General features: G+C 45.6%; 2 protein-coding genes across 3 annotated transcripts; both read left to right on the top strand.

The window, feature by feature from the left end:
- Nucleotides 33,720-69,293, top strand: IFNAR2 (interferon alpha and beta receptor subunit 2). Of its 2 annotated transcripts, XM_018046609.1 has the most exons (9): nt 33,726-34,084; nt 44,608-44,699; nt 48,131-48,172; nt 49,766-49,889; nt 51,453-51,625; nt 53,801-53,955; nt 55,360-55,528; nt 63,180-63,310; nt 67,720-69,293. In XM_018046609.1, the coding sequence occupies exons 2-9, from the start codon at nt 44,645-44,647 to the stop codon at nt 68,473-68,475; spliced, it is 1,605 nt and encodes a 534-aa protein (XP_017902098.1). In that variant the 5' UTR covers nt 33,726-34,084; nt 44,608-44,644; the 3' UTR covers nt 68,476-69,293. The 2 variants fall into 2 exon arrangements, with proteins under 2 accessions (XP_017902134.1, XP_017902098.1); XM_018046645.1 differs by lacking the exon at nt 63,180-63,310 and having other exon boundaries at nt 33,720-34,084; nt 67,720-67,835.
- IL10RB (interleukin 10 receptor subunit beta) lies at nt 70,531-101,050 on the top strand. Its single transcript, XM_018046602.1, has 7 exons — nt 70,531-70,722; nt 73,095-73,218; nt 77,665-77,822; nt 79,355-79,521; nt 84,523-84,670; nt 92,258-92,415; nt 100,048-101,050. Exons 1-7 carry the CDS (start codon nt 70,674-70,676, stop codon nt 100,195-100,197), a joined length of 954 nt encoding a protein of 317 aa, XP_017902091.1. The 5' UTR covers nt 70,531-70,673; the 3' UTR covers nt 100,198-101,050.

The following is a 144,179-nucleotide window of genomic DNA, read 5'->3' as shown; positions in this document are numbered from 1 at the left end:
ACTTTGTCAATAAAGGTCCGTCTAGTCAAGGCTATGGTTTTTCCAGTAGTCATGTATGGATGTGAGAGTTGGACTATAAAGAAAGCTGAGCACAGAAGAATTGATGCTTTTGAACTGTGGTGTTGGAGAAGACTCTTGAGAATCCCTTGGACTGCAAGGAGATCCAATCAGTCCATCCTAAAGGAAATCAGTCCTGGGTGTTCATTGGAAGTACTGATGTTGAAGCTAAAACTCCAAAATTTTGGCCACCTCATTCAAAGAGCTGACTCATTTGAAAAGACCCTGATGCTGGGAAAGATTGAGGGCAGGAGGAGAAGGGGACGACAGATGATGAGATGGCTGGATGGCATCACTGACTCAATGGACGTGAGTTTGGGTGGACTCCGGGAGTTGGTGATGGACAGGGAGACCTGGCGTGCTGCAATTCATGGAGCCACAAAGAGTCAGACACGACTGAGTGACTGAACTGAACTGAACTGAACTTCCAGGTGAAGGAATCTGTAAAGAATTCGATGCTGCTGCTGCTGCTGCTAAGTCGCTTCAGTCACGTCCGACTCTGTGCGACCCCATAGACGGCAGCCCACCAGGCTCCGCCGTCCCTGGGATTCTCCAGGCAAGAACACTGGAGTAGGTTGCCATTTCCTTCTCCAATGCATGAAAGTGAAAAGTGAAAGTGAAGTCACTCAGTCTGACCGACCCTCAGCGACCCCATGGACTGAAACCTACCAGGCTCCTCCATCCATGGGACTTTCCAGGCAGGAGCACTGGAGTGAGTTGCCATTGCTTTCTCCAAAGAATTGGATGAGGATTCTATATTCTTGATTCTATAAAGGATGCTGAAAAGAAGCATCTAAATACTTGGTTCTTAATTCTATGGTGTCCAAACATGAAATGCATTGTTTTCAGGGCATTTGGTGTTTAACACAGAGAGGGAGCCCTTCCCTAGCTTAAAGGATGCTACAGACACCAACAAGATGGCCACTTAGCCAGCCAGACTGCACAGACGGCGGGCCACAGACTGGGCGGTCTCAACAACAGACATCTATTTGCTCCGTTCCGAAGGCCAGAAGTCTGAAGTTAAGGTGTTGGCAGGGTTGGTTTCCCCTGAGGCCTGTCTCCGTGGCTTGTAGATGACTGTCTACTCCCTGAGTCCTCACGGGGGCTTCCCTGTGCGTGTCCTAACTTCCTCCTATCACGGCACCAGTTGTATTGGATTAGGGCCCAGTCTACTGACTTCATTTTCTCTTAATCACCTCTTCAGAGGCCCTGTTTCTAAACACAGTCACATTCTGACGTCCTAGGGGTTCGGACTTTGACATATGAATTTGGAGCGGGGTGGAGTGGGGTGGGGGGAGGGATACAGTTCAGCCCATAACAGCTAGCCACTCCGCTTTCAGTTTTGTTATTGCCGGGAGAAATATCAATAGCCTCAGATATACAGATGATACCACCCTTATGGCAGAAAGTGAAGAGGAACTAAAAAGCCTCTTGATGAAAGTGAAAGAGGAGAGTGAAAAAGTTGGCTTAAAGCTCAACATTCAGAAAATGAAGTTCATGGCATCTGGTCCCATCACTTCATGGGAAATAGATGGGGAAACAGTGGAAACAGTGTCAGACTTTGTTTTTTTGGGCTCCAAAATCACTGAAGATGGTGATTGCAGCCATGAAATTAAAAGACGCTTACTCCTTGGAAGAAAAGTTGTGACCAATCTAGATAACATATTAAAAACCAGAGACATTACTTTGCCAACTAAGGTCCATCTAGTCAAGGCTATGGTTTTTCCAGTGGTCATGTATGGATGTGAGAGTTGGACTGTGAAGAAGGCTGAGCACCAAAGAATTGATGCTTTTGAACTGTGGTGTTGGAGAAGACTCTTGAGAGTCCCTTGGACTGCAAGGAGAGCCAACCAGTCCATTTTGAAGGAGATCAGCCCTGGGTTTTCTTTGGAAGGAATGATGCTAAAGCTGAAGCTCCAGTACTTTGGCCACCTCATGCGAAGAGTTGACTCATTGGAAAAGACTCTGATGCTGAGAGGGATTGGAGGCAGGAGGAGAAGGGGACAACAGAGGATGAGATGGCTGGATGGCATCACAGACTCGATGGATGTGAGTCTGAGTGAACTCTGGTAGATGGTGATGGATAGGGAGGCCCGGCGTCCTGTGATTCATGGGGTTGCAAAGAGTCGGACATGACTGAGTGACTGAACTGAACTGAAAAATACTTTTAATATTTTAATACATTATTAAACTATATCTCTTTATACATTACATATGTATTACATATGGATGCACGCTAAGTCACTTTAGTTGTGTCTGACTCTGTTTGACCCCATGGACTGTAGCCCACCAGCCTCCCCTGTCATGGGGTTTCCCAGGCAAGAATACTGCCGTGGGATGCCATGCCCTTCTCCAGAGGATCTTCCCAACACAGAGATCAAACCCACATCCCCTGCACCTCCTCCATTACAGGCAGATTCTTCACTGCTGAGCCACCAGGGAAGACCGTATGTTATATATATTACATATTACATATTCATTTTGTTTGTATGACGTATGCATGCGTACATGCTAAGTCGCTTCAGTTGACTCGGTGTGACTATCGACCGCAGCCTGCCAGGCTCCTCTGTCCATGGGATTCTTAAGCCAAGAATACAAGCAGGTTGCCGTGCCCTCCTCCAGGGATTCTCCCTGACCCAGGGATCGAGCCTGCATCTATTCAGCCTACTTCATTTGCAGGTGGGTTTTTACCATTAAGGCCACCTGGGAAGCACACATAATATATATTAAAAATAAATATGTGCATTAAAATTTTCATTGCTCTCTAGAAATTAAATCACCTATGTTGTTTTTACTCCCATAATGATGAACCTGTGGTTCAAAGGTCTTCACCCCACCGCCATATTGGCAAGCATCAATGGTGCACTCAAATTAATAGAAAGCCCAGACCCAGTCACTCTTAGGAAAGCCACGCAAGTTCCCATATCTAAAGATATGGAAGAAAGTTAGTAAGTTCAGGACACAAGCAGGGCAGCTGGCAGTCATCTGCAGAGGCCCAGTCAGGTTCCTGACTCACCAAATGGGGAGTTGCAGATGGTAAGGCCAGAGTGGTAAGCGCCGCTCTGGACATCCTCAAGCCCAGTCTCAGGGACTCTCTCCTCCCTCCCAATTCCCCCTTCCCCACCCCTGCTCCCCTCAAGGCTGGGAGAGTTCTGCTGCTTGGCTAGCCTGGGGTGACACAAGAAGCTTCACTGAGCCTGGGGTGGCCTCATTAATCCTGCAGTTAGACAATAGCAACCTGCCTACAATGGAGCACCCTTGCTCCCCAGGCGAATGGAGTCCTGTCCAATAACACACCCTTGGTTCAGAGCCTCTGAGAGGGAACAAGGGCAGGGGCAGGTGTCCTGGGCGGTCAGGCTAACTGGTCCCTAGGCCCACTTTGGGTCCCACCCTGCCACCTTAAACTGTGGTCTACACAGTCTAAAGAGTTAGCTTAAGGATGGCAAATGCCTCCAAAATCGTCTTCCTAAGCAATCAGTTCATTGCAGACAAATGTCATTAGAAAGATTCTGTATACATGGCTTTATGCCTCCATGTATCAGAGACTTTATGCAAAATACACCATTACCAGGGGCTTTCCTGGTGGCTCAGACAGTAAAGCATCTGCCTGCAATGAGGGAGACCTGGGTTCAATCCCTGGGTTGAGAAGATCCCCTGCAGAAGGAAATGGCAACCCACTCCAGTATTCTTGCCTGGAAAATCCTATGGATGGAGGAACGTGGTAGGCTACAGTCCATGGGGTCGCAAAGAGTCAGATATGACTGAGCAACTTCACTTTCACTTTCACTACTAATATCCCAAATACAACCTGAAAAGAACAATCCTCTGCTAAAAGTAGGCATGGTGCTCAGCTTTGCCTCTTTGTGACCCCATGGACTATATATAGCCCACCAGGCTCCTCTGTCCACATGATTTTTCAGACAAGAATACTAGAGTGGGTTGCCATTTCCTTCTCCAGGGGATCTTAGGATTCTTTGCTAAAAGTGTACTTGGTTTACCATAAGGTTACTTGTAATTTACCTCAGATGACCATTATATCTACTACTGTGGGCAGGAATCCCTCAGAAGAAATGGAGTAGCCATCATGGTCAACAAAAGAGTCTGAAATGCAGTACTTGGATGCAATCTCAAAAACGACAGAATGATCTCTGTTCGTCTCCAAGGCAAACCATTCAATATCACAGTTATCCAAGTCTATGCCCCAACCAGTAACACTAAAGAAACTGAAGTTGAACGGTTTTATAAAGACCTACAAGATCTTTTAGAAGTAACACCCAAAAAAGATGTCCTTTTCATTATAGGGGACTGGAATGCAAAAGTAGGAAGTCAAGAAACACCTGGAGTAACAGGCAAATTTGGCCTTGGAATGTGGAATGAAGCAGGGCAAAGACTAATAGAGTTTTCCAAGAAAATGCACTGGTCATAGAAAACACCCTCTTCCAACAACACAAGAGAAGACTCTACATATGGACATCACCAGATGGTCAGCACCGAAATCAGATTGATTATATTCTTTGCAGCCAAAGATGGAGAAGCTCTATACAGTCAACAAAAACAAGACTGGGAGCTGACTGTGGCTCAGATCATGAACTCCTTATTGCCAAATTCAGACTTAAATTGAAGAAAGTAGGGAAAACCGCTAGACCATTCAGGTATGACCTAAATCAAATCCCTTATGATTATACAGTGGAAGTGAGAAATAGATTTAAGGGCCTAGATCTGATAGATAGAGTGCTTGATGAACTATGGAATGAGGTTCGTGACATTGTACAGGAGACAGGAATCAAGACCATCCCCATGGAAAAGAAATGCAAAAAAGAAAAATGGCTGTCTGGGGAGGCCTTACAAATAGCTGTGAAAAGAAGAGAGGTGAAAAGCAAAGGACAAATGGAAAGATATAAGCATCTCAATGCAGAGTTCCAAAGAATAGCAAGAAGAGATAAGAAAGCCTTCCTCAGGGATCAAAGCAAAGAAATAGAGGAAAACAACAGAATGGGAAAGACTAGAGATCTCTTCAAGAAAATTAGAGATACCAAGGGAACATTTCATGCAAAGATGGGCTCGATAAAGGACAGAAATGGTCTGCACCTAACAGAAGCAGAAGATATTAAGAAGAGGTGGCAAGAATACACGGAAGAACTGTACAAAAAAGATCTTCACGACCAAGATAATCATGATGATGTGATCACTCATCTAGAGCCAGACATCCTGGAATGTGAAGTCAAGTGGGCCTTAGAAAGCATCACTACGAACAAAGCTATTGGAGGAGATGGAATTCCAGTGGAGCTGTTTCAAATCCTGAAAGATGATGCTGTGAAAGTGCTGCACTCAATATGCCAGCAAATTTGGAAAACTCAGCAGTGGTCATAGGACTGGAAAAGGTCAGTTTTCATTCCAATCCCAAAGAAAGGCAATGCCAAAGAATGCTCAAACTACTGCACAATTGCACTCATCTCACATGCTAGTAAAGTAATGCTCAAAATTCTCCAAGCCAGGCTTCAGAAATACGTGAACCGTGAGCTTCCTGATGTTCAAGCTGGTTTTAGAAAAGGCAGAGGAACCAGAGATCAAATTGCCAACATCCGCTGGATCATGGAAAAAGCAAGAGAGTTCCAGAAAAACATCTATTTCTGCTTTATTGACTATGTCAAAGCCTTTGACTGTGTGGATCACAATAAACTGTGGAAAATTCTGAAAGAGATGGGAATTCCAGACCACCTGACCTGGCTCTTGAGAAATCTGTATGCAGGTCAGGAAGCAACAGTTAGAACTGGATATGGAACAACAGACTGGTTCCAAATAGTAAAAGGAGTATGTCAGGGCTGTATATTGTCACCCTGCTTATTTAACTTATATGCAGAGTACATCATGAGAAACGCTGGGACTGGAAGAATCACAAGCTGGAATCAAGATTGTCGGAGAGAAATATCAATAACCTCAGATATGCAGATGACACCACCCTTATGGCAGAAAGTGAAGAGGAGCTAAAAAGCCTCTTGATGAAAGTGAAAGAGGAGAGTGAAAAAGGTAGCTTAAAGCTCAACATTCAGAAAACTAAGATCATGGCGTCTGGTCCCAGCACTTCATGGGAAATAGATGGCGAAACAGTAGAAACAGTCTCAGACTTTATTTTTTGGGGCTCCAAAATCACTGCAGATGGTGACTGCAGCCATGAAATTAAAAGACGCTTACCTCTTGGAAGAAAAGTTATGACCAACCTAGATAGTATATTCAAAAACAGAGACATTACTTTGCTGACTAAGGTCCTCCTAGTCAAGGCTATGGTTTTTCCTGTGGTCATGTATGGATGTGAGAGTTGGACTGTGAAAAAGGCTGAGCGCCAAAAAATTGATGCTTTTGAACTGTGGTGTTGGAGAAGACTCTTGAGAGTTCCTTGGACTGCAAGGAGATCAAACCAGTCCATTCTGAAGGAGATCAACCCTGAGATTTCTTTGGAAGGAATGATGCTAAAGCTGAAGCTCCAGTACTTTGGCCACCTCATGCGAAGAGTTGACTCATTGGAAGACTCTGATGTTTGGAGGGATTGGGGGCAGGAGGAGAAGGGGACGACAGAAGATGAGATGGCTGGATGGCATCACAGACTCGATGGATGTGAGTCTGAGTGAACTCTGGGAGATGGTGATGGATAGGGAGGCCCGGCGTCCTGTGATTCATGGGGTCGCAAAGAGTCGGACACGACTGAGCGACTGAACTGAACTGAACTACTTGTACTTACTGGGCACATCAGGACATTGGAGGTAGAGCTTAGTTTTTATAAAAGATGAAAAGCTAGGGAACTTCCCTGGTGGTTGAGTGGTTAAGAATCCACCTTCCAAGGCAGGGGACAAGGGTTCTATTCCTGGTGGGGGAACTGGATCCCGTAGGGCAGCTAAGCCTGCCTGTCACAACAAAGATCCCATGTGCTGCAACTAAGACCCAACACAGCCCACAATATAAATAGCTTAATTAATCAAAAAGATGAAAAACTAGAGCTTGGGTCCAGAGGCAGGCCTGCTGCTGCTGCTGCTAAGTTGCTTCAGTTGTGTCCGACTCTGTGAGACCCCATAGACAGCAGCCCACTAGGCTCCTCTGTCCCTGGGATTCTCCAGGCAAGAGTACTGGAGTGGGTTGCCATTTCCTTCTCCAATGCATGAAAGTGAAAAGTGAAAGTGAGGTCGCTCAATCGTGCCTGACTCTTAGTGACCCCATGGACTGCAGCCTACCAGGCTCCTCCATCCATGGGATTTTCCAGGCAAGAGTATTGGAATGGGTTGCCATTTTCTTTCCAAACCCTCAGGGCTGTGGTATGGGGCAGTTCCAATGAAATGAGAGGGGAGCGCTGAATCAAGGCTGATTCACTCAACCGTTCATTCTAGACCTCAGAAGTCGGCTAGAACCCCTGTGCTTTTGCAGGTCCATGTGTGATGGGCTCAGACCCGTCACTGTCGTGACCTTTGAGGTCAGCCTACTGGGCCTGCATCCTTAGATTTCTCTGAGCTCTGTCAGAGCAATCTGCTCACACCAAAAAAGCCCTGTGAGCATTTCAGAAAGAATCATGGCAGAAGATGAAGGGCTCAATGGTTCCATCACAAAATCCACAGCAAACAGCCTCACAACATGTGCTTTGAGATATTGATTCTCCAGTGCCCTGCCGGGGGGCGGGGGTGGGGGTTTCCTCTCTGATGTCCGAGTGAGCCCTGTCTCCCCACTTCTCACATACTGTGCACATCCCACTGGCGTCCCATCTTCCATCCTGGAGCTCCCCCACCTCCAGGCTACCTCGAAGCCCATCCAGCTCCCAGTGGCACTCACAGAGAAAGCCAGCTCTCCCCAGCCCCCAGGCCACCTACCATTCCCCACCCCATCTAGGGGCTCAGCCAAGTGAAGTGAAGTGAAAGTCGCTCAGTCGTGTCTGACTCTTTGCGACCCCACGGACTATACAGCCCATAGAATTCTCCAGGCCAGAATACCGGAGTGGGTAAGCCATTCCCTTCTCCAGGGGATCTTCCCAACCCAGGGATCGAACCCAGGTCTCCTGCACTCCAGCTGCGCCACCAGGGAAGCCACCAGGGGGCTCACCCAAATCTTCTCTTTAAAGATCAGCTTAGGTTATATACAGCTTTTACATTTTCTGTTCTCTTAACAACCCATTTAACCATCAAATGTCTTCTACATTGTGGCCACAAAGGGGACTCTGGAGCCAAACCCTAGAGTTAGAATCCTGGCTTGACTATTTACTGTGTGACTTTGAGCCAATTACTTAACCTCTCTGGGCCTTTGTTTTCTCATCTGTAAAATGAGGAGGGTGATAACAGTATCTGACTCTTCTTTTAAATTACATTTTTTAGTTAATTTCTGAAAAGTTTTAGACCATTATCTAAGATTACTTTCCACTTACAGTTAGTACACAGCCTATTTCCTGTGTGGTATAAAAGATAACACATCTTTGAACCTATCTTACACCCCCTCCCCAGCAGTTCCTGACTCTTTGGGTTGAAGTGAGGGGAGGACTTAGCACGTGACAGGCTTGCGCAGCAAGGCCCACACAGAGCAAGAGTGTCTGGAGAGCTCTGCGTGGCAGGCACACAGCAGAGGGGCAAGTCAGTACTCAATGTGGTGTTAGCTATGTTCCTGAAAGTGCGGCATTCCCTGGGCTTCATGACTCAAAAGAAATGCACAACCTAAAAATTGAGAATCATGTTTCATTTGGGGTTCCCCAGTGGCTCAGCAGTAAAGAATCTGCCTGCAATGCAGGAGATGCTGGTTCAATCCCTGGGTCAGGAAGGTCCCCTGGAGGAGGGCACGGCAACCCACTCCAGCATTCTTGCCTGGAGAATTCCATGGACAGAGGAGCCTAGCGGGCTACAGTCTGAGAGATCACAAAGAGTCGAACATGACTGAAGCAACTTAGCACTCACACATAGGAAGTAAAGCTTGCTACTGCCCAACTGGAAACAGGCCCAGCGTTTGAGGAGAACAAAGCTTTCCCCTCTTTAAAAAAATAATAGAGCATTCCAAATACAAAATAGGGACTAGCCTTTCCAAGTGGCTAGGGCCCTGAAAATTCAAGTTCACTAGCCTTATTGGTGCAAATAATCAATAATCAATCTCTAATAAGGAACAGAAGAAAGTTTTATTTGAGCCAAACTGAGGGTGGTAGCCCTGGAGGCAGCTTCTTGGCAGCTCTGAGAAATTGATGTGTAGAATAAGGAACATTCCTTTGAGGTTTCAAAAGAGACAACTTTTTACAGAATTGTGTAAATCTGGACAGATGTTTCATTTCTGCAACTAATCGGTAAACTAGAATGGATGCTAAATTTTTCATGTCAGAAGCTCAAGTCTGCTTTGGATCCATAAATACTCATTGCCAGTATAACTTTAGTTCAACAAAAGGATTGTACTGTATGAAGAGCTGATGAAAAAAATCCCCCTATAACATTTTTTAAAAATCCTTGTTTGCATAAAGAAAAAGTCTTGTGTAAACTATAAATTTTTTATTTAATTTTTTTTAAAAAGAGACTGCTTACTACATATACAGTGAGCTGGCTGGGCCCTAGTGTCTGGGAAGGGAGTCTTGTCCTCAAGGGAGTGTTAACATGGACACATAGGAAGGGAGTCATTTATCCTCTCACCAAACTGGATATTCTTGACCTTAATGGTTAGAGATGTGCTGTGTATGTTTGACAGGCCTTGAGTCAGGCCATTCTAGTTCATACAAAGTTCAGGCCAAACCGCATATTAATATAAGACAGAATGACTTCCCATAATCCAATATTTGAACATCTTCACCATCAGCCTCGAGGTAAAGTCGCTTCTGATCACATCCTAATACATTCACATCACATACACTGTGCACGTGCACGCACACGCACACTCCCTACACCATTCACCACACATACATACACACATACTGCTACACACCATGTACCACACACACACACCCCATTCACCAGACATACGTACACACATAAAATACACACACCACATACACCATTCACTACATGCACACGCACACTCCCTACACCATTCACCACACATACATACACACACCATTCACCCCACATACATACATACATATACTCCCACACACCATCTGTCACACACACACCATACCACACATAAAATACACCACACACACCATTTACCACACACATAATACACACATAAAATACACCACATACACCGTTCACTACATGCACACACATACTCCCCTATACCATACACCACACACACACACACACACACACACACACCATTTACCCCACATACATACATATACTCCCACACACCATCTATCACACACACACCATACCTCACATAAAATACACCACACACACCATTCACCACACATACATACGCACACATACCCCCACACACCATTTACCACACACACCACAAACACTCACACACCACACACCATTCACCACATACACATACATCATAGCACACGCAAAATACACACACCACACACACCATTCACCACATATACATACACACATAAAATACACCACATACACCGTTCACTACATGCACACGCATCCTCCCCTACACCATACACCACATACACACACACACACCATTCACCACATATACATACCCACATATTCCCACATGCCATATACCACACACACACCACTCACTGCATGTCCGCCGTACACTGCACACTTCAAACAGGTCAGTACTTACCCTTACTATGTACAATGTACTCTGCTATTTTCCACTCCATTTCTTCTTTTTTTTTTCCTGATGTTATCTGAGACTCACTAAATTGATTTCACAACCCACGAATAGGTCCTGAATCAGACTTTGGAAAAACAAACTTGGAAGGAAGCAGAGGAAACCCACAGGTTGCTGTGAGGTGAACGTCGATCTGCTGGCTGGCTGGGCTCCCAGGGTACCTGGGACACGGCTGTGGCACACGGGCACCCCCTCCCCACCGTGGCTGCCCCAGCCGAGAATGGGCAGGGGCAGAGCCCCGCAGCTGACCAGGACAGTTGGTGGCGGGGGCTGGGGGTGTCCTTCATCATGTTTGCCTAGCTAATTTTCACCTAAGCTGTATACCCCCTATTTTTGTTTTTAATCACCCTCTCACACGAAGCGGCCTGTGGGTTTCCTCTGGGGGTTCCCCTGTGGCTCAGCAATTAGAGAATCCGCCTGCAGTGCAGGGGACATAGGAGACATAGGTTCAGTCCTTGGGTGGGAAAGATCCCCTGGAGGAGGAAAATGGCAACCCACTCCAGTATTCTTGCCTGGAGAATTCCATGGACAGAGGAGCCTGGCAGGCTAGAGTCCATAGGGTCGCAAGGGTCGGACATGACTGAGGGACTAAGCATGCACGCCTGCGGATTTCCTTTGCCTTCCTCCAAATCAGTGTTTTACAGATTACAGCCTGGAGTCAATTAGCAGATCATGAAATCACTTTAGTGAGTCTCAGGCAGTAGAAGAGAAGAATAGCATATTTCCCACAGAGTAAGGATAAGTTCTGACTGGTTTGAGGTGTTTCTACTATTAATATAACTTTTCTTCAAACCAGCTATGAAATAAGTGAAACTATAAATGCGGAACAGAGAGAATCATTCACATCCAGTGATTCAGACATAGAAACACAGAGGGGAGCAACTCTGGAAACTACAGCCTGAAAAGTAAAGAGAATATCCAACTCCCACAGCTGTAGCTAAATCTGCCAGATGATGACTCAGCGAGAGCACAGTAGTTTGATCTTGGAATGATTTTTTTTTCCTAGAAAATATTCAGTCCAACAGATGATTCTGAAACAGGAGGGAAGCGGGCAGGACACAACCTTTGAAAGACTGACACAGCCCTAGGATGTAATATAAAGTAATTAGAACCAAACGGGTCCAAGACGGCGGAAGAGTCAACTTCCACTAGGCCGTGAGCCTCAGTATATGCTCACTGTAACAGATCAGCAAGCTAGATGACAGACCCACAGGCACCACAACAGTTCCAAGGTCGGCCATCAAAGACCAAAAAGTGGGCAGTGACCCAATTCCTGGAAATCTCCACCCCTTCCCCAAAAGAGCTGGAATAATCCTCCCATTCATTAGCCTATGAAGTTGCAAGTAGTGCAAGCGTAAGTCAGTCGCTCAGAAGTGTCTGACTTTTTGCAACCCCATGGAGGCCAGGCTCCTCTGTCCATGGATTCCCCAGGCAAGAACATTGGAGTGGGTTGCCATTCCCTTCTCCAGGGGATCTTTCCATCCCAGGGGTCAAAAGCAGGTCTCCTGCATTGCAGGTGGATTCTTTACCACTGAGGCACCAGGGAAGCCCTGAGGGGAAGCACAGAGCCTGTGAAGTTAGCCAGCCCAGAAAAGCTAACCACACCATATTTCAAAGCCGCACTCACCTTCTGAGATGTCCCCAACTCTGTCTATGCGGTGTGCTTCTCTCTAAACAAATCCACTTCTTGCCTATCTCTTTGTCTCTCACTGGATTCTTTCTATGGTAAGACATCAAGCACCTGAGCTTCATTAAGCCCTGAAACTAGGTGTGTGATCTCAGTTGGAAGACTGTGAGTTTTGGCTGAGTTCAGGTCTTCGCCATGTGGGTTTGAGTCCTAAACTGAGTTCTGGCTGGGTTTGAGTCCCCGCACATGAGTTGAAGTCCCAATCTGAGGTGAACAGTTTCAATGCCTCCTGTTTCCAACTGACCTAAGTAGAACTGGGCTCACAGTAATGGGATGATTGATGCTTCACAGAGCCGCCTCAAAAGCCCACAGGCCAAGGTCATTCTTTCCTCCTCTTAGATGCCTGTGCGGGCAGCCAGCCACTGCTCAAAACACATAGGAATTCCACCCCTGGAATTTCCCTCAACGCTTAGAGAACTCCTGATACTCTGACTGGGTTGACATGGTTTCTGGGACTGATCCTGTCTCTACCTATTGCCCCGGGGCAAGTGGACTAGAATCCAGCTTTCTTCTGTAGATAATGCCTAACAAAGATGGTCAAGCCCTCTCCCCCCAACCTCTACTCTCATGATGGAAAAAGGAGCTCACAGGTCAAAATAGCAAAAGACATTTGGTAAGCATAACAATTTCCAAAACAAACACTGGATTACAGATTCATCAGAAACAGAGATGTTGTTAAAATCCAAGTTAGGTTTGGAAGGCATCACCGACTCAAACGGACATCAGTTTGAGCATACTCAGGGAGACAGTGAAGGACAAGGAAGAGCCTGGCGTGCTGGTGTCCATGGGGTCACAAAGAGTTGGACATGACTGAGCGACTGAACAACAACAAATAAATTATTGAGAAATAAGGGATGAGGGGCAGTTAAAGATGGAGGTGTGAGATAATGCTAAACTTCCCACATTCCACAGACACAGATGAAGATGAATCAATTCCCTTCAGGAAAAAATCTGAAAACTGGCTGAACAACTCCTCCACAACAAAGGGTAAGCAAGGCACATCCAGAAGTCGGTAGAGGCAAGGATGTGGTCTCACCAAAATCCCCACCCTTGGTGCGGAGACCCACCATCAGGAGGGAGTCTCACAAATAGCAGAGCTTCTCCCTGAGGAGTGAAGCATCTCTGCCCACATCAGGCACCCCGACCTTGGGACCGCTCTCTGGTGGCCTCAGACCAAAATAACTTGTAGCCGGGCTTGGGTTTCCAGCCAGAGTCTGAGACCTAGTCTTGGTGGTTAGAGCACCGAATTCTAGCCATTAGACCTATGGTCAGTGACCAGAGCCTTGGCCCCTCAGCTCTGCAGGAAAAAAAGTCCACCAAGACAGAAAGTAGGGAAGCAAGTAATTATTAGGAGGAAAAAGAGTACAGTACGTGTGGATAGACATACAGGCAGACTCGGAGAGAGAGTTGCTGAATTGCACCCTCGTGGCTGTTTGAGTTACTTTTATGGGGCATTTCTTCCAGATTTCCTTTGGCAAATCAGTTTTGATTTGCCCTGGTCACAGTCCATATTTGGGATCTCTCAAGATCATCCCATGTGTGCAGTCCACTCTTAGCCAAAGTGGATATTACTGCAAAGGCCTGTGGGTAGCTTAGCATCACTTGACATCCCTCCCTTTTTGACCTCCAAGGAGCCCTTCTGCGCATGTGTGGTCAGGGAGGTCTTCTGGCTTCTCAAGAATGAGAAATATGTGGTCTGGGCAGGGCCCAGCCTCCTCTCGCAATTGTCCTGCTATTTTCATCTTACCTTTTCATACTGTTCATGGGGTTCTCAAAGTCAGAATACTGGAGTGGTTGGTCATTCCCTTCTCCAGTGGACCATGTTTTGTCAGGGAAAACCACTAGATCTTCAGGTATGACCTAAATCAAATCCCTCACGATTATCCAAGGGAAGTAACAAATAGATTCAAGAGATTAGATCTGATAGACAGCGTGCCTGAAGAACTATGGACGGAGGTTCGTCCAAGAGGCTGTGACCAAAACCAAAGAGAAAGAAAAGCAAGAAGGCAAAGTGGTTCTCTGAGGAGGCTTTACAAATAACTGAGAAAACAAGAGAAGTGAAAGGCAAGGGAGAAAGGGAAAGATACACTCAACTGAATGCAGAGTTCCAGAGAACAGCAAGGAGAGATAAGAAAGCCTGCTTAAGTGAACAATGCAAAGAAATAGAGGAAAACAACAGAAAGACTAGAGATCTCTTCAAGAAAATTGGAGAGACCATGGGAACATTTCATGCAAAGATGGGCACAATAAAGAACAGAACAGTGATGGCCTAACAGGAGCAGAAGAGATTAAGAGGAAGTGGCAGGAACCAGACCACCTGACCTGCCTCTTGACAAATCTGTACGCAGGTCAGGAAGCAACAGTTAGAGCTGGACATGGAACAACAGACTGGTTCCAAATAGGAAAAGGAGTGCAGCAAGGCTATATATTGTCACCCTGCTTATTTAACTTCTATGCAGAGTACATCATGAGAAACGCTGGACTGGAAGAAACACAAGCTGGAATCAAGATTGCCGGGAAAAATATCAATAACCTCAGATATGCAGATGACACCACCTTTATGGCAGAAAGTGAAGAGGAGCTTAAAAGCCTCTTGATGAAAGTGAAAGAGGAGAGTGAAAAGGTTGGCTTAAAGCTCAACATTCAGAAAACGAAGATCATGGCATCTGGTCCCATCACTTCATGGGAAATAGATGGGGAAACAGTGGAAACAGTGTCAGACTTTATTTTTTTGGACTCCAAAATCACTGCAGATGGTGACTGCAACCATGAAATTAAAAGACGCTTACTCCTTGGAAGGAAAGTTATGACCAATCTAGATAGCATATTCAAAAGCAGAGACATTACTTTGCCGACTAAGGTCCATCTAGTCAAGGCTATGGTTTTTCCTGTGGTCATGTATGGATGTGAGAGTTGGACTGTGAAAAAGGCTGAGCGCCAAAAAATTGATGCTTTTGAACTGTGGTGTTGGAGAAGACTCTTGAGAGTCCCTTGGACTGCAAGGAGAGCCAACCAGTCCACTCTGAAGGAGATCAGCCCTGGGTTTTCTTTGGAAGGAATGATGCTAAAGCTGAAGCTCCAGTACTTTGGCCACCTCATGCGAAGAGTTGACTCATTGGAAAAGACTCTGATGCTGGGAGGGATTGGGGGCAGGAGGAGAAGGGGATGACCGAGGATGAGATGGCTGGATGGCATCACCGACTCGATGGAAGTGAGTCTGAGTGAACTCCGGGAGATGGTGATGGACAGGGAGGCCTGGCGTGCTGCGATTCATGGGGTCACAAAGAGTCGGACACAACTGAGTGACTGAATGGAATGGAACGGCATGAATACACAGAAGAATAATACAAAAAAAGGTCTTAATGACCTGGATAACCACAACGGTGTTACCACTTACCTGAGCCAGACATCCTGGAGCTTGAAGTCAAATGGGCCTTAGAAAGCATTACGACTAATGAAGCTAGTGGCAATAATGGAATTCCAGCTGAGCTGTTTCAAATCCTAAAATACAAAGGTGTGAAAGTGCTACACTCAATATGTCAGCAAATTTGGAAAAGCCACCAGTGGCCACAGGACTGAAAAAGATCAGTTTTCATTCCAACCCCAAAGAAAGATAATGCCAAAGAATGTTCAAACTACCACACAATTACATGCATTTCACATATTAGCAAGGTTTTGCTCAAAATCCTTCAAGTTAGGCTTCAACAGTATGTGAACCAAGAACCTCCAGATGTACAACTTGAATTTAGAAAAGACAGAGGAATCAGAGATCAAATTGCCAACATTAGTTGGATCATAGAGAAAGCAAAGCAATTCCAGAAAAACAGATCTACCTTTGCTTTATTGACTGCACTAAAGCCTTTAACTGTGTGGATCGCAACAAACTGTGGAAAATTCTTCAAGAGATGGGGGTACCAGACCACTTTGCTGCCTCCTGAGAAACCTGTATGTCAGTCAAAAAGCAACAGTTAGAATCGTACATGGAACAACTGATTGGTTCTAAAATGGAAAAGGAGTACATCAAGACTGAACATTGTCACCCTGCTTATTTAACTTATATGCAAAAGAACAGTATGCCAAATGCAGGGCTGTCTTACCAGCTGGAATTAAGATTGATGGTGATTGATAAGATTTCTCATATCAATAATCTCAGATATACAGATGACACCACCCTTAAGGCAGAAAGCAAAAGAAATTTAAAGAGCCTCTAAATGTGCACCTCTAAAGGTGCAAGAGGAGAGAGAAAAAGCTGGCTTAAAATTCAACATTCAAAAAATTGAGATCATGACAGCTGATCTCATCACTTCTTGGCAAATAGAAGGGTAAAGTGAAAACAGTGACAGATTTTATTTTCTTGGACTCTAAAATCACTGTGGATTGTGACTGCAGTCATGAAATTAAAAGATGCCTACTCCTTGGAAGATAAGCTATGACAAACCCAGACAGTGTATTAAAAAGCAGAGACATCATCTTGCCCACAAAGGTCCATCTAGTCAAAGCTATGGTTTTTCCAGTAGTCATATATGGATATCAGAGTTGTATCATAAAGAAGATTAAGCACTGAAGGATTGATGCTTTTGAATTATGGTGCTGGAGAAGACTGTCGGGAGTCCCTTAGACTGCAAGGAGAGCAAGCCAGTCAATCCTAAAGGAAATCAACCCTGAATATTCATCAGAAGGACTGGACTGATACTGAAGCTGAAGCTCCAATATTTTGTCCACCTAATGCGAGGAGCCAACTCATTGGAAAATGCCCTGATGCTGGGAATAATTGAGGGCAGGAGGAGAAGACGGATTGAATCTGCCTACAATGCAGGAGACCATGGTTAGATTCCTGGGTTGGGAAGATCTGCTGGAGAAGAGAAAAAGCTACCCATTTCAGTATTTTGGCCTGGAGAAATAATCCATGGGATCGCAGAGTCCGACAGGACTGGTGACTTTCACTTTCATTTTGGAACACCCCAGGCGGCACTAGTGGTAAAGAATCTGTCTGCCAGTGCAGGAGACTTGGGTTCAATCCCTGGGCCAGGAAGATCCCCTGGAGAAGGAAATGGCAACCCACTCCAGTATTCTTGCCTGGAGAATCCCATGGACAGAGGAGCCTGGCGGGCTACAGTCCATGGGGTCACAAAGAGTTGGACACAGATGAAGACAGTTAGCACAGGAGAAGGAGGTGCCAGAGGTTGTGACGGTTAGACAGCATCACCAACTAAACGGACATGAATTTGAGCAGGCTCCTGGCGACAGTGAAGGACAGGGAAGCCTGGAAAGCTGCGGTTCATGAGGTCACAAAGAGTTGAACAGGACTTACTAACTAAACAACAACAAACATACATTGTACAGTAATTATATCTCAATGAAACTGGATAAATACTAAAAACAAAATAAAATAACTGATTTGAAGCAGGACAAATATGGACCCGTGGTAAGAGAATGTCATGAACTGGAGTTGGTAATGGACAGGGAGACCTGGCGTGCTGCAGTTCATGGGGTCACAAAGAGTAGGACACGACCGAGCGACTGAAGTGAACTGAACTGAATGATTATGATTGTTTATTCCCACTCAGTGTACCTTGGATCTAATTTAAAATGAAGCAGAAAAGAAAGAATACTTCTTAAATGAAAGAACATGTGGAATAAAAAAGCAGGGCAGGGGAAACCCTTGGTTTCCAGATCGCACCAAAGAGGTAGTGACTGATTTCTTCAAGACAAACTCATCACCGTGGAAAACTTCCAAAACGTAAGAGGAAATTAGCATTGATTCTTAGAAAAGGTCCTCTGTCCATGGCATTCTTCAGACTAAGAATACTGGAGTGGGTTGCCATGCTCTCCTCCAGGAGATCTTCCCAACCCAGGGACTGAACCTGAATCTTCTGCATTGGCAGGCGGTTCTTTACCACCAGCACAGGAACCCCTAGTCTGAACGTATCTGGAGAGATTGGCTGTCACTTCCTCGCACTCAGACCTCAGGCTCCCTGGTTTTGTATTGCCTCCACCTCCCCAGCGCCTCTGGTCCTTTCCATCAACCTTGAAATACACTTATGGCTCTCCCATTTGGGGGACAGAAAGGCTAAGAGTGAAGCCAGACTTCTCTCCTCCCTACAGCCAACACGTGCAGCAGTAGCTCTGTCCCACGCCTTCCCAGCAAAACTTCTCACAAACCGGTCCCCTGCATTCTCAGTCTTGGCCCTAAGCCCACGCTTTCACCTCCTCTGGGCAACATGTGTGCTCCACCAGGTCACAGGCGACTGCTCAGCGCCTGACTCTTCTGACGTTTTGGTGCCCTTTAACTCTGGGCCACTTCCTCTGTGCATCCTCTTCCCCTGGCAGCTGGGACGGCACCCTGACTTTTTTGTCATCTCCCTGACTCTCCTCTCCTGTCTCATCCACAGGCTCAACTTTCTCTGCTGTCCCCTACATGTTAAATGTTGCTTGTGGCTGTCTTCATGTAGCCAGGTCCGACTCCCTCATCTCTCCGGAGTAGCTCATTTGCTCTCGGAGCATCAGTTGCCCTTTGCACACCATTGCTGCTGTTCTTGCTCAGTCAATAAGTCATGTTTGACTCTTTAAGACTCCGTGGACTATAGCACACCAGGCTCCTCTGTCCTCCACTATCTCCTAGAACTTGCTCAAGCTCCTGTCCATTGAATCAATGATACCATCCAACCATGTCATCCTCTGTCACCCTCTTCTCCTCGTGCCCTCAGTCTTTCCCAGCATCAGAGTCTTTTCTAATGAGTAGGCTCTTCACATCAAGTGGCCAAAGTATTGGAGCTTCAGCTTTAGCATAGTCCTTCCAATGAACATTCAGGGTTGGTTTCCTTTTGGATGGACTGGTTTGATCTAGTTCTAGCAATCGTGGCAGCTGGTGTCCTGGAGATCTAGGGAAGAGATGATGTTGCCACTTGAGTGTGAAAGCATTCTGAAGGCAGAATTCCTTCTTCCCCAAGGAACTTTTAGTCTTTTCTCTTAAGGCTTTCAAATGACCGGATTGGACCCATTCTCATGATGGGTCTCTGCTTTACTCAAAGTCTATTGATTTAAATATTAATCACATCTTTAAAAGTACCTTCACACTGTATCTGACTTCCCTGGTGGCTCAGACGGTAAAGCATCTGTCTACAATGTGGGAGATACGGGTTCGATCCCTGGGTCGGGAAGATCCCCTGGAGAAGGAAATGGCAATCCACTCCAGGACTATTGCGTGGAAAATCCCATGGACAGAGGAGCCTGGTAGGCTACAGCCCATGGGGTCGCACAGAGTCGGACACGACTGAGCGACGTCTCTGTTCCTGTTCCTATTCACACTGGATGTAAAGCTAGGTACCATGGCCTATATTAATAATCAAAAAACAGTCTATAATAAGAGTAGAAAAGAGGTTTCTGAGTCAAATCAAAGACTAGCCTGGAAACCATCTTCCTAGATTAATCTGAGAAGCTGCTCCAGAGAAGCCTGGTTTTTTAGCACAGTTTTATATCCTGTCTGAGCAAAGGAGATTAAACAAATTAGGGATCTATTTCTTCAAGGTAAAACACACACACACAGATCAGCACACATACAGCAAGTCAGCCTGGCCTTGGCACCTGGGAAGGTTGTCTTAGCATTAAAGGAGCATTGGTGTCCCAGGATGAGATGCAGTTAATCTTTATTCTTAACATGGAGGTTCTTTATTTTTTTTCTTTCTGACACCCTTTTCTCTAATAATTAAAGCATATGTACAATGTATGTTGGATATGCCACTAACAGATTGTTTTAGTCAGCATAAAATTTAAGTTAACTCATAAATAAGTCAGAATGACTTCCGTATATCTCACTATGTGAACATTTATTTATCACCTACCATAGCCTGGGTACCTTAACCATCACACATACCATCTTAAAGAAAATGGTACCACCGAATGTAAATTGGTAGAGTGGCTATGGAGAACACTACTGGAAGTTCCTTATGAGTTATCATGGAGTTATCATATGATGCTGCAACCCCATTCATGGGCACATATCCAGATAGAACCATAATTTGAAAAGATATATGCACTCCAATGTCCACTGAAGCACTAGTGACAGTAACCAGAACATGGAAACAACCTAAATGTCCACTGACAGAGGGACAGATGAAGAGGGTGTGGTACACACATACGATGGAATACTGTTGCTGCTGCTGCTGCTAAGTCAGTTCAGTCATGTCCTGCCAGGGTCCAGCCCTGGTGGATCCAGGGAATCCGAAGGGGAGATGGAGTCAGTGAGGAAAACTTATTTATTTAGAAATATAAAGAGAGATTAGGAAAGAATAATGTAGTAGAGAGAAAAGAGGCTGACTAACTTGGTTTACGTGGAAAACCAATAACGTTCCAAGACAAGGAACTTGCACCATCTAAGTTAGGCCACCGGTGCCTGCTTGAATAGCGGAGGGTGCCCCACCTCGGGCTCCCTCTCTCATGGGTCTTAGAAGCCAGGGCAAATAAGTAGATTCGGTGAGCCTCCACATTCCAAGGGATCAGCCTGAAAAAGAGAGGGAGGGAGAGGGAGAAAGAGAGAGAGTTGACACAAGGAGGCCAAGCTTGTGCAAAAACCCCATAACTTTATTTTTTAAAGGTGTTTATATACCCTAAGCTTTACATAATGGAAGATACAGAGTCATGCAGGGGCAGCAGCCCTGACCCTTTCTGTATATCTTTTTGTATACAAAAGGTCTCAGGTGATTTACATTATCTTCTGGCCAAGAGGCCTGTTAACACTTTATGGCTCTCTTCCTTAGTGAATGTTAATCTCATTTCCCCTGAAATGTTTTTCTTTAATCTGCATCACCCTTAAAGCACTAAAGTTACATCCCTATAGAACAAAGGTGCAGTGGGTTATAACAAAGAAGATACTTAACTCAAAGATCTATGTTGCTACTTGTTTTTTATATACCAACTATATCAACAAATAAAAGATATGAAAATTTGACAGCAAGTATTGGCTCAACAAATTGAAACCCTTAATCAATCCTATTCTAATAATTTTGACTCCTCGGAAGCCCCTACATTCCTAGGATGTTTTGAGCTTTCTGTGCCTCTGGCTGTCGGGAGGCCACAAATAATCACATGGCCAGCTGTAAGAGTCCTATAGGAAGGCTAGAAAGCCATCAGAGGGGTTTTTGGATTGAAACACTCTTATTAGGTCCAGGAGACTTATTATCTAAAAGCTCTAAATTAACTTTTTCCAGAAAAAGGTGGAGGGGGGGTGGACAGCCCCCTGTTACTGTCAGAAAAGTAGGCGAAAAGCGCAATGCAGTAAGGCAGGCAGACTCTGGTTTTGGGGGTAGATGCTCGAGAAAATCCAGCGAGGCTCCCTTAAGGCCCGGCTCGCCTTCGCCTGTCAGACCCCTTAACCTCATGACCTTTGCCATGGGCGGGACTCCTTATGCTGGCTCCCGGCAGTGTCCAACTCTGTGCGACCCCAGAGACAGTAGCCCACCAGGCTCCCCCGTCCCTGAGATTCCCCAGGCAAGAACACTGGAGTGAGGTGCCATTTCCTTCTCCAATGCATGAAAGGAAAAGTGAAAGTGAAGCTGCTCAGTCATGTGGACTCTTAGCGACCTCATGGACTGCAGCCTACCAGGCTCCTCCGTCCATGGGATTTTCCAGGCAGGAGTACTGGAGTGGGGTGCCATCGCCTTCTCCCACAATGGAATACTACTCAACCACAAAAAAGAACAAAACAATGCCATTTGCACCAACATGGATGGATCTAGCGATTGTCATACCGAGTGAAGTAAGTCAGAGAAAGATGAATGTCATGTGATACTGCATACATGTAGAATCTGAAAAATGGCACCAATGAATTTACTTACAAAACAGAAACAATATCACAGGTGCAGAAAACAAACCTATGGTTACCAGGGGTGGTGAGGGAGGGGAGGGATGGATTGGGAGTTGGAGACTGACATACACACACTACTCTATATAGAATAGATAGCTAATGAGAATACACTGTAGAGCCCAAGGGCTTCCCTGGGGACTCAGATGGTAAAGAATCTGCCTGCAATGCGGGAGACATGGGTTCCATCCCTGGGTTGGGAAGGTTCCCTGGAGGAGGGGAAGGCTACCCACTCCAGTATTCTTTTCTGGAGAATCCCCACGGACAGAGGAGTCTGACAGGCTACAGTCCATGGGGTCACAAAGAGTCAGATACGACTTAACACAAGGAATTCTACTCAATATTCCACAATGACCTCTATGGGAAAATACGTGAAAAAGAGGGAATATATGTATATGTTTAACTGATTCCCTTTGCTCTATACCTGAAACTAATACAACACTATAAATCAACTGTACTCCAATAAACCATGTTTAAAAAGGAAAAGAAAATGGTACCACCATCCAAGAGATGTCTAATCTAGGATGCTGGGGGTTTGCCTTGTCTTCTAATGCAAATTTCACTCCACACAGTCAATCTAGCACCCAGTTCTATTTATTCTTCTTCCTAAATATTTCTAATCCATCCCTACTGCCAAAATCCTGGCCCAGCAAGAACCTCTGCACTGCAGTCTGCATCCAATCTCTCCTTCTTCAGATCTGTCCTAGACACAGCAAGGAGAGAATTTGTTAGTCTGTAAACTGGATTGTGCTAATTCCCTGCTCTGGACTCACCACAAAGGCCACAGCTGTCATACAAGTTGAAACAGGTGTGATCTCTCACTGACTCAGACATCACGAGTGGTGTTACTGGTGTGTGTTTCCAGAGTGGAGAAGAACTCATGGTAAAGTTCTGAACAAAACAAAGCACAAGCTTCACTCAATTTACACAGCCGTTGCATTTCTGGGAAATTCAATTATGTTAAGACTGTATGTCTAAGTCTGCTCAGGCTGGTATGACAGTATGCTGTAGATGGAGTGGTTTAAGCAGCACGTCTTCATTTCTCATGGCTCTGGAAGCTGGCAGCCTGCAATCCAGGCTCTGATGAGTACAGTTGCTGGGCAAAGTCTCTTCCTCTTCTTGCTGTTGTTTAGTCGCTATGTCAGGCCCGGTTTTTTTGCAACCGCATGTCTGCCTGCAGGCTCCTTTGTCCATGGGATCCCGCAGGCAAGAATACTGAAGTGGGTTGCCATTTCCTTCTCCAGGGGATCTTCCCAACCAGGGATCAAACCCACGTCTCCTGCATTGGCAGGCAAATCCTTTACCACTGAGACACCCAGGAAGCCCCTTCCTCTTCTTAAGAGGGCATTAAGCCCATCAAGAGGGTTGCAGCCCATGGGATCTAGCTCCTTGGCTAGGGATCCAACTTGGGCCCCCTGCTTTGGGAGCAGAGTCTTAGCCACTGGACCACCAGGAAAGAAGTCCCTGTCTTGGAGTTTCTTATAGCTTCCCTCTGTGAACACTGACGGCATTCTCCCCAGGACCTAGGATTGAGTCCAGGCACCTTGGTGTGCCAGCCTCATATGAGCGCCCTGTCTTTCTGGGCTTCTCCCCTAGAAAGGCAGGGTCTCCTGGATATCCGTCAGCTTTCTGTGCACAGAGTTCTCCCAACACATGGTCAGGAGCCATTGGGAGAGTCAGGGTACATTAGGTTTAGGCTTTAGAAAAAAAATCAATCTACATTTCATTTATGTAGTAATTCACTAAATGATACAGTTAGTAATGCATATGCAAAATTAATTCATTACCTCAATACAAAGTCTCAGGAGACTTTAGGAATCACGTGGTCTATCAGCATGTTCTAGATGAGCGAGTTGTCTCAAATTCCCCACTTTCTTTTTTCTTTCCTTTCCAGCCTTGGTGGCTCCCATTTCCCAAGAAAGCTTGGGGGATGATCTCAACCCTACTCAACTGCAGTGTCCACAGGACCCTGGTATACTACCCTATGCAGGTGTGTAAGGGTGTGCATGTGGGCAGAGCCAAGCCCAAGAGGGTAGTGCTGGCTTAAAAAGAGGGTGAAGGAGGAAGGAAATGATTCATTCTGAGAACCAGACGTGGGGAAAGAGGGTCATGTGCTTATCGTCTAGTCCCCTAGCTGAGGTTGGGTGACGGAGGCCTCCCACTCTGCATGGGTCACACAGGGCCCCAAGGTGTCAGGCTGCAGTGCTCTGAACGATTAGCAGAGGCAACCTGCAGCTGAGTTGAAAGAAGCAAGCCCATCGCTACCCTACTTCCCCCATGTGTCTGGGTGAAGGTGGGCAGCTGCATGGAGAGGCTAAATGTGGTCAAACTACCCAGGCTTGGGGTTTCTGGGCCTGAGGCCCAGGGGAGGAACTGACCCCCAGCACGCTCACACGTGCAGCTCTGAGGGCGAACTCGCAGTGCACTGTGGGTGCAGCATCTAGACTCTCGGTCTGGAGTCACCGAGCAGAAGCTAGAACTCAGCATTTGACCTTACGAGTCAACTTGACCGAGGTTGAAACCAGAATCCCGTTCTCTAACTCTCTGATTTCCCATTCTTTCCACTGAACTCCTCCCCATGCCGAGGAGAGCAGAGAGGTGTAAGGCTGTGGGGTTTTATGAAGGGAGGGATCAAACCCATGTCAGTATTCTTCTCAGCCCAGAGGAATTCCTTCACAGATCCCCTCCTGTCCGGAAGCCTTTGACACATTAAGAGTATTTCATGTTCAGAAATTCTGTTTACAAACCACCTTCATGACCCTGTTCACACATCTTGTTTTCAGCAAATGACTTTGCCACATACTTCGTACAAAAAGCAGAAGTTGCCAGACACTCTGTTATCTTTGCCACCAAGTCCACCCACTCTGCCTTCCTTTCTCCTGTTACAAAAGACAAAGGGTCCCTTCCACCTAAGACAGCCCTCCGCCACCCCCAGTGTTCCTCCTATCTCAACAATTTCACTCTTTATCTCTTCCCCACGATTGATTTACCACTCTCTATGGGACCATTTTCAATAGACTGTGAATACACATAGTATTCTCCCGTCTTAAAAATGAAGTGAACTCAAGTGAAAGTTCCTCAGTTGTGTCCAACTCTTTGTGACCCCATGGACTATACAGTCCACGAAATTCTCCAGGCCAGAATACTGGAGTGGGTAGCCTTTCCCTTCTCCAGGGGATCTTCCCAACCCAGGGATCAAACCAGGTTTCCTGCATTGCAGGCAGATTCTTTACCAGCTGAGCCACAGGGGAAACCCCATCTTAAAAATACCCATCCCTTAAAACAACCATGAGACACCACCACACACCTACTAGAATGGCTAACATGAGAAACACTGACAGCAGCAAATGCTGGTGAAGATGTGCGGATGTGCAGAAGTGAAAACTCTCGTTCATTGCTGATGGGAGTGCAAAATGGTATGGCCACCTTGGAAGACCGTTTGGTAGTTCCTTACAAAACTAAACATAACTCTTAAAATAGGATCCAGCAATGGCAGTCTTTGACATTTACCCATGAGTTGGAAATCTTCACACCAAAACCTAACATCCACCAAACATGGATGTGGATAGCAGCTGTGTTCATAATTACCAAAATCTGGAAGCAATCAACATGTCTTTGAAGAGGTGAATGGATAAACAAATTGTGGTATAAACTGTGGAATATTACTCAGCACTAAAAAAGGTACTATCAAGTCACAATAAGATGTGGAGAAACCTTAAATGAATATTGCTAAGTAAAAGAAGCCAGTCTGAAAATGCTATGAACTATGTGATCCCAATTGTAAGTGATACTAGAAAAAGCAAAACTTTGGAGACAGTAAAAAGACCAGCAGTTGCCGGGGACTATGGAGGAGAAAATGATGAACAAATGGAACACGGGTCACTTTTAGAAACTGCTCTGTGTGACACTGTAATGGTGAATACATAGCACACCTTTGTTACAACTCTATAGAATGCACAGCAGGAAAAAAATGAACAGCATGAACAGTGAGTCCTAATATAAACTAGGGGCTTTAGCTGATAACAATGTATCAACCAGAGTATAACAGGCTCACCAATTACAACATAGTCGTGACTGACTCTTTGCAACCCCATGGACTGTAGCCTACCAGGCTCCTCGGTCCATGGGATTTTCCAGGCAAGGGTACTGGAGTGGGGTGCCATTTCCTTCTCCAGGGTATATTCCCAGCCCAGGGATCGAACCAGGGTCTCCCACATTGCAGGCAGATACTTTACCATCTGAGCCACCAGGGAAGCCCAATTATAACACATGTACCACATTGTTACAAGATGTTACTAGAGGAAACTGGAGGGAGGGGAAATAAGAGGTTCCATTCTGAAGAGTGTGTTCCTAAGTCCGATTTGTTCATAAGTCCAACAAAGTTAGTCTAGGTACCCAACTAACACCATCGGCTTTAAGGTACTGTACTGATAGGTTTGTGCTGCTTTTCACATAAATAATACATTGAAAAATCACACACACACAAAAAAAAGAAAAAATTTTAATCTTACAGTATGGTACTCTGAAAAGTACAGTAGTATCTGCTACATCGTCACTGCTTTTACACTTGCTTCTGGACATCCTGGCCTTGACATTAAGACTCTGCACTACTGTGCTCTAAACAGTTGCTGTTCTTGTTCAGTCATAAGTCGGATCTGACTGCAACGCCATGCACTACCACCTGCCAGGCTCCTCCGTCCATGGGGTTTTCCCTGCAAGAATAATGAGGTGGATTGCCATCACCTTCTCCAGGGGGTCTTCCCAGACGAGGGATCCAAACTGTGTCTCCTGCAGTGGCAGGAGGATTCTTTACCACTCAGCCACCAGGGACACCCGCTCTGTACAGCACTGTGCAGTAGATCACACAGACACGCAATCGCTTGTAGAAGGTGCACGCACGTGACGGCGCACACCAGACACACGAACTAGCGTGTGACTGGAGGTGGCGGTGCACATTCACATCTTTGAAAGTCCGCAGCTTGAAGGAGACTTACTGTAGATCTAAAACTGCAGAGTTTGTACCACCACCACCCCAACTCCCCCACCCACTGGAACATAAGCCCAGAGAACAGCAGGAACTCGGCCTGTGTCATATACATTAAGTCCCCTACATATGGATGAATCCTGTTCATTTGTAAGTCCAGTTTGCTTGGGTAAGCGCAGCAAAGTTAGCGTCAGTTCAGTTCAGTTCAGTTCAGTCGCTCAGTCGTGCCCGACTCTTTGCGACCCCTAGGTACATAAAAAACAAAAAATACACACACAGAAAAACAAAGAAAATGTTTTTAGTCTTACAGTACATTACTTTGCCAACAAAGGTCCATCTAGTCAAAACTATGGTTTTTCCAGTGGTCCTGTATGGATGTGAGACTTGGACTAAAGAAGGCTGAGCACTGAAGAATTAATGCTTTTGAACTGTGGTGTTGGAGAAGACTCTTGAGAGTCCCTTGGACTGCAGGGAGATCCAACCAGTCCATCCTAAGGGAGATTAGTCCTGAATATTCATTGGAAGGACTGATGCTGAAGCAGAAACTCCAATCCTTTGGCCACCTCATGCGAAGAGCTGACTCATTGGAAAAGACCCAGATGTTGGGAAAGATTGAAGGCAGGAGAAGAAAGGGATGACAGAGGATGAGATGGTTGGATGGCATCACCGACTCGATGGACACGAGTTTGAGTAGGCTCCAGGAGTTGGTGATGGACAGGGAGGCCTGGCGTGCTGCAGTCCATGGGGTTCCAGCAACTCCAAAGAGTTGGACATGACTGAGCAACTGAACTGAACTGACAGTACCTTGAAAATTACTGAAGTACCGGCTACATCCCCACTGCTTTCCCCATTGCTTCCAGACATCCTGGGCTTGACATAACCATAGTGTATTACTAGACTCTGCACAGCACTGCACAGTAAAGCACACAAAAGCACAATCATGCAGCAACATACACCAGACATATGACTGGATGTGTGAACACACGTTTGAGTCTTTGAAAGTTCACAGCTTGAAGATTCATATGTAGGGGACTGAATGCTCTGTGCTGCCTCCAAAACTCACAACCGGGCTTGGCATCAGTGAATAGTCCTGAATAAACGAACGAATGTATATTTTTAAACATATAGCAGGCTTTATGGGAATATAGAGCATATAGCAGGGATTCCCAGGTGTCTCAGATGTACAGAATCTGCCTGCCAGTGGAGGAGACACAGGAGACTCGGGTTCAATCCCTGGGTTAGGGAGATCCCCTTGGGGACGAAACGGCAAGCCACCCCAGCATTCTAACCTGGATAATCCCAGGGACAGAGAAGCCAGGCTCCATGGGGTCGCAAAGAGTCAGACATGACTGAGCGATTGGGCATGCACATGTTAACAGAAATTACAAAAAAAAAACAACACACAAACCCAGGGAAGGCTGTCTCTTTAAAGAAAAATGGGAGAAAACATTGGTCCTCAGATCATATAGGACAGAGATGCCCCACAGTCCCCTTCCCCTCCACACAGTTGCCCCATCTTTAACATCTTGCGCTAGCTTGGTACATTTGTGAAAATGGATGAACCAATATTGATACATCAGTATTAGCCACATGTTATAATAGTCACATTAGAACTCTCTATGTGTCTTATACAGCTCTATGGGTTTTGGTGAAGGTGTGATATCATGTACGCACCTAGGCTAAGAACTCCAAATTCTCTATCATACCTTGGTCTGGTTCTCAAGCCTGCTTTGTCCCTTCAGATTGTGTTTTTCCTGCTTTTGGCATGGCTCACACTTTTTGTAGAAAGCTGGACATGATGTGTCAGATAACAGGAGCTGAGATAAATAATCATTCACTGTGAAGCACCATGTTTATCTGGCTAAGAGTCAGTCTGCGTTTAATGTTTGCTGTACCTGTAGGTGTCTGATGCTTTCATTTCATCCCATGTCCTCATGTTTTGTCTTCCCTGTTGTCTCTGGGTTTCCCTAGAAGCTCCTTCTTAAATAGAGTTGTAATCCACTGGAGTCCTATGGGTGTGGTGAAAGGTTTTGTGGAGGGGAAACATTCAGTAATCTCAGAGTTAAATTTCAGAGCCTGTCTCTCTTTTTAATGAGCCTGAACCTCTGGACTGTGACCTTCAGAGGAACTCCTTAGCCTCTGCCCTGCTAGGATTTTTTTCTCCCCTAATGTCGGAAAGGTTTGAGGGGGCTGAGTTGTCTAGCTGTCTTTGAGCTGGGTCACACTGGTGGTGTTGTTGCTGTTGTATAGTCACTCAATTGTGTCCAACTCTTTTTCAACTCCCTGGACTGTAGTCCACCAAGTTCCTCTGTCCATGGGATTCTCCAGGAAAGCATACTGAAGTGGGTTGCCATGTCCTACTCCAGAGGAACCTTCCCAACCCAGGGATCAAACCCATGTCTCCTCCCTCTGACCAAATAGGAAGGAAGCTTTCTTATTGTTCGCCATGAGAGCCTGGTGGGACACCTGTGAAAAAGGCTCAAGAAAGCGGAAAGACTCCACTAAACCTGGGTCTCCAGGAGCTTCTGACTCTCAAGCTATGGGTCAAGTATGGTTTGCTTTCCTGTCCCCTGAGGCTTCTGTTCCTTGTCCACTGATTCTCTGAGTCAGACTTTGACAACCTCTTATGATCATCTCTGTGCATTTCATATGGAGAGGCATTAGCAAATGTTAGTTAATTTGATAGATGAAAATTTTCCTTTTTATTATCTATAAAAAGTATGAAACACCCTTGTTAGAAAGCTGAGAGTGAAAGTGAATGCTCAATTAGAATAACCAATATAGTAAGTATATTTTTTCCTTCTCTTTCAAAAGGATTTTAACATTTACATTTCAGACAGGATATAAATAATAGATAAACAAAATAATGAGGGACTGCCTTGCCTATCTGCTGCTGCTGCTGCTGAGTCGCGTCAGTCGTGTCCGACTCTGTGCGACCCCAGAGATGGCAGCCCACCAGGCTCCCCCATCCCTGGGATTCTCCAGGCAAGAACACTGGAGTGGGTTGCCATTTTCTTCTCCAATGCATGAAAGTGAAAAGTGAAAGTGAAGTGGCTCAGCCGTGTCCAACCCCTAGCGACCCCACGGACTGTAGCCAACCAGGCTCCTCCACCCATGGGATTCTCCAGGCAAGAGCACTGGAGTGGGGTGTCATTGCCTTCTCCGCCTTGCCTCTCTACCTGCCCCCAAACACATTGATCAGTGGGTGTTCGGTCACTAAGTCTTGTCTGACTCTTTGCAACACCTTAGTCTGCAGCACACCAGTCTTCCCAGTCCTTCACTACCTCTCTGAGTTTGCTCAAACTCATGTCCGTTGAGTCAGTGATGCCATTCAACCATCTTATCCTCTGTTGCCCCCTTCTCTTTCCGTCCTCAATCTTTGCCAGCATCAGGGTCTTTCCCAGTGAGTCAGTTCTTTGCATCAAGTGGCCAAAGGATTGGAGCTTCACCTTCAGCATCAGTCCTTCCAATGAATATTCAGGGTTGATTCCCTTTAGGATTGACTGGTTTAACCTCCTTGCAGTCCAAGGGACTCTCAAGAGTCTTCTCTAGCACCACAGTTCAATAGGCAACCGGAAGTCAAGGGGCAAGACCCACAGAGAATGGGGAGCCAATATTCACAACGTGTACACAGGACTGCTTGAGCCTGGAACTACACCAAGCCTTTACAACTCAGTGGCATTTTTATCCCTGTTTTACTGGTTGGGAAATTATGATCTGAGCAGTTTTGTAGAACTTTGTAGGGGTGAGTGCAGGAGAGAACTCATTCCCTCTTTCACTCGCTATTCACTCTTTTAGTCACTCATTCAACACATTTTTATTGAATAGATTAGATTGAGTGCATTGTCCTAAGTGCCAGGCACTGTCCTAGCCCCTGAAGATGCAACCACCAAAATCCTTCATCTCTTTTTTTTGGGGGGCTCCCAAATCACTGAAGATGGTGACTACAGCCATGAAATTAAAAGACACTTGCTCCTTGGAAGAAAAGCTATAACCAACCTAGACAGCATATTAAAAAGCAGAGACATTACTTTGCCAACAAAGGTCCATCTAGTCAAAGCTATGGTTTTCCAGTAGTCATGTATGGATGTGAGAGCTGGACTATAAAGAAAGCTGAGCAGTGAAGAATTGATGCTTTTAAACTGTGGTGTTGGAGAAGACTCTTGAGAGTCCCTTGGATTGCAAGGAAATCAAACCAGTCAATCCTAAAGGGAATATTCATTGGAAGGACTGATGCTGAAGCTGAAGCTCCAATACTTCGACTAACCTGATGCAAAGAACTGACTCATTGGAAAAGACCCTGATGCTGGGAAAGATTGAAGGCTGGAGGAGAAGGGGACGACAGAGGATGAGATGGTTGGATGGCATCACTGACTTGATGGACATGAGTTTGAGCAAGGTCCAGGAGTTGGTGATGGACAGGGAAGCCTGGCCTGCTGTAGTCCATGGGGTCTCAAAGAGTTGGACACGACTGAGTGACTGAACTGAACTTTCCCTATAGAGCTCACATGGGTGGGGGCAGAAGGTGTGGTCTTAGTAAAGTGTGCCTGCATGCTAAATCGCTTCAGCCGTGTTGGACTCTGCGACCTACTGGACCATAGCCTGATAGGCCCTTCTGTCTGCTGGATTCTCCAGGTGAGAATACTGGAGTGCGTTGCCATTTCCTCTTCCAGGAGATCTTTCAGACGCAGGGATCGAAGGTCTCCCATGGTTCCTGCATTGCTGGCGGATTCTTTATGGCTGAGCCATCCCAGAAGGTTCAGTTCAGTTCAGGAAGTTCACAAACTGTTGAAACCTGGCTTGGAGAATTTTAGCATTAACTTGCTAGCGTGTAAGATGAGGGCAATTGAGAGGTAGTTTGAACATTCTTTGGCATTGTCTTTCTTTGGTATTGGAATGAAAACTGACCTTTTCCAGTCCTGTGGCCACTGCTGACTTTTCCAAATTTGCTGGCATATTGAGTGCAGCACTTTCACAGCATCATCTTTCAGGATGTGAAATAGTTCAACTGGAATTCCATCACCTCCACTAGCTTTGTTCGTAGTGATGCTTCCTGAGGCCCGCTTGACTTTACATTCCAGGATGTCTGGCTCTAGGTGAGTGATCACACCATTGTGGTTATCTTGGTCATGAAGATCTTTTTTGTATAGTTCTTCTGTGTATTCTTGCCACCTCTTCTTAATACCTTCTGATTCTGTTAGGTCCATACCATTTCTGTCCTTTATTGTGCCCATCTTTGCATGAACTTTCCCTTGGTATCTCTAATTTTCTTGAAGAGATCCCTAGTCTTTCCCATTCTATTGTTTTCCTCTGTTTCTTTGCATTGATCACCGAAGAAGGCTTTCTTCTCTCTCCTTGCTCTTCTTTGGAACTCTGCATTCAAATGGGTATATCTTTCCTTCTCTCCTTTGCCTTCAGCTACTCTTCTTTTCTCAGCTATTTGTAAGGCCTCCTCAGACAGCCGTTTTGCTTTTTTGCATTTCTTTTTCTTGGGGATGGTCTTGATCCCTGCCTCCTGTACAATATCATGAACCTCCATCCATAGTTCTTCAGGCACTCTGTCTATCAGATCGAATCTTTGCCATTTCCACTGTAAGGGATTTGATTTAGGTCAAAGCTGAATGGTCCAGTGATTTTCCTTAATTTCTTCAATGTAAGTCTGAATTTGACAATAAAGAGTTCATGATGTGAGCCAATGTCAGCTCCTGGTCTTGTTTTTGCTGACTATATAGAGCTTTTCCATCTTTGGTTGTGAAGAATATAATCAATCTGATTTTGGTATTGACCATCTGGTGATTTCCATGCATAGCGTCTTCTCTTGTGCTGTTGGAAGAGGGTGTTTGCTATGACCAGTGTGTTCTCTTGGAAAAGCTGTTAGCCTTTGCCCTGCTTCATTTTGAGCTGCAAGGCCAAAAATGCCTGTTACTCCAGGTATCTCTTGACTTCCTACTTTTGCATTCCAGTCCCCTGTGATGAAAAGGACATCTTTTTGGGGTGTTAGCTCTAGAAGCGGAGGAGGCAGTGGCACCCCACTCCAGTACTCTTGCCTGGAAAATCCCTTGGATGGAGGAGCCTGGTGGGCTGCAGTTCATGGGGTCGCGAAGAGTCGGACACGACTGAGCGACTTCACTTTCACTTTTCATTTTCATGCATTGGAGAAGAAAATGGCAACCCACTCCAGTGTTCTTGCCTGGAGAATCTCAGGGACGGGGGAGTCTGGTGGGCTGCCGTCTCTGGGGTCGCACAGAGTCGGACACGACTGAAGCGACTTAGCAGCAGCAGCAGCTCTAGAAGATCTCGCAGGGCTTCATAGGACCGTTGAACTTCAGCTTTTCAGCATTTACTGGTCGGGGCATAGACTTGGATTACTGTGATGTTGAACGGTTTGCCTTGGAAAGGAACAGAGATCATTCTGGCCCCAGGGTGTACACGCGGTAAAGTATAAGCTCTGGCGGCCCCGCCCGCGCGCTATCCGAAAGCAGCCGGGCGCGCGCACCAGCGCCGGAGACTTGCTCCACCTCTCTGGGCGGAGACCCCGAGATCCATCCGGGGCGCCCCGGGAGCGGAGGCTGCGGGCCACCACTACTCCCCTTCTGCTAGCCTTTGCCCGGCGCCGGAGGTCCCTGCGGAAAGAGCCAACAGCAGCTCGCATCGGGGTCGCGAGCGCCGAGCCGGGGTGAGGAGCGTCGGCGGAGTCCGGCTGGAGCGGGTGGGCTCGAGGCTGGCACCCCGAGGGCAGCGGCGAGGCCACACTGCCAAGGTAACGCGGGCCGGCGGGGGGGGGGCGGGGATCACGGGGCGGGGGAGGGTGGGGAGCGCACCGGGCGACGCCGTCTCTGCGCCGCCGTTTCCCGGAATCCCTCTCCACGAGCCTGTCTCTGCCCTGGACTCCTCCTCCCGCTTGCGCCCCGGATCGCAGGGTTTTTCCGCGCGCGCCGCCGCACCCCTGCCCAGGGGCGTCCCCTCTCCAAGCTCCCCGCAGCCCTGGAGGGTCCCTGGGGGGCATCCACTGACTGTCCCCTGCGGCCGCACTGCCCTCGGCCCTGTCCGGGCGTCCTCCGTTCGTCGCCCCCCGCGCACCTCCCAGGGACCCCTTGTTTGTACCTTCAGCCCTGCAGACCCCCGCCCCGCACCTGATCCCGCCAAGGGCCCTGGCCGCTTCGAGGGAGAGTCAAATTCCTTAGGGTCCACAGCGCCCTGCAAAACTGGGTTACCGGCTCGGTCTCCGGTTCGGGGTCTCCCGTCCGCCCTCCAGCAGAACACAAGGTTAGGCCTAGTTTGTCTCCGCGCCGGAGAGGGGTACGGAGGGACCACCGAAGCTGGATGGTCCTACGTCCTGACAGACCCATCGCTTGGAAGCTGGAGTGGGGCCAGGGCGATGGGACAGCGTCGCGGAGACAGGAGTGGACCCGCGTCCGGGTTCGGGAGGGAGTGAGGAACCGGGTGCGAGTCGACGCTTCACGTTTCGACTCTGACCGATGGAACCAGCTAAACCCTGTTACGAGTTGGATCCTTCAGCCCGCTTAACGTGGCGAACGATGGCTTTGAGGAACTCTAGCTATCCCGTCTCTCTTTGTGTCTCTTTCTCTTTTAATATTTGTTTGATCTCCTTGCTTTTGTTTGGCACACGTAATAAAAGTCTTAGAAACTGAGTGGAACGAGGTAGGCGTTGCGGAGGCAGGTGCTGCCAGAGTCCTGGAGTCCCAGCACCCCTACCCGCTCCTGGTCTCGAGGAAACTGACCCCGAGACCAGCTGGGCTGCCACCTGCCCCACGTCTTGGCCAGGTTTCAAAGTACCCACCTCTTGCTGTCCTGACTTGGAGAAGACGGGGTGAAAGCAAGACCGTAGCAAAATTTGCTGTAAAGAAAACATCTATCAGTGTGCCCTTAGATGATAAGATTTGACCCCTTTGTGGCAGAAAGTGAACTTCTCAGTTCTCTAGTTCATGAGTTCCTTTTCAACGCTGGATCATCAAAAATCTGTGTGACTCTTTTATCCTTACCTGTGTTTCTTCTAATGTTTCTCATATATTTATTTCAAACTTAAAGACATTCTGCCTGAGATTTGTTTCCTGAAATTTGACACCTGGTAATTTCTCTTAAAAAAAAAAAATAGACGAAAAATCATTACCTGGATGTACTCTCTTGAAAGTGAAACTTTTATTAAAATGTATTTTCCATCCTCCTCCACTTGCATACACAAAGCATGTTGGACTTCCTGTGACATTTAGAAATCTTCAAACTATTGTAGTCTGAAGCATGTGTATTCTTTGATGGTCAATCATATTTTACCAAAAGTAAGACACAATGATGGATATAAGGTGTACTTTAAAAACTTTTATGTCACTGGGTAGGAAAAACCACTGTCAATTATGGTATGTCATGCCACCATACAGAGCACCCCGATTTCACAGATGTTCAGATATCAGAAGGAAATGTGCGTTTTATACTTTGTGAGATAGGGTCTCTTGGCAGAGCTTGATGATACTTTTCCCTGAGGACTTTTCAAAGAATGAAATTGGTGGTGTGCAGTTCAGGAAGAATAAATGAAAACAGTTTGCTGGGAGAGCAGTTGGCCAAAGTAAGGGTGGTAAGAAGTGGAGTGAGGAGAATATGAAAGAGGGAAAGAGAGACGGGGAGAGAGACATGGATGGATGTTGGGTAGGGAGTAGTTCAGAACCACTAAGAATCTTTTCAAGAACCAGCCGGAAAATGAATTCATTCAGTATCCCCACGAGCCAGGGTTTAACAAACTGGTACATGGGAGAGTTATTCTTAAACCCTGTTTTTCTGAAACACTGTTGTTTTAATTCTGAGGTTTTTAAAAATATATTTAAAATTTGAGTGTATCTGACCACCAGAAAAAAATGGTAGGGAATCCACAAAAATCCTAAAAGTGCTCCCTAATAAATAAGAAAGAATGAAACCATGAGTTTTAGCATGACTTAGCTGTCTCCTTTTCGGACGAAACAGTAGGTGCTTTCTGCTCAGGGGTGGGAGGGAAATATTCTAGGGGTGGGCAGTGCAGGAGAGGAGAAGCCAGCACCAGAGTCAGGGGACCCCACAGAGGTCCCACGGTTGACCCACCCCTCCTTGACCCTGCCTGCAGGACAGTTAACTGGGTGTTCCAGGAGGAAGGAGAGCCCAGACTACACTTCCTTGATAGGCATGCCCGCCTCCCAGCACCTATGCTTTGGGTTAGAGAACAAACTGGAATCAGGCATAATTTTTGAAAGGAGGTCAGGATTTCACTCCACGGTATCACACTTGCAGGAGACGAATCGAAGTATGAACGAGGTGAGCAGAAATGGCGTGGAAAAAAGAAAGGAAAGAATATGATAGTTTGCAGGATTAGTCACTCAGTTGTGTCCAACTCTTTGTGACTCCATGGACTCTAGCCCAATAGGCTCCTCTGTCCATGGAATTTTCCAGGCAAGAATACTGGAGCGGGTAGCCATTCCCTTCTCCAGGGGATCTTCCTGACCCAGGGATCAAAGCTCGGTCTCATGCACTGCAGGCAGATTCTTTACCACCTGAGCCACCAGTGACAGGTTGCAGGAATCTTACTAAGAAGAAAATATTACTCTTGGGACAGAAGGCCATTCTTGACAATAGCTTTTTGTTGTTGTTGTTGTTGTTGTTTAGTTGTTTAGTTGTGTCTGACTCTTCTGCAACCCCATGGACTAAAGCCCGCCAGGCTCCTCTGTCCATGGGATTCTCCAGGCAAGAATACTGGAGTGGGTTGCCATGTCCTACTCTGAGGGAATCTTCCCAATGCAGGGATCAAACCCAGGTCTCCTGCTTTGCAGACAAATTCTTTACCATCTGAACCACCACAATAGCTTTAGATCTCTCAAAAATTGATTTAAAAATATGAATTCAATAAAAGAAACTCAAAGGTAAGAAAAATTTTAATTGAGATGAAAAGGAAGATTGCAGACTTAAGGGAATACACTGAAGACCACTGAAACATAATTACAGAAGAAATAAGAGGAAAGAATAGGATAGATCCTGCTGAAAGTAAAAGCATTTTAACAGAGGAAAGGCTCTTAAGCCCAAAAACTCAGAGACAAAGGTGAAGTCATTTATTAAGAATCCAGTGTGGAAGACAGATAAAGCACAGTCAGGCATTAGGATACTTGAGTTTCCTGACATAGTGAAACCAACAAATGGGACTGAAAATGCAAACAAAAATGAGATAAATTTTATTGAAATGAAGGAAAAATGGTCTGTAGGCCAAAAGAGCATGACATTTTCCAGGAAATTTTCATATAGGAATGCTTAGTATCTTCAGTAGTTTAAATTCAAAGGAAAAGAATTATTACTGTTTAGGAATTGAAAAAAGAGTAAGTAAAGGAGAGAAAAATCACATCAAGTTGCTCTCAGATGTCTCCAGGGCTGTGCTAGATGCCAGAGGACAATGGTTCCAAGGGAAAAGTTCTAGGGAAAGAAATTTTTTCCCAAGAGGGTGTGTGATCTAGCTAGAAGATGTCATTCAGGTTGAAAGTCAACAGAAAGGGGCTTCTTCAAAAGAACAAAGGAGATTCAGCACCCATGAGCCCTTATGGAAAAAAAAAAACTGCTGGAGAATAAAATCCAGCAAATAATAAACAGAGAGAGAAGTCAAAGTAAAGAACTCAGGCATCAAGAACTCATGGTATAAAGGACTATTGGCCACAAGAGAGAGTCCAAGTGCCATAATGAAGACCCAGCACCGCCAAAAAAAAGAAAAGGACTGTTGATGGGTATTTATTTAAATGTGGAATTAATATAAAACATCTTTGGAAATTGTGGAATAAATGTGATTATTACATAACTCTGGGCACACACACACACACACACAAAGAAAAAGTAATCTGGTAGGGGCAGAAGAGGAAGATGGAAGGAACTATGAGAGTAGGCCCTATAGCTCTCATCTTTGAAGGCGTGGATCAGTAACCAGAGATGAACAGTTAGTGCTGTGAATATTGTATTCCAACTTCCAATGTCTTTGTAATTTTTTTAACTTTGGAGGGATATTTTAGGGAGTTATTCTTTCTTATGGAAGAAATTGAAATGTCAACAATTTTTCTGCCTTTGCTTCAGTTTTTTTCCAAGTAAAATTAATTTAGACAAAAATACCCTGTGTGTGTGTGTGTGTGTGTGTGTGTGTGTGTGTGCACGCTGTGTGTATTTGCTGCGTGTGTACATAGAAAGATCTCTGGGATTATGTTGTTCATTAATGTTAATGATGGAACTATCTGGATGCTGAGATTTTGCTTTTATGCCTTATTTTTATCAATTTTTTTAAATGAGCGAGTTGAACTATTCTTACCAAAACAAGAAATAAACCAGAAACAAATATGCCAAGACATTAACAATGGTTGATGCCCAGTAGTAAAAATGAAGATGCTTGTTACTTTCTTCTTTGTGCTTTTTTGTATTTTTTTAAATTTCCTGGGGGGGGGGGGATATATGTCATTTTACTTGTGGAGATTTTCTGAATCCATTCATTCACTGACCAGCAAAGATGTGCCAGGTGTCAGGCTGTGCCGGACAGAAGAAACGACACAGTTCTGCTCTCTACCCGGAGAATAGCAGGCAGCAAGTTCTGGGGGTTGTCTGTCTGCCTGTCTTTGTTAGGAGGCGTTGAAACTCAGAAAAGAGTCACTTTGCCACAGCAGCATCCATTTGAGCTGGGCCTTGAAAGTTAGTAGTGTTTGTCTGGGTACCAGTGACAAGGATTGTTGGGGGAGAGGGGATGGTGGTGATAGGAGATTCAGAGCAGGTGTGATTTGTGGCTCAGAGTTCAGAGCGAGACATTTGTGTGGGCCACTTGAACTGTGGTGCTGGAGAAGACTCTTGAGAGTCCTTTGGGCTGTAAGGTGATCCAACCAGTCCATCCTAAACATCAGTCCTGAGTGTTCATTGGAAGGACTGATGTTGAAGCTGAAACCCCAATACTTTGGCCACCTGATGCGAAGAACTGACTTGTCTGAAAACATCCTGATGCTGGGAAAGATTGAAGGCAGGAAGAGAAGGGGATGACAGAGGATGAGATGGTTGGATGGCATCACCGACTCGATGGACATAAATTTGAATAAACTCCGGGAGTTGGTGATGGACAGGGAGGCCTGGCATGCTGCAGTCCATGGGGTCACAAAGAGTTGGACACGACGGAGTGACTGAACTGAAACCAGATCTAAATGCAAATATGAAAGTATTTAAGCCCGATGGTGAATCACCAAATTATAATACAGAGTTGGCATTTCCTAGCACATCTTGGGAGAATTCCTGGAAGTAGGTGCAGTAAACTCAAGCCCAGATTCAGGAGGGGAGCAAAGAGGAAGAGCGGGTTCCCGTGGGCACACAGGCAGGGCCGGTGCCACTGCCCACAGCTGCCGGGGACCCTTCCAGCCTGGCAGCCCTGGGCACACATGCACTTGAGCTGTGGCAGCCCTGGGCACACATGCACTTGAGCTGGAAGGCTGCCCACAACCCTCAACTGCTAGCCACCAGCCTGAGATGGACTCTGGAAAAGGCAAACCCTGAGTCTCCCCTTTCCAAGGATCTGCCATCCCAACCCATAGCACGCTGGCAGACAGTGAAGAGTCTTTAAACATCTGCTCCTGGCCCTGCTATGTACCCCGATCAGACTGACCTTGACATTTAGCTCCCACCAGACCAGGTAGCCACCCACTAGGCTAGGCGGGCCAGGGATAGCTTCCACTCTGCCTGGCCCAGCCTCCCTGCACATACGCCAGGAGGGCATCAATGCACCATGATCGCTCTCCCACCCTGTGACCTAGCTGTTGCCTCCAGGAAAAGAACATCAAGCAGTCATCGGGTGTAGAGAGAGGGGCCAGGTCAGGCCCCCATCCTGCAGGGGTTGGGGGAGCAAGACCCAAGTATGAATTGATCTCTTATTTTGTCCCATCAGACTTCACTAACAAAACACAAGTTCAAAGATAAAATGATTAAAAATTTCAAGATGGCCACAGGAGAGCAATAAACCAAGAGTGGGACCCTTCTTGTGTGCAGGGCCCCTGGGGTGACTGAAGCTGGCCCTGGCTGCAGAGATAAGAGTAACCAGAGCTTTAGGAAGGCTGAGCTGCTTGGAGTCAGGGCGAGTTTTAAAGAGCTTCAAGAACAGTTCCAGGCAGGATGCCAAGATGGGAAATTAGATTTTCCAAGCAAGCAAGAATCTTCTATCAGAAATCTAATTGGCAGTGGAGTATGAGTCACCAGGAACAAAGAAAGGGAGGCAACGTCCTGCGGCCCAGAGCAGGAGAGAGGAATTCTAGTTGTGTGGTTGTGTGTGTGTACTTTCAGCCGCTGAGGAGAGGGAAGGTTCTGCAGAGGCAGAATAAGGGCAAAAATGTGCCGCCATCAGAACAAAACAGAGAGGCCAGAGGCCACAGGACAAGTGGTCAGGTAGAAGGGAGTCACCCCAAGGTGGCATTCCATGGTCTTGGTGCTCCCAGCATCTGGAGAACGCCCACGACCCAGCAAGCCTGCTGCTGAGGAATGATGATGGCAGGCCACATCACATGCCGTAAAGACATCTTTGTGGCTGTTCTAATGACGGCACACTTCCCAGGTGGCTCAGTGGTAAAGAATCTGCCCACCAGTACAGGAGATGCAGGGGTCGTGGGTTCCATCCCCAGGTGGGGAAGATCCCCTCGAGGAGGAAATGGCAGCCCTGTCCAGTATTCTTGCCTGGAGAATCCCACAGACAGAGGAGCTTGGCGGGCTACAGTCCAGGAGGTTGTGAAGAGTCAGACACGACCGAGCATGCACATGTTATGGGAAAAGTTGAGGTGCCCGGATAGCTCATGGGTGGTAGGTGGCAATTTTGACTTGGAGTCTGTTGGCTTGACAGCGTCATAGTCAAGGGGACTTTTTAATGTGTTCTTAGCTTGAATTCATGTCTGCTACTTGGGGGTCATTTTTCACTTTGACTTGGGGCTTGGTGCTACCCCAGTGTTTGTGGGGACAGGAGAACACCCAGTAGTTTGGATGGAGACAGAGATCTGGGGGAGAGAAGGAATGAGACCGACTGAGGGCTCCGTAAAATGTTTCAAGACTTCCTTTCTCGCCTTAGAATGAAGAAGACTAACTCACTCAAAATGCAGATGCTGAGAAAGAAAATACCTTTAAGTCTAAAAGCTCAGAAGTTTCCGTTAAAAAAGAAAAAAGCTGTACAGGCAAATCAAAGGACAAGTGACAACGGCGGAGAAAAATTAAAAAGATGTGACTCATATCACAAAGGGCCAGTTTGCCTCATACTTAAAAAGTTCCTTCAAACCGATGTGAAGAAAGAAATCTTAAAAAGAGGGGATATATGTATATGTATAACTGATTCACTTTACTGTACAGCAGAAACTAACACAGCATCGTAAAGCAGCTATATTCCAAAACAAAAATTTAAGAATCAATGTTAAAAAAAAAAAAAACGACTCAAAGATAGACAGTTAACTCAAAAGGAAACACCTCTGCCATATATGCTAGGTCTTACTTAGAATAAGAGAAGTATAGAATTCATATAAGTCTGAAGACAACTTGGCATTTATGAATTTGATTTTCAGAAATCCAAGAGCTTGATGATTATCATTGTCATAATCATTATTTATCATTATCATTCCCTACAAGCTCTTCCTTTGTGGGGAAGCAGAAATTCTCACACACTGCAAGAGGTTGTGTAAACCACTAGAGCCACAATGGCCAGAGTGTGGCCGTCTCTATCAAAACTACCAATGCAAGGATGTCCCTCGTGGTCCAGTGGTTAAGACTCCGTGCTTTCATTGCAGAGAGGCTTTCACTGCAGAGGGCCAGGGTTCTATCCCTGGTCGGGAACTAAGATCTCACAAGCCTCGCATTTAGTGAAGCCAAAAAAAAAAAAAAAAAAAAGACATGCATGGTGACTTTGTGCCTGGTCCCTTCTGTCTGCCCCTGCAAACCAAGCCTCCACCTTCGCCACCTTTTACTGTGTCCTGGGATCCCATCTTGTATGGGTACAGCCACCAGCTGCCTTGTCCTATGGCTTCGATTGGAGTCAGCCAATGGGGAGCCCCAAAAGAGGAGAAGGAAGACAGTGAGGAATATCTGTGCCCCTCACGCTGGACTCTCTCCTTCCTAATTCCAGGCTTGGGATGTTCCCTCTGTACCTCAAGCCCACGATGATAACAGCCCTCGCTGCTGTTACTTTCAGATGCTACGCTCATCCTTATGGTTGGCCTGTAGCCTGCTCACACATTTGTATTAAATAGTCCCTTGATGAAAATCTTCCTTCACTTAGCCAGAGTTGAATGTGCTCTTACCTGCCGGGACCCTGACTGAACCCCCTTTGGCTTAGCAGTACTATTTCTGGGAAGCTTTCTCACGCTTAGGCTTGACATGCTCAGAATGAGGCATTTTCAAGAGAATCCATTGCAGAAACAGTTGGAAGTCACTCAGATGTTCTTTGTGGCAACTGGTCATATAAATCATGGTATGTCCACAGAGTAGACTATATGTAACTATTAAAAAAAAAAAAAAAAAAAGAAATTCTCTCTGGTGCTGATACAGAAAGAGCTCCCAAATTTAAAGTGGAAAAAAGCAGGAATTAGACAGGCAATGTATATGTTTTGTGTGTACTAAGTTGCTTCAGTTGTGTCCCACTCTGACCTCATGGTCTGTAGCCCACCAGGCTCCTTTGTCCATGGGGTTTTCCAGGTGAGAGTACTAGAGGGGGTTGCCACGCCCGCCTCGACCCTTGGCTCAAGATCTCTCTTGTGTCTCCTACATTGGCCAGCATGTTCTCTACCACTAGCATCACCTGCTATCTCTGATTTGCAAAAATAGGGTTGGAGAGAATAAGAATACATTTTTGTATTTGCTTATGCATGAAGGTGAACAGGAACTTGGGCAAACTCCAGGAGATGGTGAGGGCAGGGAGGCCTGGCGTGCTGCTGTCCATAGGGTCTCAAAGAGCTGGACATGACCAGGCGACTGAACAACAACATGTATGAGGATATTCTGAAGGACTAAGCAAAAAAAAATGAAAATAGTTTTCCAAAGGGAGCAAGACACTTCAAAATTTGCTTTTTCCTATATTTAAATTTTTGGAACCAAATGGCTATTGGTCCTGCAAGCTGAGATAAGGCTCCTTGTGTAAATGGGGTGAATGATCCAGCTCCCAGAAGGGCAGAGAGGAAACCTGGAATCAGGGATTTCCTGCTGGAGACTTCCCTGGTGGCCCAGTGGTTAAGAATCCACCTTGCAATTCAGGGGACGCAGTTTCAGTCCCTGGTCAGGGAACTAAGATCCCACCCACAAGCCACAGGGCAACGAAGCCCACATACCTCAACTACTGAGCCCAGGGGACACAACTGAAGAGTCCGCGTGCTGCAACGAGATCCCACGCACCACAGCCAAGACCCAGGCCAGTTCAGTTCAGCCGCTCATATGTGCTTTCGCATCAGGTGGCCAAAGGATTGGAGCTTCAGCTTCAGCATCAGTCCTTCCAATGAACATTCAGGACTGATTTCCTTTAGGATGGACTGGTTGGATCTCCTTGCAGTCCAAGGGATTCTCAAGAGTCTTCTCCAGCACCACAGTTCAAAAGCATCAATTCTTCAGTGCTCAGCTTTCTTCATGGTCCAACTCTTATATCCATACATGATTAATGGGAAAACCAAAGCTTTGACTAGACAGACCTTTGTCAGCAAAGTAATATCTCTGCTTTTTAATATGCTGTCTAGGTTGCTCATAGCTTTTCTTCCAAGAAGCAAGCGTCTTTTAATTTCATGGCTGCAGTCACCATCTGCAGTGATTTTGGAGCAAAAATAAATAAATAAATAAAGTCTGTCACTGATTCCATTGTTTCCCCATCTATTTCCCATGAAGTGATGGGACCAGATGCCATAATCTTAGTTTTCTGAATGTTGAGTTTTAAGCCAACTTTTTCACTCTCCTCTTTCACTTTCATCAAGAGGCTCTTTAGTTCTTCTTCACTTTCTGCCATGAGGGTGGTGTCATCTGCATATCTGAGGTTATCGATATTTCTCCCGGCAAGCTTGATTCCAGCTTGTGCTTCTTCCAGCCCAGCGTTTCTCATGATGTACTCTGCATAGATGTTAAACAAGCAGGAGGACAATATACAGCCTTGACGTACTCCTTTCCCTATTTGGAACCAGTCTGTTGTTCCATGTCCAGTTCTAACTGTTGCTTCCTGACCTGCATACAGATTGTCTTTGTCTGTTGTCTTTGCAGTTTAATTAGATACTTCAGAATTCTGATCACCTAATATTGATTTCCTTTCAGATGTGAAAGTAAATAAAGGGCACATAAAACAACAAAAATGCTTTTGAGCCAGAATGTGTCAGCGATTGGACCACTGAATTTGTATCCCGTGGGTGAGTGTCACTTTTTCTCACAGCTCCATCTACCGGGACCCTGTTAGGAAGTAGCCAGTTGATTTCCCGGTCCTGAGGACACAGGATCAATGTCAAGAGCCAAGTGGAACATAGATAGGAATTCTGTGTTGATGGTTTGATTTACAATGGGTTTCTGCTCTACTGGTGTTTTAGGAAAACAACTAAATAATCATAGACTTGAGGCTCAATAATGAAGGGAGCTAGCTTCACTGTAATTTGAAGAGGAATTTCCCTTAATACTCTCATTCTAATCCAGGGTGGAGTTTATCACTCCATTCCTACATTTGGAAAGAGGCCAGACCCCTAGGACTGCCCTGGAAGCTCGGTGGTTAAGAGTCTACCTGCCAATACAGGAGGCCTGGGTTTGCTCCCTGGGTTGGGCAAACTGTAGGAGAATATCTATGTATCCTCAGTGTAAAGAATGGTTTCTTAAAGCTTATAAAGCACACATCATGACCAAAAAAGATCTTCTATGAAAATTAAATGTTTTTCTATTCAACAAAGGGTAATAATGAGATGACAGATCGAGAATATATTTCAGTTCAGTTTAGTCAGTTCAGTCACTCTTTGCGACCCCATGAACTGCACCCTGCCTGTCCATCACCAACTCCCAGAGCTCACCGAAACCCATCGAGTCGGTGATGCCATCCAACCATCTCATCCTCTGTCATCCCCTTCTCTTCCCATCTTCAATCTTTCCCAGCATCAGGGTCTTTTCCAATGAGTCAACTCTTTGCATGAGGTGGCCAAAATATTGGAGTTTCAGCTTTAGCATCAGTCCTTCCAATGAACACCCAGGACTGATATCCTTTAGAATGGACTGGTTGGACCTCCTTGCAGTCCAAGGGACTCTCAAGAGTCTTCTCCAACACCACAGTTCAAAAGCATCAATTCTTCAGTGCTCAGCTTTCTTCACAGTCCAACTCTCACATCCATACATGACCACTGGAAAAAGTATAGCCTTGACTAGACAGACCTTTTTTGGCAAAGTAATGTGTCTGCTTTTCAATATGCTGTCTAGGTTGGTCATAACTTTCCTTCCAAGGAGTAAGCGTCTTTTAATTTCATGACTGGAATCACTATCTGCAGTGACTTTGGAGCCCAGAAAAATAAAGTCTGACACTGTTTCCACTGTTTCCCCATCTATTTGCCATGAAGTGATGGGACCAGATGCCATGATCTTCGTTTTCTGAATGTTAATCTTTAAGCCAACTTTTTCACTCTCCTCTTTCACCTTCACCAAGAGGCTGTTTAGTTCTTCTTCACTTTCTGCCATAAGGGTGGTGTCATCTGCATATCTGAGGTTATTGATATTTCTCCTGGCAATCTTGATTCCAGCCTGTGCTGAATGGGAAAGACTAGAGATGTCTTTAAGAAAATTAGAGATACCAAGGGAACATTTCGTGCAGAGATGGGCTTGATAAAGGACAGAAATGGTAGGGACCTACCAGAAGCAGAAGATACTAAGAAGAGGTGGCAAGAATACACAGAAGAACTGTACGAAAAAGATCTTCATGACCCAGATACTGATGATGGTGTGATCATTCACCTAGAGCCAGACATCCTGGAATGTGAAGTCAAATGGGCCTTAGGGAGCATCACTATGAACAAAGCTAGTGGAGGTGATGGAATTCCAGTTGAGCTATTTCATATCCTGAAGGATGATGCTGTGAAAGTGCTGCACTCAATATGACAGCAAATTTGGAAAAGTCAGCAGTGGCCACAGGACTGGAAAAGGTCAGTTTTCATTCCAATCCCAAAGAAAGGCAATGCCAAAGAATGCTCAAATTACCGCACAATTGCACTCATCTCACATGCTAGTAAAGAAATGCTCAAAATTCTCCAAGCCAGGCTTCAGCAATACATGAACTGTGAACTTCCCGATGTTCAAGCTGGTTTTAGAAAAGGCAGAGGAACCAGAGATCAAATTGCCAACATCTGCTGGATCATGGAAAAAGCAAGAGAGTTCCAGAAAAACATCTATTTCTGCTTTATTGACTATGCCAAAGCCTTTGACTGTGTGGATCACAACAAACTGTGGAAAATTCTGAAAGAGATGGGAATACCAGACCACCTGACCTGCCTCTTGAGAAACCTATATGCAGGTCAGGAAGCAACAGTTAGAACTGGATATGGAACAACAGACTGGTTCCAAATAGGAAAAGGAGTACGTCAAGGCTGTATATTGTCACCCTGCTTATTTAACTTCTATGCAGAGTACATCATGAGAAACGCTGGGTGGAAGAAGCACAGGCTGGAACCAAGATTGCCAGGAGGAATATCAATAACCTCAGGTATCTCAAACCCCTCCAAAAAATTCCACCTGGAATAGATCCCCTGGAGAAGGATACAGCAACCCACTCCAGTATTCTTGCCTGGAAGATCCCATGGACAGAGGAGCCTGGCAGGCTACAGTCCATGGGGTCACAAAGAGTCGGACACGACCTAATGATGAAATAACAAAAAACTCCCATCTCCCTCCTCATCACAAAACCAAAATGTCACCCCTGAACTTTGGTTTCCACATCTCACTCATTCTCATTGTTTTTCCGTCACCCTATTCCTTTGCGCCTTCTCCTTCCTTTGTTTTGGTTCCATTTCACTATCACCGTGTCATCTGTTGCATAGTTTATCAGTAAGGGATCCATGGTTGGGACACTTCTCCCCCAAGAAATGTCATGCATTGGGGAGTATGTGACAGTGAGCACCGTAGGGCCTCACCTACTAAAAACTGCCAACCCTGCCCTCCCACTTCTGAGTCATGGTGACGTCAGAAAACAAATGAGAATTCCCCCCTTCCCTTCACCAAGACCTTTCTCCCTCCACCACCCTTGGTAAATATCTTTGCCTCGGAAGTTTTAAAATTAGCAACATGCTTATTCACATTCTGAGACTTGTTCCAGAGGGATGACTGCTTCTCAGGATGGTTCCCCAACCAGTCAACCCCCATTACTAGTATCAGTTCCCAAACAGCTTATTTTGGATCCACTCAGGCCGAAACGTCCTCGGAAGACGCACTGCTGATACCATCAACTCTCTAAGATCATTTTGTGACCTCATTCAGTCGTATCCAACTCTGTGACCCCCACGGACTGTAGCCCGCCAGGCTCCTCTGTCCATGGAATTGTCTAGGCAAGAATACTAGAGTGGGGTGCCACTTCCTACTCCAGGGGGTCTTTCCAACCCAGGGATCAAACCCGAGTCTCCTATGTCTCCTGCATTGGCAGGCGGATTCTTCACCACCTGGGAAGCCCAGAACCATTTGCTTGACCTTTTTTCTTTAGCACAAGAAACTCTTAGTGCAATATCAATACATGTATGTGGAAGAACGCCAGACTCAGAGCAACAATCATAAGTTGAGCCTGGAGAAAGTGTTGTTCGCTTTTCTAACATGTTTCTCTTCTTTCCAGTGCATATCAGCCTCGTATTTGGTATTTCGTATGTTGTGCCTGGTAAGAGATTTTCTTGACTTAACAAAATTTTGTGTAAGGGTACGAGTAGGGGAGCAACCATTTAGAAGTCAAAAAATGGGATTTCTGACTCCAAATCTGTTGCCATTTTGTTTGAATCTTTTTCCTCAAATACTTTCCCTGTAGAAGGAGAATTTAGCCAATTCTGATTTTCGCATTTGTCTCACAAAACTATTACAGGAAATTAACACTAGAGTTACTTTTTAAACCCCTTGAAGGAATTGTTGTGGCTGTTGTTGTTACATTACTCAATCATTCGATTCTTTTGTGACCTCATGGACTGTAGCCCACCAGACTCTTCTGTGTATGGGATTCTCCAGGCAAGAATACTGGAGTGGGTTGCCACTTCTCCCCCAGGGATCTTCCCGACCCAGGGATTGAACCAGGGTCTCCTACATTGGCAGGTGGGTTCTTTCCCATTGAGCCACCAGGGAAGCCCCTTAAAAATATACCCAGCTCTTCATATTCTCACTAATAGAAGAATGAGGAGACTGTGCCAAACAAAAAATCTTCCAGAAATCATTTCTCTTTAATTTACATTTTTCCACCTGTTATCTGGTACCTGATACCAGATAAGAGAAAATACATTTTTTAAAACTAAATTTCTTGTCTACATATAAACCTTCCCCCAAAACTTCACTATGGGTTAAATATGTATCCAGCCTTGTGATGAGCACTAGGGGATGAAGACTGAGCAACCAAAAAGCAAAGGACCTAACCACGGGAAACTAAGATGCTCTTTGAAATTTTAACCATATAAGGCCGCGTTGACAAATGTAACTGTAAGGTTTCCTTTGCCACTGCCACACCCCAGCTGAGTTTTATAACTCAACTTCTCAATTTCACAGTCTGTGGAATGGGTCTGTGAATCAAATCTACTCCAGCATAGGCATGGGGATGAAATGCCTGGAGAGATCCAATCTGGGCACACATTCTTCGCCTCCCCCTGTGATGGGGAACAAGCGCAGTGGGAAATTCATAGGAAGGAAAGCTTGCCATGGGCTGAGCTATGTAGGGGGGACCAGAGGAGGGGTTGGATTGACTTGAGAGCATGAGGTGGCCCAGGATAACATGGATCATTTGATCCAAATTGCTGCTGTGAGCCTGTGATAATTGGGTGAGCCCAAATTCAGGTTTCCCTTGTAGCTCAGTCAGTAAAGAATTTGCCTGCAATGCAGGAGTCCTGGGTTTGATCCCTGGATTGGGAAGATCCCTTGGAGAAGGAAATGGCAACCCACCCCAGTATTCTTGCCTGGAGAATCCCATGAACAGAGGAGCCTGGTGGACTACAGTCTAAGGGGTTGCAAGAGTTGGACATGAATTAACCACTTAAACCCCTACCACCAAATTCTGTTTACACGGTGCTGAGTTCCTGTATATTGCTTGTATTAGCTCATTTCTAGTGTTCAACAAAACCATTTCCTTTGGGTTTCTAAGATCCCAGTGCTCTCAGAGGGGCTTCTCTGCTAGAAGTTCAGATCCCAAGGGACAGTTTGAACCGTGGCCAAGATAACAACACTGGGTTCCAGATTTCAATCTTCTTTTTTTTTTTTTTTTAACTTCTGTTCCCTTTAGATCTTTCAGATGAATCTTGCACTTTAAAGATGAGATTCCGAAATTTCCAGTCAATCTTATCATGGGAGTTAAAAAACCGTTCAATTGTACCAACTCACTATACATTATGGTACACAATCATGAGGTGGGTTTGACACTCTGTTTTTCTCTTGCTAATTACATCGTGTTTCTGTTATGTGGGGAGTGGGGAAGAGGTGACCTTCCTTGTGATAGAGCTTTTCTCTCTCTCCTCACTCAGCCCCTGTCAGTCTCAGTGTTTTATTCCGAGCTTTAAAAAATCCAAGACAAAAGACTCCTCCATTTTAAATTACACTGAATGCCCAAACACCCCAGAGTTATTTTTGACACACTTGTACTTAGAACCAAAGCCAATTTCTACAGTCAACGCCTCAGAGTCAAAATAATTATCGTCATTATTCACAGTCACTTCCCTAGTTCAGTAAGTCTGGGCATCGAAAGTGCTGCATCGTTCTGAGGACAGAAGTCCAAAGACCTGCTGACTGTATTGATGGGTTATGTTTACTCCTGTCTACTTAGGGAGGCACAAGGGACATCAGAAACCCACCTGGTCCCGACGAGGACAGGCCCAGGTCCAAAGTCTGGCTCGGTCGCTAACCAGCTATGGCCCTGGGCACAGAGCTCAGCCTCCTCGTGCTGCTCCTCCTGCTCAAGGGTGGCTGCAGGGAGTCATGCTCCATGGACAGTGTCCTCTTCGGCCCTTTTATTCCCACATCCAACAATCACCCTCCTAAGCCTTACTTTGGTCCAGTTGCCCCACGGCGTGTCCTTAGTTGGCTGTCCGTCTTATTGCTCTTGCTGCTGCTATCTGACCTGCTGAAGGACCCCTGGTGGACATCTCTTTGTTGGTGTTCAGTCGCTAGGTCATGTCTGACTCTGCCACCCTATGGATTACCACATGCCAGGCTTTCCTGTCCTTCACCATCTTCCAGAGTTTGCTCAAGTCCTTGAAGTCCGGGATGCTATCCAACCATCTTATCCTCTGCCGCCCTCTTCTCCTTTAGCCCTCAATCTTTGCCAGCATCAGGGTCTTTTCCAACGAGTTGGCTCCTCACATCAGGTGACCAAAGCACTGGAGCTTAGGCCTTAGTCCTTTCAATGAATATTCAGGGTTTTCCTTTAGGATTGGGTTTCTCTTTGTTACCTACTAACGTTTCTCCCTGCCTTAGGCAGTCACGTGTATTATCCACCTGCCTTTCTGAAGCTCAAGAGAGCAGATGTCTGTGTTGGCCCCATATAGGCTAACTTAGGACCAGACCATGCCATCCTCAGCCTGAGAAAGAAGGGGTCTCAGGGAGGGGCAGTCATGATTGTCCTGCAGAATTGGAGAGATCTGGAGCCTCTGCCATGAACACCCAACATTTGCTGATTCAGTCACCCAGCAAATATTTACTGAGCACCTACCACGTGCCAGGGGTAACACTCGGAACCCAGATCCCTGTTTTCTTGGGGCAGACATTCCAAAAGTAGGCAGAGGTCTCAGTCAGCACAGCTGTGCTCCCATACAAAATAAAATGTTTAAAAAGAAATTTCAAAATTAAAAGAAAGAAAACCCACAAGGGACCTTTGAGCAGAGCCACACAGGAATATCCAAGTGGGGCTTCGGGTTCATGCACCCTTATCACATACAGGCTAATGTTTTCTTTGACCATCTCTTTGCCTTTCAAAGTAAACCAGAAGATATGAAGGTCGTCAAGGACTGTATAAACATCACAAGATCGTTTTGTGACCTAACAGACGTGTGGGTAAACAGGACGGACATGTACATCTCCCAAGTGGTTGGATACAGAGAGAACACAGTGGTGGTCAGTTGTATGGGCTCTTTCTTCCTGGCGTCAGACAGTGAGTTTGTCTTATTATCTTCATCATCATTGCTAAGTTCATCGTTACTTGCTTTGCCAGAAAGCAAGAAGTTCTGTAAAGGTGTTTTAGACACGGGGCTGGGTTCACCTCCCAGCCCTGCTACCTTCTATCTCTGTCACCCTGGAGTGGTTACTTGGCTTCTCTGAGCCTCCGTTTTCTTCTCCAAAAACGTGGAATGATAACCTGTTCTTTGACGATAAGGGCTCTCTGTGCCTGTATAAGGCAGTCACTCAGGCAGTAGCAGCTGGTACGTTTTTCTGAAGCTATTATTCATTAAAGTATAGTTGATTTAGAACGCTGTGTTCACTTCTGATATATAGTAGCTGCTACTTTTTGCTTTGTTTCACAGCCTGACAGGGAGTGTACAACAGGATTCAGAAAGGCCTGTGTCTGAGCTGTCATAACTTTGGGGGTCTGTGTTTTCCTTAATACTGCAGCCCCTCTTCAGATCAGATCCCAGTAGCTCTGGCATGTGTGAGCACCCAGGTGTGTGTGCACACGGGGCCCAGAGAGAGAAGCCTGGATCCCAGGAGTGGGCGTGCCCGCTCTTCCCTTCCCTACCACGGGAGGCGGCTCCTTCTGGCATTTGTGTTAACAGCTCCAGAGCAGCTGGCAGTGGCTCTCTGCCAGACTCCATCACGTCTCTGGTATCCTGATCTTGCAAAGGGCTTTGCAGGCAGCTCAGTGGTAAAGTGTCTGCCTGCCAAGCAAGAGACATGGGTTTGATCCCTGGCTTGGGAAGATCTCCTAGGGAAAGAAATGGCAGCCCACTCCCGTATTCTTGCCTGGAGAATCCCATGGGCAGAGGAGCCTGGTGGGCTATAGTCCATGGGGTTCCAAAGAATCAGATGTGCCTGAGTGACTCGGCAGCAAAAGGAGCCAAGTTAAAGGCTGTGTGGGTGTGCACACACACACATCTGTGCTTCGCAAAGTGATGATAGCTGAATCCCATGGAGCAAACTTGGATACTTAGGGATTCTCGGAATTGTGCGATTGCGTGTTTGTGTACGTGTCCTCGTAGAAAAGAAAGAAAAGCCCAGCTTATAGAACATGGTACTCAGACTACTCAGATCTTTAAAGAATGTATATTAACACAGTTACGAGATATCTTTTTTCAAGACTCAAATGGTAAATATAAAAAGTAAGTAAATACCCAGACTTAGAAGAAATGCAGAGAATATAGCTTGACACAGTCTTTCTGAAGGTATTTGGCAGTATGTGTTGAAAACCTTAACCTGGGCCTGCTCTAATCCCGAATTCCTCCAAAAATTTGTCCTAAAGAAATGATTACAGCCAAATGCAAAGACTGAGCTCTGTAATACTCACTGATATGCAGATTCCATTCAGAAGAATTAGAGCCAATCTAACTGTTTAAAAGAGTGAATCAATCTTTTGAAGACTGAGAAAAAAATCTTCGCCCTTTTTGGGCCATGTATGGTCTCTGTCACATAGCCTTAATTTGTTCACAACCCTTTCAAAAATAAAAACCATGCTCAAAAAAAGTAAAATAAAATAAAATCAAAACCATTCTCAACTTTCAGGCTGTGCAAAATCTAACCCACAGGCCCTAGTTTGCCAGCTCATAGGTAAACATGCATTAAATATGTTTATGAAATAAGTGAAAACATACGCCATGTAAAACAGTATAAGAATGATTTGATTTTAGTTTAGGTGCATATGTACACTGGTTCAGCTTTTATATGTGTTTATGTATTTATCCACATACTGCATATGCAAGAGAGGATTAACTGCATTCAAAGACAATTGCCTGTCTGTATTTTCTGATATTTCTGCAATGGTTATATATTATGATTTTATTATTATTAGATGAGAAGTCATTTTCACTCTTATGTTTTGAATACAACCTGAAAATTGTGAAATACTGACTTTCACCCCAAAATCTGTCCTCCATTTCTTGTGCTAATAGTAAACTAATCACTTCACTTTTATTGTTCCCAGGTTTTCACCAATTAAAAAAAAAAAATATATATATATATATATATACATATACATATATATATAACCCATGCCTCGAGGGCCACAGGTAGTCAAAAGAGAGCTGTAAAGAGGTATGGTTGTTATCAGGAAAGTGGTTATCATTACGGTTATGCTATTTATTGATTAACGTTGGGGTTTATTTCATTTTCTAAACAGAGCCTTTGGACCCACCAAAGTTTGAGATTGTTGATTTTACAAACAACATCAGTGTGAATGTGAAATTTCAATTAGACAGTCCCAGGATACCAAGTGAAGAATTACAGTTTTACTTAGCATTTATCGAAGAGCATGCAGGGAACAGTGTTAAGAGGGTAAGTGGTCAAAACAGTTCTGACTTGGCAATGAACACATTGCTAAAAGAAACACCTGTAATGATTTGGACAATTAAAACTGAAGGGTCTGGGCTTCATTGCTGTTTGACTTCAGGAAAGACGTCTCCAGGGTTCTCTATAAACGGGAGTAGGGAGATGCTGTGATAGCTGGAAGGGGAAGTGGGGCCTATGGAGGGACTTTTTAGATGGAAGAAATGACAGCAGGTCCTTATGCAGAGGGAATGTTCCATGGTGGGAAGGGGAGTTGGGGAGGGGAGTGATGTTCTGGAGGAGATGAGAGTGGGCAGACTCTCATGAGCATGGGAAGGGGTTGACCTTGGCTCTGAGCAGGAACTATCCATCTGAGTCATAGTTGGGGAGGCGGAGTCGACGGCCAGCAAGGGTGAAGGAGCTTCCAGTGAAACAGGAAGCAAGCATTGCAGACTGCAGATCACATGATGACCACAAACATCATGCCAGCTGTGGGACCCAGAGCTCTGGCGCCCAGCTACGCTTTTGCGGTTTCCCTTCAAGGCCAGAGCACTCCCACCAGGGCACTTCTGCTCTGTCCTCCATGCATGACCTTTTAGTTTATTGGAGGGTGGGGTGAGAAAAAAAATTCTTCTTCCTTCCAAATAGAAACTTGCAGAAAAATATTATAGAATGCTGTATTTGAGCTGGTGGAAAGCTTCATTTATCAAACCATTGGTAAGAATGTACTTTGAAAACTATAAAACATTTTACAAAAGTTATTTTTCATGAAAGAACCTCTTCAGATGATCTCTTTAATTCCAAAATGGAACAGAAGTAGCCAGGGAAGAAGAGGCAAGGTGTTTTCAGGGAAAAGACAGGGAAATTAGACCTCAGCTTCAGTTCTGCCACAGATAAGCTGTGTGGCCTTGAGGAGGTTACTAAACCACTCTGAGCTATAGCTTCCTCATCTGGAGAACGGGAATAATGCCTACTTTGCAGACTCTTTTGATAATCAGATTAATATATATGAAAGCAGTTTCTGAAGTGTAGACTCATATCATTAATGAAGTAGGATAATCTTATTTTCTGATTTTTGCAAGGTGATCTTGAGTAACACCGCCTTATAAAAATGACGTCCTGGAGACCTTTATTCCTCATTGGGTCTTTTTCTCCTCATTTGTCAAAGGAAGTTGCTAGACTAGATTTCATGGTTTAAAGATGTGTGTGTTTATACATGTGCATGTAATCTTGAATAAATCATTTGCCTGAGTAACTTATAAATAACTTTTTCTTGCCAAGCCTATGATATTTCTATCTGTGTTTTTAAGATTTGAAGACCAATTCCCAAAGACTCTCTTAGGGCTTGCCTCTAAACGAAATTCTCCCTCAATGTCTTACTGACTTTTTTTTCTTTTTTGCACATTTTTACAGCATCAACCCCAAATAACTGGAAACATCACTGAAAATTTCAATTATGTCATCGACAAGTTAATTCCAAACACAAACTACTGTATATCTGTTTATTTTGAGCCTAAAGATCCAAGAAAAATAAACAGATCTCCCTTAAAATGTACCCTCTTTCGACCCAGACGAGAATCAGGTATGACAGTTTTTGAAAATTCATGGTTTGCTTTTCCTCTGAGGGAAAACCTATTTAAAGAAAAGAGTCTGAAAATCATGAAGCACTAAAGACATTTCATCCAACAAGGTACATCACAGAGATGCCTTCTGTCGGTCAGTCTCTACCACGAGGTAGAGCTGCTTTATGTTGCCATCCCATGGGGACAATCAGGTAACTTCCACTTCAGGAGGCTAAAGTGGAAATGATTTATTTCTGGAGCAGGATCGGGTTCAGTTCTGTGTGTCCTTGGTTTGGCCGTTATTCAAGTCAAGTGTTGGAGGAGGCTTGGTTCCTGAAGCAACTGCCTGGAGAGGTGCCAAAGGGTAGGACGACAGTCGCAGTGAGGTCCATAGACATGGCCTGGCTCCCCAGAAGGTTGGCTGTAACTCATGGATGAAAATGAAGCTTGCCAGTGTGGATGAGCTGGTCACGGATGAAGGCTGAAAGCCCTTCTGTGGCCAAGGCGTCAAAACAGCATACAACCTCCTCCCCGAAACTTCCTTCAAATGGAGGAATTTTCAGGGAGGACAGTCAGCCTTAGGAACATCCACTGCTCATTATTTTCTCAGGAAGCCAACTGTTTTGCCCAGAGTGAAAATCTATGAAAATCTCCCCCAAAGAAGCCTGTCGGGGTCCAGCCCCGGTGGATCCAGGGTAATTTGAAGGGGGAACAGTGTGGCAAGAGAGATATATAGATTTAGAGAGAGATAAGGAAAGAGTTTGCAGTTAAGAGAATGGAGGAGAGAAAGAGGCTGTATTCCTTGGTTTACACAGAAAGCCAATAAAGCCCCGAGACAAGGGACTTGGACCGTCTACGTAGGGCCACAGGCGCCCGCTTGAATAGCAGAGGGTGCCCCACCTTGGGCTCCCCTCTCGCGTGGGTCTTGGAAGCCCAGGCAAATAAGTAGACATGGCTAGCCTCTATGCCCCAGATGGGAATCAGCCAGAAAATAGAGTAAGAAAGAAAAGAAGACACGGGGGAACCAGTCTTTTCAGGAACTTGCCCATCCTTTATTGTCCAGAAAAGCTTTTTATACTTTTGGTTGTACACAGAGATCAATGGATAATACAAAATTATGCAGGGTCAGCAGCCCTGACTCTTATTGAGACCAGGCTTTCTCTCTGCATACCTAGCTGTATACCCAAGTCTTAGGTGATTTACATCATCTTCTGGCCAAGAGGCCTATTAGCATTTTATGGCCCTTTTCTGATAAGGGTCTGTCAACCAGAAAACTTATTTGCCTTAAAAGTGCCTTTCCAAAGCCTGGTGCCACTCTCAGAATGCACTAATTAAGGTTACATTCTTATATAGCAAGGACACAACAATTTATAATAAGGAAAGAGGAGTACAGTGATTTATAACAAAGAGAAAGTTCATTAACTCAAAAGTCTAGTGTTGCTAACATCAAAACGACTATATTCCTTTTTCTAGATCCAATTACATTGATTAATATCCTTCAAGTGCCTAAAAGATAAAGAATATGGAGGCATGGCAGTAGTCATTGACTCAACAATGAAAACTCATCACCAATATAATTTTTAGCTTTTTAGAAAAGGCTCTATATCTTTAAGATGCTTTAAGCTTCGTGCCTCTTGCAGTTGGGGGCTGTAAACAATCACAAGTTGTAAAAGTCTCTTAACTGTCAGGCAAGTTAGAGAGCCGTCAGAGGAGTCTGAGCTGAGACACTCCTTTTATATGAAGGAGACTGTTAACTGGAACTCTAAGTTAACTCTTTCCTGAGAAAGGTGGTCAGGGATAGCCCCCTGTTATGTCAGAAGAGTGGAAAGCACAGGACAATAAAGCAAGCAGACTCTGGTTTTGGGGGTAGATGCTCAGGAAAATCCAGGGGGACCCCTGAGGCCAGATCTCAGCCTTTGCTTTTTGCCAGGCCCCCTTCCTCATGACCTTTGCCATGGGCAGGATTCCCCATGCTGGCTCCCAGCAGAAGCCTTTCTGAGTTTCCCAACCCCAGTGAGAGTTTCTTTAGTGCTCTGATTTACCAGAGTCAAAATAAGATGAGCTTTAGAAGGGAGTGACTATAAGTGCAATGACTTCTTTGCAGATGAAGTGAACTCCACTAATGAGCAGCTGACATGTCAAGGTGCCTGGTGCTTGCTAGAACTCCAGGCAATGTGAGTTTATTCACCATTGTTACTCAGAATCAAATGATACACAGATCAATTTTAAAGGAAAAACTACTTCACAGCTTTAACTTAAATCATGTTTATAATGTCAGTTACATATGGGCAAAACTTTGCCCATATTTAACTCAACATTCAAAAAACTAGGATCGTGGCATCCAGTCCCATCACTTCATGGTAAATAGATGAGGAAACAGTGGAAACAGTGACAGACTTTACTTTCTTGGGCTCCAAAATCACTGGGGATGGTGACTGCAGCCATGAAATTAAAAGATGCTTGCTCCTTGAAAGAAAAGCTATGACCAACCTAGCAGCCAACAGAGATCCGTATAGTCAAAGCTGTGGTTTCTCCAGTAGTCAAGTACGGATATGACAGTTGGACCATTAAGAAGACTGAGTGCTGAAGAATTGATGCTTTCAAATTATGGTGCTGGAGAAGACTCATGAGAGTCCCTTGGACAGCAAGGCGGTCAAACCAGTCAATCCTAAAGGAAATCAACCCTGAATATTCATTGGAAGGACTGATGCTGAAACGGAAGCTCCAATCCTTTGGCCACCTGATTTGAAGAGCCAACTCACTGGAAAAGACCTTGATTCTGGGAAAGATTGAGGGAAAGAGAAGGGGACAATAGAGGATGAGATGGTTGGATGGCATCACCAACTAATTGGATGTAAGTTTGAGCAGACTCTGGGAGACAGTGAAGGACAGGGAAGTCTGGTGTGCCATAGTTCATGAGGTCGCAAAGAGTTGGACATGACTTAGCAACTGAACATGGAGAAGGCAATGGCACCCTACCCCAGTACTCTTGCCTGGAAAATCCCTTGGATGGAGGAGCCTGGTAGGCTGCAGTCCATGGGGTCGCTAAGAGTCAGACACGACTGAGCGACTTCACTTTCACTTTTCACTTTCATGCATTGGAGAGGAAATGGCAACCCACTGCAGTGTTCTTGCCTGGAGAATCCCAGGGATGGGGGAGCCTGGTGGGCTGCAGTCTATGGGGTCACACAGAGTTGGACACGACTGAAGCGACTTAGCAACAGCAACTGACCAAACCTAAAACTGCATATAGTCTCTTCATGCCTATGGCTCTATATAAAAATGTAAACCCAAATGGAATGAACGTAATTTGTGTCCTAACACCAGTTCCTGGTAGGGCAAAACAATAGGCTTCCTAAGAAAATAATGACCAGTGGGTGTTCATATCCGTTGACATTTGGAAAGTTCCCCTGGCAACCAACCCTGTGATGTAGAGGGTTGAAACGATCAGTCCCACCCCTTGACTTCTGGGGAGGGGAGAAGGGCTAGAGGTTGAAGTGACCACCAGTGGCCAAGAATTTAACTGGTCATGTCTATATAACAAGTCCTCCTTAAAAACCATAAATGATGGGGTTTGGAGAACTTCCAAGTTGGTGAACATACTGAGATGCTGGGAGGGTGGCATGCCCAGAGACGGCACAGAAGTCCAAGCTCCATCCCCCATACCTGGCCCTGTGTATCTCTTCCTTCTGCCTGTTCCTGAGTTATAATCTTTTATAACATACCAGGAATCTAGGGAGTAAACTGTTTTCATGAGTTCTGTGAGCCATTCTAGCAAATCATCAAAGCTGATAGATAGCCCTGTGGGTTCTGCACTAACTCCTATCAGAAACGAGTCAAATCTCTAGACATCTAGTTGATGTTGAGATTTGGTGTTAGGACACAAATTATGTTTATTCATTTTGGGTTTCACATAAACCAAGTGAGGTTCAGAGGGGCTTGTTCTGAATAATGAAAAAAAGCTCCTTTCACTTTCTTTGCTCTTATTATTTAGGAATTTCTAAGGGTTTCAGAATTGAGGAAAAAGACCAAATATGTACTTCTTATTATAAATCAGAGTATCACAGCAATAAAAACTCAGATTAGAAATAGGACATGACGACGGTGGTTGGCTGAAACCCAGTCTGCCCTTAGGTGAACCTAAGCCTGACCAAAGGCACTGGAAGCTGACATCCTTGCTCTGATGATTCAGTGTCTCCCCTGATTCTTCCCTGTTTCACCTGCTAAGAATGGTCATATGGCAACATGCTGGCCCGTCACTTCATGCTTCCTTGGTGCAAACACATCACTTTGTATATTTCAGCCTCTGTTCTTTTATCATTACATGAGACAGTTAAGGTACAGGTGTGCCTCGCTATCCAAATATTTCATGCCACAATTCTTGTCCGAAACTTCAGGAACCAAGTAGGTTCAGATCATGTGACCCCTCTCACTGTGTAAGCTGGCCATGTGAGCCACTCTCAAGCAGCTAAACCCAGGGACCAGGTAGGTTTGGATGGTGGGGGGTTCTTGAAGGATGACCTAGAACCAGAGTTAAGTTACTGGGATATCAGTGGTGAAACACTGATATCTTAAAGCAGTATTGATAAAGGGAGATTTATTCCAGGGAAATGGAGAAATGCCTCCCTTTTGTCAAATCTTAATCGGCTGACTTTTCTTCAGTAAGTTCCCCAGGGAAAGGTGTCCTCATCCATTTAACAAATGTTTACTGGGGCCCACTATGGTCCAGATACTCTTCTAGATACTGGGGATACAGCAGTGAATAAAACAGATAAAAATTCCTTAGTTTATAGAGCTTACATTGGGAGACAAAAGAACAAGATTCAAAAAAATAAAACATGTATTGTGTTAAGGGATGGTTAAATATAATACTCTGGAGAAAAATTAAGCAGAAAGGGCAGGGGAGGGGTAATGTCTGGTAAAGGATGGTCAGTTTAGTCAGTCAGTTCAGTCCAACTCTTTGCGACCCCATGAATCGAAGCACGCCAGGCCTCCCTGTCCATCACCAACTCCCAGAGTTCACCCAAACCCATGTCCACCAAGTCAGTGATGTCGTCCCCTTCTCCTCCTGTCCTCAATCCCTCCCAGCATCAGAGTCTTTTCCAGGTCAACTTTTCCTGAGTCAACTCTTCGCATCAGGTGGCCAAAGTACTGGAGTTTCAGCTTTAGTATCAGTCCTTCCAATGAACACCCAGGACTGATCTCCTTTAGGATGGACTGGTTGGATCTCCTTGCAGTCCAAGGGACTCTCAAGAGTCTTCTTCAACACCACAGTTCAAAAGCATCAATTCTTCGGCGCTCAGCTTTCTTCACAGTCCAACTCTCACATCCATATGTGATCACTGGAAAAACCATAGCCTTATTAAGTTAAATAAGCAGGGTGACAATATACAGCCTTGACGCACTCCTTTTCCTATTTGGAACCAGTCCTAACTGGTTCTAACCAGTTAGGTTAGCCCATGTCCAGTTCTAACTGCTGCTTCCTGACCTGCATATAGGTTTCTCAAGAGGCAGGTCAGGTGGTCTGGTATTTCCATCTCTTTCAGAATTTTCCACAGTTTATTGTGATCCACACAGTCAAAGGCTTTGGCATAGTCAATAAAGCAGAAATAGATGTTTTTCTGGAACTCTCTTGCTTTTTCCATGATCCAGCGAATATTGGCAATTTGATCTCTGGTTCCTCTGCCTTTTCTAAAACCAGCTTGAACATCTGGTAGGTCTCTTTAATTTGAATATATATATATATAAAATGTGACTGCATCGCGTCTTAGTTGCAGTGCATGGTTGCCTCATGGCATGTGAAATCTTCCCAGACCAGGGACTGAATCTACATCCCCTGCATGGCAAGGCAGATTCTTTACCACTGGACCACCAGGGAAGTCCCTTTTAAATAGGGTCTCTTTTAAATAGGCTGGTGTCATGTTTACATTCCCTGGAAGCAGAGCCAAAATAGAAATTCTCGTTCAAGTGACTCAGAGGGGTGGGACACATGGGTCAAGATCCCATGACATCATATTGCTCCTCCATGTAGGTTCACAGAATCCTCTTCAGGAATGTAAGCTCTCTGCATGTGAGTATTTTGTATTATAAAGGTGTGCCTTTATGACTAGGTCTGATTCTATAACTAGGATTCTATGACACATCCTCATTCTTTCCTTTTTCTCATTTTTGTTGGAATATAGTTGATTTGTAATATTATACAGCAAAGTGAATCGATGATACACATGTATATATACTCTTTTCCAGATTCTTTCCCCATATAGGTCACTCCAGAGTATTGAGAAGAGTGCATTATAGTAGGTCCTTATTATCTATCTACTTTATACATAGTAATGTGTACATGTCAATCCCAGGGTATCCCTCTCCCACTTCCCCCGTGGCAACCATAAGTTTTTTACACTGTGAATCTATTCTGTTCTGTGAATGAGTTTTATTTGCACTGTTTTTTTAGATTCCACGTATAAGCGATATCATATATTGGTCTTTTTCTATATGACTGACTTCACGCAGTATGACAATCTCTAGGTCCATCTGTGTTGCTACAAATGACACTATTTCATCCTTTTTTATGGCTGGGGAATATTCCCTTGTGTATATGCACCACAGTCTTCTTTATCCATTCCTCGGCGGATGGACACTTAGGTTGCCACCGTGTCCCAGCGATTGTAAATAATAAACATTGGTGCATATATCTCTGTATACATGACCAGGAGTGGGACTGTTGGATCATGTAGTAGCTCCATTTTTAGTTTTGTAAGGAACCTCCATACTGTTCTCCACAAGTTTGTACCAGTCTGCATTCTCACCTACAGTGTAGGAGGGTTCCCTTCTCTCCACACCCTCTGCAGCATTTATTATTTGTAAATTTTCTTGATGACGGCCCATTCATTCTTGATGGGAACAAAAGGGGTTCATGAGTCTTCCGCCGTCTAAGGGCTCAGATCTTCACCGAGTTTCTTTCTGTCCATTCTTTAACCTTTTAAAAGACATTAGAAAGATATGAGCCGTCTTTAATTGTTTTTCTCTTGTATTGTTTTGCTTGAGGCTGTGGTTATAGGATTAATATTAACAAACGCTTTTCTGGATATTAAAGACAGCCTTAATTCTATAAGTATTGATTTCTTCTCAGCCCAGTTGGACTTACAGGAAAAAGCTGTTTACATTCAGAAAACTGAAATTTTCGAAAAGTCATTTTGACTAGAAGCTAGAGGAGAACTCATAACTGGACAAAACAAGATCTACCACACCCCAGTTTGGGTTCTGGCATGGCCAGAGTCCAGCTTCCAAGTGACCCAATTGTCATCTTCAGACAAACTCCCTTTTGCAACTCCTTCTGGAGACCTGGCTAGTATGACTCAGAAACAGGTTTTTTTTTTTTTGATAATTTACATTTATATGGTCACATGTGGCTAAACCGCCACATTATTGGACAATGCAGTCATAGAGCATAATTATCAACTGGAAGAAATTTTACTTCTAGAAACTGAATTTTAACATTTTTTTTAAATGTATACTTGGATTACTTTCCATTCTTTGATATTTAACAGTAGTTTTTCCAGCTTTTGCCCCCATAATAAACCCTTCCACCACCAGATTAATATACATTGTTCCCAACTGTAACTGTTCACTGGATTTACTTTTAAATAAAGCCATTTAATTTTTCATCAACAGAGTCATCAGAACCTGCTACAATAGGAGGAATACTTATTCTGTTTTTATTTACTGCTGTCTGTGTAAGCACTGTAATGATACTGAAACGGATTGGTTATATATGCTTAAGAAATGATTTCCCCGAAGCTTTGGTATGTATTTTTTTTCATTTCTATCTTTATTTTTCATTTTGACTTAAGAATTTTTATATACTTAAATATCTTCATAGAAGAAACCCCATTTTCTCAAAACATCAAGGTGTGGTATCACTCTGGGTTCTTTACCATTCCTATAAACCTATAGATTGCATTTTCTGCTTTCTTTTCATACTTTGTCCACATACGATTTTCCATCGTCACAGTGTTCCATTGTTATTAATGTCTGCTTTTTCCTTAATCATTTCTCAGCTGTCGGGCATTTGGATTGATTTCCTTTTCATTATTTCTTTTCCTTTCATCACTTTGGCCACTAGGAGTAACACGATGAACATTTTAATACAGGTTGTCTTTTTAGTTTGGATTCCTTATGTGGAATATATACACAAAGTGAATATATCTTATATGAAAATATAAAGAACTAATTTATAATGCTAGTGTCAACATCACGGTGTACACCTTTCTCCAAAGCTTTGCCAACATTGATTAATCTTTTTTTTCTACTTTTATTCGTTTATCATAGTATAATGGTCCCCCAGGGGTCTCTTATTTGTGTTACTCGTAAGTGGAGCCAGCCACTTTGTCTCGTGTTTTCTCTGTGTTTCATGAGGCATATTCTTCCTGCTCAGAATCTTTGGCACGCAACCAAGTATTGATTTTACATATTTCTAAAACCTCCTCACATGTTTTGATTCAACCACTTTGTCCATCATTTTTCGTTTTCCCTATCCTGTCGCTTTCCTTCTACATTAGAAGATATTCTATGTTTTAACTCATTCACCTTCTAATTTTTTAAATAGCCACAAATAAATCTCTCTCTACAGGTGGTAAAAGTATAGTCTTTTTTTTTATTCTTTTGTTTCTTTAAATGTTTTTAATTGAAGTATAGTTTATTTGCAATGCTGTGTTCAAGCATTCAGAAACTGATTCAGTTTAATAATATATATATATAAAAGAATTTGAAAAGGAATATATATAATTTCTTTTTCAGATTCTTTTCCATTATAGCTTATTACAAGATATTGAATATAGTTCCCTGTGCTATACAGTAAGTCCTTATTGTTTACCTACTTTTATATAGTAATGAAAAAGTAAAGTGAAAGTGTTAGTCGCTCAGTCATGTCTGACTCTTTGCGACCCCACGGACTGTAGCCCATCAGGATTCTCTAAATTCATTTGTATCATTTTTTTTTCAGATTCCACAAATAAGTGATAGTATATGATATCTGTCTTTTCTCTGACTTAATATGTCTTTCTCCACTTAATATGATAGTCTCTAGGTCCATCCAAGTCTTTGCAAATGGCATTATTTCATTCTTTGTTATGACTGCTATTCTCTTCTTTTCCTTGTTCTTGTGTGTTGAGGTTGAGTTGGGGGATGGACTGTTTGGGAGCAGGGGTGCTTGTGGAGTTTTTAATTAGAATTAGTATTTGAACCTAGGTGGCATTTGGCTGTGGCTTATGAGAAGTAAAGGGCTCTGTGTTGGATTTTATCCATTCTGTGATCCCTGTCGTGTTTTGTTTTTTTTTAATCTATCAGTATAACTTAATCTTTTGTAGCTTTAACAGTATATCTTTTTGAGTTTTTTGTGTTAGTGTTCAGTTGCAGGCTTACTCTCAGCCTCCACTCCAACTCTTCCGTTGGCCATGTATAGATTTCGCTTTGAGCTCTTAGATAAATCCCGCTCCAACTGATGCTTCTCATGCAGCCTTGAGATATAAAACCCCCTAGCACTATGCCCACCATGTCCTGGATGACTTTCTGCCTGAACTACCTAGACTCATTACTAACCCTTCTCCCAGGTCTCCTGGGTTTTTCCTGTCCTTAAAATGAGCCCGAATTATATGCCAGTTATATTTATACCAGTTATTATGTTATCTCCAAGTAACGAAAGCAAGCATTGTTACCTTGTGTCTGTCTGCTATTTCTCCAGTAAAAAGTGTTGCTCTGTGTTTAAGTACAAACTCTAGGAATAGTAAAACAGAACACCCTAGGTCTAGTATGCTTGTGTATGTATGTCTAAACAAGAACAGAAGTTAAAAATTTTAAACTGTCTTTTCTTTTCTCCTCCTCTCCCCCCACCGCCTTCCCCCTTCTCTTCTTTTTCCTCCTCCTACGCCTCCTCTTTTGCATTTAACAAATATGTGTTGTATATTTACTGTATATCCACATGTGCTGGGTGCTGGGGATCTAGATGTGAATAAAACAAACAAAAAAGATGCCCTTATGGAGGTTAAAGTCTGAAAAATGGGGGGTAGAGACAATGATTATTATTAAATGATATGACTGGCTAAGTAAGAAATTCAGAATCTAGAGATGAAGTATTAGGACTAATAAGTTGAGCCACATTAGCCACTTATTTAGACTAATAAGTTTGTTACACACAAACTAATCAACATAAAAATGCTGCTTTTTATACCCTAGCAACAGTCACTCAAAAATAAATATGTTTTTCTGTAAGTTGCTTTTCAACATCCAAGAAATTGAGTGCACAAGTCATAGCAAAAAACTGAATTTTCACAAACTCAACATACCCACATAAGTCACACCCAGATCAAGAAAGAAAACATGACCAACCCCCTCCAGAAGTCTCTCTTCCACCTCTCAGTCACTGCCCATGCCCAGGATAACCGCTCTCTACACTCTAACAGTGTAGATTAGTTTTACCTGGTTTTGAAATTAGAATCATACAGTTCAATGGAATCATGCAATTTAAGTGAAATCATACAGTTTTTAAAACATCATTACAATAGTAATAAAAAATATTTTTTAAAGTACTTAAGGAAGAAATCTAACAGAAGATGTCACAAGCCCATTGTGGAGAAAATTATCAAACCTTGTTGAAAGGCATTAACAAAGATCTAGTCAAATGGGGAGCCCAAAGACAGACTCACATATGTGGAAACAAGGTTAGGCTTAGGGTTTTGTAGGAATTGCTGTGGGGAAAGGATTGAGGTCAGTAAATGCTACCCATGTGGGGAAAAATGAAATCAGGTTCCTACCTCACACCATACACAAACATCAATTTCAGGCATATTAAAGACTGTAATATGAACAGCAAAACTATTAAAAGTTTTAGAAGGGCATATAGGAATCATACTTAAAGGTAAGGAAGATTCAGCAGAAACCATGGAGAAAGAAAATTGATATACCTTCTTAAATTAAGATGGAAATTCTCTTTCCATTAAATGTCATCATAACAAGAGTAAAACGTTAAACCACAGACTAGGGGAAAGTCCATGCAGCATAAACAATCAACAAATAATTAGCATCTAGGTTATATGAGTGCTCAGTCACTCAGTCGTGTCCAGCTCTTTGTGGCCCCACGGACTATAGCCTGCCAGGCTCCTCTGTCCGTGGAATTTTCCTGGCAAGAATACTGGAGCAGGTTACCATTTCCTCCTCCAGGGCATCTTCCCAACCCAGGGATCGAACCCTCATCTCTTCTGTCTCCGGCACTGGCAGGCAGGTTCTTTACTACTAGGGCCCCCTGGGAAGCCCAAGGTTACACAAACAGCCCCTATAAATAAACAAGAAAAAAGACGAAACCACCCAATAGAACGGTTCATCCTAAGGCTGCGTCTGAATAGAGTCCACGAAAAGTAGGCTTGTCACATTGGGCAGCCTGAGCAAGACAACAGAAAGGAGAAGGATGCTGCTGATGGTTCACGGTCTGCAAAGGGAAGCTCGCGACCACCCTCCTCACCATGGCCCCACTGTAGCCGGTCTCCTTAGGCCACCTCACCTGTTGCATCCGGGAGGTGCTGGGTTAGAGCAACCTCCAGTCTCTCTGTTCCTTCTCAGCTCTGACCCTTTAGGGGTCACCTGCATCTCCAAGGTCCTCCAGTCCAGGGAGCTCTGACCCCAGTGGGATCAGCTCCCTAGAATCTCTCCTTACTCACAGTTCCCTGACACCCATAAGAATGTCAGCAATCCGGAGGTGAAATCTATCCAGTTGAAATCTATCCATCTATCAAAACTATCGATGGATAGATTCCCCTAACAAGCAAGAAGCAGCAAGGGGACAGCAGTGGGAAGGAGTGGGCCAGTCTCTACCGCAGGCAGCCTCCTAGTTTGAAACCCAGCCTCCACCACTGAGTGTTCCCTGAAACTCGGGCAAGTTTCTTAACCTCTCTGCATTGTAAAGTGGAGCAAGACTAGTAACCCTACTTCATAGAGAAGTCGTGAGGATGAAATGAATTATAACGTGTAGTTTACTAAAAGCAGTACTCCACAAACAGTAAACCCTGTGTAACTGTCTGCTGTTTTTGTACTTACTGTCATCGTCTTCATGACCACCTTTCCCATCTCTGTGCAGTTAGTTAACTCTATTAAACTTTATGATGTCAAAAAGAGAGAGAACAAACACTCAGGACTGATCATTCCCTTTTTTTTTTTTTTAAAGAATTTTTATAAACTGTCAGTCTGGGTGTTTCCTGAGCTGCCTCCATTGGAAAAAATGGCTACCGTGGAAGTCATTCACATCACCAGGAAGAAGAAAGAGTGGAATTATAGTTATGACGATGACAGTGACATTGAAAACGAAGCAGCTCCCCGCGTAAATTCAGGCGGTTACACCAAGCACGGACTAACGGGCAGGCTGTGTCCAACTTCCACCACTTCAGCCAGCGTGGAGGACTGCAGCGTGGAGGACTGCAGCGTGGAGGACTGCAGCGACCCCAGTGCTGAGGAGCCATACCTGCCTGAGCCCAAGAGGGACGCCGAGACCCCTGTGGCACCAGGGCCCGGCCCCGGGCAGTCAGAAGGCACAGGTGGGGGCTACCAGACGAGAGGGACTCTGTGGCAGGACCCCACTTCCGAGGAGGACAGTGACTCCACGGAGGGGTCTGAGGGCAGAATTGTCTTCAACGTGAATCTGAACTCTGTGTGTGTGAGAGCCCTTGAGGACGACTCAGAAGTCTCTCTAATGTCCCCATCTCGTCCAGAAGAGACAGCCGTGCTGGAGGAGGACCTCAACGAGACAGAATCAAGCCTTTTGGTGGCCAGTGAAGAAGGGACACAGCTGCCCTTCACCGACCCCTCTATGGAGTGCCTGAGGCCCCAAGATGCTCTTTCTCATAAAAGTGACACTTCCGAGTCAGATGTTGACATGGGGGATGGGTATATAGTAAGACAGGTGAATCTGAAAATTTTTAATTAACTTGGACACACACTACCTCCGGGCCTCATCCCCCACCCCCAGCACCTGCCCTTGCTCCTTTAGGGGTCTCCGAGTATTCTCCCTGGGGAGGAGTAGGAGACTGGTGACATCATCTATGCAAATTCTCACTCTGGGGGGAGGGGAGGTGGGAAACAGAGTATTCTGCTATTATTCAGTGCATTGTTAACCTGTTCAAGGCAATTTGCCTTGATGGGAAAATGCCCTGCCTGTTCCCTTTCCTCTCATGGATGTCTAATGATTCTGCATCATGTTTCCCAGAGTAAAGAACAAAGTTCCCTGTGGTTTTCAGGCGATGTTCCAGGGCCCTGTAAGATTTCTGGGAAATTATTAAATCAGGTCAGTGTGGAGTAGGGAGAGAAAAGGAAGACATTCAGCAGGGTTCATAGCAGGAGCAGTCAGCAGTGGGTTTTTTTTCCCCCACAGGCTTGAGGGAAGACCAGAAAAGCCACAGAAAAACAGAAGGGAGGGCGGGCAGTTAGAAAGCAAGGACACGCACGAGGAAACAGAAGCACATGCTCTGGGTTGGGATTGGAAAAAAGGAAGCCCCAACCAAGTCTGGGGCACCCCTAGATAATATTGTGTCGCCTACACTCTTGAGAATTCAACTCTCAGCCCCTGGTCCAGCCCTCCTCAATCTGAGTGAGGAAGACATACACACACACACATAATTTTGGTGCCAGACAGGTGACCAATAGAGACACATTTGCATAAGGGAGAGGGACAGGGTCTGTGTCATATTTTAAGATATAATTTTGTACAGTGGTTGGTAAAAAATAAAACATACTTTTTAATATAAACTTGGAAATGTCTCCACATTTGTTTCTTCTTAGACAGGAGATATATGCAGCAGATGGGTAGTTCTGCTGGCTTCTCTGGGTTACACAAAACTCCCTCTAACTACTTCGTGGCCTCTGGGAGCCAAAGGGACCTTCTGCCTCCCTTAGCTTGTGTTCCTGTGGAATGTTCTAGCCACAGAAGTCAGCCAGTGTCTTACATCACCTAGTACTTACCCTGCTCTGGGTTTTCCAACATCACCCTGCTGTTAAATAATGCATTGAATAGGAGGAAATTAAGCCTTTGTCAGCAGTCTTGTGAGAGAAACGATTCCGGTCAGTAAATAACTTGGTTCTCTGTTGCCGCTTATCCCTGGGGGGAGAGGGGAGTTATGGTAAAGAAGATCCTCTCAAGCTAGATTTGCTAATGGAGTGCTTTAAAATCAGTTTATTTGCGGGGGAGAGGCGATCATAGAGACCACAACTGTTCACTGGAGAAAATTTGTATAGTGATGCTAAAGCTGAAACTCCAGTACTTTGGCCACCTCATGCGAAGAGTTGACTCATTGGAAAAGACTCTGATGTTGGGAGGCATTGGGGGCAGGAGGAGAAGGGGACGACAGAGGATGAGATGGCTGGATGGCATCACGGACTCGATGAACGTGAGTCTGAGTGAACTCCAGGAGATGGTGATGGACAGGGAGGCCCGGCGTGCTGCGATTCATGGGGTCGCAAAGAGTCGGACACGACTGAGCGACTGAACTGAACTGACCTGAAGAAAAACCATCACCACCCTTAATCCCACCGTCCAGATATCAACTCTGGGTTGGCTCCGTATTAGTCTATCAGTCGTGTCCGACTCTTTTGAGACCCTACGGACTGCAGCCCCCCAGGCTCCTCTGTCCACGGAATTCTCTTTCCATGGGTGGGTGGCCATGCCCTTCGCCAAGGGGATCTTCCTGACCCAGGAAGCAAACCCGGGTCTCCTGCGTTGCAGGCAGATTCTTTACTATCTGGAGTGTATTCATTCAACTTGAGGGCTCCTTTCAAAGCATGCGTCTAATGTAATCGGGGACACTGCATGTACAGTTTCGCACCCTGTTTTACTAACGGTGTTTTCCACTCACCCGCAGGCGAAAAGTTCCCTTTCACCTCTGTTTCTGCCACAGTCAAGCGGGTGACAGCGGCCCCTGGAGCAGGGTGCGAGGGGCGGGGCCCAGACGGGGGCGGGCCCTGCACCGCCCCGCCCCGCCCCGCCCCCGGTTCCCGGAAGCAGCCTCGGAGCTGGCAGGCGGGCGCGCGTACGTGCGACCCCGGCGTAAGAGGTTGGGGGGTGTGCCCCGGGCCCGGCGGCTGTCTGCGGGGCTTCCCCCTTGAGGGCCCTCCCGGGCTCCCGGCCCGACTATGGCGCGCAGCCTCCGGAGCTGGCTGGGCGGCTGCCTCCTGATGTCAGGTGAGGGGTCTGCGGGGAGGGGACGCTGGGTAGCCTCCGGGGCGTCGGCTCGACCGCCGGGGCTGCCCGCGCTGGGACCCTGATGCCTGTGGCGCTGCGTCCCGACTGGAGGAAGCGCGCTCGGGAAGCGGGAGCCGTGGCCACGACGCCGGGCAGCGTTGACCCCCAAAGACGACCCCCCCGCCCTCCCCCTAGCGCACCCCCAGAGGCGCAAAGTGACTTAAGTTCCTGGGCGGGCCATTAGGCCCAGCACGCCAAGGTCTGAATTCTGCCCCTCAACCCCTACAGCTCTAGGGCTTCTGAGTTCTAAATCCAGTGAAACCTTTCCTGTCCTGCTCCAAACTGCCTCTGTGTGTGTGTGTGTGTGTGTGTCATTCACTCAGTCGTGTCCGACTCTTTGCGACCCCATGAACCCCTGGGGCCCGCCAGGCTTCTCTAGAGGTCCATGGGATTCTCCAGGCAAGAATACTGGAGTGGGTTGCCATTCCCTCCTCCAGGGGATCTTCCCGACCCAGGGATTGAACCCTGGTCTCCTGCATCGCAGGCAGGTTCTTTACCACTTGGGCTACAGGGCAGTCCCCTAAACTGTCTCCCCAGGTTCAAATAACACTATGGATCCCTCCTTCCTTTCTGATGGATCTCTCATTCTGCCGTTTCCCTCCCACCTATATCAGGCTGTTTGTCCCTGGGATTCTCCACCTCTATCAGCCAAGTTTATACCCAGCTCTGTTCTCTCCTTCTCCTACACTACCCCTCTGGGGGCTGCCAACAGAACTCTGGCATTAAATACCAGCTCTGGGCTTCCCTGGTGGCTCAGATGGTAAAGAATCTGCCTGTAATGCAGGAGATCCAGGTTCAATCCCTGGGTGGGGAAGATCCTCTGGAGAATGAAATTGCAACCCACTCCAGTATTCTTACCTGGAGAATTCCAGGGACAAAGGAGCCTGGCCAGCTGCAGTCCACGGGGTCCCAAGGAGTCTAACACTGTGGAGGGACTAACACGTAACACTGGGCTTCCCTGGTAGCTTGGTGGTAAAGAATCTATCTTACCAATGCAGGAGATGTAGGTTCGATCCCTGGTCAGGGAAGATCCCCTGGAGTAGTAAATGGCAACCCACTCCAGTAATCTTTCCTGGAAAATCCCATGGTTAGAAGGAGCCTCGTGGGCTACAGTCCATGGGGTTGCAGAAGAGTTGGACACAACTTAGCCACTGGACAACATGGACTCATGACTTTCAAATTTCTGTCTGTTGGTGCTAGTTGGGTGATGGTCCGGTGTCAGTTATTACACTCTTCTCTGTACTTCTGTGTATGTTTGGCATTTTCTGTTAAAAAGTTTAACAACTATTTCTATCTCTAGCTCAAATCTATCCTCTGTGCCTACAGCTGGCTTATTCATCCAGCTGTCTCTGGCATTCCTACTTATGTATCCTTCAGTATCTCAAACCTAATGCAAATCCTAAAAGTGTTGTTTTTGTTCAGTTGTGTCTGACTCTTTGCGACCCCATGGACTGCAGCAGGCGAGGCTTCTCTTTCCTTTGCTGTCTCCTGGAGTTTGCTCAAACTCATGGCCATTGAGTCAGTGATGCCATCCAACCATCTCATCCTCTGTCGTCCCCTTCTCCTCCTGCCCTCAATCTTTCCCAGCACCAGGGTCTTTTCCAGTGAGTCAGTTCTTCGCATCAGGTGGCCAAAGTATTGGAACTTCAGCTTCAGCCTCAGTCCTTCCAGTGAATATTTAGTGTTGTTTGATTTCCACCCCCAGCCCCAGTCAGAGCATAAGGTGCTTAAGCAGGGAGTGGATATTAACATCTGCTTCACACCAAGCGTATCAGCAAGTCTAAAGTTTATACATCAGGAAATAGATTTAAAATCTACCCCCTCACACCTTTCTGTTGTTGTTTCAGTCACTCAGTCATGGCCTACTCTCTGGCAACCCCATGGACTGTAGCCCACCAGGCTCCTTCTGTCCATGGGATTTCCCAGGCAAGAATGCAGGAGTGAATTGCCATTTCTTTCTCCAGGGGATCTTCTCGACCCAGGGATCAAACCCACATTTCCTACGTTGGCAGGCAGATTCCTTACCGCTGAGCCACTTGGGAAGCCCTCACACCTTTCTACCACCACCCAAATGCCAGGTCACCCTCATCCATCCCCACGTCTCTATTGCTGTCCTTCTCCCCTTAGCAATTTCTTCTCTTCAAATACAGTCCAGACTCCTTAGCACCGCTAATGCTTGTCTCCCTCTCCCACAAGCCCATGTGAAGACTTTGAGCCACAGAGTACATGACCTGAGTATTGGACATGGTTATTTTCTTGGACAACTATTTTGAGAAAGAGAGTTGCCAACTTTTTTCCCTTTATGTTTACAGCATTAGGAATGATTCCACCTCCTGAAAATGTCAGAATGAATTCAGTTAATTTCAAGAATATTCTACGATGGGAGTCACCTGCTTTTCCCAAGGGGAATCTGACGTTCACAGCTCAGTACCAAAGGCAAGTCTGGGCCGCTCTTGGCAGGAGGGCACTTGGCAGGGCTGGTCACTGGGCTGGACCAAGGAGACAGCCTGACTGCTATCTCCCAAGTGACCGTAGCAACCCAGGGAGAGCTACGGCCTTTTTCATTCTGTCCCAGAATTCTTGTGAAAGCGCTGTTCCCTGAAAACAGACAGTAAAATCCTTTCTCCTGTTCCTTGTGATGGTTCATGGTATGACAGACATTTTAGCCTATAGATCGTGGGTGTCATCAGCCACCAAGGCAGCTTGCTGCAATGTGAACTTATCAGGCTTGTCACTGTTGATGTTTTTTAAGAGAAAAATGCCAATGATGAGACCACCTTCCAGTTATTAGGGTAGTATTGCTGAAAATGAGAGTGTTGTTGCTTAGTCGTGAACAACTCTATGCCACTCCGTGGACTGTAGCCCACCAGGCTCCTCTGTCCATGGGATTCTCCAGGCAAGAATACTGGAGTGAGTAACCATTCCCTTCTCCAGGGGATCTTCCTGACCCAGGGATTGAACCCAGGTCGCCTACATTGTAGGCAGATTCTTTATCGTCTGAGCCACCAAGAAGGCTCAGAGTAATATTGCTCGAAGTCAACAGTTTGTAAGTGGGAGCTATCCAAGAAAACCGAGGTATGCGAAGCAGGCAGGAAGCCCCTTGCTAACTTACCACCCACCCGCCTAGGTTATAAACTGCATACCTCAGTGCTGGGGGGTACAGATCATTTGCAGTGTCCCGAAACTGAATTGTAAGAGAGCTGCTGACTGTTGAAAGCTGTCTCCTCTGAAGACAGCAGAGGCTTAAGAAGGAAGGGTGAGTGTGACCTCAGTGATGCACCAAGCTCCCAGGACCTGCCCTTCCTGTCAGTTTCTCCTTGTGCTGGGCCTGCCACCATATGTCACAAGCTGGGCTACAGGTGACGCATCTCTGTGTCGGGTGCAAAACAGCAGCAGGAGGGCAAAGGGCAGTGAGCCGCACACCTGCTTCCCGTGTGGCTCAGAAACGGACAAAAGGCAGATACTTGCCCTCCGTGAGCCGGGAGGGGGTGCAGACACACCCTCTGTGAGCCGGGAGACATGCGAGTCTCAGGGGCTTTGATCCTACACTCCTTGTTTTACCACCATATCCAGAGCTTGCTGAGTCAGAGAAGAAGGAGAAAGATAAATAAGATCACCTTTGTTTACACTTTTTTTTTAACTTTTTAGTTCAAAATAATTCGCAAGTAACAAATCATTTCAAAATATCAAGTGTAATGCAGAAAACTTCCAAATAGCCTATATCCATATTCACCAGTTTCTAAGGTCTGCCATAGTGTCTCTAGCAGAGACCTTACTTTGCCAACAAAGGTCCGTCTAGTCAAGGCTATGGTTTTTCCAGTGGTCATGTATGAATGTGAGAGTTGGACTGTGAAGAAGGCTGAGTGCCGAAGAATTGATGCTTTTGAACTGTGGTGTTGGAGAAGACTCTTGAGAGTCCCTTGGACTGCAAGGAGAGCCAACCAGTCCATTCTGAAGGAGATCAGCCCTGGGATTTCTTTGGAAGGAATGATGCTAAAGCTGAAACTCCAGTACTTTGGCCACCTCATGCGAAGAGTTGACTCATTGGAAAAGACTCTGATGCTGGGAGGGATTGGGGGCAGGAGGAGAAGGGGACGACAGAGGATGAGATGGCTGGATGGCATCACTGACTCGATGGACGTGAGTCTGAGTGAACTCCGGGAGTTGGTGATAGACAGGGAGGCCTGGTGTGCTGCGATTCATGGGGTTGCAAGGAGTCGGACACGACTGAGCGACTGAACTGAACTGCCTGAGCTGATAGTGTCTCTGTGCTCCGTAATGCCTTCCGCCCCTCGATATGTCACGGTGTGCTTCATGAGAGCAAGGGTGACCATTTGCATCGCTGCAGCACAGCACCGAGGTTTGGCAGGCTCACCCGCGATGCTGTCCTGGCATCTCAGTCCATGTTCCAGTCCTGTCAGTCTCCCCAAGGACCTAAGACGGGTCAGCCGGAGACTTCATTTTTTTCTCCTGCTGTGTATTTTCTAGCTTTGATTGGTTAGTTTCATCTCTGTGTTTTCTCCTCTCTGTCTTGATAGCTCTGGGGGTTTTGTTGTGGAAAATTAACTTTCCTCTCTGTCTCTCTCTCTCCCTGTAGTGTATTTCTTATTGTTCTGTTCTTTGTTTCTTTGCCATCGGAGTAGAAGTGTTTGGTTTTAGATGTTTGTCTTTTAGATGAGAGCTTCCAATAGCTAAGAGTGAAACCTGGATTCCAGTCTCCTGAGCATAGAGGTGCAGACCAAGCCGGGCCTCTGCTGGGGAAAACAAAACATACGCTGGGTGTGGAAGAAATTTGACCCTGAAAAATGTGTTTACCCTTCTATGGCTCTAGAAAACATTTGATTAGAATTCAGCCTGAGTGGTCACACAGCACAAACTCTCATTGTCTGTGTGCATTGCATAGGGGTGGCCAAGGGTGGGGCTTCAGAAACTGTACTGGTGATTTTAATATGGAAACATCTAAAACAACCAGGTGTAAATACAGGGAACAGATCATATTAACTACTTAATGGAAATAAAAATATGTGTAGATACTATTAAAAAATAACCTAATGAAAGGGAAGTCGCTGCAAAATAACTGTTGAAAGACCATGTTCCGCTCAATTGATGCATTAGTTTAAATGTATGGAAGAAATGGCCACATGTGGGAAAAGCCTCTTCAAGGAATGACCCCTGGATTTCCCCAATGATGGGATGTTAAGCAGCCATAAAAAGTTCATTGATTGAGAAGGTGTTTGTGGCCTATGTAGTGAAAAGACAGTAAAAAAAGCAGACAGTAAGCCCAACTATCTCTGCCTTCTAAGAGTCGGGTGGAGTGTGCAGGAGGCACTCTGAAGTCAAGCAGACCTGAGTTCCATGAGCGAGTTTCTAGACTTCCCACCCCAGTGCCTTGTCTGTAGAATAAGGGTGATGTCATTTCTGCCCTCCCGTGAAAATTCAGTGAGGTAATACTGTTGAAATAGCACACTGTTGGACACCTGCATGCTTGACAAATGTTGGTTGTTATTATTTTTATCACCTTCGCTGTCACCTCTGAGAGCAGCTAGATTGTTTTGGCACCAAGACGGGAAGGTGCCAATCAGACAAAATTCTTACTTTTTGCAAGACAAGATCCTGGATTTCCTTACATCAGGTGGCACTGATTATAGTTCCTGAGGCTATTATGAGGTTAAGTTACATCCCCTTCCTTCCAGGCCATGTTTCTGCCACCCTCCCTCTGGGTGTTGGCCTGGAGATCTGAGGTCAGTGAGGTTTTTTTTTTAATAATTTTTCCAGCATGATTGAGCCATAGTCGCATATAGGGCATTATTTGAAATCGTTGTTATATACCTATTTTGGCTAATGTGTGTATATCAACATTTCACAAACTATGCCCCACAACTTTCAGAGATACATAATCAAAAAGGGATGCTTTCTCGGTCAAATATGTTGAATACTCAACCCCTTTTTGGAGAAGGCAGTGGCAACCCACTCCAGTACTCTTGCCTGGAAAATCCCATGGACAGAGGAGCCTGGTAGGATACAATCCATGGGGTCGCTGAGAGTCAGACACGACTGAGTAACTTCACTTTCACTTTTCACTTTCATGCATTGGAGAAGGCAATGGCAACCCACTCCAGTGTTCCTGCCTGGAGAATCCCAGGGACAGGGCAGCCTGGTGGGCTGCTGTCTATGGGATCACACAGAGTCGGACACGACTGAAGCGACTTAGCAACAGCAGCAACCCCTTTTTGGAAAGACACGTGCTCTGAGAAGTTCTGTTGAGAAGAGATATCTATTCATGTTTCACCTTGTTTTTGCCCCAGATTGTTTGACCATGGGATGGATTATTTTTGAAAGTCTTGATGATACGTCAAGGATCATTAAGGTCCCATGGAGCAGAGTTTAGAAAATGCATATATGCAATGACAACCTCAGAGAGACTGAGACTGAGGCTCCCAGCCACCGGGAGTGATTGGCCAGACCTCCAGGAGCTCCCTGGTGGCTCAGCTGGAAAAGAATCCGCCGGCCATGCAGGAGACCTGGGTTCGATCCCTGGGTTGGGAAGATCCCCTGGGGAAAGGAACCCACTCCAGTATTCTGGCCTGGAGAATAACATGGACTGTATAGTCTGGGAGGTTGCAGAGTCGGACACAAGTGAGTGACTTTCACTTTCACGAGAAGCTCAAGAATTCCAAGGTCCTCAGTCGGAAACGACTGAGCGACTGAACTAAACTGACTAGCTGTGCTTATGGGCAGTCATGGAATCCAAGCAGTGTCCAAGCAGGTCAGAAGCAAGGTCAAGGGCCTGCGTTCCTGCTTCTGAAGCCTGAACAAGACTCCCTCTGTTTTAATTTCCCAAATAGAATTCTCATGATTTTTTTTTTTTTTCTGATTTTGTAGTTACAAGAAATTCCAAGATAGATGCACAAGTATTTTGTCGACGGAATGCGATTTCTCAAGTCTTTCCAAGTATGGTGACCACACCTTGAGAGTCAGGGCTGAATTTGCTGATGAGAGTTCAGACTGGATAAACATCACCTTCTGTCCTGTGGATGACAGTAAGCCCCCTTAGTTTTCATCTCATTGTAATGTCATCACCCTGCCTTGATTATTTCCCCGTTGGTTGGCCCATGGGCAGAAATTCTTTGAGTGTCCACCAAGTGGATGGCCTTGGATGAGGAGCAAAGGGGCTGTAACAAAGAGGGCTGTGACCTTAAGGGAGTTTGTGGGAGAGACAGGCCAGGATCAGCATAAGGCAAAAAACATAGTACAGGTTTCTGCTCCTGCACTGAGCAGACTTACCAGTTCCTGACTGGTTCCAAATCCTATCCTAGGGCCCATTTATGGAAGTTCTCTTTAGAAACTGATGCCAAATATCAGTAGATATGCGGTTTGTTCCAAGGTCACAGGGGTGATGAGCAAGCAGCACAGGAATCCACACCCAGGCTTCCTCTGTGGCAGGGCTCTCAGCAATGACAACCCCGCATCCAATATTTGCCTCTTGAAGTTTATATGATGGGAGAGTGCTTCAAAATGTCACAGGAACCTATTTATGCTTGCTTCGGTAAAACATGATGAATGTTCTTATTTGGTCTTCAGCTTCTAGCAGAGTAGAAATAGGGTAGAATGCTAACCCAGGCCTATTCACAGCCCCCCAAATGTAACAGTTGCCAGACAAGAATACCAGGTATAACTCAAACAGCATGATTGCCAGGGGCCATTTATGATTCATTCCACAGTTCTTATTGACCACCTTCCGTGTGCCAGCACCTACTGTGTGCTGAGGCCACAGCACCTACTGTGTGCTAAAGCTACAGTGGTGAACAAGACAAAAACCCCTGCCCCGGTGAAATGTACATTCCAGTTGGGAAGACAGACGATAAATAGACAGATACATATTTTATGACAGACAGTGACCGTGGCTCTAAAGAAAATACAGTAAGATGCCAGGACAGGGAGTGGTGGGAGCTGCTCTTTACATAGCATGGTGAGACAGTTCTCTCTGAGGTGGCAGCAATTGGCCAGAGACCCAAATGAGTTGAAGGAACCCATCATGTGAATGTTTAGTAAAAGAGCTTTGGGGAGAGGGGAGTAGTTTCAGACTTGGTTGGAAAATGTATTTGTTGGAAAGTGGTTTAATTATATAGGTTAAACACTAAAAATAGAAATACCATCTCTTGCTTCCAACCCAGCAATGGAAATAAAGAAAACTCAACCCAACCAAAAAATAAATAAATAAAAGGGAGGAGGGGAGAGGAATGAGCCATTAAAAACAAAAAAAGCAGTCTTTATAGAAAACACAAAGTAATGTAGTTGGAGTAATTGCAAATATATCAGAAATCACAATAAATATAAAAGGACCAAACCTGATTAATAAAGGCAAAGGTAAAAAGATTTTATTTTGTTTGTTTTAAGAAACAAAATCTAACTGTTCTTAGCCACATCAGTCAATATCACCACAGTGGTGTATCAAGGGCAGAGTATTTCAGTAACCCAGTTGGTCTGCCCAGTTACGAAAAGTAAATGTTGATATGTTGATGGTTTTAACATGTGAATTTTGATTGTCATTTTGCTTTGTCCTCATCCTCAGCCACTATCGGACCTCCCAGAATGCAAGTAGAAGCACTTGCTAATTCTTTACATATGCGTTTCTTTGCCCCAAGAATCGAGAATGAACCTGAACCGTGGACCATGAGGAACATTTATAACTCATGGACTTATCATGTGCAATATTGGAAAAATGGCTCTGATGAAAAGGTAAGTGCAGTGAATCACGCACATTGCAGCTGTCAGCTCCCTGTGCTTTGTTCAGCTGGAGCATGGCTGGAGGTCATGATGATGGAGAAAAGCTTTGCCAGGTGGCAGCACCTTATGGTCCAGAGGCTCTCAGGCCTGGTCCTTTGAGCTCCAGAAGCTACCCATTCTGGGGGTGACTGGTGTGTCTGGTCACACTTCCCGGGGTTCAAGGGCAGACTTCCTGGGTGGTCTGGTGCAGGAGAACAAGCCTTTCTCTCCCCAGAGGGAAATTGCTGGAGAAGGCCAAGCTGACTCAGCCACTGGCTGGGGGAACTTGGGGTCACCAGAATCAGGTGACCAGTGAATGACTACTGTTTCATGGCATGAGGGCCCGCATACACCACAGAATAGTCAAGTCCATGGTCAGGGCAGCCCCAGCCCTGGATGAATGGTGGGCGTCACATTTTATAGGACTGACCCCACCTCTCCCCATTGCTTTCTTCCTCTTTCAGGAACAATGCCTTTCAAAACATGAGCTGAGAGTGGAAAGACCCTGCTGGCATGTTGCCCCTGCCACTGTGTGACTCTGGTCACATTCTTGACCTCAGCTTCTCAGGTCTGCAAAATGGGCATATAACCCATTTCATTAATAAAGTGGGGATAACAACCTACTTTGGGGCTTCCCTGGTGGCTCAGCAATAAAGAATCTGCCTGCAATGCAGGAGACTTGGGTTCGATCCCTGGGTCAGGAAGCCCCCCTGGAGGAGGCCATGGCAATCCGTTCTTAGTACCCTTGCCTGGATAATCCTGTTGACAGAGAAGTCTGGCAGGCTGCAGTCCATAGAGTCGCACAGAGTTGGACATGACTGATGCATCTAAGCAGCAGCAATCACTTACTTCACAGGATTGTTGAGAAATTTAATGGCATAATGAAAAAAAGTAAAAAGAAAGGTAAACGTGTCCCATTGCCTGAACAGTGTGTTACGGGTCAATATGTGAGATTCCCTTCCCCTTGTGTAGACAGGTTAAAATGCTATTTTCATTCATCTTTGATCACCTTTAATTCTTTTAGTGCTTCTGAGCCAAATGTCATTTCTGGTCCTAAACTGACTTACATATATGTTATGTAAGTTACGTTACATATATGTTATCTCCTCTACATTAAATCACTAATGCTCATGTATTTGGCAAGAACAGGTCACCCATGTGTCTTATCTGAAGTGAAGTGAAGTCATGTCCAGCACTTAGCAACCCCATGACTATACAGTCCATGGAATTCTCTGGGCCAGAATAATGGAGTGGGTAGCCTTTCCCTTCTCCAGGGAATCTTCCCAACCCAGGGATCAAACCCAGGTCTCCTGCATTGCAGGTGGATTCTTTACCAGCTGAGCCACAAGGGAAGCCCAAGAATACTGGTGTGGGTAGCCTATCCTTTATCCAGTGGATCTTCCCAACCCTTGCCAGGAATCGAACCAGAGTCTCCTGAATTCCAGGCAGATTTTCTACCAGCTGAACTACCCGGGAATCCTGTATTGTCTGAGGAATAATGTAATTACATTTATATCTACTTACAGTGTAGTCCCCCAAAATCTCAAGTTAATTTCCCCCAAAAAAGGCTCCATTGTGATCAATTCATAACATATACAAATATCAGATCACACTGTTGTACACCTGAAACCATTAAGATATTGTGTATAAACTACACTTCAGTTTTTTAAAATGCTTCGTTAAGTGATACAGGATATCTGCCTTCTTCACAGGAGAGATGATTTTGCTTATGGTCAAGACCCTGGGATTACATGTGCCTAGGAAACAATACAGAACAATAAGTTTTATGATCACTTGTCGAACGCAGGGATCCCTGCTAAACTCTGAGATACAAAGATAACTCCTGAAGCTAGCAGCCTACTGTGATTTTTTTTTTAAATTGGAGACTAATTACTTTACAATAGTGTAGTGGTTTTTGCCATACATTGACATGAATCAGCCATGGGTGTACATGTGTTCCCCATCCTAAGACTCAGATTCCACAGTTACCCAGGGCCTGAGTGCCTCCTGCCCCAGGCATGAAGTGCAAAACCCAGTCTATCTTTAGCTTCTTATCTAGAATATGCCCTCAGGACTGGCATCTGGTTACACATTTGTCCCTTCCTTCTGCCTGGGGTATGGAAGACTTTGGTGTGAACATACAGAGTATTGGAAAGGCTGCGTGCTCCCCAAAGTGTGTCTCTCACTACTGCCTGCAGGGCCACCTCTGCCAGTTTATCATGCTATCAACTTAGTGTTTGTGTTGCTTTACCCCATCCCCACCCTCACCCTCCTGCAAATTCACGTGTTGAAATCCAATCCCCAGTGTGATGGTATTAGGAGGTAGATCTTAGCACCCTTTTAAAGGAGGCCCCAGAGAGCTCCCTCACCCCTTCCACCCCTTGGGGAGGACTCAGCAAGAAAACCCAGTTATGAACCAGGAAGCAGGCCCTCCTGAGAGGTCAGATCTGCTGGTGCTTTCATCTTGGACTTCCCAGTATCCAGAGCTGTGTAAAAGAAATGTGTCTCAATAAGCCACCCAGTCTTTGGCATTCTGTTTACAGCAGCCTGAAAGAAATAGGATTAAATGGTTCCCTTTTAGAATGCAGGTGTCTCTGAGAGAGTGCCACCAGTTCAGGTCCCTGAGCTAAAAACATTAAAAGCTTCTAGAAGTTCTTTCTTCTTGGTGGGAGACAGCCGGGAGATAAAACCAGAAGTTGGGGCTTCCCTGGTGGTCCAGTGGTTAAGAATCGGCCTTGCAATGCAAGAGACATGGGTTCCATCCCTGGTCCAGGAAGATCCCACGTGCCGTGGAGCAACTAAACCATTTGCCACAACTGCTGAAGCCCATGTGTCCTAGAGCCTGTGCTCCACAAGAGAAGCCACCACAATGAGAAGCCCATTCACCTCAACGAAGAGTAACCTCAGCTTGCCAAAACTAGAGAGAGCCTGAGCACAGCAACAAAGACTATCACAGCAAAAAAGTAAATAAATCTTTAAAAAAAGAAAAAGAAAGAAGCTGTCCAGAAGTTAAAAAAGAAAAAGGACTTCACATTTCTTCCCTATCTGCTTCTGACGTGTCAGCCTCTGAGTTTAGCCTTGAAAAAAAAATGCATTGTAAGGTTTTCAAGATATTGGGTTTCTGGAAATGAAAGCCAGGGATTTTTGTTTTTATTTCTGTTTTTAATCATTAGAAGTTATACTATACTCTTCATTTTTCAATTGGTAAAATCCAGTTCTTGCCTTCAGTGAGCTCAGCTTCTCATACAACAAAAGAATAGAGACAAGCTGTCAGCAAGCCCAGCACCCAAAGAAAAGTAAACAATTACTAAAGTAAAAACAGAGTCTCTGCTCAGTTTCTGTTGAAACTCCTATTCACACGGCAAATTTTTCATAAGGCCCTTTTAAAAGGAATTTGTAACCATGCTGGAAATACAAGCTGTATGCACTATTTTAATTCCCTTTATTTTGCTGGAAACTATTGTTACCAAGTCCATGCTCACTCCGCTCACCGCACAACAAGCCAGTAAATCAGAGACAAGATATTGAGCCAAGAAAAAATGAGTTTATTTGAAAAACCAGAAAACCGAGAAGATGGCAGACTAATGTGTCAAAAATAACCTTCTTATCAGGCTCTGGATGCCAGGTTCTTTTATAGAATAGAGAGGGAGAGGAAGTGAGGAAGTAAAAAGGCTATTCATCTTGCAAGTATCTCCTGGAATGGCCAACCTTGGGGGTGTGGCGGTGGAGGGGGATGTGTTCATTTCTTCCTTCCTATAGGCGGCTGTTCACAGGTAGACAGGATCCTGAACAAAGACACTTTGGTTTAATAGTAAAGGAGAGGGGCAGGGTACCCCCAGGCAGGCCATTATGTATAAATAGTATGCTCGTAGTGAACAAAAACAAATAGTATCCTCATAGTGAACAACAAAATAGTATCCTCATAGGAAGCAAAGGTTAAAGTAAAAGAAACAGATCCAATGTGGAGTCAGATTTTGTTCTTCCCTGCAACACTATTTTGGTTTCTCAAATTCAGAAACATGTCATCAATTACGATATCTTATATTCAAATTAAACTAAGATAAGTCTGGGATGGCCTCACCAGAGGCAGGCTATGGTGTATATCCTTGAGGTGAGATGAGCCGCCCAAGGAGGACAGCCCAGGTGCGTGAATGGAGAAGTGATTCAGAGGAGAACCCCAGGCAGCTAGGGCCGGAAATCACATTGGGTCTTACTGTAGTTGGCTGGTGTGTTCGTTTGCCAGGGCTGCAGTAACAAAGTACCATAAATTGGATGGATGAAGCGACAGAAATGTGTCGTCTTGAGGTTCTAAAGGCTGGAAGTCCAAGATCAAGGTGTCAGCAGGATTGGTTCCTCCTAAGGACCAAGAGGAAGATCTGTTCCAGGCCTCCCACCCAGCTTCTGGTGGGTGCTAGCCAATTTTGGATCCTTTAGTATATAGAGGCATCAGCCCAATCCCCACCTTCATCTTTATGTGGCATTCTATGTGCCCGCCTGTGTCTAAATGTCCTCTTCATTTAAGGACACCAGTCATACTGGATTGGGGCCCGTGCCAATAACCTCATTTACGTGATTACATCTAAAAAGACCTTCTGTCTAACCAAGTCACTTTTGAAAGTACTAGGGTTAGTATTTTAATGTAAGAATTTGGACAAAATTCAACCCATACAACTGGTTTACCTTTAAAAAAAAGAAAGCGGGATGGTTTGCAAATCATTTAAATTAGGGAATTCAGGGAATAAAGCAGTTTGCCAGGACCACGGTCAGTCCTTGCCCTTCCCCCTCCTCCCCACTTAGAATGATCTCAGGGTCACCTGAGGTGATGTGGGAGGAGCATCTGCTTCCTTTATCCTCCTATTTTGAGCCTGAAGTAGAGATTATAACCAATAAGTGGCAGGTGGCGGGATGGGGTGGGGTGATGGGAAATGTCCCTTCACTGCTGAGGCATGTTCTGATTTTTGTCTCTGTTACTAGTTTTCAATTTCTGGTCAGTATGACTTCGAGTTCCTCCGAAATCTTGAGTCACAGACAACTTATTGTGTTCAAGTTCGAGGGTTTCTTCCTGATCGGGACAAAGCTGGGGAATGGAGTGAGCCTGTCTGTGAGCAAACAACCATTGACGGTGAGTCTTCAGATGCACCATCTGCTGTTCTGTGTCCTCTGATCACCCTCTTTTTTTTTTTTTTGGACGTGGGTGGTGGTGGTGGGGCCCCATGCTGCAAGGCTGCATGAGATCTGCATTCCCCAAACAGGGACTAAACCCGTGTCTCCTACAGTAGAAGCAGAGTCCTAACCCCTGGACCGCCAGGGAATTCCCTCCTCTGAGCATCTTAAGTGGCTTTAGAGACTCTCACTGAGTGTGCCAGCTGAAAGACTCCTTGGAGATTATCACCCAGCTCAAACTCCAGTTCATCCCTGACTGACTGAGCCTCATGCTGGGAAGGAGACCACCACCTTCTGAGGCAGCTTGTTCACTCCTAGACCCAAGGGACTGATGGACAGTCCTTCCGTCCAGAGGGCTAAGGTTTCCCCACACACACGCACCTCCAGTGTGCTTGTTCTGACCTCTCGGGCTCCCTCAGCAAGTCTCAGGCCTCCCAAGACCACCCAGCAAAGGTCGAGCCCTGATGGCCTCTGCTAGACACCTTTCCTTCCCAGGCTGCACACTCCAGTTCCTTCACACATCATGGGAAGAGTTTGGCAACCCCATCACTGTCCTCAGCAAGATAGTTTTAGGGTTCCTCATGAATTATGGCACCAGAACCTCAACACAGTCCCCCACATATGAGGCACACGTACCCCAGTGTCTAGTAGAGTGCCTCCACGCTTGATGTTTCTTAAAACATGGGGAGGGAGGAAGAGAAGGAGGAACAGAGGGAAGAGGAAGGTACCAGTTGGCCTAGACATTGAGTAATTATAGACAGATGTGTTATCATTCGAGATGATAAAATCTTACAGTCTGCACACAGATGAGGGGCCTTTTGTTATTTAAAGACGTTGTCCAGAGGATCCACCAGCTCAGATGCATACAAGCAGGTCTGATCCTGGCTCTTTTCATTTATGGAGTCCCTTTGGAAAGCAAAGCAGTGATCTGGGGATTGCAGAAGTACAAAGGAGAGCAATTGTAATAAAAGAATTCCCTCTGGAGTTTGAGGGAGACTGGAAGCCTGTATTTGTACGGCTGGGTCGCTCTCCTGTGCACCTGAAACTGTCACAACATTGTTAATTGGCTATACTCCAATATAAAATAAAAGGTCTGAAAACAAAAAGCAACACGAATGATGCCCAGCAACTGAGTATCCATATGCAAAAAAACTATTTCCTCCAGAGAAAGGGGAAAATTTTCCATCTGTGTCACTGCAGTCCTGAGGCCGCTGTGTTGCTGCCATCATGGTGCTTCATCACGTCAGCTTATCAAGTTCTTCCCGAATGTTGGTTTTGGTCATTGGATGTATTTCTTGCCCAATTTTGCATTGTCTTATCAAAGAAAAACTGAATTGCTAGGAAGAGCTTCAGGATCTTTAACAGTTTGTTGTTTAAACCGTTGGTGTGTCCAGGATATGCCTACTTATTGGTCACTAATCCATAGGAACACACTGGACTATTTTGTAAGCTGTTGTGTTTGACTGTCTGCAAAGTCACAGTGAAAGACTTTTTGGCAAATATCAGCTGAAATCAACACCCAGTGCCAAGTGCATTATTGTCCCAACTGTGTCCCATGAGTGTTTATGGGATATTTCTCAAAACAAGAGCCCTGTAGTCAGATGGGCCTGGACATGAAGGTTCACCCCATCTCCCTCTCAGAAAAAAACACGCTATATATGAGCATTTTTAGCATATTTGATCTTTCAATACCCTTTTTGAGAAGGAGCATTTCCAAGAACACAGCTTGAGAAAAATAAGCCCACAATAGAATGGGAAAGACTAGATATATATTCAAGAAAATTGGAGATATCAAGGGAATATTTCATGCAAGGATAGGCACAGTAAAGGACAGAAACAGCAAGGACCTCACAGAAGCAGAAGAGATGAAGAAAAGGTAGCAAGAATACGTAGAAGAACTATACAAAAAAGATCTTCATGACTGGGATAACCACGATGGTGTGATCGCTCACCTAGAGCCAGACATCCTGGAGTGTGAAGTCAAGTGGGCCTTAGGAAGCTTTACTACTAACAAAGCTAGTGGAGGTGATGGAATTCCAGCTAAGCTGTTTCAAATCCTAAAAGATGATGCTGTGAAAGTGCTGCACTCAATATGCCAGCAAATTTGGAAAACTCAGCAGCGGCCACAGGACTGGAAAAGGTGAGTTTTCATTCCAGTCCCAAAGAAGGACAACACCAAAGAATGTTCCAGCTACTGTACAGTTGTGTTCATTTCACACCCCGGTAAGGTTATGCACAAAATCCTTCAAGCTAGACTTCAGCAGTATACGAACCAAGAATTTCCAGATGTACAAGCTGGGTTTAGATAAAGCAGAGGAACCAGGGATCAAATTGCCAGCGTACAGTGGATCATAGATAAAGCAAGGGAATTTCAGAAAAACATCTACTTCTGCTTCACTGACTATGCAAAGTCTTTGACTGTGTGGATCACAACAAACTGTGGAAAATTCTTCAGGAGATGGGAATACTGGACCGCCTTACCTGTCTCCTGAGAAATGTGTATGCTGATCAAGAAGCAGCACTTAGAACCAGACATGGAACAACTGACTGGTTCAAAATTGGGGAAGAAGTATGTCAAGGCTGTATATTGTCACCCTGCTTCTTTAATTTATATGCAGAGTGTATCATGTGAAATGCTAGGCTGGATGAATCACAAGCAGGAATCAAGATTGCTGGGAGAAGTATCAACAGCCTCAGATATGCAGATGATATCACTCTAATGACAGAAAGTGAAGAGAAACCACAGAGCCTCTTAATGAGGGTGAAAGAGGAAAATGGAAAAAGCTGGCTTGAAACTCAGCATTCAAAAAACTAAGATCATGGCATCCAGTCCCATCACTTCATGGCAAATGGATGGGGAAAAAGTGGAAACAGTGACAGATTTTATTTTCTTGGGCTCCGGAATCACTGCGGATGGTGACTGCAGCCATGAAATTAAAAGACACCTCCCTGGTGGCTTAGATGGTAAAGAATCCGCCTGCAGTGCAAGAGACCTGGGTTGGAAAGAACCCCTGGAGGAGGGCATGGCAACCCACTCCAGTATTTTTGCCTGGAGAATCCCAATGGAAAGAGGAGCCTAGCCAGCTACAGTCCATGGGGTCGCAAAGAGTCGAACATGACTGAGCAACTAAGCACAACACAGCACAGCTCCTTGGAAGAAAAGCTATGACAAACCTAGACAGCATATTAAAAAGCAGAAACATTAGCTTGCCAACAAAGGTCTGGGTCATCAAAGCTATGGTTTTTCCAGTAGTCATGTATGGATGTGAGAACTGGACCATAAAGAAGGCTGAATGCCAAAGAATTGATGCTTCTAAATTATGGTGCCTGTAAAGACTCTTGAGAGTGCCTTGGACTGCAAGGAGATCCAACCAGTCCATCCTAAAGGAAATTAACCCTGAATAGTCATTAGAAGGACTGATGCTGAAGCCAGGACTCCAATGCCTTGGCCACCTGATGCCAAGAGCTGACTCACTGGAAAAGACCCTGATGGTGGGAAAGATTAAGGGCAGGAGGAGAAGGCGCTGCAGAGGATGTGATGATTAGATAACATCCCCAAGTCAGTGAACATGAATTTGAGCAAATTCTGGGAGATAGTGAAAGACGGGGAAACCTAGCATGCTAAAGTCCATAGACTCTCAAAGAGTCAAACACAACTTTGCCATAATTTCAGCCTTCCCTAGCGGTTCAGTGATAAAGAATCAGCCTGCCAGTGCAAGAGACACATGTTCGATCCCTGGGTTGGGAAGATCCTGGGAGAAGGAAATGGCAACCTGCTCCAGTTATTCTTGCCTGAGACATCCCATGAACAGAGGAGCCTGGTGGGCCATAGTCCAGAGGGTCACAAGAGTCGGACATGACTTAGTGACTAAACAACAAACAACAAGTGGCTACTTAACGATCCATTTTAGAATTTTTGTATCTTTTTCTGGACACTGAATCAGGCTTACCAGCCTGGAGTTTCCTGAATCTTGTTGAGGTTTCTTTCCCTTGTTTTGTAGATGAACAAAGTTACTTGCCCAAATCCAGAAATTTCTCATCTCACCCGGTCACGTGATCTTTCCAGTGTCATCCAAAAGTATTCTGCAATAATATTAAGCACGGTTTCTCAGGATTACAGAGCCACATAGAAGATGGAGTCTTGCTGTCTCTCTACAGTGGATTTTCTGCCTCTCTCTTTTTTCTGTAGCCCCCAGCTAGTGCCGAGGCACTGCTGTCCAAGGCTAAGCCCATCTGCCTGTGTTCCACCTTATGGCTGAGCCTCTCAGCCAGTGCCTCTAAATAACAAAAGCCTGCCTTAATAAAAACCAAAAAAAACCTTTTTTTTTGGCTGCCCCTCAAGGCTTGTGGGATCTTCATTCCCCAACCAGGGATTGAACCCAGGCTCTTGGCTGTGAAAGCACAGAGTCCTACGCACTGCACCGCCGGAGAACTCCCAAAAGCCTACCTTTTTATTCTGCTCGTGAATCATTTGTGCTTGAATGAGAATTCTGTGCCCTGGCAGCACCCATCCTGTTTAAATCACTAGCATGCTGACTTTGGGATCTTCGCTCTTTCCTCTAAACACCTGCCAACTGCTTTCTCCAGGCCTGAGTACATGCCTGGTTGTTCCGTGTCCCATCCTTCCCTGCTGTGAATTCCAGCACAATGAGTGACTTGGGGCAGATCCTGAACTGCCCACTGCCTCCATCACCTCATCTACAGGATGAGAGTAATCAAAGGTGTCACCCAGGACAGTGCCAGGCACAGAGTCAGCCTGCAGTACAGGTTAGGTGTCATTACTGTTATTAATAAGGACATTATTCAAATCATACTTTTAGGGACTTCCCCTGATGCTCCAGTGGTTAAAAATCCACCTTCCATTTCAGGCAATGCAGGTTTGATCCCTGGTCGGGGAACGAGGATCCCATGTGCTGTAGCGCAGCTTAGCCCTTGTGCTACAACTACTGAGCCCATGTGCTCTAGAGCCCTGAAAGTAAGACCTGACAGCCAAACAAATAAATTTTTTTTAATAAAATCACACCTTTAAATATTACTTCAGGCTTATGTCACGAACCATGGCATGAGGCACACACTTGGACCAGAAAGGAAAGTATTTCAAATATCTTCTAACTCTAAATGATTGCTCATTAACAAAATCCAGACATTTTATAAAAGAAAAGAATAGCCCACTGAAAACCTGCTTCTGTCAAACATCAGTTTAGGGCTTTGTTTGTTTGTTTGTTTAAATGTAGTTCTCCTGTTTAAACCTCACAAGTTTTCAGTGAAAGTGTGGAAAGGTTCTTTTCCCTTTTCCCAGAAGGAAGGTGAAGGTTCAGAGAGATGAAGTATCTTGCCGGAAGTCAGCTCAACAAGTAAATAACAGGAAGTAACATCTCCGCCCATGCCTACAGATTCATCCCATACTGAAGCAAAGGGAAGACTTGCCCGAGGGTGAGACAGGAAAAGGGAGTTCACGTGAGGCATGGCCAGCTAGACTGAAGCAAGTTAAGGGCTTCACACAGATAGTGTTGATTACTAGTTCAGTTCAGTTCAGTACCAGATTCTTCTACAGGTCACAGCCTGTGTAAAGCAGTATCCCCTCTCCTTCCCCATTCCCCCTTCTCGGTAAGTCACAATAGCATCTTTTGAATTTTATCACCATCAACCGGGTATGCCCATGGAATAATGTCCTGTGTAAGATGCTGAAACGTCTGGGTTGGAGGCCCAAGGAGGCCCAGGAGCTGCCCCCAAGGGAGTCATCACAGTGTCACCAACCGTGCCAGGGTGGGGCCCAGGAGTCAATGTTTAATGAATATTTCATGGGTAATTCTGATGCATGGCAAATTAAAGAGCTACAGAAATATTAAGTGGAAAGATAGAGAGATGAGTAGATGGTCCTGAAACTTCCTCCAGAGCTGGGACGTCAGATCACAAGCTGACCTACCATCATCAGCTCTCGTAAAGCCTGAGGGCCACCCCTACCAGTTCCCTTGCCCCATGACCCTGTATCCATCCAGAAAACCCATCTGAGTTGAACCTGCTAAAGGCACCACCACTCGATTCTAGTAACTGAAACGAGAATTCATAGGGTGCAAGGATAAGGAGTGAGTTCCCTGAACTCGGCCAGGGCACAAGCTGGACAGGCTGCAAGGTCACTGCCAGTGTTAATCACAGTGCAAGAGGGGGCAGCAGGCCTGTCCAGCCTCTTCCCCATGATGGGTGCCCTCACCATTCACTAGATGTTTAGGGAGTGTCTATGGCCACACAGTGTGCCAAGTGCTGGGAGAGGCCAGCAGGGGGCCTGCCGTCCAGGTGGCTCCAAGACTGTGTGCCTATCAGGGTTCTTTGATCTGCCCTGGGGAAGTAAGAGTTGACACTTTGCCGCAATCCCCATAGAAGGCCCTGCTCTTCCAGGGCAAGGTTCATTCTCCTGGCCTCTCCCAGCACCAATGCTTTCAGTCTGCATCAGGAGGGTGGTGCTGGCTGACAGGGCTGGTCACAGGGAGGCCAGGAAGGCAGCTGGCAAAGGGGCCTGGTGCTAAGTGAGGGGAGCTGGGCCACCAAGGGTGACCCCCTGGAGACGGTCCAAGATAAAGCTGGACACCAGTTAAGGTGGTAAAAACAGATTTGGTTCATTCGTGACTGGAGGAGGGGAAAGAGCTGATGGGGCATTTTAAAGACAGAATTGGGAATCAGGACGAAAAGAGATTTGGGTCACGGAAGTGACAAATGACCAAAACTGGGTGGGCGCGTGGGGTGGTGGTAACGCACTTAGGCCGTTTTCTGCGTCTGCTGCTAACTGGATTTTGTCACCTACGACGTTCTTCCCACTGGGACTCTGAGACAGAGACTCTTCCCCTGTCATGATGCTCCATCCTGATGGTGACATGTCAAAGGATTGGCTTCCAGATCCTTGAGAAAGACACTCCTGGATTGTAGGAGCTAATTTAGGTCTCACTGGGAGAGAGGAAGGCTTTACAGTCCTGAGCTTTTTAATAAGAAAGGAATGTCAACAGTTGGTAAAACAAAGGAGAATTATTTTGGTAGCCTCGGGTTTTTCCAGACAGGAGCTCACAGAGGTGCTGGGGAAGGGAGGGGGGCACCCAGAGATCAGCTTTAGGCTGCTGGGCACCGCACTAGCATTAGGGGAGGTCTCTGCGTGCAGGCGGTCAGGTGGAGTCCCCAGTGCAGTTCTCAGTACAAAACACTGTAGCACGTGTGTGTCAACTGGGGCTCTGGGGCCCGGGGAGCCCCATTATCTGCTGATGGAACAGCAGAACAGGGAGCTGATGGCTCCCCTGTGGGTAGATAATGGGGATCAGAGTTTGTGCAGCTGCTGCTTTTTGGGGCATATCAGCAATCATGCCCCAGAAACCCAACTTGGAGAATGGTAGGAAAGGGTGAGACTTGAAAACCTCCAGATCCTCAAATAGCTGCTCTGTTTCCTTCTGAGACACACTTGTGTGCCCCCCCACCCCGGCCCCACCCCAGCGGTAAGGGGTTACCATTAGATCATGATGGTGAAAGCATGACGCGAATATGACCCAGCCCTTCATCCCTGCAGAAACCACCCCGTCCTGGATGGTGGCCAGCATCCTGGCAGCCTCCATGTGCGCCGCTCTCCTGCTACTGCTTGGCTGCTTCTTCCTGCTGCGGTGCGTTTACAGGAAGGCCAGGCATGCCTTCCCCCCGAGGAATTCTCTTCCACAGCACCTTAAAGAGGTAGGTAGTGGCACGGAGCCAGATGCGCGTGCATAAGAAGACGCTGACCTTCACAGTCAGAGCCGCCTAACTCAGCCCAGCATGGTTTCTTGCAGGATGACACACGCCTTGCACGTAGGTCCCATTCCTGGTGCCCTTTCAGAGAAGTCTGAGCTCGGGGAACAGCTCTATAGGGAGGGGGTAGAGGGCAGAGGTTTTGTTCCTAAAAGCCCTCCCTCCAGCCTGGATGTTTGTTCTTTCTCTGACCTTCCATGCCCAGAGCCCCAAGTAGTCAGAGAGCCAAGGTGCTGGCCCCGGAGCAGAAGGGGGCTAAGCCAAGCTCAGAGCGGAAAAGATGGGAAAGAGAGGACTCTGGGCTGAGTGCCAGCGAACAGCCAGGGACAGTGGAGGGGCAGGAGCAGTGTCAGAGCAGGGAGTGTCTGAGAGCAACTGAAATTACAGGATGTGTCCCAGGCTTTAGGAAAGCAGTTATTTTTTTTTTCCTCCAGGAAAGTGGAGAAAAAGAAAAAGTGAACATGAAAGTCGCTCAGTCATGTCCAACTCTTTGTGACCCCATGGACTGTACAGTCATAGAATTCTCCAGGCCAGAACACTGGAGTGGGTAGCCTTTCCCTTCTCCAGGGGATCTTCCCAACCCAGGGATGGAACCCAGGTCTCGCACATTGCAGACAGATTCTTTACCAGCTGAGCCACCAGGGAAGCCCAAGAATACTGGAATGGGTAGCCTATCCCTTCTCCAGTGGATCTGCCCAACCCAGGAATCGAACCAGGGTCTCCTGCATTGCAGGCAGATTTTTTACCAACTGAACTACAGGAAAGCTACTTTCAAAATGTTTGGGTGGAAGAAAGAATGTACCTGGATAGAGCCTGTAGGACAGAAGCAGCTTTAAGAAATGAAATCTTGCTTATATTCTCATTAGAAATGAAGTGAAAGGAAATGTGAAGCGAAGCCCGTGTCTCCCCTGGGCTGGGTGTGGGCTCCCCCAGGAAGGAGGCGCAGTTTGGATGGAGCAGTTCCTTCAGCTCAGGGAGCCTCCCAGGGTAGGGGATGGGGGGAGCCCCACTCCCAGCAGCCGAGGGAGCAAGCCCCTGCTTCCTAAGGATTGGGGTGAGGGTGGAGCATCGCAGCATCCACTCCAGCCTGCACGTAAACCATTAGGACCCAGGGGTGCGGCTTCTCTAAGAGCCGAGTCGATCTCCTCCCCCAGGGAAGGTTACAAGAAGAAGGTTAAGGGAACAAGGGCCAGCCCCACCACTGCAGCTGGTCCCAGAGGCACAAGTGACACCCGTGATCTCACTGCTCTGCTGTTTCTTCTCGCCTGACCAGCCGCTGCTGACCTGACAGGGGCGACTCAGACGCTCTGCTCTGCGAGGGCTGAGCCCCTGGTCACAGGACGCCAGAGACCCCGGCTCCTGTGCTTCTCCACGTGCCATGAGAATTGGGCAGGAGCCACCCCTCCCCCAAGGCCCCACCATGTAGCAGCAGCCTTTTCTCCTCCTGATGACCCGAGTAGTGACTCCTGACTGCTTTCCTGGCCAGCTAATTTTTTGGCACAAGCATCCTGACGTGAGAAGGTGGCAGCTATAACTTACAGTTTGATGGACTCCCTAACGTGTCCCCTCGTGGGAACGTCCCCCTCTGGGATAATAAGTGTTTTAGGCTTTGTAACCAAGATTGAGGTAGTATGAGGTTGTTGGTCTTTAGCCACTAAGTCGTGTCCAACTCTTGCAACCCCATGGACTGTAGCTTGCCAGGCTCTTCTGTCCATGGGATTTTCCAGGCAAAATACTGGAGAAGGTTGCTATTGCCTTCTCCAGGGGATCTTCCCAACCCAGGGATCTAACCTGTGTCTCCTGTATTGGCAGGCAGATTCTTTACCCCTGAGCCACCACGGAAGCCCCAAGATATTACATACTTATATAACCTTTGCTTTTAGCTTCTCTTCTTTTCTCAGCTGTTTGTAAGGCCTCCTCAGACAACCATTTTGCCTTTTTGCATTTCTTTTTCTTGGGGATGGTCTTGATCCCTGCCTCCTGTACAATGTCATGAACCTCTGTCCATAGTTCTTCAGGCACTCTGTCAGATCTAATCCCTTGAATCTATTTGTCACTTCCACTATATAATCGTAAGGGGTTTGATTTAGGTCCTACCTGAATGGTCTAGTGGTTTTCCCTACTTTCTTCAATTTAAGTCTTAATTTGGCAATAAGGAGAAAAGAAGAGAAGCTAAAGGCAAAGGTGTAAATGAAAGATATACCCATTTGAATGCAGAGGTCCAAAGAATAGCAAGGCAAAGTAAGAAAGCCTTCCTCACTAATCAGTACAAAGAAATAGAGGAAAACAATAGAATGGGAAAGAATAGAATGGGAGATCTCTTCAGGAAAATTAGAGATTTTCTAATTTCAAAATGCAAGGGAACATTTCATGCAAAGATAGGCACAATAAAGGAGATAAATGATATGGACCTAACAAAAGCAGAAGATATTAAGAAGAGATGGCAAGAATACACAGAACTATACAAAAAAGATCTTGATGACCCAGGTAACCATAATAGTGTGATCACTCACTAGAGCCAGACACCCTGATATGCGAAGTCAAGTGGGCCTTAGGAAGCATCACTATGAACAAAGCTAGTGGAGATGATGGAATTCCAGTTGAGCTACTTCACATCCTAAAAGATGATGCTGTTAAAGTGCTCAATATGCCAGCAAATTTGGAAAACTCAGCAGTGGCCACAGGACTGGAAAAGGTCAGTTTCCATTCCACTCTCAAAGAAGAGCAATGCCAAAGAATACCGCGCAATTGCACTCATCTCACATGCTAGCTAAGTAATGCTCAGAATTCTCCAAGCCAGGCTTCAACAGTAGGTGAACTGTGAACTTCTAGATGTTCAAGCTAGATTTAGGAAAGGCAGAGAAACCAAAGATCAAATTGCCAACATCCACTGGATCATCAAAAAAGCAAGAGAGTTCCAGAAAACCATCTACTTCTGCTTTATTGACTATGCCAAAGCCTTTGACTGTGTGGATCACAACAAACTGTGGAAAATTCTGAAAGAGATGGGAATAGCAGACCACCTGACCTGCCTCTTGAGAAACCTGTATGCAGGTCAGGAAGCAACAGTCAGAACTGGACATGGAACAACAGACTGATTCCAAATAGGAAAAGGAGTACGTCAAGGCTGTATATTGTCACCCTGCTTATTTAACTTAATATGCAGACTACATCATGTGAAATGCTGGGCTGGAAGAAGCACAAGCTGGAATTAAGATTGCCGGGAGAAATATCAATAACCTCAGATATGCAGATGACACCACCCTTATGGCAGAAAGTGAAGAAGAACTAAAAAGCCTCTTGGTGAAGGTGAAAGAGGAGAGTGAAAAAGTTGGCTTAAATCTCAACATTCAGAAAACGAAGATCATGGCATCTGGTCCCATCACTTCGTGGCAAATAGATGTGGAAACAGTGACAGAATTTATATTTTTGGGCTCCAAAATCACTGCAGTTGGTGATTACAGCCATGAAATTAAAAGACACTTGCTCCTTGGAAGAAAAGTTATGACCAACCTAGAAAGCATATTAAAAAGCAGAGACATTACTTTGCCAACAAAGGTCCATCTAGTCAAGGCTATGGTTTTTCCAGTGGTCATGTATGGATGTCAGAGTTGGACCATAAAGAAAGCGGAATGCCAAAGAATTGATGCTTTTGAACTGTGGTGTTGGAGAAGACTCTTGAGAGTCCCTTGGACTGCAAGGAGATCCAACCAGTCCATTCTAAAGGAGATCAGTCCTGGGTGTTCTTTGGAAGGACTGATGCTGAAGCTGAAATCCCAATACTTTGGTTACATGATTTGAAGAACCGACTCATTGAAAAGACCCTGATGCTGGGAAAGACTGAAGGCAGGAGGAGAATGGGACAACAGAGGATGACCTGGCTAGATGGCATCACCGACTCAATGGACATGGATTTGGGTAAACTCCGGGAGGTGGTGATGGACAGGGAGGCCTGGTGTGCTGCAGTCCATGGGGTCGCAAAGAGTCAGACACGACTGAGCGACTGAACTGAACTGATCCACTAAGCATGCATGCACAGTTTTTTCAGAAGTGAAAAGGAGCAGGGGACTTCCTTGGTAGTCCAGTAGTTAGGACTCCATACTTCTACTGCAAGGGAAACAGATCCCATCCTTGGTCGGGGAACTAAGATGCTGCATGACATGAGGCACGGCCAAGAAAACCAAAGCAAAACACAAAACAACAACACATAGCTTGCAGGAACAGCTGTAAGCGCAAGGAGCTCAGCTCAGGCTCTGCGGTGACGTAGGTGGATAGGATGGGGAGGGGAGGGAGGCCCAAGAGGGAAGATACATATATGTATGTATGTATACATATAGCTGCTTCACTTCAGTGTACAGCAGAAACTGACACCACATTGTAAGGCAATTAGGCTCCAATTAGTAAATAACAAACAGAAAAGAACAGCTGAAATTAATAAAAGTAATACATTTTATGCAACCCAATATATCCAAAATGTCATTTCAACATGGAATCAATCATTTTTTTCATTTGTTGAAAGATCTACATTCTTTTTTTCATACAAAGTCCTCAAAATCTGGTGTGTGTTTTACCTCTCAGCTCACATAGACTCAGACCGGCCACATTCCATGTGGCTGGTGGCTGCCGTACTGAATGGCACAGGGCTGAAGGCTGAACAAAGGGACACTCAGGGCGCTGGGGAGCACCAGAAGGGGCCCCCAACTCAGCCTGAGGATGCACAGGAGAGTGATTTATTCCAAGACACGTGTATCCCAAGCCAGCTTCCTCGAGGCAAGGATGCCCAGGGCAGCATCAGGATCGTCCCTAAGTCTCCGTCCGGGTTTACAAGAGGAACTGTCAGAGGAGGACCTGTGATCACTAAGCACAGGAGGTGCAGATTTATTGTCAAATTTTTAAAATTGTGGTAAAACACGCTTACTCCTTGGAAGAAAATTTATGACCAACCTACATAGTATATTCAAAAGCAGAGACATTACTTTGCCGACTAAGGTCCATCTAGTCAAGGCTATGGTTTTTCCTGTGGTCATGTATGGATGTGAGAGTTGGACTCTGAAGAAAGCTGAGCGCCAAAGAATTGATGCTTTTGAACTGTGGTGTTGGAGAAGACTCTTGCAAGTCCCTTGGACTGCAAGGAGATCAGCCCTGGGATTTCTTTGGAAGGAATGATGTTAAAGCTGAAACTCCAGTACTTTGGCCACCTCATGCGAAGAGTTGACTCATTGGAAAAGACTCTGATGCTGGGAGGGATTGGGGGCAGGAGGAGAAGGGGATGACCAAGGATGAGATGGCTGGATGGCATCACGGACTCGATGGATGTGAGTCTGAGTGAACTGCGGGAGTTGGTGATGGACAGGGAGGCCTGGCGTGCTGCAATTCATGGGGTCGCAAAGAGTCGGACATGACTGAGCGCCTGAACTGAACTGAACTGAACACACACATAACGTGAAATTTGCCACGATATGCAGTTTTCAGCGTGCAGTTCAGTGGCATTGAGTGCATGGACATCGCTGTGCAACCTTCCTCACCCTCCATCCTCAGAACCTCTTTCATCTCGAAAAACAAGCCGGATCCATTAAGTAGAACTCCCCATCTCCCTTCTCCCCCAGCCGCGGGCCACCACCGTCACTTTCTGTCTGAATTTGCCTAGTCTGAGTGCCTCATGTAAGTGGAGTCGTGCCCTGTTTGTCCTGCTGTGTCTGGCGTGTTTCACCTAGCATAAGGTTCCTCGACAATGTGATGTGGATCGGAACTTGAATACATTTTGAGGCTGAAAAATACTGCTTTATATGGATAGACTACATTCTATCGGGTTGGCCAAAAGATTTGTTTGGATTTTTCTGGAAGATATAACAAAAACCCAAACAAATGTTTGGCCAACACAATATCTATCCAGTCATACGTGGATGGGGTTTCCCAGGTGGTAAAGAATCCACGTGCCAATGCAAGAGACCCAGGAGACGTGGGTTTGATATCTGGGAAGAAACTGATCCACGCGAAGATCCCCTGGAGGAGGGCATGGCAACCCACTCCAGTGTTCTTGCCTGGAGAATCCCCTTGGCCAGAGGAGCCTGCGGGCTGTAGTCCGTGGGGTCACACAGAGCCGGGCACGACCGAACCGACTGAGCGCACGCACACATATGTGGGTGGGCACGCGGTCCGCTCCTGTCTTTCAGTTCAGTTCAGTTCAGTCACTCAGTCATGTCCCACTCTTTGCGACCCCATGAACTGCAGCACGCCAGGCCTCCCTGTCCATCACCATCTCCCGGAGTTCACTCAGACTCACTTCCATCGAATCCGTGATGCCATCCAGCCATCTCATCCTTGGTCATCCCCTTCTCCTCCTGCCCCCAATCCCTCCCAGTATCAGAGTCTTTTCCAATGAGTCAACTCTTCGCATGAGGTGGCCAAAGTACTGGAGCTTCAGCTTTAGCATCATTCCTTCCAAAGAAATCCCAGGGTTGATCTCCTTCAGAATGGACTGGTTGGATCTCCTTGCAGTCCAAGGGACTCTCAAGAGTCTTCTCCAACACCACCGTTCAAAAGCATCAATTCTTCAGTGCTCAGCCTTCTTCAGAGTGCAACTCTCACATCCATACATGACCACAGGAAAAACCATAGCCTTGACTAGACGGACCTTAGTCGGCAAAGTAATGTCTCTGCTTTTGAATATGCTATCTAGGCTGGTCATAACTTTTCTTCCAAGGAGTCTTTTAATTTCATGGCTGCAGTCACCATCTGCAGTGATTTTGGAGTCCAGAAAAAATAAAGGCTGACACTGTTTCTACTGTTTCCCCATCTATTTCCCATGAAGTGATGGGACCAGATGCCATGATCTTTGTTTTCTGAATGTTGAGATTTAAGCCAACTTTTTCACTCTCCTCTTTCACTTTCATCAAGAGGCTTTTTAGCTCCTCTTCACTTTCTGCCATAAGGGTGGTGTCATCTGCATATCTCAGGTTACTGATATTTCTCCCAGCAATCTTGATTCCCGCTTGTGTTTCTTCCAGTCCAGCATTTCTCATGATGTACTCTGCATATACGTTAAATAAGCAGGGTGACAATATACAGCCTTGACATACTCCTTTTCCTATTTGGAACCAGTCTGTTGTTCCATGTCCAGTTCTAACTGTTGCTTCCTGACCTGCATACAGATTTCTCAAGAGGCACGTTAGGTGGTCTGGTATTCCCATCTCTTTCAGAATTTTCCACAGTTTGTTGTGATCCACACAGTCAAAGGCTTTGGCATAGTCAAGAAAGCAGAAGTAGATGTTTTCTGGAACTCTCTTGCTTTTTCGATGATCCAGCAGATGTTGGCAATTTGATCGGTGCCCTGAAGACGGGGACGTACTGATGCATCTCCCTGAGACACCGCTTTCAGTTCTTTTGGGTGTAGACCCAGAAGTGGAATTGCTGGTTCATACGGTAATTCTGCTTTTAATTTTGTGAGGAAGTGTCATACTCTTGTTACATTTTTTTTGAAACAGCATTTTCCAGCCAGGAGTTCTGTAGAAAATTGTGAGCCCAGAAAAAGAAATGGGAAAATTTGTTAATTAACTCTTTTTTTTCCCCTCCCTGCAGTTTATGAGCCACCCTCATCACAGCACTCTTCTCTTATTCTCCTTCCCGCTCTCTGATGAGAATGAAGTCTTTGACAAACTGAGCGTCATCACAGAAGTGTCTGAAAGCTGCAAGCCGAACCCTGGGGCCGGCTGCGGTCTCAGGACCTGACATGGGCAGGGGTCCTTCCAGCTGATGTCCAAGGAGGGAGCACACTCAGCCGGGCGCAGTGACCCCCTCCTTGTCCTATCTTCCCACAAGGGCAGTCAGAGAAGCCAGCCAGGGCGGGCCGAGAGCGCCTGAGTAAACCCCAGATGGAGAGCTCACGCAGACGCCGGGACAGCATCCACACCACCAAGGAGCTGAACTCCAAATGCTCATGTGGCAAAACCTTGGGAACTTGCCACTTTTTAAAGGCCTTAATGATTTGAAAAAAAAATGTTGGCCACTGTGATTTCCCTGATGGTCCGTCCCAGTGGTTAAAAGACTCCATGCTTCCAATGCAGGGGACACAGGTTTCATCCTCGGTTGAAAAAGTAAGATCCCACATATCACATGATATGGCCAGAAAAAAGAAAAAGGTTGAGGCTGGCCACCAGAGGTATGATTCTCAGTCTTGTGTATTCACTAATATAGAAAGGTTTTAGGGAATTTCCCGGCAGGCCCAGTGGTTAGGACTCCATGCTTTCACAGCCGAGGACCGAGGTTCAGTCCCTCGTCAGGGAACTCAGACCTCACAAGCCATGTGGCAAAAAAACAAAACCACCAAAAAAAAAAAAAGTTTTAAATGGTTAGAAACAAAAATATATAAAATGAGGAAGAAAGACCAAGGCACTGGGGAGTCTGAGAGTGCCGACATTCTGACGGGAGAAATGGCGTCGACTCAGAAGTTGCTCTCACCAAGCACTGTACAGAGTGCAGACTCTGGATTCTCAGGGACACTTGGACTGGGTTTATTTTCCTATGCGGACACGTTTCGTATAATGCTGGTGCTCAATTAAAGCCTTACTCTCTATTTAGTCCATGTGCGTTAAATGACACTCCATCTGTGTGGCTGTTATGAACCAGGTCTCATATGCTGTCTTTACTGTTCACTCATTCAGTGGATATTCCTCAGTCCCTGCTTGGCGGTCAGCCAGGGACTGTGCCAGGCACAGGGGCCCCACAGCAACTGGGAAGCTTCAGAAAATAGAAGACCCTCAGCTTTGAATTCCAGGCTTGCCAGGTGGCTCCGTGGTAAAGAACCCGCCCATCAATGCCAGAGACGCAGGAGACGCAGTTCGATCCCCGGGTCGGGAATACCCCCTGGAGGAGGAAATGGCACCCCACTCCAGTGTTCTTGCCTGGAGAATCCCATGGAGAGGGGAGCCTGGTGGGCTACAGTCCACGGGGTCACAAAGAGTCAGACAGAACTGAGCAGCTGAGCGCGCATGCATCAGCTTTGAATTCCACCTCAGACGCTTAGCAGTTTCCTCATCTATACATGAAGATGAAAAGACCTAAGGATTAGTGACACTCAGTGAAAATGCCCACCCCGGTGCCAGCACATAGCATTCACTCAATAAATGGTAGCTCATCTTACCAGCTGCATCATCTCATGGGTATAACTGACTTCACAAACCTAGGTCAGCAACAGATGTCGCTTCCTCTGGGCCAGGTTGCTCAATAAAGTAGATTCATCAAAGTTCCCCAAAATAGAAAAACAACACTTTTTGAAGTGATTTGACATTTTTTTTTTAATGGAAACAACATGGGGGGTGGGGAGTCAAAAGTTTGTTGACTTGTTCAGTGTTTTTAAATTACGTTCAGTGATGTGAGGGAGCAATCACCACGATCTGGGTTCTCAGCCCCTGACTCGGGTTTGGAGCTACTCTTACGACAGGGGAGAAGTCAGTTCCCTTCCCCAGTTCAGCTCATCGTTGCTGAAGGAGGCTTGACAGGAAGGCCATCAAGTTCTATGCACATGAATGTGTCTGACTTGGGAGAGAAGGAAGGAATATTCCTTTATTGCCCATTATTCATCCAGTCTTTCACATGTCTAAAGCCCTTCACATGTCTGAGGAGTCTCCATCTTGGAAAGTGTGAATGCTTCTCCCTTTTTAAGGGCTCAAAATGCCACCTGCTCCTTTGCAGTCCCCTAGCTGCTGGGCTTTGAGTTGGGAGATGTGGAGGGCGTGCAGGACAGCAGTAGAGGCCAGGGTTCCAGTGGAAGCATCCAGTAGCCTGGGAGACGGCACCAGCAGTAAGTAGTGAAAGGGTTAGTCGATCAGTCGTATCCATCCCTGCGACACTAAGGACTGTAGGCCACCAGGTTCCTCTGTCCATGGGATTCTCCAGGCAAGAATACTGGAGCAGGTTGCCATTCCCTTTCCCAGGGGATCTTCCTGACCCAGGGATTGAATCCAGGTCTCTGACACTGCAGGCAGATTCTCTGCTAGGTTTGGTTTGGACATTGTTCCTGCCTTCACCTCCCAAGTCTGTTCCTCCAACCCTTTCTGAGATTCTGTGAGCTTCCCCCAAATCAGGCTGAGACACTCGTTTTAGCCAGTCAGTTGCTAATGGTTGCAGCTAAAACCCTGAGCAGGCTTCCCAAAGCGAAGCAGAGTGGATATGGATTTTCCAGTCCTAAAAGCCCACCCAGGTGGGCTTAGGGGTATGACAGGAGTGAGCCATCTCTGTGTGATTCCCCAGCAGAGGGACTGACAGCAGCACTCATCCTCTAGGGCTAGGAGGTCCTGAGGGGCTTCAAGGGGACCAGCTGAGCCCTGAGACTGACTAGCTGGAGACCGCAAGGGTAACAGCCTCCTGCCGAGAGTGGGGGAATTCACAGCCCATGCGTGCGTGCTCAGCTGCTCAGTTCTGTCTGACTCTTTGTGACTCCATGGACCATAGCCTGCCAGGCTCCACCTCCATGGGATTCTCCAGGCAAGAATACTGGAGTGGGTGGCCATTTCTTCCTCCAAGGGATCTATCTTCCCTACCCAGGGATCAAAGCTGCATCTCCTGCGTCTCCTCCTACCACAGTGCAGCTAAGATGAAGGCAAAGAAGGGCACAGGCCCTCTTGGGCCAGGAGCTGACCCCTGAGCTGCTGCCTGCCCTGCCCTGAATACAGTGTTGTGGGGGTGGAATCAGAGACATCTCAGGGACCAGGGTCTCTAGCCACACTGAGGGATGCACTGTCTGTTTGCACACCTCCCACACACACACGCCTGTCTCCCACCACTGATGATGGATGTCTGCCCAAGTCGCCCTCATATTCGCCACCCTCCTCATGTCTCTTGGCCGCCTCTTTCATGAGGAAATATTGCTCGTGTCTCTGCATAATGAATAGGAGGGGGACATGTCTACCATTTGGCCCCCAAGATGTCAGCAATCTTAGGGAACCTCATCTAGGCTTCCCTGTCCCATAGTATGGCAATGTCCCTGACCCTCAGATGAAGTCAAGTAAAATGCTGGACATTACATTTATAAAAACATTTCAAATGATCCCTAGTGAGGAAGGAAGGAATATGCCACCTTTCACCCTGGAGGGCAGTCAACAAACCCTGCAGGATTTCAGCCCCTTGCAAGGACTCAGGGGACAAAAGACAAGACTCAGGGCTCACCCAAGGTGGGGTGGAAAGGACACCTTCCTATAAGTCTGAAATCCCAAAGAGCATCCCCTCCCCTGTGTAAGGGTGAACTAGGAATAAATGAATCCCATCCCACCCCCATATCAGTTTCCTGCCATAAGAAAGTGTCACAAATTGGTGACTTAAAGCCACAGAAACTTACTCTCTCACAGCTCTGGACTTCAGGAGTCCAAAATCGGTGTCACTAGGCTGAACTCAAGGTGCCAGAAAAGTCGTCAGAGGTTCTAGGGGACAGTCTGCTCCGCCTTTTCCAAATGCCAGCAGTCTTTGTCTCGCATCAGCGTCACTGCTGTCTCTGCCTGTATTCAGATCACTGTTTCTTCCTCTGTTTGATTCTCTCCCTCTGCCTGTCTCTTTATTATAGAGACACCTGTGGTTGCATTTTAAGGCCCACCCAGGCATCACCAACTCAATGGACATGAGTTTGGGTAAACTCCGGGAGTTGGTGATGGACAGGGAGGCCTGGCATGCTGCAGTTCATGGGGTCACAGAGAGTCGGACACGACTGAGCAACTGAACTGAACTGAACAGATAATCATCCAGGATAACTTACCCAACTCAAGATCTTTAATTTAATCACATCTGCAAAGACCATTTTTCCAAACAGGTCACATTCGCAGATGCCAGAGACTAGGACCTGGTACCTTTGAGTGTCGTTATTCAGCCTACTACACTCCCTACAAGTGAACCTTTTTAGTTTCAGTTTTGTTTCTGATTGGAGAGGCAAAGTAGCATCTTTCCTGAGAAGTTATAATCTCAAAACTGTAGATTTGCAGCCGCCGATCCCTCTTCCTGGCTGGTCAAAATAAAACTTGAGGTTAACTGCTAGAAATCACAAAACCCCAAAGGAAAACGTCACAAGGAAAAGCCAGGAGAAACAGCAGGCAGCTGGGCCTGACCCACCAAGACTTCAGATGCAGACATAAACGGTCCAAGGAAAGAGAGCACGCAGAGTGCAGTCAAATAAATATAAGAAGCATTGATAGCGTCAGGAGGCACAAGAGGCGGAGCGATTCACAGGAACCCAAATCTCAATGGCTTGGAGAACAAAGACTTCTTTCTCACTCATTTTGTGTGTGGCTGGCAATCAACTGAGGGTCTGTTCTTTTCTCAGTGATGTCTTTATTCTAGAATCTAGGCTGAAGGACCTGCCAAATGGGGAGAGAACTACCAGACCACAATCGTCCTCAGAGCTTCTGCTGAACATGGAGCATGTCACTGCCCTCCACTTCCTATGGCCAAAAGCTTGGCCAAGTCCAATGTTAGTAGAATGGGGACGTGTGCGCCTTCCCTGGGAAGAGCTGCAAGTCATGTAGGAACAGTCAGGACTGTATGATTCCCTCACAAGGAAGAGAGAGAATAATTGGGAGCAATAAGTAAAATCTGCTGCAGACTAAGTTTCAAACGGATTTGGTGACGGGGTGAGGGCATGGTAGAGGAGGTGCTAAATAGATCTCTGGAAATGAAAATTATGATACAGTTGTTTGAACAATGCAGATTCAAATTGCGCAGTTCCACTTATACACAGAATTTTTTTTCATTAAACACATACCATAATGTTACGCAATCGGTGGTTGTGGAACCACAGCTATCAGAGCAAACTGTAAAGTTATATGTGAATTTTTGACAGTGCAGGAGGTCAGTGCCCCTAATCGCCACATTGTCCAAGGGTCAACCATAACTGACACTTAAAAGTCAGAGAATGGACTTAACAGCAAATTAGGAAAACTGAAATGAATGTAAATAGATTGGGCAGAAAGGAGAGCATAAGAGTCAGCATTCAGACAGAGCCAATGAGAAGTGAGACATTTCCATTGTTAGGGAACTGACTCATGGAATTGCGGAGGCTGGCAAGTCAGAGACCCAGGGAAGGGTTGATGTTTCAGCTGAGTCCAAAGGCAGTATGGAGGTGTAATTATTCCTTCTTCTGGGGACCTCAGTCTTTTTTTCTCTCAAGGCCTTCAACTGATTGGAAGAGACCCACTCACATGATAAAGGGGTAACCTGCTTTACTCAAAGCCTTCTCATTTAAATGCCAGTCTCATGTTAAAAATAACATCTTCACAGCAACATTCACTGGTATATGAGCAGATATTTGAGTACTATGGTCTTGTCAAGCTGACAAATAAAATTAACCACTGCCGGGAGTGTAGATCTGAAGTGATTATCAAGAATATATTAACATAACAGAAGGATGGGAAATATGAGAGGGGCTTCCCAGGTGGCGCTAGTGGTAAAAAACCTGCCCGCCAATGCAGGAGACATAGGAGACACGGATTCGATCCCTGGGCGGGAAGATCCCCTGGAGAAGGGCATGGCAACCCATGCCAGTATTCTTGCCTGGAAAATCCCATGGGCGGAGGAGCCTGATAGGCTACAGACCATAGGGTTGCAAAGAGTCGGACACGACTGAAGCGACTTAGCACACACACATACGAGAATAGAATGAGAGGATCTATTACATGTCTAATCACAGTCTTTTTATTTTTTTGGATTCCAAAATCACTGCAGATGGTGACTGCAGCCATGAAATAAAAAGACGCTTACTCCTTGGAAGGAAAGTTATGACCAACCTAGATAGCATATTAAAAAACAGAGACATTACTTTGCCAATAAAGGTCCATCTAGTCAAGGCTATGGTTTTTCCAGTAGTCATGTATGGATGTAAGAGTTGGACTATAAAGAAAGCTGAGCACAGAAGAACTGATGCTTTTGAACTGTAGTGTTAGAGAAGACTCTTGAGAGTCTCTTGGACTGCAAGGAGGTCCAACCAGTCCATCCTAAAGGAGATCAGTCCTGGGTGTTCATTGGAAGGACTGATGCTGAAGCTGAAACTCCAATACTTTGGCCACCTGTTGTGAAGAACTGACTCACTGGAAAAGACCGTGATGCTGGGAAAGATTGAAAGTGGGGAGGAGAAGGGGATGACAGAGAATGAGATGATTGGATGGCATCACCGACTCAATGGACATGAGTTTGGGTGGACTCTGGCAGTTGGTGATGGACAGGGAAGCCTGGCGTGCTGCAGTTCATGGGGTCACAAAGAGTTGGACGTGACTGAGTGACTGAACTGACTGAACTGAATCACAGTCTCAGGAGAAGAGGTGAGAAAGGATGAGGCAAAAGGAGTATTTGAATATTTGAAAAGATAACAAATCCCTAGCTGGACAAAGAAGAAGAAATCACATCAGGGCAAAACTTGCTGTTGTTCAGTTACTAAGCCATGTCTGACTCTTTGCAACCCATGGACTGCATGCTCCTCTGCTCTCTACTGTCTCTGCAGAGTTTGCTCAAATTCATGTTCATTGACTTGGTAATGCTATCTAACCACCTCATCCTCTGCTGCCCTCTTCTCCTCTTGCCTTCAGTCTTTTCTGTCATCAAGGTCTTTTCCAATGGTTGACTCTTTGCATCACATGACCAAAGTATTGGAGCTTCACCTTCAGTATCATTCCTTCCAATGAATATTCAGAGTTGATTTTCTTGAAGATTGACTGGTTTGATCTACTTCAAGGAACTCTCAAAAATCTTCTCCAGTGCTACAATTCAAAAGCATCAGTTCTTTAGCACTCACCTTTCTTTATGGTCCAAGTCTCATATCCGTACATGACTACTGGAAAAACCATAGCTTTCACTATCCGGACCTTTGTCAGCAAAGTGATGCTTTTTAATATGCTGTCTCAGTGGCTCAGATGGTTAAGAATCTGCCTGCAATGCTGAAGACTGGGGTTAGATCCCTGGGTCAGGAAGATCCCCTGGAGAAGGAAACAGCAACCCACTCTAGTATTCTTGCCTGGAGAATCCCATGGACAGAGAAGCATGGTGGGCTACAGTCCATAGGGTCCCAAAGAGTCAGACACAACTGAGTGGCTAACACACATGCTTTGGCTTCCCTGGTGGCTCAGCTGGTACAGAATCCACCTGCAATGCAGGAGACTGGGTTCGATCCCTGGGTTGGGAAGGTCCCCTGAAGAAGGCAACAGCTACCCCTTCCATTATTCTGGCCTGGAGAATTCCATGGACTATGTAGTCCATGGGATCACAAAGAGTCAGACGTGACTGAGCGACTTTCACAGACTTGTCATGTCTTTCCTTCCAAGGAGCAAGTGTCTCTATTTCATGGCTGCAGTCATCATCTTGTCGTGGCAAATGGACTTGCTTAACTCAATGAGGGTATGAGCTACACGGTACAGGCCCACCGAAGATGGATGGGTCACAGTGAAGAGTTCTGACAAAACATGGTCCACTGGAGGAGGAAATGGCAGCCCACTCCAGTATTCCTGCTACAAGAACCCTGTGAACAGTATGAAAAGGCAAAAAGATATGACAAGGGAAGATAAGTCCCTTATGTTGGAAGGTTTCCAACATGATACTGAGAGGGTAACAGGCAGGAAGGCCAGGTGTCTCCAAATGGAGGAAATAGCCTGCAAGTGTCAGACATTTTTTTCTCTCTTAAGCGGCAGGAGGAAACAAAGGAGCGATATTTTTCCTTCTCTATACAAATTTAAAAGGTTTCTCTTAAAATTCTGTGTTGCCATTATACCTGGTTTCACCTGAAGTTAACAAATGCCTTTTTCTTATGGAAATGTTTATCTTAGGCTACGCTAATGTACTATGCATTTACCCCAAACTCTGATGTTATACACCGATATTGTTCCTCTAATCTATGTAAATAACACTATTTGTATGGTGCTCTGCCCTTCTTCAAGATTCAAGTTAATCCTTTTATGGCCTAAAATGAACCATTTGGAGCCAAGATTATCCCGAAATACATCCTATGGGTGAGGGGCCTGGTGCCATTCTAAGTTTTGAGACATTCCTTTCTTTCATTAACAGACTGCTGGTGACTATATAACATCCAGCTAAAAACTAACAGAAAAATACTCTTTCTGCCCCCTTCTGATGCCTATGTCAAAAGCTTTCTCTATCTCCTTTATACTTTAATAAAACTTTGTTACACAAAAGCTCTGAGCGATCAAGTGTCGTCTCTGGCCCCGGATTAAATTATTCTCCGGGGGCCAAAAATCCCAGTGTCGTAATTCAACAACAACCTTTCAATACTAGGGAAGAGCAAAGGGCAATTACTAATAGCCAGAAAGAATGAAGCAACTGGGCCAAAGCAGAAATGACACTCAGTTGTGGGTGTGTTTGGTGGTGAAAGTAAAGTCCGATGCTGTAAAGAACAATGTGGCATAGGAACCTGAAACGTTAGGTTCATGAATCAAGGTAAATTGGAGACTGTCAAGCAGGAGATGGCAAGATTGATCATCGACATCTTAGGAATCAGTGAACTAAAATGAATGAGAATGGGCAAATTTAATTCAAGGTGAAACTGCAGGGCCTCAAAAACAGAGAAGGCATGTTATCTTCAAAGAAAAGATAATTAAATTATGGATGATGATCTCAGCAGTAAAGAAGTCAAAAAGTGATAGTATACCTTTCAAGTACACTAACATTTTAGTCAACTTTGAATTATAAGACTGCAAAAATATCTTTCCAGAAAAGGGATAAAATACAGACTCAGACAAACAACAGTCAATGCTATTTGACATTAAAAGATCAAATAAAGATCTAACGGATATACTTCAGACAGAAGGAAACCATTCCCAGATGGAAATTATGATACATAAGAAGAAACACAGGAAAGAAACTGTTAAATACAGGAGCAAATCTAAACAACTATTTTCTGTATAAAATAATAGCAATATATCCTGGGTTTAAAATAAAATACAGGGAGGAAAACAGCTGAAGAGGAAATGTTTTAAGATCCTGTTTTGTTTCAGAGGAGAAAAAGATGAATCTGAGATATGGGTAAGTTAAGTATCATAAAATTTCTAGAGTCACCTCAATTCTAGAGAAGTGGTTATTAATTGGGGAGGTGTTTTACCACTAAGTTTTACTTTTGTTTTAGGTTCAAAGGATTTGTTAACAAAAGAAACCGCTTGTAACACACAAACAATTTCAATTTTCTATAGAAGATTATTTGACTTAATTTCAACATACAGTCATTAAAAGAAGAGAAATGGAAGCAACAGAAAAGAGTAATAGCACATACATCACCAAACTGGGCTGACCTACATCCAGACTTAAAGACAGTGCTGGGAAGTCCCTGGTTAACAACAGTCTGGAATCCCAGCCAGGAAAAGGTCCCAGGCAGTGCATCCACTCTGTGGATGAGACATCAAATTGCAGTTCCAGGGGCTCCCACTCATAATCCCAGGTCACAAACTGATGGCGACTTCAATTTTTCAGGAAAAGAAATTTAAAAAGAATCAGACAAACAAAAGTTGATGACATTTGACATCAAAAGACCTTTTTAGAGAAAGATCTCTGGGATATATTGTAGGCAGAAAGAAACCATTCCCAGATGAAAGTTATGATATGTAAGAAGAAATAAAGGAAAGGAAAAAAAGAAAGAAATACAGGAAAGAAACTGGTAGATATATAAGTAAACCTAAACAACTATTTTCCATATAATATATCTTGGGTTTAAACTAAAACACAGGGAGGAGAACAGCTGAAGATAGAACATTTCGAGGTCCAATTAATATTGACTTTAATGTTTTTACAACGCTGTTTGTTTTATCTTGTGAGTCATAGGATTTCTTTAAACCCCAGGCATGACTGGCCGAGTCCTACTTCCTTTCTCATCTAAAGTGCTGCCTGACCAGCTGTGCTTGCAGGCAGGCATTGGATCCGGACAGTGTCCAGGAAGGTCAGAAGGAAGGTTAGAGGCCTGCTCTTCTGCTTCCGCTTCTGACTGCACTTCCTTACAGGCACTTCCGGCCCTACCCTGCAAGACTTCCTCCATTTTAATTTCCCTCATAGGAGGGGACAGATTTGTCTCCAACAGGACATTTGACGATGTCTGGGAACACTTCTGGTTGTCTCAACTGACATCAAGGGAGTAGCAGCCAGGCTTTGTGATAAATACTTTACATTGATTATCTTACTTATTCTTTGGGCCCAAACCCTCCACAGGACCCTCTGAAGCCCTGTAAGGAAAGCCCAATGCAGGCTGCAGGCGCTGCACTGAGAGTTCAACCCTCATGTGTGATGAGGGCTGTGGCTCAGGCCCTGCCAGGGCTCAGGGTGGATTCTGTGGCCTTGTCAAGTCTCTGGAGCCCAGTTCTCTTGAGAAGGATGTGGGCAATCTAACTGCTAAGGCTGCAAGCTTTACAGCTAGGGAGCAAAGAAGGAGGGGAGAACCTCACTGGTGAGAAAATGTCCAAGAATTCTGAGATCAGAAAGGGATTCAGCAGGTCATCTTGTGGGCCCCCATGAAGACACCATAGCAGAAACATATGTCAGGTTTGTTCGAAAGACCCCCTGAGGGAAGCCAGCTTGAGCCAACTTCCCATCACCCCCTCCGCAGGCTTCCCCTTGCCAGCTTCTTCTGGAAGAAGCAGAGTTCACTGTGCTTCCTTACTGGCCCTTCCAGTCCTGCCCTCCAAGACCAGAGCAGCCTCTCCGTCACCCTGTCCCTCCTCTCCATTGTGGTTCTCAGCCATGGCTGCCATTGCAGCCACACGGCAAGCTTTAGAAGTGTCAATGCCAGGCCTTGCTCTGACCACTAAATTAGAACACTCTGGGTGGGAGTCAGGTGTCCCGGGTCTTAAAGCTTTCCCAGGTTTTTTCCAGGGAGTGTGCGACGAAGGTGTAGATCGCTGCTCTGCCAGAGGTGTGAGAGATGCTAAGTACCTGTTACCCTGCACTCCTGTCTGTTTTCCTGTTCTCTTATCTTTAATACCCAGCTAAAGGGTCCACCAGTGTTTCCCAGGTGGCTCAGCAGTAAAGAATCTACCTACCAGCGCAGGAGATGCAAGTTAGATCCTTGGATCGGAAAGATCCCCTGGAGATGGAAACAGCAACCCACTCTGGTATTCTTGCCTGGGAAATCCCATGGGCAGAGGAGCCTGGCAAGCTACAGTTCATGGGGTCACTAAGAAGTCAGACACAACTCAGTGAATAAACATCAATGAAAGGTCCACCCATCACCTTCTGCTTTTACAAGAAGATCAGAAATTATTCAGAGTTATGAACATCTCAGGGAAATATGTTCATGGCCGAAAATTTTTCCTCCCAGCACTGCTCCAGGCTTCTGAGCTTCTCACCGCTGGTCATCTGGGAAGTGATTCTCCCTGCTGCTACCCCTTTCTCTATGCTGGCACCTGACACAGACCTAGTACTAAGAAGGGTCTGTTGAAATAATAGATAATAAAAATGTAAACTGAAACCTTGAGTACACTGCAGATCCAATAGAAACTCATTAACACATGCAGATTAAATAGAGCTAATTCTGTTTAAATAAGTTAACAAAACACCAAAACATAAGCAAGAGAAAAATAAAATCAGTGAAAATCTCCCAGGTAAAGAAAAAGGTTATATTCTCTTCTGTCTACTTTCAAATTGAATTGAAGTTGTTTTTCACCCTCAACTGCACATCAGAAGTCACAAAATTTTACAGTATCTCAGTTCCCATTTTTAATATTTTTACTTCTTGTTGCCAGTTTTTGCTTCTTATGCCAAAATAAGATTAGCCCTTATTTTAGTTAGCAGCAGAAGAGTGGGTTAGAAATCAGACCCTCAGTGGCAAACTTTGTTTTAATGTCAAAAGCCATCTTTGAGCACAAGGACAAATAATGGAATGTTTTCACCAAGTGAGCTTTTAAAATGTAGCTCTTTAGAAGAAAGAAATGGAGAAATGTAATAAGGATGGACCAAATACCCTGGAAGAAACTTAAGGGTTTAAAAAATAAATAAATAACAAGTTATTTTTAATTCTGTTTCAAAGGAGAGAGAAGATAGCATAGTAAGAAGACCCTGAGCTCACCTACTCCCATGGACACACCCAAATTACAACTATTTACAGAGCAACTATCGATGACAACAACCTATGACCCAGAAATCCCACCATTGGGTGTATACCCTGAGAAAACCATAATTCACAAAGACACATGCACCTCACTGTTCACTGCAGCACTATTTGCAACAGCCAGGACACGGAAGCAACCTAAATGTCCATCGAGAGATGAACAGATAAAGAAGACGCGGTACATGCGTAGAATGGACAAAGGAAGGCTATCAGGTCATTTGTAGAGACGTGGATGGACCTAGGGCCTGTCATACAGAGTGAACTAAGTCAGAAAGAGAACAACAAATTTGATTATCAACATATATATGTAGAATGTAGAAAAATGGCACAGATGAACCTATTTGCAGGCAGGAATAGAGATGCAGACGTAGAGAATGGGTGGGTGGACACGGGGTGGGAGTTGATGAGCTGCGAGATTAGGGCTGATGTATGTGCAACGCAGAGAGCTAGTGGGAACCTGCTGCGTAGCTCAGGGAGCTCAGCTCAGCGCTCTCTGATGACCTAGATGAGGGGGATGGCAGGAAGGCGGGAGGAAGGTCCAAGAGGGAAGGGCTATATGTATACATGCAGCTGATCCATTTCACTGTCCAGCAGAAACTAACACTATATTGTAAAGCAGCTATATCCCAATTTTAAAAAAAGTTGCTTGGAGACAAATGAAAAGGGAGACACAATGATCAAAAATCTATGGGACCCTGCAAGAGCCATTCTAAGAGGGAAGTTTACAGCACTAACTCCTACCTCAAGAAACAAGAAAAACCTCAAATAAGTAGCCTAAAGTTACACTTAAAGGAACTAGAAAAAGAATAAGGAAATCTTAGTAGGAGAAAAGAAATCATAAAGATCCTAGCAGATACATTTAAAATTTTTTTCTTTTTTTTTTGGGGGGGGGGGTTCTACACACTTTTAGTGCTATCTGAAATGAGTGGAAATTGAACAAAAATGTGGGGATGTGAAAGGACAATAACAGGTGAGGAGAAATAAAATACTCAGTGTTAATAATAGTAATATATATATGAACAGAAGGGTGAAGGTCATTTTACTGGGCAGCTGTAGAACACTAAAGGAAGTCCCACCCTCTCCCTCTCCCTCTGAGTCCAAAAGTCCGTTATACACATCTGTGTCTTTTTTCCTGTCTTGCATACAGGGTCGTCGTTGCCATCTTCCTAAATTCCATATATATGTGTTAGGATACTGTATTGGTGTTTTTCTTTCTGGCTTACTTCACTCTGTATAATTGGCTCCAGTTTCATCCATCTCATCAGAACTGATTCAGATGAATTCTTTTTAACGGCTGAGTAATACTCCATTGTGTATATGTACCACAGCTTTCTTATCCATTCATCTGCTGATGGACATCTAGGTTGTTTCCATGTCCTGGCTATTATAAACAGTGCTGCGATGAACATTGGGGTACATGTGTCTCTTTCACTTCTGGTTTCCTCAGTGTGTATGCCCAGCAGTGGGATTGCTGGGTCATAAGGTAGTTCTATTTGCAATTTTTTAAGGAATCTCCACACTGTTCTCCATAGTGGCTGTACTAGTTTGCATTCCCACCAACAGTGTAGGAGGGTTCCCTTTTCTCCACACCCTCTGTTGATCAACCCTTAGGCAGACTCATCAAGAAAAATAGAGAGGGCAAAAATCAGTAAACCCAAGCATGAAAGAAGAGAAGTTATAACCAACACCACAGAAATGCAAGGCATCATAAGAGATTGGTACAGATAATTTTACGCCAATAAAATGGACAACCTAGAAGGAATACATAAATTTCTGTAAATGTACAATGTCCCAAGACTGAATCAGTAAGAAATGGAAAATATGAGCCAACTGATTACCAGTAATGAAACTGAGTCACTAATCAATAAACTTCCAAGAAACAAAAGTCCAGGACCAGGTGGTTTCACAGGTAAATTCTATCAAACATTTAAAGAAGTGTTAATGCCTAGCTGTCTCAAAATAGTCCATAAAATTAAAGAGGAAGGAACACTTCCAAACTCATTCTCCGAGGCCAGCATCATCTGGATACCAAAACCGGACAAAGACACCACACACACAGAAATTACAGGTCAATATCCCAATGACAGAGAAGGCAATGGCACCCCACTCCAGTACTCTTGCCTGGAAAATCCCATGGGCGGAGGAGCCTGGTAGGCTGCAGTCCATGGGGTCGTGCAGAGTCAGACATGACTGAGTGACTTCACTTTCACTTTTCACTTAATGCATTGGAGAAAGAAATGGCAACCCACTCCAGTGTTCTTGCCTGGAGAATCCCAGGGACGGGGGAGCCTGGTGGGCTGCCATCTATGGGGTTGCACAGAGTTAGACATGACTGAAGCGACTTAGCAACAGCAGCATCCCTGATGAACATAAATGCAAAAATCCCCAACAAAATATTAGCAAGCTGAATTCAGCAATGTATTAAAAGGATTCTACACCAAGACCAAGTGGGGTTTATGCCAAGGATGCAGGGATGGTTCAATATCTGCAAATCGATATGATATACTACATTAACAAGTTGAAGAATAATAATCATATCATTTCAATAGATGCAGAAAAAGCTTCTTACAAAATTCAACATCCATTCATGATAAAAAAATTGTCAACCAAGTGAGTGTAGAGGGAAGATTGTTGTTGTGTGGCCGCTAAGTTGCGTCCAACTCTTTTGCAACCCCATGGACTGTAGCCCTCCAGGCTCTTCTGTCCATGGAAATTCCCAGGCAAGAATGCTGGAGTGGGTTGCCATTTCCTTCTCCAGGGCATCTTCCTGACCCAGGGATCGAATCTGCATCTCCTGCATTGGCAGGCGGATTCTTACTGCTGAGCCAGCAAGGCGGCTGTAGAGGGAATATACCTCAATGTCATAAAGGTCATACATGATAAACCCACAGCTACCATCATATTTAATGGTGAAAGGCTGAAATCATTTCTTCTACAATCAGGAACAAGAAAAGTATGCCAACTCTCACCACTTTCATTCAACATGAAATTCCTAGCCTCAGCAATCAGATAAGGGAAAAAAAGAAGGAATCCAGTTGCAGAGGAAGGAATAAAACTGTGGCTGTTTGCAGACAACATGATATCATACATAGAAAATCCTCAGGCTAGCACCAAAAAAAAATACTCGACCTCATCAGTGAATTCAGTACAATGATGCAAAATCAGTACACAGAAATCTATTATACTTCTATACACTAACAACAAACTATCAGAAAGAGAAATTCAGAAAACAAACCCAACATTGTAACAAATTCAATAAAGATTTTACAAATGGTCCACATCAAAAAATAAAAATCTTTTAAAAAAGAGAAATATTTCTCTGTAAAGGTCTTTAGTGGACTGATGGGCCCTGAAGATTAGAGGACTTTAAATCAGCAGAAGTCTCAGCAAGCATCTAGTAGCCCCTTTGTTATCCTAAGTGCTAGGGAAGACAAGGATCTGGTCCCACCACTCTAATAACCAACACTGTGAAAAACCAATGCTGTGAAAAGTCTGGCAGTTCATCAAAGAAATACACATAAAATTGTCATATGACCTAACACTTCCAGTCCTGGTTATACAACCAAGGGAACTGAAACTATATTTCTAAACAAAGAGCCTGCTCTACACAAATATGCATAGCAGCGTTAATCACACTAGTCAAAAAGTGGAAGCAGCCCAGTAGCCCATGAGATGATGAATGGATACACGAAATGTGGTAAAGCCACACAAGGGAATAGTATGCAGCAATGAAGTGACGGATCCCTGAGAGCCACTTGACCCAGATGCCACATAACCTTGAAAACATGCTAAGTGAAAGAAGCCAGTCGCAAAGGGTCGCAAAGGTTTGATATCTTTCCACTTCTATGAATTGTCCAGAATAGGCAAATCCATTGACACGGAAAGTGCTGGGGTTGCCGGGGAGGGAAGAGGAGAAGAATGGGGAGTGGCTACTCATGGATAGGGGACCTCTTTTGGGGTGATAAAAATGTTCTGCAATAAGATAGTGATGATAGCCATCAAGTATTTGTGAATATACAAAACCTTTTGAATCCTACATTTTAGATGAGTGAATTATATGGTACCTGAATGGCCCTGAGGAGGGCCACTTACGTGACTTAAAGGTTGCCTGCAAGCTTCCTGTGTTCTTTGCACTGATACCACTAGCATCACTTCTTTGCACAGCTTCCTGGAGGCCCCTGGCATTGTCATCAGTCACAAAAGCTTCCACTCGTTATAGAAAATAGAAACCATCTGTGTGTTGTTCACTTGTTTTATTTGGCAAATGCAATCTGTTGTTGTTCCTTAAGGTCGTATTTCTTAGCCACGAGTTCTACATAGTATTTCTAGAAGGCTAGAACAAGAAGGGGAAAATATTAATTTAAAAAGTTGAAGTATAACAGACCTACCATGCTATGTTAGTTCCAGGCGTACAACGTGGGGATTCAATATTTCAATAGACTGCAAAGTGATCACCATGATAGATCTAGTTGCCATGGCCATGCAGAGTTATTGCAGTGTTATTGACTGTATTTCCCATAATGTGCATTTCACCCCCAAGACTCACTTATTTTGTAACTGGAAATTTCTCTCTCTCAATTACCCCTGTGTATTTTATTCATCCCCACAGCCCCTCCCTTCTAGAAACCACCTCTTTGTTCTCTGCATCTGTGAGTGTGTTCCTGTTCCTGTTTTTATTCTGTTTGTTCTTTTGTTAAGTTTTTTAGACCCTACGTTGTACGATATTTGTCTGTCTTTGTATAACTCATTTCACTTAGCCTAATATCCTCTAGTTCCATCCATGTTGTCAGAAACGGTAAGATTTCATTCCTTTCGTGGCTAAGTGATATTCCATTACATATTTACCACACCATCTTTATCCATTCATCTATTAATGGTTTCCATATCTTGACTACAAATAATGCTGTGGTGAACACAGAGGTCTGTATATCTTTTAAAATTAGTGTTTTTCTTTCCTTCGGAAAAATATCCAGAAGTGAAATTCCTGTATTATATGGTAGTTCTGTTTGGAGTTTTTAAAAAAAACTCCGGACTATTTTCCATAGTGCCTATACCAACTTACATTCCGTCAACAGTACACAGTTCAGTTCAGTCGCTCAGTCGTGTCCGACTCATTGCGACCCCATGAATCGCAGCACATCAGGCCTCCCTGTCCATCACCAACTCCCGGAGTTCACTCAGACTCACATCCGTCGAGTCGGTGTTGCCATCCAGCCATCTCATCCTCTGTCATCCCCTTCTCCTCCTGCCCCCAATCCCTCCCAACAACAGAATCTTTTCCAATGAGTCAACTCTTCACATAAGGTGGCCAAAGTACTGGAGCTTCAGCTTTAGCATCATTCCTTCCAAAGAAATCCCAGGGCTGATCTCCTTCAGAATGGACTGGTTGGATCTCTTTGCAGTCCAAGGGACTCTCAAGAGTCTTCTCCAACACCACAGTTCAAAAGCATCAATTCTTTGGCGCTCAGCTTTCTTCACGGTCCAACTTTCACATCTATACACGACCACTGGAAAAATCATAGCCTTGACTAGATGGACCTTAGTCGGCAAAGTAACGTCTCTGCTTTTCAATATGCTATCTAGGTTGGTCATAACTTTCCTTCCAAGGAGTCAGTGAATTTTAATTTCACGGCTGCAGTCACCATCTGCAGTGATTTTGGAGCCCCCAAAAATAAAGTCTGACACTCTTTCCACTGTGTCCCCATCTATTTCCCATGAAGTGATGGGACCAGATGCCATGATCCTTGTTTTCTGAATGTTGAGCTTTAAGCCAACTTTTTCACTCTCCTCTTTCACTTTCATCAAGAGGCTTTTTAGCTCCTCTTCACTTTCTGCCATAAGGGTGGTGTCATCTGCATATCTTGACTCTTTTGTTGACCATGATGGCTACTCCATTTCTGTAGCCTTGACGTATTCCTTTTCCTATTTGGAACCAGTCTGTTGTTCCATGTCCAGTTCTAACTGTTGCTTCCTGACCTGCATACAGGTGTCTCAATAGGCAGGTTAGGTGGTCTGGTATTCCCATCTCTTTCAGAATTTCCCACAGTTTATTGTGATCCACACAGTCAAAGGCTTTGGCATAGTCAATAAAGCAGAAATAGATGTTTTTCTGGAACTCTCTTGTTTTTTTGATGATCCAGCAGATGTTGGCCTTTTCTAAAACCAGCTTGAACATCTGGAATTTAACTAACGGTTCACGTATTGCTGAAGCCTGGCTTAGAGAATTTTGAGCATTATTTTACTAGCCTGTGAGATGAGTGCAATTGTGCCGTAGTTTGAGCATTCTTTGGTATTGTCTTTCTTTGGGATTAGAATGAAAACTGACCTTTTCCAGTCCTGTGCCCACTGCTGAGTTTTCCAAATTTGCTGGCATATTGAGTGCAGCACTTTCACAGCATCATCTTTCAGGATTTGAAACAGCTCAACTGGAATTCCATCACCTCCACTAGCTTTGTTCATAGTGATGCTTTCTAAGGCCCACTTGACTTCACATTCCAGGATGTCTGGCTCTAGGTGAGTGATCACACCATTGTGGTTATCTTGGTCATGAAGATCTTTTTTGTACAGTTCTTCTGTGTATTCTTGCCACCTCTTCTTAATATTTTCTGCTTCTGTGAGGTCCATGCCATTTCTGTCCTTTATCGAGCCCATTTTGCATGAAATATTCCCTTGGTATCTCTAATTTTCTTGAAGATATCTCTAGTCTTTCCCATTCTGTTGTTTTCCTCTATTTCTTTGCACTGATTGCTGAAGAAGGCTTTCTTATCTCTTCTTGCTATTCTTTGGAACTCTGCATTCAGATGCTTATATCTTTCCTTTTCTCCTTTGCTTTTCGCTTCTCTTCTTTTCACAGCTATTTGTAAGGCCTCCCCAGACAGCCATTTTTCTTTTTTGCATTTCTTTTCCATGGGGATGGTCTTGATCCCTGTCTCCTGTACAATGTCATGAACCTCAGTCCATAGTTCATCAGGCACTCTATCTATCAGATTGAGTCCCTTAAATCTATTTCTCCCTTCCACTGTATAATCATAAATGATTTGATTTGGGTCATACCTGAATGGTCTAGTGGTTTTCCCTACTTTCTTCAATTTGAGTCTGAATTTGGCAATAAGGAGTTCATGATCTGAGCCACAGTCAGCTCCCAGTCTTGTTTTTGCTGACTGTATAGAGCTTCTCCATCTTTGGCTTCAAAGAATATAATCAATCTGATTTCAGTGTTGACCATCTGGTGATGTCCATGTGTAGAGTCTTCTCTTGTGTTGTTGGAAGAGGGTGTTTGCTATGACCAGTGCATTCTTTTGGCAAAACTCTATTAGCATTTGCCCTGCTTCATTCTGTATTCCAAGGCCAAATATGCCTGTTACTCCAGGTGTTTCTTGATTTCCTACTTTTGCATTCCAGTCCCCTATAATGAAAAGGACATCTTTTTTGATCTTGTAGGTCTTCATAGAACCATTCAACTTCAGCTTCTTTAGTGTTATGGGTTGGGGCATAGACTTGGATTACTGTGATATTCAATGGTTTGCCTTGGAAACGAACAGAAATCATTCTGTCATTTTTGAGATTGCATCCAAGTACTGCATTTCACACTCTTTTGTTGACCATGATGGCTACTCCATTTCTTCTGAGGGATTCCTGCCCACAGTAGTAGATATAATGGTCATCTGAGTTAAATTCACCCATTCCAGTCCATTTTAGTTCGCTGATTCCTAGAATGTTGACATTCACTCTTGCGATCTCCTGTTTGACCACTTCCAATTTGCCTTGATTCATGGACCTGACATTCCAGATTCCTATGCAATATTGCTCTTTACAGCATCGGACCTTGCTTCTATCACCAGTCACATCCACAACTGGGTACTGTTTTTGCTTTGGCTCCATCCCTTCATTCTTTCTGGAGTTATTTCTCCACTGATCTCCAGGAGCATATTGTGCACCTACCGACCTGGGGAGTTCCTCTTTCAGTATCCTATCATTTTGCCTTTTCATACTGTTCATGGGGTTCTCAAGGCAAGAATACTGAAGTGGTTTGCCATTCCCTTCTCCAGTGGACCACATTCTGTCAGACCTCTCCACCATGACCCGCCCATTTTGGGTTACCCCACAGGAATGGCTTAGTTTCATTGAGTTAGACAAGGCTGTGGTCCTAGTGTGATTATATTGACCAGTTTTCTGTGATTATGGTTTCAGTGTGTCTGCCCTCTTATGCCCTCTTGCAACACCTACCGTCTTCCTTGGGTTTCTCTTACCTTGGACTTGGAGTATCTCTTCACGGCTGCTCCAGCAAAGCGCAGCTGCTGCTCCTTACCTTGGACGAGGGGTATCTCCTCACTGCCACCCCTCCCGACCTTGAACGTGGAATAGCTCCTTTAGACCCTCCTGCGCTCACGCAGCCACTGCTCCTTGGATGTGAGGTTGCTCCTCGCGGCCCCCGCCCTGGCCTCAGGCGTGGGCAGCTCCTCTAGGCCGCTCTGAGCCGTCTCAGCCTGGCACTCACGGCTGCTGCCCCTGACCTCGGACGTGGGGTAGCTCCTCTTGGCCACGCTTCTGCGAGGTCCGTTGTAGCCGGTTTGCCACATCCTCAACAGTGGGTTTTTTTTTTTCTTGTCTTTTTGATAATAGTGTGTGACAGGTGTGAGGTGGTATCGTATTGTGGGTTGTTGTTTTTTTTTAAACTCTACTGGTGTTCATCACTCCGCAAGGCTTTTCTCTAGTTGTGGCAAGTGGGGGCAACTCTCTAGTTGCAATGCAAGGGATGTTCATTGCTCTGACATATTTCAGGTTTTTTTGGCCACAAAGCATGTGCGATCCTAGCTCCCTGACCAGAGATCAAACCCACAGCCCATGCACTGAAAGGTGAAAAGCTTAACCCCTGGACCACCAGGGGAGTCCCAAGAAATATTTCTTAGTAAAGCTTTACATGCTTTTACTCCCTTTCTCCAAGTTAACTTGGCCTTACCTCTTCTTTACGTGGCCTCTGCCCATTTATAATTTCTGCTGCCAGCCTTTGGCTGGACCAGAGCTGTCAGTATTTCCTTTCATGGGCCCCATGTCTTCACCTGCCTCATTCATATTCAAGGGGGAAAATCATGGGGTGAGGGGGGATCAGCAAGAGGATCCATCTCCAGACTGGGTTAGGGAATGGAACGGGGGAAGGGAAGAGGGAACTCCCAAGAACGGAATCCAGTGGACTCTAGAGATGCGCACTGTTGATTCTCCTTGAAAAAGGCAGAAGAATAAACATTCAGAGAGAGGGGTGCCTGGTTAGCTGACTCTATGTATCGGAACCAGATAAATTGCATTATTGATTTTTCAACCAAGTAGCTCCATACCCAACAAGTCTCCCTAGACTCAAAATTACCCTTTGGGCCATGGTTAATGAACTCTCTACAATCTGGGTCAGACTGGAGAGTTTCACAATCTGAGGACCCTGATCTGCTCGTGGGTGCCTGGAGCCTCCTTCACCCTCACTCCAGCACCCCCATCGTATTTCTCACTGGTCCATAGTCAAGTCTGCCAAGTCTTCTAGCCTCAGAAGCCAGAGTTCCTTCCAGTGGGCCCCTTAACTACACCTGTCTCTGGCTTTGATTTGCCCAGCAGCATGTCGTCACCCCATCTGTCCTTTCCCATCTGAGCTGCTTTGATGGTGAGGCCAAAAGCAAAAATAGCAGGTGAACAGTTTTGTTTCCTCTTGGTTCGTTTACAAAACACCTTCTACCCATGGGAGAGGGCCTGCCCTTCCTTCCTCTTTCTGCTGCAAATGTGGCTTCTCAGAGCTCATCTCTAGAAGATTCTCGGCTCATTCTGGTGCTGCAGTCTCTCTGGCACTCTCGCTAGAAGGTCTGGATGCTCTAAAATGCTTGTCTAGGGCTGTGTGCCTGCCTTCAATCTTTAGACTGGATCCTGTAAGTCTGAGCTCAAAAAACATGAGTGAGTAAACATTTAGTTACACTTCTCTTCATCTTCATGGGTTGCCCCCTCCCCTACTGTGCCTTGGGGAGAGTCTTCATTTGTCCTAAAACATTTGGAAATGCCCTTCCTACAGTCCACAATTTCAGCAACTCTCACTTTTACATAGCTGGGCTGTCATCTCCACTTTTTTTTTAATATGAATTTATTTATTTTAATTGGAGGATAATTACTTTACAATATTGTATTGGTTTTGCCAAACATCAACACGAATCTGCCACGAGTGTACATGTGTTCCCCATCCTGAACCCCTCTCCCACCTCCCTCTCCATCCCATCCCTCTGAGTCCTCCCAATGCACCAGCCCCGAGCATCCTGTATCATACATCGAACCTGGACTGGCGATTTGTTTCACATATGATAATATACATGTTTCAGTGCCATTCTCCCAAATCATCCCACCCTCACCCTCTCTCACAGAGTCCAAAACTCTGTTCTATACATCTGTGTCTCTTTTGCTATCTCGCATACAGGGTTATCGTTACCATCTTTCTAAATTCCATATATATGTGTTAGTATACTGTATTGGTGTTTTTCTTTCTGGCTTACTTCACTCTGTATAATCGGCTCCAGTTTCATCCATCTCATTAGAACTGATTCAAATGCATTCTTTTTAATGGCTGAGTAATACTCCATTGTGTATATGTACCACAGCTTTCTTATCTTATCCATTCATCTGCTGATAGATATCTAGGTTGCTTCCATGTCCTGGCTCTTATAAACAGTGCTGCGATGAACATTGGGGTACACGTGTCTCTTTCACTTCTGGTTTCCTCAGTGTGTATGCCCAGCAGTGGGATTGCTGGGTCATAAGGCAGTTCTATTTCCAATTTTTTAAGGAATCTCCACACTGTTCTTCATAGTGGCTTTACTAGTTTGCATTCCCACCAACAGTGTAAGAGGGTTCCCTTTTCTCCACACTTTCTCTACAGCGTTTATTGCTTGTAGACTTTTGGATAGCAGCCATTCTGACCTGCGTGAGATGGTACCTCATTGTGGTTTTGATTTGCATTTCTCTGATAATGAGTGATGTTGAGCATCTTTTCATGTGTTTGCTAGCCATCTGTATGTCTTCTTTGGAGAAATGTCTATTTAGTTCTTTGGCCCATTTTTTGATTGAGTCATTTATTTTTCTGGAATTGAGCTGCAGGTGTTGCTTATATATTTTTGAGATTAATTCTTTGTCAGTTTCTTCATTTGCTATTATTTTCTCCCATTCTGAAGGCTGTCTTTTCACCTTGCTTATAGTTTCCTTTGCTGTGCAGAAGCTTTTAATTTTAATTAAGTCCCATTTGTTTATTTTTGCTTTTATTTCCAATACTCTGGGAGGTGGGTCATAGAGGATCCTGCTGTGATTTATGTCAGAGAGTGTTTGCCTATGTTTTCTTCTAGGAGTTTTATAGTTTCTGGTCTTATGTTCAGATCTTTAATCCATTTTGAGTTTATTTTTCTGTATGGTGTTAGAAAGTGTTCTAGTTTCATTCTTTTACAAGTGGTTGACCAGTTTTCCCAGCACCACTTGTCAAAGAGATTGTCTTTTCTCCTTTGTATATTCTTGCCTCCTTTGTCAAAGATAAGATGTCCATAGGTGCGTGGATTTATCTCTGGGCTTTCTATTTTGTTTCATTGATCTATATTTCTGTCTTTGTGCCAGTACCATACGATCTTGATCCATCTTCTCCACTTTGTCCACAGAGCCATCATTCAATCATTCCGTGGTGAAATTATTCAAGCAGCGGGACAGGAAGTCCTGAAAAACAGTCCCCTAAAAAGACACCCAGGACCTAACTCCTGGAATCTGTGGATGTGACTCTATTTGGAAAAGAAAGGATCTTTGCAGATGGGATTAAGTTCAAGGTCTTGATATACACACTGTCTTGGATTATCCAGGTGGGCCTTAAATGCCCGTACAAGTGTCCTTGTATGAGAGGTGGGATGGGGGGTGGGGAGGATTCTGCAGATAGGAGGGCAAGAGGCGATGTAACCGCAGAGGCAGAGATTGGAGTGATGTGGCCACAAGTTGAGACATGTCCAGAACCGTCAGAGGCGGAAGGAACTGGTTCTCTTTGAGAGTCTGTGGAGGCACGCAGCCTTGATGACAGCTGGATTTCAGGCTTCTGATCTCCAGAACTGTGGGAGGATCATTTTTGTTCCTTTCAAACCACCCAGTTTATGGTCATCTGTCAAGGCAGCCACAGGAAACCAACAGAGTAGTGAATGGCTCCATTGTTTTAACCTGCCCAGTTTAACCTCTTTTTAATGTTTAAAATGGGAAGGAGGGCGGGCGAGTGAGCAGCTGACTGTACAGGAACACCATTCCACCCTCTTCTCAGCCAAGAGGAGTGACTGCAAAGTGTCCCGTACCCTGAACCCTAGTTCAGACAGCGCTCAAGCCAATCTACTTCCTGTGGGGTAAAAAACGGGTAAAAGAAACGTAAAAGTCTGTCTCCTGCAACAAAGACTCAATGTGATTTTTCTCCCTGAGTCATGTTCACGTTCTGTCTCCTGGTCGCCTCACGACTCACGTCTGAGCCAAGTGAGCGAGTGAGTGAGTGAGTGAAGTCGCTCCGTCGTGTCTGACTCTTTGCGACCACATAGACCAGGCTCCTCCGTCCATGGGATTTTCCAGCCAAGAGTACCAGAGCGGATTGCCATTTCCTTCTCCAGGGGATCTTCCCTATCCAGGGATCAAACCCAGGTCCCCCACATTGCAGGCAGACGCTTTACCCTCTGAGCCACCACGGAACACTGCCTTAGTTTCCACACCCATCAGAACCCTTCATTCAACAGCCTGGAACAGGCTGGCACTTGATGAGCTAGATGATTGCCCTGGGTTATGACTAGAAACATGCCCAGAAGGTTAAAGCTATGAGGGTAAAGTCTCTGAGCAGGAGAAATCAGGGCCAGGACAGGCTCTGGACTGCACTGAGCTATTCTATCAAAACAGGAAACCTAGGACAGCTGAGACATCTTTCTCTCTGAGGACGACACTGTGTACTTGCCCGGATGAAGCAGGAGTTAATAGCCAGTCTTGTGTGCAGCTATATAAATAAGCACTTCCGCATGTTAATTTCATTCTCACAACAGCCCTATGAAGTGGATACTGTTGTTTGCCTCATTTTTCAAAGGTTGGGACTCAAGCACAGAGAGGTTAAGTAACTTACTTGAGATCACACAGGAAAGAAGTGACACAACAGGGAACTGAGGCTAGGTGGTCTGGCTCTGGAGTCTGTGTTCCCACCTGTGACAGGCAGACTCTGGGATGGCCACCGCTGATCCCCACCTCCTGGTACTCACACCTCAGAGTAATCCCCGCCTTTGCGTAATCCACTCTTCTTGAGCGTGCATGGTACCTGTGACTCGACAGATGCTAACAAAGGGATGCCCCTTCTGTATTTAAGTTACAGATGATAGTGGTTCCTGTCTTGCTGGCTGACTCTCTCGAGTGACTTCTCAGCTTGCACCCTTTTTAAAAAATTTTTATTTCCGTGGCTTTCTCTAGTTGCAGCGCAGGGGCGGAAGCGGGGTCTGCCGTCTGTTGCCGGGCGCAGCTTCCCTTGCTGTGGAGCACAGGTTCTATGTTGCTGAGTATGAGCTCAAGTAGTGCAGCTCCCTGGCTCTAGAGCGTAGGCTCAGGAGTTGTGGCACACAGGCTTAGCTGCCCCGCAGCATGTGGAATCATCCCGGACGAGGGATCAAACCTGTGTCCCCTGCTTTGGCAGGAGGGTTCTTATCCACTGAACCACCAGGGAAGCGCTCAGCTTGCCTCCTTTGGGGAGGCAAGCTGCCAGGGTGGAAAGGCCATGTGGCAAGGACCTGAGGCCACCTCCACTCGCCAGTGGGGAATTGAGCTCCTCAGTTTAACCACGGTAGCAAGTAGATGGGCCCCGGGACTGGACAGCAGGTGTTGGTCAAACAGAGTAAAACTGGAGCTTTGTTCTCACCTAAACACTGCAAGGACAAAGTTAGTGGCAAGAGCTGAGTTCTGCCAAAGCAAAGAGATAAGATGCGCATTCCTGAGGTCAAGGAAAACCTCCCTGTCTGCACACACACAGGAAGGCTCCCAGGGGGTCAAAAAGGAGGGGATGCCGTCCCATAATAGGTGGTGTCAGGCCTCCCACAGGCCTCTGCACTGGAGTCCATCTTGGTGAAAGATGCTCATGAAGATGCGGGAGGACCTCCGGACAGATCAGATGCGAGAAAAGAAACAAGATAACTGGTCAAAGGTAAACAAAGACCTGGAAGAACTGACCTTATATGAGTGGTTTAACCTCCTCTCTACTGTGTTCTTGCCTGGAAAATCCCATGGACGGAGGAGCCTGGCGGGCTGCAGTCCGTGGGGTCGCTAGGAGTCAGACATGACTGAGCGACTTCCCTTTCACTTTTCACTTTCATGCATTGGAGAAGGAAATGGCAACCCACTCCAGTGTTCTTGCCTGGAGAATCCCAGGGGCGGGGGAGCCTGGTGGGCTGACGTCTATGGGGTCGCACAGAGTCGGACACGACTGAAGTCACTTAGCAGAAGCAGCATACAGTCTTTGCCTCCTTAAAACATTCTTGCTTTCAAACAGGGGCAAGAGCTAGGGCCATTTTGCCTCTAGCCTCTAGTCCCTGGTGGTCTGGCAGCTAGGATTCCTGGTTTTTCATCCAAGCCACCCAGGTTCAGTTCTTGGACAGGCAACTAGAATCTCTCTTCAGGACCCCTTACTGTGTCTCTCTGAGATAATGAGAGTGAAAGTGTTAGTTGCTCAGTCGTGTCCAACTCTTTGACACCCCATGTAGCCCATCAGCCTCCTCTGTCCATGGAATTCTTCAGGCAAGAATACTGGAGTGGGCTGCCATGCCCTTCTCCAGGGATCTTCCCTACCCAGGAATCAAATCCAGGTCTCCTGCATTGCAGGCAGATTCTTTACCATCTGAGCCACCAGGGAAGCCCTCTGAGATAAAAATGGCCCCAAAGAAACTGAGTTCCACCAACAAACCTGTGATCTTAACAGTGGATGTTTCCTGTACTACACAGGGAATATGGGCTTCCCTTGTAGCTCACAGTAGATAATCTGCCTGCAATGCAGGAGACCTGTGTTCGACTCTTCAGTTGAGAAGATCCCCTGGAGGAGGAAATGGCAGCCCCCTCCAATATTCTTGGCTGGAGAAGCCCATGGACAGAGGAGCCTGGTAGCTTCCCAGCCCACAGGATTGCAAGGGTCGGATACAACTTAGTAACTAAACCACCACCGCCACACAGGGAATATAGCCAATATTTTATAACAACTGTAAGTGCCATCTAACCTTTAAAAATTGTGAGTCATTGTATTGTACACTTGTAATAATATTGTTTATATAATATATAATTTTATATAATAAATATATAATTATGTATTTTATATATCAACATAAAATTTAAAAATTATATAAATATATTTTATATAATTATATAATAATTTATATAATATATAATATTGTATATCAGCTGTACTTCAATAAAAGCTTCTGCACAACAGAGGAAACTATAAGCAAGGTGAAAAGACAGCCTTCAGGATGAGAGAAAATAATAGCAAATGATGCAACTGACAAGGAATTGATCTCAAAAATATACAAGCAACTCCTGCAGCTCAATTCCAGAAAAATAAATGACTCAATCAAAAAATGGGCCAAAGAACTAAACAGACATTTCTCCAAAGAAGATATATGGATGGCTAACAAACACATGAAAAGATGCTCAACATCACTCATTATCAGTGAAATGCAAATCAAACATAATAAGGTACCATTTCATGCCAGTCAGAATGGCTGCTATCCAAAAGTCTACAAGCAATAAACGCTGGAGAGGGTGTGGAGAAAAGGGAACCTTCTTACACTGTTGGTGGGAATGCAAATTAGTACAGCCACTATGGAGAACAGTGTGGAGATTCCTTAAAAAACTGGAAATAGAATTGCCATGTTGTTGCTATTTGCTAAGTCGCTTAAGTCGTGTCCGACTCTGTGCAACCCCGAAGATGGCAGCCCACCAGTCTCCCCCATTCCTGGGATTCTCCAGGCAAGAACATTGGAGTGGGTTTTCATTTCCTTCTCCAATGCATGAAATTCTCCAAGCCAGGCTTCAGCAATACGTGAACCGTGAACTTCCTGATATTCAAGCTGGTTTTAGAAAAGGCAGAGGAACCAGAGATCAAATTGCCAAAATCCCCTGGATCATGGAAAAAGCAAGACAGTTCCAGAAAAAAACATCTATTTCTGCTTTCTTGACTATGCCAAAGCCTTTGATTGTGTAGATCACAAGAAAATGTGGAAAATTCTGACAGAGTTGGTAATACCAGACCACCTGACCTGCCTCTTGAGAAATCTGTATGCAGGCCAGGAAGCAACAGTTAGAACTGGGCATGGAACAACAGACCGGTTCCAAATAAGACAAGGAGTATGTCAAGGCTGCATATTATCACCCTGCTTATTTAACTTCTATGCAGAGTACATCATGAGAAATGCTGGACTGGAAGAAACACAAGCTGGAATCAAGATTGCCGGGAGAACTATCAATCACCTCAGATATGCAGATGATACCACCCTTATGGCAGAAAGTGAAGAAGAGCTAAAAAGCCTCTTGATGAAAGTGAAAGAGGAGAGTGAAAAAGTTGGCTTAAAGATCAACATTCAGAAAACAAAGATCATGGCATCCGGTCCCATCACTTCATGGCAAATAGATGGGGACACAGTGGAAACAGTGTCAGACTTTGTTTTTTGGGCTCCAAAATCACTGCAGATGGTGACTGCAGCCATGAAATTAAAAGACGTTTACTCCTTGGAAGAAAAGTTATGACCAACCTAGATAGCATATTGAAAAGCAGAGTCATTACTTTGCCAACTAAGGTCCATCTAGTCAAGGCTATGGTTTTTCCTGTGGTCATGTATGGATGTGAGAGTTGGACTGTGAAGAAGGCTGAGCACTAAAGAATTGATGCTTTTGAACTGTGGTGCTAGAGAAGACTCTTGAGAGTTCCTTGGACTGCAAGGAGATCCAACCAGTCCATTCTGAAGGAGATCAACCCTGGGATTTCTTTGGAAGGAATGATGCTGAAGCTGAAGCTCCAGTACTTTGGCCACCTCATGCGAAGAGTTGACTCACTGGAAAAGACTCTGATGCTGGGAGGGATTGGGGGCAGGAGGAGAAGGGGTTGACAGAGGATGAGATGGCTCGATGGCATCACGGACTCGATGGACGTAAGTCTGAGTGAACTCCGGGAGTTGGTGATGGACAGGGAGGCCTGGCGTGCTGCAATTCATGGGGTCACAAAGAGTCGGACACGACTGAGCAACTGAACTGAACTGAATGCATGAAAGTGAAAAGGGAAAGTGAAGCCACTCAGTCGTGTCCGACTCCTAGCGACCCCATGGACTGCAGCCGACCAAGTTCTTCTGTCCATGGGATTTTCCAGGCAAGAGTACTGGAGTGGGGTGCCATATGACCCAGCAATCCCACTGCTGGGTATATACACCGAGGAAACCAGAACTGAAAGAGACACGTGTACCCCAGTGTTCATCGCAACGCTGTTTATAATAGCCAGGACATGAACGCATCCTAGATGTCCATCAGCAGATGAATAGATAAGAAAGCTGTGGTACATATACACAATGGAGTATTACTCAGCCATTAAAAAGGATGCATTTGAATCAGTTCTAATGAGGTGGATGAAACTGGAGCCTACTATGCAGAGTGAAGTAAGCCAGAAAGAAAAACACCAATACAGTATACTAACACATATATATGGAATTTAGAAAGATGGTAACGATAACCCTCTATGCAAGACAGCAAAAGAGACACAGATGTATAGAACAGTCTTTTGGACTCTGTGGGAGAGGGCAGGGTGGGATGATTTGGGAGAATGGCATTGAAACATGTATAATATCATATGTGAAACGGATCACCAATCCAGGTTCAATGCATGAGACAGGGTGCTTGGGGCTGGTGCACTGGGATGACCCCGAGGGATGGGATGGAGAGGGAGGTGGGAGGGGCTTCAGGATGGGGAACACATGTATACCAGTGGCTGATTCATGTCAATGTATGGCAAAACCACTTAGCCTCCAATTAAAATAAATAACTTTATATTTTAAAAAAATAAAAGAAAAAGTGGGTTCTTCTCTAGTGGACCCTCATCCTGGCTGACACATTGAGAGACCCTGAAACTGAGGGTCCAGCCAAGCTCTTCCTGGATTCCTGACTCATAGAACTGAGAAAGTAAGGTTTTGCTTTCTGCTTGTTTGTTTGTTTATGGCCTTACCGTGCAGCATGCAAGATCTTAGTTCCACAGCCAGGAATGAACCCATGCCCCCTGCATTGGAAGGGCAGAATTTTAACCACTGGACCTTCAGGGAAGTCTCATAATGTTATTTTAAGCTGTTATACTGGGGTTACTCGTTATGCAGCCATAGATAACTGACAAGGCCCCCTGGTGTTGAATTCCACCTCAGCCACAAGCCCACTGACCATGAGCCATGCCAGGCCTCGAGTTCCTCCTCATCTCAGGGAGTGATGGTTTGTCTCATTCATCCACTCGACAGCTCTTTACTGAGCATATACGCATATAAAAATACATATGCACTATACACACACACACATATATGTGTATACATGCACATAAACATGCATTTGTGTGTATACAGATGTACGTGTGTGTATGTCTTATCCTATCAGTTCTGTCTCTTTGGAAAATGTAGCAGCAATGGCAGACATGTAAATGAGTCATATGGCAGGTTGCAAGAAGTGCTCTGGGGGGGAAATAAAACTGAGGTTTGTGGATAAGGAATGCTGGGAGGTAGGAGGGAGACCACAGACAGCCTCAGTGAAGATAAGACATCTGAACAAGAGAGCTGAAGGCAGTGAAGAAGCAGGAGCGGAAGGCGAGGGTGGGATGATTTGTGAGGACAGCACTGAAACGTGTGTATCATCGTATGTGAAATAGATGCCCAGTCCAGGCTCGATGCATGAGACAGGGAGCTCAAAGCCGGTGCACTGGGACATCCCAGGGGGATGGGATGGGGAGGGAGGTGGAGGGGGGGGGTCCAGGATGGGGGACACATGTACACCCGTGGCTGATTTATGTCAATGTAGGGCAGAAACCACCACAATATTGTAAAGTAATTAGCCTCCAATTAAAATTAATTAATTTTTTTAAAAAGAGCTGTAGCTATCTGGGGAAGAGCACTCCCAACAGAGAAAGCAGTGAGTGTTCCCTTTTCCTGAGCCAGGACGGGCAAGGGGGCAGTGTGACTACAGTGGAGAGAGGGAGTGAGAGGGGACACAGAAAGTCCTCCAGGTCCCACAGCCGACAGGTGATGGACTGAGACTGGGCAAACCTGAGTCCAGAGGCTGTCTTCATCGTCACTGTTCCCTCCTTCTCCTTCTGTTGCAATATCCTGCAGATAAGAGGTGTGTGACGATTATATTGCAGGGGTAGGGGAAGATTCCAGTCTTTCTTCATACATATACACAGACACTTTCTCCTCTGCCTTCCATTTAAGCCTCTGTTAACTGATTTGCCCAGGTCCAATGTACAACTTATTTGTAGTGTCTGCCAGCCAGTTCAGAGCCAGTGGGGGGACTTCGAATTTTCTTCCTTGTGTGTTAAACAAGAGTCAATTGTTTGGTGCTAAGTTGCCTCACAGGTACCTTGATGATTTTGCTCGATTTGAAAGACACAAACCTTGCAGTCAAAAGTGATGTCCAGGGCCTTCCCTGGCTGTCCAGGGTCTAAGACTCCGGGCTCCCAGTGTGGGGAACTGGACCCCATATGCCACAGCTAAAAATCCCACGTGCTGCAACTAAGACCCAGCACAGCCAAAGAAATAACTATTTTTTAAGCATTTATTTAACTATGTTTATTTGGGCTGTGCGAGGGCATTCACTAACTGTGGTGAGCAGGGGCTACTCTTCACTATAGTGAACAGGCTTCTCATCGCGGGGGATTCTCTAGAGCACAGGCTTTACTGCTTGTGGCACTTGGGCTCGCCTGCCCCACGGCATGTGGAATCTTTCCTGGCTAAGAATCAAACCTGTGTCCCTTGCATTGCAAGGCAGACTTCTAACCACTGGATCACCAAGGAAGCTTCTAAATATTTTTTTTAAGAGATTTCTAGTATGGTGAGTTTGTGCAAGAATAACAATGTAAAACTTCACTCAGGAATTTCATATTCAACAGAAAGCCCTGAGCCCCTCGTCATGAAACCCAGCCCACTGGACACATTTATTTATCGCTATCCTTCCCCTAGGAGGGCAAACAGACCTCCACCCTGCATCATTTTCTAACCAACCACCTTGAGGACTTAAGGTGTCGAGTCTGCCTCCAAGTACAGAAAACTTCAACCCAAGTGACATTAACTGAATAAAAAAGCAGAAACCCGCATGAACAATAGTGGAAGAAGAGCAAAGAGAGCCAAGAGATAGTGACACGTATTTGGAACCTGACAACTCAATAAAAGAATGGCACTTAGCAGAGTGGAAAAACCTGGAAATTATGTATCTAAGGGAAGGGCTGCCTGGAGAAGCCCCCAGAAAGGCTCTGGAGAGAAATGTGCCATGCACCCCAGGAGGCAGGACCAGGGGGTGAAGGTGGAAATGGGGGAGTTGGAGGTGTGCTGAGCAGCTTTTGGTCCCTCCAAGTCCCCTCCCAGCTTGCGCACAGTCAGCTGTGTGTGTGTGTGTGTGTGTGTGTGCTCAGAGGCTTCAGTTGCATCCGACTCTTTGTGACCCCATGGACTGCAGCCCACCAGGCTCCTCTGTCCATGGGATTCTCCAGGCAAGAATACTGGAGGGGGTTGCCATGCCCTCCTCCAGGGGATCTTCCCAACCCAGGGATCGAACTTGAGTTTCCTGCATCTTCTGCTTTGCAGGTGGATTCTTTACCAGTGAGCCACCAGGGAAGCTTGCACACACTCAGCTGCATTTCTTCAAATCCCACACTGGTTTATTCTCTTCAAAAAAAAAAAAAAGAGAAGTTGAAAGCATCCCATTCTGGGCAAGTGGGAGTGAGATACTATATTTAGAGAACTCCTTCATCCAATCCCCCTCCCCTATCACAGCTTTTCTCTCCCTGCAGCACTTAACTTGGCTCAATGTATATCAATAGAATATATCACTGTGCAAAGAGCTGTGCTTGAACCTGGGTATCCCTTCTCTGTCGGTCTCTGTTCCCAGGCTCAGGCCCTCATGAAATTCCTTCTCCTTGGGCTGAAATACAGAGACCAAAACAAACCAACAACTCCAGGCCAAGGAACAGGGCACAACTGCAGACAACTGCAAAGAGAGGAGTGGGGGGAAGGCAAGGGGAGGAACAACGTGGGAAAGAGGGGAAAGGAGATGGAAGGAAGAGGAGCAATTGTGTTTGATTCACCTGTTTTCCCAGGTTGAAATTTCTGAAACTGTGGGGGTTAGAACAGGGGAAATATCATTAAAAATCAATGAACTAATAATTGCGCTCCTTGGTATTTACCCAAAGGAGTTGAAAACTTACGTCCACAACAAAGCCCTGTGCACCTAATGTTAATAGCCACTTTATTCATGACTGCCCAAACTCAGAAGCAACTGAAATGTCCTTCAGAAGGTGAACAGGACAAACAAAACCAGACAATGGAATATTATTTAGCATGGAATAAATGAGGCATCAAGCCATGGAAAAAAGGGGGAGGAAACTTAACCACATATTACTTGGTGAAAGAAGCCAATTTGAAAGGCTGCAAGCTGCATGAGTGAAGTCTCTCAGTCGTGTCTGACTCTTTGCAACCCCATGGACGGTGACTACAAGACTCCTCCGTCCATGGAATTTTCCAGGCAAGAGTACTGGAGTGGATTGCCATTTCCTTCTCCAGGGGATCTTCCCGACGCAGGGATCAAACCCAGGTCTCCCGCATTGCAGGCAGACGCTTTACCATCTGAGCCACCAGGAAAACAAGCTGCATAACTCCAACTGTATGACATTCTGGAAAAGACAAAAAACTAAGGAGACAATAGACAGTTTGGTGGTTGCCAGAGGTTGGGGTAGGGGAGGGAGTGAGGACAGCAGAGCACAGGATTTTCAGGGCAGTGAAGCTGTTCTACCTGATACGATGATGGCGGATGCCTATCACTACACATTTGCCAAAACCCGTACGTGTCCAACACCAAGAGTGAACTCTCGTGTAAACTATGAACTTCGGGTGATAATGTTGCATCATTGTAGGCTCATCGATTGTTTCAAATGGATCCCTCTGGTGTGGGACGTTGGTAGTGAGGGACGCTGGGCAAGTGTGGGGTCAGAGTGTAGACGGGAACTTGGTCCTTTCCACACGGCTTTGCTGTGGGTCTAATACTGCTCTAAACATAAAATTCATACAGCAGAAATTAACATACCATTGTAAATCAACTATACTTCAACTTTTTAAAGGTTATTAATTTTTCAAAAATAATTAATGAACATTGGGAAATAACTTTAAGGGGAGAAGGTAAATGCAGAGATGGTTAGATAGCATCACAGATTCAATGGACATGAATTTGAGCAAACTCTGGGAGATAGTGGAGGACAGAGGAACCAGGTGTGCTACCGTCCTTGGGGTCACAAAGAGTCAGACACAACTCAGTGACTGAACAACAACTTTTTAAATCATCTCGTATTCTCGCCAGTATTGTAGAGCTTAATCAGAGCTCTAATTATCAGTGCAACTGGTGGGCAAGGACTAACCTGTTCATCATTGTATTTCATCATTTAAAGGCTCTCAATAAATGTTTGCTTTCTCCCATTTAACTGAGGAAGTTGAGGGTTTGGGAGATGTTTTTGAGTCAAAAAGCCAGTCATTGGATTGTCATTTAGACTTGGAATAAGGGTGTGTTACCTGCAGATGAGTCTGCAAACTGCGAAGGGGGTGCAGGGAGGTTGGCAGTACCCAAGGATGGGTTAATGCATGCTGGCATCACCCACGGACACGTAGAGGCCTTGATATCTCCTAGAGCCACAACATCTGTCCTTTGTAAGATTCTGGCGTTACCAGAGACCCCTGGTGAATGCAGCCATAATCAGAAGCCATCTTACTTTGGATTTCCGGAAGTCAGGACTTGGCAGTCAAGAGGAGAAATTCCTTAAGAAGGAGACAGCTGTTTCCTATGTACGGCTGTCCCTAGGCTTCTGTGGCAGGGCAAATTACTAACACAGAGAAGCCAAACGCAACTGAACACACAGTTTGCAAATTCTCTGCCGCCTGCGGCGCCTTCAAGTGCCTCTTAGAAGCTGTCCTGGGAAAGGGTTCTGCCTGGCCAGGAGTGGTTTGGTGTACAACCTCAGTGCTCACTGAGTGGAGTTTGGTTTTCTTGGAAAACCAAAAGGCAAGCCTCTGACTGCTAACCATGTTATCCGTATAACTGGAGATAATTTCAGTGGTATTTCCCTCTTAAAAAAAAAAAGAGAGAGAGAGAAATTGTGCCACTTGAGTGCAGCTGTCACTGATTGGGTCAAACAGGATAAAACAGTTATGTCCATCAGCAGCTCTGTGATAAATTGTTGAAGAGCCACAGCAAGAAACAAGCTGACGACAGGAATGTCCCAGACGGAAAGGAAAAGGCCAGCAAGGAGGCTCCCCAGGGGGCTGTCATGGTCTCTCGGGGACCGTAGTCAGACTCTCTGCTGTGGTGCAGCCCACACACCAGCCCAGGACCACCATCCGCTGGTACCTTCCTACCAAGAGCACCCCTGACCCACCTTTTGCACTGAGCCATGAAAATCAGACTTCCTTTGGGAAAAGCAGGTGACTCCCACTATAAAATACTCTTTAAAAATAATAAATCATCTTATTCATTTATTTCTGGCGTGGTGGGCCTTTGTTGCTGGGTGGGCTGTTCTCTAGTTGCAGCGAGCGGGGCTATTCTCTCGCAGCGCGCGCGCCTCTCATTGTGGTGGCTGCTCTCGCTGCAGAGCAGGGGCTCGTGGGCTTCAGTAGTTGCGTTCCCAGGCTCTAGAGCACAGGCTCAATAGCTGCCGTGCTCAGGCTCTGTTGTTCCGAGGCATGTGGGATCTTCCTGGACCACGGATGGAGCCCATGTTTCCTGCATTAGCAGGTGGATTCCTCACCAATGAGCCACCAGGGAAGCCCTCTTTCCAAAGAATGTTCTTGAAATGAACCGAAGTTCACTCTGATATCAGGAGGAGGCAACCCCACCCACCTCACTCAGGTCTTTTCCAGGACTCCACATCCTTAAATATGAGAGGGTGCAGCCGCGAGTACCAGGAGCTGAGGTCGGAGAAGAAGGGAGGATGGAGATGGGAATCCAGGAAAGAAGCCTGTGCCCAGCACAGAGGAGCTGGGGTTCCACCTCAGTCAACTGTGGACTATGTGGGCTGCCCTCAGGGACTGCCCAGTGGAGGGCTTGGGGTGGGAAAGGCAGCAGGAGGCCTTCGCTGTAGCCAGGCTAGAGATAATGGCAGGGTCTGCCGGAGGTGGGGCAAGACAGCAGTGGAGGGATTCTCGGAGGCAGGCAACCAACTGAAAGGCAGAAATCTAGGCTACAGCCCAGGCTTCTAGCTCTGGACAACTGGAAAGAAGGGGTGCCGTTTTCCTCGATGGAAAAGGTGAGCCGGAGACGGAGCAGCTACAGAGTGAGCTGAGAAACCGAGACAATCCATTCTGAGCATGCCGAGTGCAAGGTGCCTGTGAGATAATCAGGTTAAGATGACAAGTCGGTAGCTGGTTCTAAGAGCCTGAAGTTCGGAAATAGTTTTGGGCTAAAGACATTAACAGTGGCATCAAAGACATAGTTTGTTGTTGTTGTTGTTGTTTCTGTTTTGTTTTTTCTATTTTGTTGTCTGTTTTCTCTCTATTTTTTTAACTTCCCTGCACCAGGTCTTACTTGCGGCACATGAACTCTTAGCTGCAGCAAGTGGGATCTCGTTCCCTACCAGGGACTGGCCCCCTGCACTAGGAACATGGAGTCCTAGACACTGGACCCCCAGGGCAGTCCCAAGGATGCAGTGTTTTTTGAACAAATAAGATGGTACAAGAACACTTGAGAAGAAGAACCAGAAGAATGGAATGCCCAAGAGAAGAAAGGGAGCTTCATGAAAGAGCCTGAGCAGAAATAGTCAAACAAGTAAGAAAAAAGAAAAAAAAACACCAGAGTGTGATGTTCTGGGAATTGAGGAAAAAGGATTTTTCTAGAAGGAGCTGGTCAGCTGTGTTGAAAGCTGGTAAGGTAGGTAAGATAAAGAGGAGGTGTAATAGATGTAGTGGCCCAGAGGACATGTAGTGGACACGGTGGGGTACCTCCCAGTCCCTCCGTCAGGACAGAAGAGCTGAAGGAAGGGCTTTGTGCAAGCTCCCACCTCCCTCGGGGGAAGCCCACGTCCAGTGTGGCTTCAAGCAGGAGTGCAAACCCAGTCCTTGCCTCGACTCTAGACAACTCTGAAGTATCACCCCACGGCAGAGCTCCCTGAGGGTTTGCCTGAGGTGTGACTGAATCTGAGTTCAGCGGCTCCCTCTGCCCAGCTGTCCATTCCTCACCCCTTACAAAAGTTGTTTCCACAATCATTTCCAGATGCCTTTCCCTTCTGGGCCCGACTAATAGGCAGTTACAAGGCCTTACCTGGCAGGACCCGGGGGACGTTCCCTCCCTGCCTGAGAACTGGTGACAGCCAGGCCTGAAGTCCCTAACCGGAGCTGCAGTCCGGGACTCGGGTCCCTGGCTGGCCATGCTCTGACAGTCTGTGCTTGCAGCCCTGGCACCTTCATGCCTAGGTCTCTTGATCTGTGGTCTTCCTCAGGGGCCTCTGCTAAGGCCCCCTTATGAGGCAGGAGGAGAAAGCCTTGAGGCACGGTTGGCCACTGTGCCTTGCACCCAGTCACCCTCCCCTCTCTCCAGGCCCAGGTCCACAAAACTGCAGAAGCCTTTGATTCAGGCTCCCTCAACAGCGAGACAACCCCCACTGATCCATCTGACCTGGACCAGGGCATGTTCCACCGGAGGATATGGAAGGGGTGCCTCTGTGTATGCTGTCACTGTGAGAGATGGAAACCTCACTGGTACTCTTGTCTGGGGCTGTTGCTTCATTAGCTACCCCGATCCCTGGCAGCTGGGATCTCCCTCTCCAGCTCAGCTGAGCCCTGGATACAAACACTGATGATACCCATGGGAGCTGGGAGAATGCCCTTGGAAAGGACAGGAGAGGGTGGCAGGACCCAGAGCCCTGGTCGTGGCCTTGGGCAGGACAGAGAGAAGAGAGCACGGGTCGTCACAGGCAGGCTAGCTGACTGGGGAGCAGGGAGGGAAATTCGGAAAGTCTGACATCTCCTCCATTCCTAATAAACGTCATCAGCTAAAGGAGGGAACAGAGGAGTTTGGGGGAGAAATAAGGAGACGTGAAGTGGTTTTCCAGGACAGTGATACAGTGAACTCACTCAATGAGGGAGCAGGCTAACTGAGCAGTGTTGGGAGTATACTTGAAAACCAGCAGTAGACTGTCTGCAAAGTGTCTGGCTCTGAGATGGGCAAACAGCAGGTGCTTCACTTCATTAGCTGGAAAAAGAGCTGGAAGAGGAGCCCTCCCGGGGGTGATGCTCACCGGTTGCTATGTTTCTTGTTTCCACAACAGTCCTGGGAGAAAATCATCCAGCAAGTAGCAGAAAGTGTGTCTGAAAGTGACTTAGAGGCACCCAGTTGAGCAGCCCATGTCCACAGGTGGGGAAATTCAAATATCAAATTGATTTTCACAGTACAAGCAGTAAAACTCCTGCCACATCTACTCACACATTACAGTTTGTATCAGAAAGTTCTCAAGTGTGAAATCTTGGGGTCTTTCTCTTCTTGACCCCGGGGCAGCTAATGAGACTCACCACTAAGGCTGTTCTCTTGAAAGCCTGAAATTGCCCCAGGCAGGCTCCCCTAAAAGGCCCTGTCGTTTTGACCGTACTCGCTGCCCTGGAGGCTTCAGTTGCCCCTGAGGTCCTAAGCAGACCCAGAAGTAGAAAGGCCTCTTCTTGTCACTCTTAATGATTACTGAGAAATAAAAATCATTGTCTATCCCCTACATGTGGAGTCTAAAAAGAAGGGATACAAATGAACTTAAAAAACAGAGACTCACAGACTGAGAGAAACAATTTATGGTTACCAGGGGGAAGGATGGTGGAAAGGGCTTCTTAGGGAGTTTGGGATGGACATGGACAGGCTGCTATGTTTAAAATGGATAAGAAACAAAGACCTACTGTATAGGCACAGGGAACTCTGCTCAATGTTATGCAGCGGCTTAGATGGGAGGGGAGTTTGGGGGAAAATGGATACATGTATGTCTGTCTGAGTCCCTTCACTGTTCACCTAAAACTATCACAACATTGTTAATCAGCTATCAAGTGTTCAAGTGTTAGATGTTCAGTTGTGTCTGACTCTTTGCAACCCCATGGACTATATCCTGCCAGGCTCCTCTGTTCTTGGAATTCTCCAGGCAAGAATACTGAAGTAGGTAGCCATTCCCTCCTCCAGGGGATCTTCCCAACCCAGGGATCACAGCATTGTTAATCAGGTTAACAACGTTAACCTGTTAATGTTAATCATAACACAAATTTTTTTTTAATTTTGTAATTTTAAAATTTTAAAAAATATATCATTGTCTAGGTCCATTGAATTTACCATAAGTAGTCAATCCAAACCAGGCACTTCTTGGAAAAAGCAGTTACAAAATGACTTCTATTGGATGCATCATAAAGACTTATGTAATTGGACATAGTCCATTATCAGCCTCTACTTTCAAGATAAGACCTTCAAACAGCATCATTTCTCAGGGAATTACAAGACTGAGGACATTAAAAAAAATCAAACTGAAACTATTTAGAGCCAATAACCTGGGCAGGGTCTCATGTAATAAACAAAATCCATGCAAAAAAGATAAAGAGGCTCTTCTGCCTAGACACATCCCTTGGATGGCAGATCCAAGTCTCCTGTCCCTGGTTCTGAGCTATCAACTGATAATGCTGTATTGATTATCGTGGGCTTCCTATGTGGCGTAGGGGTAAAGAACCTGCCTGCTAACGCAGGAGACATAAGAGACACAGGTTCAATCCCTGGGTCAGGAAGAGCCCCTGGAGGAGGGCACGGCAACCCACTCCAGTATTCTTGCCTGGAGAATCCCATGAGATTCTTGCTTGAGAATCCCGCAGAGGAGCCTGGTGGGCTAGGGTCCATATGGTTGCAAAGAGTCAGACATGACCAAATCGACTTACACATGAATGCATGGATCAGCCTAACCAGTCAGCAAAGGTCACTCTGATTTGCAAGTTAGGCAACTGAAATTGTAACCTGATTCTCAATCAGGGGTCTAAAAGGAAAGAGACGGCACACTCCAGCAGAGTAGTTGAAGAGGGTCACAAGAGGGACTATCCTTAGGGGGGTGGACAGGGTGAGCGAAACCACCAGGAAGAATGCTGAAGCATGAGGGTGGTGGAGAGCTTACTAGCTCCAGGCCTGGAGGGGAATGGGAGGAACCATTATTCCAGAGAGAGTAGAGGGGTTGGCAGCAGGGTCTGTAGCCAACCCACGGAGACCCTCCAGGAAGGGGGCCCACCTCAGTGTCCCCCACCCTCCAATCTCCAGCTGATGCCTCCCCCTGGCAGGGGCCATAAAGTAAAGGACGCCATTGCTGCATTTTATACAAAGTGTATCCCAGGGCGGACCAGGGGGAGAGTGGATCTGGAGGGGCACATGGAGGGCTCCAGCACCCCAGAAAAGCAATAGGAAAAAGACGGAGCTCAGCTTGGTCCTCTGTGGTGACCCAGATGGATGGGATGAGGGAGACTCAAGAGGGAGGGGGACACAGGTATATATGTGGCCGATTCACTTTGTTGCACAGCAGATACTAGCACAACATTGTAAAGCAACTATACTCCAATTTTAAAAAAGAAAATACGAATAAGAACAGAGATAATACAGGAGAAAATTTAGATATATGACAGCGGCAGTTTTGCAACAAAGTTTTGTGGGCTGTATATTGAAAATTTTGTAGTCATTGCATTTATGTATGTCAGATTTTTAAGATATTTAAGGCATTTTATACTATCTCATGGGGACTTCCCTGGTGGCTCGGTAGTAAAGCCTGCCAACACAGGAGACCCGGGTTCCAACCCTGGGTTGGGAAGATCCCCTGGAGAAGGAGACGGCAACCCACTTCAGTGTTCTTGCCTGGGAAATCCCATGAACAGAAGAGCCTAGTGGGCTACAGTCCAAAAGGTTGCAGAGTTGGACATAACTTAGCAATTAAACCAGCAGCAGCATACTATCTCATAATTTGGCTTATCAAGTTTTCATTTGGAATAGTTTACCTGATTAAAATAGCTGTTGAAATGTTTGGGGAACTCTTGTTTGTGAAATTCATGTTTTTGATATAATAATCATCTAGAGAGAATGTGAATAGTTAGATAATTGTTACCTTTTAAAAAACAAATAATTTAATGTGCATTCCTATCGGTATACAAGAATCCCTTGGACATTAAAATTTTTAAATGGGGTAAGTGCAATGTCATTATAAGCCAAGAAGGAGGTAAGTGTCAGGTGACCTTGAAAATCTCCTTTCCCAAGTTCATTGCTGATTCTGTCCTGGGTTGGCCTTCAGAGCCCAGTTCCAGAGCCCAGTTTCTTAACCTGAGGTCTTATACAAGTTGTTCTAAGTAGAAGCACTGGGGCTTTCAAGAGCCTCACGGGGAATAAAAAGACAAATGATCCAATTTAAACATGGGCAAAAATTCTGAACAGACATTCCGCCAAAGAAGAAACACAGATGGCCAGGATGCACGTGAAAAGTTGCTCAACATCATTAACCATCACAGCAATACCATCCAAACGACAGTGAGATACCACTTCATATCCAATAGGATGGCCCTAATTTAAAAGACAGATAATAACAAGTGTTGGCAAGGACGTGGAAAAGTCAGAACTCCTGTTCCCTGCTGTTAGGACTATAAAATGGTACAGCCACTTCAGAGAAGAGTCCAGCTGTTCCCTAAACAGAATTGCCATTTGACCCAGCAATTCCACCCTTAGAGATATACCCAAGAGAAAGGAAGACGTGTGCCAATATAAAACTTTTACTCTTGCTATCCAAAAGAAAAAGAAGGCAACTAGCAGATGACCCTCAGGGTATGCTAGTGTTATCTACGACCTTACTTGCTCCTCACCACCAGCCTCAGATGGGTGCATTTCACAGATGAGTAAACTGAGGTTTGGTCCTTCCATTTCTGTGTATTGTCCAGTGTTCCTGAGAATCTTGGACTCTCGGTGCTGGAAGGAGTGTTAGACATGGCCTAGTCAAATCCCCCTCGCTTTATATATGAAGAACCAAAGACCTACAGAGTCAAGGACGTGGCCAAAATGTTGGAGTCATCCTTTTCTCCTCTAGTTGTCTCTCACTCTTAAATACAATCCGCCGCCCAAGACTTGTATGGCTTACCTTCAAAATAGTCCAATGCGTAGCTTTTTAGGGGGAGGGAAGGGTGCTGTGCAGGGTCTTCGTGGCCTCTCATGGGCTTCCTCTAGTCGAAGCAAGCGTGGGGTGCTCTTCGTTGTGGTACTCAGCCTTCCCCTTAAGGCGGCTTCTCTTGTTGGGCTCCTTATGGTGGCTTCTCTTGTTGGGGGGCACAGGCTCTAGGGGGCACAGTAGTTACAGCACATGGACTCAGTAACTGTGACTCCAGAGCACGGGCTCAGTAGCTGTGATGTATGGGCTTAGTTGCCTGGAGGCATGCGGGATCTTCCCGGGCCAGAGATTGAACCCATGTCCCCCGCATTGGCAGGCAGAATCTTAACCACTGGTCCACTAGGGAGGTCTTTTTTTTTTTTCTTTTTTTGCTGCAATGTGCAGCAGTTCTGTCCACCCCAACCAGCCTTCCTTTAACCAGTCACCTGGATTACTACAGGACCTTCTCAACAGGTTTCTTTACTTCCTTTCCAGCCCACCACTCAATACTGTAATCAACATACAGAAACCAGAGTGATCCTTTTGAGACACAAGTTCATTCCTCTGCTGAAATCTCTATAACAGTCTCCATCTCACTCAGGACAAAACTCAAACCCTCCCCAGAGCCTGCAGGCCCCTACAGAGCACTTGCCTGGCTCCTTTCCTCTGCACCCCTCCCTCTCTGCACTCCAGCTCCTTCATCCGCCTTGCTGTGCCTATGACATGCCAAGCACATGTATGTCTCAGAGCCTTCACACATGTTTCTCCGTGTGCCCAGAACATTCTCTGTTTACACAGCCCTCTCTTCATGTCCTTGGATTTCGGCTGCAATGTCTCCTCTTTGGAGAGGTCTTCCTTATCTCTGTCCCTTGTCTTGCTTGGTTCTTTCTCATAGCAGGTAACATCGTTTGACCTTCAGTTCAGTTTAGTCGCTCAGTCGTGTCCGACTCTTTGCGACCCCACGGACTGCAGCATGCCAGGCTTCTCTGTCCATCACCAGCTCCCGGAGCTTTTGCGTTGTTTCAATTCAGCTCAACAAATACTTGTTCACAGAACTGTTTGTGTCCACGTTAAACTGCAGGCTCTGGGAGGTCAGAGACTGTGTCTTGTTCACTGCTAGATCTCCAGCCCTTAAGACAGTAAACTTCGCATTATAGTTGAATCTGCTGCACCACAGGCAATGTTTTTTCTTTTCTCCCCACTGAAGTGAAATTCACATAACATAAAATT

Source organism: Capra hircus, chromosome 1, assembly GCF_001704415.2.
Source record: "Capra hircus breed San Clemente chromosome 1, ASM170441v1, whole genome shotgun sequence".
Taxonomy (NCBI): Eukaryota; Metazoa; Chordata; class Mammalia; order Artiodactyla; family Bovidae; genus Capra; species Capra hircus.
This window is presented reverse-complemented; position numbering and strand designations above follow the sequence as displayed.

Excerpts from the sequence above, each read along its gene's own strand:
- IFNAR2 (XM_018046609.1), top strand. The coding sequence starts at position 44,645 with ATGCTTTTGAGCCAGAATGTGTCAGCGATTGGACCACTGAATTTGTAT. Across the intron at positions 51,626-53,800 it reads TTTCTTCCTGGCGTCAGACA|AGCCTTTGGACCCACCAAAG; the intron begins GTGAGTTTGTCT and ends TTTTCTAAACAG. Across the intron at positions 63,311-67,719 it reads ATGATTTCCCCGAAGCTTTG|AATTTTTATAAACTGTCAGT; the intron begins GTATGTATTTTT and ends TTTTTTTTAAAG.
- IL10RB (XM_018046602.1), top strand. The coding sequence starts at position 70,674 with ATGGCGCGCAGCCTCCGGAGCTGGCTGGGCGGCTGCCTCCTGATGTCA. Across the intron at positions 70,723-73,094 it reads CGGCTGCCTCCTGATGTCAG|CATTAGGAATGATTCCACCT; the intron begins GTGAGGGGTCTG and ends TTATGTTTACAG. Across the intron at positions 84,671-92,257 it reads TGAGCAAACAACCATTGACG|AAACCACCCCGTCCTGGATG; the intron begins GTGAGTCTTCAG and ends TCATCCCTGCAG.